Genomic DNA, 121,556 nt, shown 5'->3' with positions numbered 1-121,556 from the left:
CTAGCCAACCACAGCTCACTAGTACTAGCCAACCACAGCTCACTAGTACTAGCCAATCACAGGTCACTAGTACTAGCCAACCACAGCTCACTAGTACTAGCCAATCACAGCTCACTAGTACTAGCCAACCACAGCTCACTAGTACTAGCCAATCACAGCTCACTAGTACTAGCCAATCACAGCTCACTAGTATTAGCCAATCACAGCTCACTAGTAGGAGTGTGTTGTGCATTTAACCCCGGGGTTAAATAGAATACAGTTAGATTAAAATAAGCAGCCGTCTGAAGCTCACTGTATAAATTAGACATTCAAACAGATGGACCAATCACAGAAGAGCACAGAGTGTTCAATCTGTTTGTTTTGTCCTCCTGGAGGCACCAGGTGGGTGGGTCTGTTTGGTTTTATGTCTGACTTTGTTTACCCAGAACACACATGCACACCAACACACACACCTGCTGCTGACGTCTCGTGTCCCTCACTGGTGACTTGCTCAAGGGCACCTTGAGGGCACAGGAAGGACACTTTCTTCTGTGTTATACTTTCAAAGTAAAGTTAAACCAAGCTGCTGAAGTCTGAAATTTCCGGTTGTTTGACCCTTTCAAATTAAAGCTAAATCAGGCTGCTAAGGAGGCACATTTCCTGTTGTCCAAACATTTCAAATTAAAAGTAAACTGGGCTGCTAAGGTGGGACATTTCCTGTTGTCCAACCCTTTCAAATTAAAAGTAAACTGGGCTGCTAAGGTGGGACATTTCCTGTTGTCCAACCCTTTCAAATTAAAAGTAGATGTTGCTTCTGAGGTCTGACACTTCATGCGTATTTACATGAAGATCAAAACTGCTGTTTAGAAGAAACACTTCTTTGTGGCTACAGGCTTGATGCTAATGATAGCTAGCTCATCGCTGTGTGTATCTGTGTGTGTGTGTGTGTGTCTGTCTGTGTGTTTGTGTGTGTGTGTGTCTGTCTGTGTGTGTGTGTGTGTGTGTGTGTGTGTGTGTGCGTTTGCATCCCTCAGCCAAGTCAAGGGCAAAGCCTCCATTACAGCTTTAGAACATGAGGTCACTTTTACATCACAGAGTCTACAGCTCACTAATGTTTGTACTGTTTTCCTATTGGTTGACGAGGGCGTGATGTCCTGATGATGTCACACAGCCTCAGCAGTTTGTTTCCTCTTTTCTTCTCATCTGTCCCGTTTTGTTCAGGACATTTAAAGTCGTAATCATTAACATTTTATTTAAAGGGGGACTTTGTTGTCAAGCTCCACCCACTCAGCAATTGGTCAACCAATCAGGTTGCATCCTGCCTCCATAGGTAAAGACAGGTTTGGAGGAGGAGGAGCTTATGTAGTCCTCACACACTGAATAGAACGAATCAAATAGAACAAAGCAGCTCAAACTCAGCTTTTTTGTGACAGGAAGTCCATCAGGTCAGGAAATAATGTTATGTTTATTAATACATGTGGAAATACGCCTTTATCACATTTACAACGTCACAAAGTAAAACAGTAAAACAAGCCTCCAGGTGGAATTAAACGGAAATGTATGAAATGTCTTTGAAATGTTTAAATCGATGCAGACAAAGTTAATTTAGAAAATGAAATAAACCTTCTGAGTTTCCTGCTGTGACGTCACAGTAAAACCTGTCAGATCCGTGTCTTATTCATCAAAGAGACCTGAAACACACACACACACTTCCTGTCTTGAAGAAAAGGAAGTGGAAACTGACAGAACATTACGTCTTTTTCCCGTCAATCTGAAATGTTTGAACATTTGATCCGTGAATCGATCAACGACCTCATTTAGAGTTTCTATTGATCCATGAAGTGACTCGTCTGCACTCGGTTTCTGAGGTTTATTAATGACCAACATTTATACACGTTTTAATATTTATTTCCTCCCTCGTTGATTTTTGGAACATTTCCCTCTTATATTATATTTCATATTGTAGATGTTGTTCTAAAGTTGTGATTAAAATATACAATTATACAAGAATTACAATTTGCAAATTAAAATGTTAAAATTTTCAAATCTTTCACAGATGTGCTAAATATTAGCGTTTAATCTAATAACCTCATAATATGATACAAACCTGTCTTATAAAAACTGTACATTATACATTATATTAAAGGGATCAAATATTCAATAATTTCACAATTTTCTGATTCATGATATGATAAATAATAGAACAGAATCTGTGTTTTCAGAACTGAGGTCACATTTGAATTTTTTCATGAAGATATTGGTGCAAACCCTTAAAAAAGATCTCTGAGTCCTTTGAATAGAAGAATAACTCAGTATGAGACTCAGTGTGCGTGTGTGTGTGTGTGTGCGTGCGTGTGTGTGTGGGTGTGTGTGTGTGTGCGTGTGTGTGTGCATGCGTGTTTACATGATGATGTCATCTGGTTTCGTTTAACATTATAACTTTTTAAGCTGGAACAAAATACCTTTTGTTGACCAATCAGTATTTAAAAAAATACTTGAAGCACTTTCTGTTCTAAATGGGTTCTGTATGACATCACTACGTATGACATCATATCTACACACTAAATGGATTCTATTTGGTTTAAACTAACACTTCATTCTTCTTGACCCCGTCAAACAACATTAAACCATTTCATTAAATAATAATAATTAGAGTTGTGTGATTAGTTCATTCTAGAAGTTTTCTACTGAGCATGCCCAGTAACTCAATGACCTTCTGAGAACACCCCCCCCCCTCCCCCCTCCCCCCTCCGGCTATTAACATAACTGATAAAAGCCTCCTCCCTCCTCTTTACTTCTTCCTCCTTCCTTTCTTTATTTCCTCAGCTCTTCCCCCCGGCGTCGACGTCATTCTGACCGTTTATTAATAGACTGGAGGAAGTAAAGAGTGTGTGTGTACCTGAGCGCACACACACACACACACACACACACACAGACACACACACACACACACACACAATAAACATAGATACACACACACACATGCTGACACCTGAGGTCATCATCCCGATTTTTAGTCTTTATGACAGGCAGAGAGGGGGAGGAGACATTCGAGAGGGGGAGGAGACATGAGGAGAAAGGGGGAGGGGTTTGGGGACACACAATGTCACATGAGGGGGAGGAGACATGAATAGAAAGGGGGAGGAGACATTCGAGAGGGGGAGGAGACATGGTGAGAAAGGGGGAGGAGACATGAGAGAAGGGGAGGAGACATCAGGGGAGAGGGGGAGGAGACATGAGGGAAAAGGGGGAGGAGACATGAGGAGAAAAGGGGGAGGAGACATGAGGGAGGAGAAGGAGACATAAGGCGAAAAGGGGAGGGGTTTGGGGACACACAATGTCACATGAGGGGGAGGAGACATGAATAGAAAGGGGGAGGAGACATTCGAGAGGGGGAGGAGACATGGTGAGAAAGGGGAGGAGACATCAGGGGAGAGGGGGAGGAGACATGAGGGAAAAGGGGGAGGAGACATGATGAGAAAAGGGGGAGGAGACATGAGAGAAGGGGAGGAGACATCAGGGGAGAGGGGGAGGAGACATGAGGGAAAAGGGGGAGGAGACATGAGGAGAAAAGGGGGAGGAGACAAGGGTCCTTCCTTGTCCCCATGGAAGGGTTTTCATGTTTGGGGACACACAATGTCACATGACCACAGACTCTAAAGCCCTCTGAGGATAATTAGTGGTTTGTGATTTCGGGCTTTACAAAATAAAATGATTGAATCACAATTTAAAGGCGTCTTAAAGATTGTTCTAGTTGTGAAGCTCCCTGATGATGATGATGATGATGATGATGTATTTCTAATGGATGAAGGATCGTAGTGACCGATGACCTCATGCTGCGTCTCCTGTGTGTCTGCAGGCGAAGGACAGCGATGACGATGAGGAGGTGGTGCAGGTGGACCGGGACCACTTCATGGACGAATTCTTCGAACAGGTGAGACATGAGAAACAAGAATCCTAACTATCGGCTCAATATCAATTAATATTACTATATATATGTTACATATACATTAAAACATGACGTCATAGGAAACGTGTTGAAACGGGAAAAATAAGAAATTAAGAGGACTCCAACTCCAGAAATGATGAGAAAGAGGAATTTAGGTGCAAAATGCGTAACGACACATTGATTGTTGGACGTTTGCTGGATGGATCCCAGTTGATGGAGATCAGATCATGTCTGAAGGTGGTGCGTGTGTTCAGGTGGAGGAGATCAGAGGCTGCATAGAGAAGCTGTCGGAGGATGTGGAGCAGGTCAAGAAGCAGCACAGCGCCATCCTGGCCGCCCCCAACCCGGACGAGAGTAAGTCAGAGGACGCCGTCGCCACGCCGACGCTTTCCAGCTTCCAGAAAGAATTAAACCTTTAAATCTGCTAAAAGTACTTTTAGCAGATTTTATTTTTATTCAAGTAACAAAGTCTGGTTTGTTGTGCATGACGTCATCTCTGTGCATGTTGCATGAACAAGTTACATTTACCTCCTCTCTCCTCCCTCCCTTCATCTCCTACCTCCTCTCCTGCCTCCTCTCTCCTCCCTCCCTTCATCTCTTAACTCCTCTCCTCCTCTCCTACCTCCTCTCCTCTCTCCTTTGCCCCCCCCGGTCTCTTTTGTGTTTTCTTTGCATGCTGAGGTTTCTTCTCTTGAAGTTTTTTGTCTGCATGAAGTCTGGTTCCTCTGAGAGAAGATGAGGTGGGTCTTCATCATATTATCTCCATCCTCTTCATCACCATAATCTTTAGCTTCTTTTTCCTTCTTCTTTATCATCTTCTTCCTCATCTATTTATTTATTTGTGTAAATACAAAAAAAAACCAGGAAGCAGCTGGTCAACAAACACAAACATGAAATCACAACAATATAATCTGTGAATTCTATTATTCTGAAATAATCAAAGAGCTCTGGTTCTGTTGATCTTTATGTTTGGTGTTAATCAATCTGAGAGTGTTATGATCCGTAAAGCTAATAATAATAATAATTACGATCGTTATTTCTGCTGAACGGACCAATGAAACGTCACTATTTAAATATTGCCGCCGCAAGGAATTGTGGGACGAAGTGATCTCCTTTCCTTCCATTGGTTCCTTTGCTAAAGGAAGGAAGCAAGGAAACATTGAAGCTCCTTCCCTTACAATAGAACAGCTCTCATCATGGCGACACTTCATTGGTCAATGATCTATTTCAAAGAAACATGAGGTTCTTCACAGCTTCAGCTGGTGATGAAGAGGAGACACAACACTGCAGAGCCACACACACACACACACACACACACACACACACCTTGCTTCCCATTTACATCTCACCTTAAAATAGATGGTGATGTGTTTAAATTGTTGCTCATGTTGGAGGCAATAAGCATCTTCTGACGTCTCTTCTTCCCTTCAGAAGATGAAAAACAACAGTAAGTGTTTGTATTAAAGGAAGCGACGTCCTCTTTCTCCTCAGAGACCAAGCAGGAGCTGGAGGACCTCACAGCCGACATCAAGAAGACTGCCAATAAAGTCCGCTCAAAATTAAAAGGTTCGTAACTCAGTCATGTGACACCTCAAAAAGACACCTGAATGCATCACAGAGGAGATTTCTATGATGTAGTAGATGTTTTATAGAGGATCTACAGCATCAGCAGAAGAAGAACATATTCAAACACAGACTGTAATCACACACAAACACACAGATTGTGTTCAAACTGTGTGTTTGTGCACATCTGCAGTTTTTGTTCTTCAACGTGTCACTTCCTGTCTGCGTCTCATTGGCTCGTTAAAAAAGTCCAATCCCTAATGAAGTGTTACCACCTAAAAACTTCAGAGATTCATTCAAATATAATAAAACACAGTGTTGATGCAGAAGATGATGTTGATGAAGATGCTCAGTATGAACTGTGTGTGTGTGTCTCTGTGTGTGTGTGTGTGTGTGTGTGTGTGTGTGTGTATGTATGTGTATGTGTGTGTGTGTGTGTGTGTGCTTTCTTCCTGCAGCAATCGAGCAGAGCATCGAGCAGGAGGAGGGTCTCAACAGATCATCAGCGGACCTCAGGATCCGTAAGACACAGGTGAGACCTGGTCCCTCAGGTGTCCCTCAGGGGGCCATCAAGTGTTTGTCTGTTTGGACCATAACCATTAAATATTAGAATAACATCATATTTTCACATTCAAGTATTATATACAAATAAAATATTAAACATATCTAAATAAGTGGAGACCAGTCCAGTGGACCCCGTCCCTCCCCCCAAGCTAACTGGGATTGACTCCACCCCCTTATTATTCACAAAACGTATTACACATATACAGTATATCTATATAGACATACAACAGTAATACGAGTAAATAATACCACATTTTGTTCCATGTCTCTCTCGCAGCACTCGACACTGTCTCGTAAGTTTGTTGAGGTGATGACTGAGTACAACACCACGCAGTCAAAGTACCGCGACCGCTGCAAGGACCGTATCCAGAGACAGCTGGAGATCAGTGAGTACTAGTACACACAGAGTACACGGCATTCATAGTACACAGCGTGTAACATCCTTTATTCAGAAATAAGAAGCGTTGGATGGAACAAATTTAATTTGAATGACATGTGATATACTAAGTAACATGTGACAAACCATGTGACGTGTAACACACCATGTGATATGTAACAAACCATGTGACACATGATGTGGCGTGTACTCAAAACCATGTGACATAACACACCATGTGGCCTAAAACAAAACATGTAACACACCATGTGACATGTAACAAACCATGTGACATGACACAGGCTCTAAATGTTGTCCCTCTGTGCTCCGTTTGCAGCTGGAAGAACCACCACCAACGAAGAACTAGAGGACATGTTGGAGAGTGGCAAGCTGGCCATCTTCACCGATGATGTAAGCACCGCACCTGAGCCTCACTTTAACTGAGCCATTCTGCTTCCCTTTATGGTTACCGTTGACTACCTGGGTTGCAGAATCGCCACAAGGTGCGCTGTGACATCAAGTGAACACGGCCGTTGTCACATGGCATGTAACAATAGGAGGATGCACTATGGAGCTTTTATTTTGACTGCTTAACAACTATCATTCACATTGTCAAACTAAAAGCTCAAATATGTGCATGCACCTCTGCCTCTGTCCCAAGCTGAGTGAGTCACATGACCCGATGGTTGCTGTCGGGTCATGTGACTTAACGGCGAGCTGAAAACCCAATTATTTGACACTGAGCTCCGCTGGTTGAAACCACGCACACCTGTGATGTCACCGCGTCCCAACCAGAGGAGGTCAGACACACGGTTTATAGTCGGCGTTAAGTCACACTGTGGACAGGTAAGTGAACACAAACCATCAGCCCACTCGGACCAGATGACACTGTCACCTACAAACAGGAAACAAAGTACCCGTTTCATTTTATTTTTAAGTCTTTTAGTGGCTCTTTGCTGACTTTGACACCAGAAGCAGAAACACCTTCTCATTGAAATCAACGCAGCAGGAAGGTTCCTTTATTTATTTATTTTATTTTATTTATTTATCCTTTATTCTGCTTTGCTGTGTCTTCCTACCACAGACTCACACAGATGCTTGTTCATAGGTTGGTTGGGGGAGGGTCGCGGGGGGCACTGTAATTGTTAAGCGAGCCCTAGATCGCAGTTGATGGAAAAGGAGACAGAATTTTAGAAGGGGGAGCTTTACAGTTGTTATAAACCATATCTGGAGATGCTAATCTTCTGCTTGATCTCATTAAAACTTAAAAGACTATAAGCATCAGAATCAAACAAGTCTGAAATCTTTCTGGTCCCTGGTGGGAGGTTTCTGTTCCCTCAAATAGGTGAGTATTGGGAGAGAGGAGCTTTGTTCACCTGATGCCAAAGTGTCAGCGTATCTTTAAGAAAGGGGTTGGTTGATTAAAGATAGAGACTTAAGGGGATTTTGGAAGTTGTGGTTCCTTCCATCCTAATCTAATGTGATCTAACCAACATGAGGCAGCTCGTAGTGGGACAGTAACCTTGGAGGTACCTTTAAAACCCCTCCGTCATACGTAAGTCATGCGTGGTCCTGAGCGTCTATTGTTCTGGACATAACTACGAAGAAGCAGTTTCACTTGAATTAAATACATGAAGCTTTGGCTTCACTTGGCTGTAGCAGGTCTACCTCGTTAATTCCACGAGGCGTCATTGCTACGCTGGTCACAGGACTGTTAAGCTTCCCTGGAGCTGCACTCCATTGTCACCATAGTTACTAATAACTACAGACATTTCCCTCTGTACTAGTCAAATATTATTCTGACTGTTGTGTTTTGTATTGGTTTGTATTTGCCTTTTCCCTGAAACCATTGGGGCAAAGTAACGCTTGTACTAAAAAACGTCCCGTCCCTCAGATCAAGATGGACTCTCAGATGACCAAGCAGGCCCTGAACGAGATCGAGACCCGGCACACCGAGATCATCAAGCTGGAGAACAGCATCCGCGAGCTGCACGACATGTTCGTGGACATGGCCATGTTGGTGGAGAGCCAGGTGGGTGGCGTTAGCGTTAACACGCCTGATAGAGTGAAAGCACTCTATCTTATTCTCCATTCTCCAACTGGACACGTTGCGTAACGTCCTGGTGGGCCGTAAGAGTCGCCTCCAAAATGAAAGCATTAACTCAAACCCGTAAACGGGAAATTTCCCATCAAGCCAACAAACGAGACGATTCCTTACAATGTGTGTGTGCGTTTCAGGGGGAGATGATTGACAGAATCGAGTACAACGTGGAGCACTCCGTGGACTACGTGGAGCGAGCCGTGTCCGACACCAAGAAGGCCGTGAAGTACCAGAGTCAGGCCCGCAAGGTAACGCGTGCGTCCGCCCGGAGGCCACCTTGACGGGTGCCTGCGAAGCGCCCCCACCCACCTGTGTGTGTGTGTGTGTGTCCCTGCAGAAGAAGATCATGATCATCATCTGCTGCGTCATCCTAGGCGTGGTCCTGGCGTCGACCATCGGCGGCACGCTGGGCTTCTAGACCGCCACCCGCCAGCATCGAGGCGGGAAACCATGACGACAAAAACGACGACGACGACCACAACGACGCGACTGAAAAACTTGAAAGACAAATGCAAGACAGACAACCATCAGCTAGGAAGAGAAAACGATCCAATCACAGATTGAAACATGGGGTTGGGTGGGGTTCAAAAAACAAAGACAAAAAAAACATGGCAGTGTAGGTGACCAAAATACACAACGTATACAAAAAGAAGGGTACAAATAAACCCGCTATTTATTGCAGATGTACATGTATCGAACATACGAAGCAACGCGTGGGTTAAGCTACCTGTAAAGAAACGTAACGTTTGGTTCGCCTTGTTTTCTTATTATTTCTTTCGGGGGTCTCTGAGGAAACGAAGCTGGCTGCATGGGGAGGTGTTCCAGCTTAGGGAGGGGCGGGCTAAACCCCACCTATAGGACGAGGAGAGCACGCACCGTCAGTCGGTGGAACACCATGTGTGTTTGTGGGGGGGCGTCATTGCAGCGGGGCAGGTTTCCACGACATCAGCCTCCCCTTCATGTCACATTTATCCAACCAAAGAGCAGGGGGAGGGAGGGCCTCTGGTTTCCTGCTGAATTATATTTTAAGACGTGACGTTTGAAGGTGGGGGGGTTCATAGGAGCCGGGAGGAGGCGGGCAGCAATCTATGCAGTTTAGATAAATGGAAGACGACTCGTCCCGCCTCCCCACCCCCGAGTTTGCTAATGAGGACAGGGCTATTCTTCCAGAGGATTTTAAGAAAATAAAAATAAACAGAACACATTCAAAAGTAAACGAGAAGGACGCAGAAGTTGATGAAGAAGTGAAGCTGACAGCTGGAGGCCGTCGTGATGACATCGCCTGGTGGTTTGGTTTCCTCGGGGATTGTGCGTTGCTCCGTAGTCCCGTGGCCTGTCCGCCCGACGTCTCTTAGCGCTACTGTTTAGTCCGTATGGTTTTGATGCATTAGCCCCACCCCCCGTGTCCCCCCCCTCCCGTCCACCTCCCGCTTGGGCGTCCGTTCTTTGGAGATACGAGGCGTTGTCCCATCGGTGTGACACGCACACACATCCACGTACCTTCGCCACGCGGCGCGTGCAGGAACATCTCGTACACCCCGGACCCCCCCCCACTCCCCTTGCATTACATATCACGTCAGTGCTAGACTGGGTCGCTTAGCATGCCGTAGCGTTAGCTCGTGTTACATGTAGGTCGTGTAGAAGCTGCTTGTTGGAGATTGATCTCTTTTTTTCCGGGTCTTTTTATTTGACAATAATTTGACACATTTCGTGTGTCCAGACTGGTGTTGAGGAAACAAATAAACCTTTGACCTTGTTCGCTGATCTCAACACAAGGTTCTTTCTTCGCTAATTAGACCTGAAACGAGCTATTTTTTCTTTCCTATTGGCCTCTTTCACAATAATATAGCAATATACACAGAAATCACATGTTTCCAAATGTATTAACTGTGCAACTCCCTCTGCTTCTGTTTTTACAGCAACGAAGCTTTCAATGAGAGAGAACCTCAGCACTGCTCTGGGTCGGGGCCACACGCGTGTGCGTTACGTTGGTCGTATTAGCATGTTTTGTTCCGTTAACGTGATTCCGTGTTGAGAAGTAACACTATACGTGCGCGTCGTCCCGATCAGGACGCACAGAGTGTGTGTGTGTGTGTGTGTGTTGAAATTGATTACACAGTATTGTGACTCTGGCTTCACGTCAGGGGGCGGGGGCGGTTTATGGAGGGATGGGGGGGGGGGTTTGTCCACAATCTCCTTTGGGGTAAACAAACACCACCTTAAACTCCACCCGATCGCCCCGCACTTCACTTGGTGTCAAAGCAATAAAGTCACTTTGTTATCGCTAAGTTTTATTTGAAGGATAAAGTGTTAAAGCCAGCTCGCCGTGTCTCGACTCCGAACCTGACGTTTTGGGGCAAAGTGGGCGGAATCTTTCCACGAGAAACTCTCTCGGCTCTAAACATCTGCTCCATTTTGCTCCACTTTGTGGCCCATCGCTCCGGAAGGCTTTGCTAACGTCTTTAGCTCGCACTCTGACCAACGCGAAGCAACCTTAGCTTCCCGGCTAATGGTACTGCTTTTTGAATATGTGTATGTTTTTTTTTTTGGGAGTCGTAGTATTTAGCGCCTTTATCCATAGATGTCTGTGATGCCGTATTTGTTGCTAGATTGAATGAAGAAACGAGGACTTTAAGTTCCAGGTTTGGAGAAGAGTGGAGGTGGGACTTTTTATTGTATTCTTTTACTTCCCAAAACCAAAACTTCTGTATTCACCAAAGCTTAGCAAACACCCCTCCAAGCAGCAGCAATCCAATAGATGTGTGTGCAGATACTGCTCGGTAGATGTAGAAGGATTTAGCACTTTTCTCTGCTGTTGTGTTGTTTCGTTCATTCCGTCTTTCTGAGTGATTTTTTAAATGTACAGCAGACACTGAATCTGTACACAAAGTAATTAAACCCGTAGAAGTTGTTTTAACTACATTTACCAGGTGTCTCTGAAACCGGTCCATAATGGGTTTCCATCCAAAAATCAAGGTGCTTCACCCACCACCTGCCGGCTACGCCCCATCAACAGCCACGTGCTATTTCATTCAGTCTGGTCCACTGCTGTCACGATAGTTAGCCGCCTGAAGGAAAACCAGCGACGTGAGGGCTTGTTGACCCTGAGGTTTCTTTGTGGTGTTTTCTGTGACGTTCTGGTGACTTTTTGGCCCCTGACCCCAACCCATCCTTCTGTCTTCCTTTTTCCCGTTTGTGTCATTTGGTTGTACGAACAAAAAAAAAGACAACGTTGAGTACCAGGAGTCTGAGACCTCCCCTTCCCCAGAAGACCCCGCCCATTCCGCCGTGTGTAATGATGATTATATTGATAACATCAATACTTATAATGATAGTAAAAAAAGGCATGCAAGCGTTGTGGAGTTTGCATGATGATGTTTTTTGTACCCCACCCCCAACCTGCCCTCCATGTCGTGCACTTTACCGCTCATCCGACCTGATGTTGGGTTGCACATTAGCACGTTAGCTGACTACTTGTTCCTACTTGCAATCTTGCCTGATTTTGGATCTCAAAGGTTAAACACGTGTGATTAGTTTGTAACTTGGTTGGAACTGAATTAGGTTAGAAGGAGCTGGTTGAGGTGAACTTTTTAAAAAGCAGAACTTTTGAAATATGCTGCTGTTAACTACAGCCATCTTGCTTTCCCACTGTCAGCGAACCTTTTACCCCGTCAGTGACCTCCAACCCCATCGACCTCCGACCTCTGTCATCAACCTATAAGCCTATCATGCCCCGAGGACTACCTCGGTTACCATCGGGTCTGTGCTGTTTGCTTCCACGGTTGCGTAAGTGTTGTGTTTCTATTGGGAATTTGTCGACGCGCCTTCTGCCCCCCCGGCCTTGTGTGTGTGCAGCATGCACCCCCCCCTCTTCAGTGAACCAAGATTGGTGCGAAAATCTGTGCGTGTCGAGTTTGTTTAGATGTGCGAAGATTGCAGCCGCTTGATGAATTCCACTTTGTTTGTTTTCATTGTTGACAGAAGAGATAAGAGATCCGACATACTTATAGGACGCTATGATTACTCTTATTATTTCATTAACATTCAAACCAAAGCGCCCCTTCATGTGTTAAAAAAAGGTTTGCCGCCAAAAGAGCACAACACGAGTCAAGATATTCGTCACAAATAGTGAAAATATGTAATAACAAAACCTCTAAATATCACCTTAACTACAACAACGCCCCCGACCCGCTGACAACACAAGGCAATAATAATCTCACGCCACAACTGTGATGCCTCCGCCCCCCCCCTTTCCTTTCCTGTCCGATCTAATGACTCATGATCAACCACTATGATGATTAGCACATTAGTTTCTCTACTTGAGGCACAAACCCGAGACGAAGGTGGTGCTTTCTTCTTCTATTCAAAGATTGACGTTATTCTTTTATTTTTTTGTAATTTTCTGTAAAGCTCGTTTGTCTGTTCCACGCTACATGACCTTTTTTAGGGGTTTCGAGGTTCTTCTAGCTAGGTAGTCAGCCAACGTCGGTTTCTTCTTTTTGTCTGATTTGCGATTGGTTTCGCAAATGGGAATCTTTTTAAGGGGAACTCGAGTGAAGCAGCGGACAACAAAAATAATGTTTCGATGCAAAATATTTTTATTGAGATTGTTGGCTCTAACAAATATCACCTACCACACGCTGCTTTAGCTAGCCGCTAAGCTAGCTAGCTAGCTAGCTTCCATGAACCTCCTGTGAGCATTTTCCTGTGTGTGAGACAGGACTGCAGCCTTGTCAACTGAAGTCACATATATAGAACAATTTATATATATATATATATATATATATATATATATATGTAAATATATATAAATTGTACATGAACATACTGCATTTCTAGAACTATGTGTGTTGGTGTTGAGTTCTGAAATCACGATCACTTATATTGGCTCTACAGTATTTTTGACAGCGGGAAGCAGGAAAAATCATCAAGAGAGAGTTTGGTTGCCAAAGATTGACTCGCCGTGGCCATTAGCCGTTAGCCGTTAGCCTGTGTGGAGGTGACACGGGTGCTGAAAGAGGACTTTCTGTAGCTTGAGGTCATCGTAACGTTTTTTTCCTTCAAAACCTTCAAAAAAGTTCTGTCCTCTATCACGACGTAGTTGTGTTTTAATTTTCTCGTTTCAGTTCCTCTGTTGTCAGACGATTAAACTCTTTCTAAGTGATGATTTTTGTCTTCCTGAAAAATCATTTCTCAAAAAAACCCAAAACCTGTTGATGATGATGAAATCAAGGTGTTTACTTACTTGTCGTTGCTTCAGTCTGCTCGCTCTCCATCGCACGACACAGTGCTTTTGGGTTCCAATCATAGTTTTTTGTCCTTTGTGGGGAGAGGGGAGGAGTCATGGGGGGAGGGGCAATAATATAGACCACGCCCACACATTTCCTTTCACAGCAAGTAGGAAAGACACTTAAATGACATTGCTATTATCCTCATTATTATTATTATTATTACCATAAATGACAAATATAAATGCAGGAAAATATTTGCAAAAACCAGAGGGAGACTTTTAAAAAGGGGAGGTGTAACAATTCTGTAATAGCAATGATTTAAAGAACTACAAAAGGAGTTTCGTTATAATAAATAATAGTAGTAATATTGAATATTGAATGCTCGCAATTTTGTCAAAATGAAACTGGATTATTTGTGTTATGTAATTATTGTAAATAACTTCAAAGAGAAAAAATGACTTGCATGTCTATGTATAAATCTACTGAGATATCTATTCCCCTCAAAGTTGGCGAGTAGCTCGATCTCTGTCCTCCCCAGTTTTCTCTCATGCGGTTGAGAGACGACAGCAGAGAGACAGACACACAAAGCTTTGTCTCGCTCAGTTCAGACACTGCTTTTAAAAAATAAAACGGTGTTGTTTTTTTCTCAAACGAGCTCAGAACCCGTTTACAGGAGCGTGGAAAGAATCCGGCGTAAAATCCGGCCACAACCACACCTACATCAATCATACCCCCGTCCCAGAGGCTCCGCCCACTGGCTCCTCTGATGAAAGTGCTTCCCTCCATTTAGAAGAGTTAACACCCCCCCCCCCTCCCCCGATCACTTAGCGGGTCTCTCTCTGCTTGTCTGTCTGACTCTGCGTCTCTCAACCACAGCTACCCACCACTACCCGTGTAGCCCAGGGATTAGCCTGCACCCACGTAGTCTGCACATCCCGACCTTCGGTGACCATTTGCAGATCAAATGTGAGCATTGTTGACAAAGACGCGCCGTGTTGATTTGGACCATTTAGACCATAGACCGGTTTCTTTTAGTGAAAAACGAATCACCATCAGATCAAACCACAATCTGTGAATCAATAATCTGACGTCATCTCAGTCCCATTGTAAGCCAATGGGCTGCTTACCATGACGTATTGGTCCAGTTCCGGTCGAAGCCTTCGCACCTTCGAAGCTTCTGACGTACGCAGTTCTCCTGGCTAAGCCCTCACGCCTCCAGCACAGACCCCACACCTTTAACACAGAATGCCGGGGGGGGGGGGGGGTTATTGGACCAGAGAGGTGAGGTCACAAAATAACATAAAGCATGAAGGACAGAGCGTCGCTCTCCACAACAACTTTGACTGGAAATGCAACTTGTGTCCCGTTTCTTTTGTGTGTGTGTATGTGTGTGTAGCGTAATGTAAAAGCGATCTGTCCCCCCCCTCCATGCCCCCCCTATCCCAAACTCCATCCCATCCTTCCTCCCTGTCTCCCCCCTCCTCTCTCGTACTGCTGTTGGCTGTTCTGTTTAGTTCATGTGACGTGCCAGTATCCCTCCCCCTTTTACCCCCTTCTCTCTTGCCCCCCCTCTCTTCATGGATCTTTAAGATGACAACTCTATGCAGATGCTGTCTTTTATAAGTGTGTCAAAATTTTAATTTAAAATAAAAACTTCAAAAAAAAAAAAAACCCTGACAGACATATTGAAATGAAAACAAAAAATGAATAAAGAAACGGATTGTTCAGTGTACTTGGTTTCATGTCTCCTTTCCTCACACTCGCTTCCTCAAGTTTCACAATAAGAGTCTGCAGCAGCTGGAAGGCTTTTATTGGTAAATAACCTGGAGATCAAACTTTTTGATGAAAATAATTCTGTTATTAAGTTTAATGAAATACATTTTAGCATCATCTTATTCATAGAAGCTTTGAAGAACAAATAACTAATTGCTTTATATGAATCCTTTATCCTTATCTTTTCTTTTTTGTCCAGAAACAGACAATAATTATAAAAAGAAAAATGAACGGATCAGCAGATCAACTGTTGTATTTCTAATTTATTCAGGAAAGAAAATCAAATAGAGATGATATAAATAAAGATGTTAGTCAAGTGACCAGTTATTGCTGAATATTACATAATTATCCTTAAATTGTTACCCTAACACTTCATTCTAACTTTAAGATGCTGTTTCATTCATATTATTCATCTTTCAACAGTACATTTTGTATTTTTGCTAGTTTCTTTGATTCCATTCCAATTAATTTGCTGAATGATTTTTTGAGAACTTTTGGGTAGTTTTTATCAAACAAACATTTTTGAGGGGGACATTTTTCCACATTTGAGTACAGAATAAACATCAGAGTTCATGCACATTTTATTTAAAAGATAAAGAAGATAAACGTAACGTAGCGTAGCGCTGCCGCCATGTTGGGAGCCATATGGAGACGACCTCTAAAACTAAATGTATGCCTTGAGGTTAATGTAGTTATTTGACCGATAAAGGTGCCTTAGTGTTTTTAACATAATACTGTCATTATTTTTGTGTTGCTGTTGTCCGTGTATGTTTCTGCTTTTCTGAATCCCTACAGGTTAATTCGCTTCCCCAAGGTTTCCTTTTGCAGTTGTTTCTATTCTATTGTTAATATATACGCGTATACGTCCGTATCTGAGCGCACTGTGACGCTCACCAGTGAAGAGAAAGCGCCTGTCCACCCGAAAGGACACCCCCCCCCCCCCCAGGGTGTAAGTTGTAGACCTGGGGGAAACGCTGGAATACAGAAGGTGTTTGGTTCATTTATAACAAAAAAAACATGTTTTAGTAGTAAATAAATCACAACAATAACCATGTGAAAACGTCCTTTTGAAAACAGGATTGAAAACAAAATGGCTGCTGCAATGTCAACAGCTGTTTACATTTTGAAGCATAAAAAGATTTACTCTGCGTCAATGTTTTATACATTTACTCTCACCCTGACCCTCCACATCAGGTGTCCCCAATAGGTCCATCACCATACATTATATATATATATATATATACACTCACCGGCCACTTTATTAGGTACCCCATGCTAGTAACGGGTTGGACCCCCTTTTGCCTTCAGAACTGCCTCAATTCTTCGTGGCATAGATTCAACAAGGTGCTGGAAGCATTCCTCAGGGAGTTTGGTCCATATTGACATGATGGCAGCAGACAGTTGCCGCAGATTTGTCGGCTGCACATCCATGATGCGAATCTCCCGTTCCACCACATCCCAAAGATGCTCTATTGGATTGAGATCTGGTGATTGTGAAGGCCATTTGAGTACAGTGAACTCATTGTCATGTTCAAGAAACCAGTCTGAGATGATTCCAGCTTTATGACATGGCGCATTATCCTGCTGAAAGTAGCCATCAGAAGTTGGGTACATTGTGGTCATAAAGGGATGGACATGGTCAGCAACAATACTCAGGTAGGCTGTGGCGTTGCAACGATGCTCAATTGGTACCAAGGGGCCCAAAGAGTGCCAAGAAAATATTCCCCACACCATGACACCACCACCACCAGCCTGAACCGTTGATACAAGGCAGGATGGATCCATGCTTTCATGTTGTAGACGCCAAATTCTGACCCTACCATCCGAATGTCGCAGCAGAAATCGAGACTCATCAGATCAGGCAACGTTTTTCCAATCTTCTATTGTCCAATTTCGATGAGCTTGTGCAAATTGTAGCCTCAGTTTCCTGTTCTTAGCTGAAAGGAGTGGCACCCGGTGTGGTCTTCTGCTGCTGTAGCCCATCTGCCTCAAAGTTCCACGTACTGTGCGTTCAGAGATGCTCTTATGCCCACCTTGGTTGTAACGGGTGGTTATTTGAGTCACTGTTGCCCTTCTATCAGCTCGAACCAGTCTGGCCATTCTCCTCTGACCTCTGGCATCAACAAGGCATTTCCGCCCACAGAACTGCCGCTCACTGGATGTTTTTTCTTTTTCGGACCATTCTCTGTAAACCCTAGAGATGGTTGTGCGTGAAAATCCCAGTAGATTAGCAGTTTCTGAAATACTCAGACCAGCCCTTCTGGCACCAACAATCATGCCACGTTCAAAGTCACTCAAATCACCTTTCTTCCCCATACTGATGCTCGGTTTGAACTGCAGGAGATTGTCTTGACAATGTCTACATGCCTAAATGCACTGAGTTGCCGCCATGTGATTGGCTGCTTAGAAATTAAGTGTTAACGAGCAGTTGGACAGGTGTACCTAATAAAGTGGCCGGTGAGTGTATATAGCCGCCATTGAAGAAAACTATTGCTAATTAGAAATCCTTGTTTACTAATGAACACATTTAATTTAATTGATAAGCAGCTGATTTCCAAGCAGTGCAGGTCATCAAGTAAGGTAAAGGTAAAGGTAATGACCAACAATGTGTGACGGCTCCGTCCTTCTGACACATGAGACTCGTTATTTATTTTTCGTTTTGCGCTCACGGTAGCCTCTGCAGCGCTATTGTTCCGTTAGCGCTACTTCATTACTAGACTACTGGCTGGTCCTGGGGGGGGGGTTGAATAGCCCGACAACAAAGCTGTGTGTCAGTGTTATGCAGACAATATTCCCAACGCCGGCCTTTCAGCTCCTCTAGCAGCCTCGGACAAGTTGGCGGCGTACGTAGAAATCAGGTGGTGCTCGGACACACAGGCGGTTTAAAGACTCGGTGAGTTGGGCCAGTATGGAACAGGAAGGGCTTTGACCTCGGAGCGTACGCAGCACTCACCTGTAACAACAGCAGAGGTGCGTTTGGTTCTGAGGAGAACAAACCCAGGGAAGGCGGCCGTGCCCTCATCGGAGACATTGTGACCTTCCTGAATGACTATCGTCCCGTTGTGTTTCAAGAGGTTAGTCGTGAAGAAGACCCCAGGTGGACCTGCTGCAGTTTGCTAACTGCCAGAACCACCGCGGCCATTGGAACGGTCACTGGTGGAGCAGAGGCAGCGTACAGAAGAGAGATGGAGGAACTTGGGGCCTGGTGTCAAATAATAATCTCTAATAATCATCACCTGAATGGTCTGTACTAAAATAGCATATGAGCTTTGTATTTTAGACAAAGCTCAAACTTTTTCATTTTCAGCTGCTCAGCGGATGAATAAATGATGCAGAGGCTGTACTTGGTAGTTACTACGTTAGCCTTTACATTAGCATAACTACGTTAGCCGTCACGTTAGCATTACCACATTACCTTTATATTAACATTACCATGTTAGCATTACTGTGTTAGACAGCAGATAGATATATCAGATGTAATGTCAAGCTTCTACAATTTCATTTGAAGCTATTTATTTCTATGACATATTATACTATCACATTTTACGACATTCCAAGACACGTTTTATAACATCAATTTTTTCGTGGGGTGGTAGCGTGCCATCAAACAGAGGATCAGCAGTTCATGTCCCATTCATCCCACGTGTTCCGGGACCCACCCATCACCCCTTAATGACAAGTCGCGACCCAAATCGATCGGTCAACGGGGGGGGGGTTCTAATTGCCGCGCTGACTGAAAACATGGACCGCGACCCACCAGTTGAGAAACACTGCCCTAGCAACACGTTATTCCCACAGAGAAATCTATTCATATCGATGTAGACAAGCAGAACCCATTGAACACACCGTTTTTTCAGCTATTTATTTTCAGTAATCAGCAATAACGGTTATAGTATATGGACAAGTTCTTCTGTTAAGAAATGAATTATCAAAACATAGTTTATAAAAGTGTATAGTAAGCATTACATATATATATATATATATATGCATGGAAACAAAAGGTTAAAACAAAAAAAGTGTTGTTATAGTTATTCCAAACCAAACGTCTTCCTCCTCTCTAAGAACTACTTGAAATGCAGGCGGGAAAGTTTCCACTCCAAAAAACCAACGTGGTGGAGGAGGAAGCAGAAATACAGAACGTACAGTTATTATTATTTCTGTGTTCTAGATCACATGTTCTACAGCACTCAACGTCACTGCACGGCTTGGACCACCTTGTTATTTATTTTAACTAGCACCAGTGCTCCAGAAAACGCTGACAAACAGTGTTCTTTAAAAACACACACGGAGGACTCCAAATAGTCAAAAAACGCAATTAAATATAAAGAATAAAAAATAAACACCAATAAATACAAGAGGTTACCATAAAAAACAAAACAAGATAAAAGGTTTGAAATGAAAAGGAACCAATGAGCTCAAAGACGGTCTCCAAGACCGTTAGTTTGACTTTAGTGAATCAGGAAGTGATGCCTGTGTGTGTGGTGGTGGTTGGGAGTGACAGGGGGGGGGGGGGGGGGTGTGGGGGGGTAAATATGCAAAGGGTGACGATGGGAAGGCCCATCACAAGACCATCACATCACTCGTTAAAAAGGCAAGAGTAAAAAAAAAAAAAAAAAAAAAAAAAGTTCACCGTGTCAACAAGACAGGGGCATTGTGGGTAAGGGGGGGGGTGTTTACATCAACACAGCTCTAAACTCACACATCCTAAAGACTAGCGCCGTCCATTACAAGTGTTAATAATAATAATATAAATAAATGCATTACTACAATGATCTGTCGTCTTTTTTCCTTCTTATAAAAGAGGTACTTTAGATATCAGAAGTACGATTACAATACAATATACAACCTTTACGGTACTTTGTTTCTCCTTTTTACAACATGAAGTCCCATCATGGCCAGATTCAGACCTTGATCACTCAGACACAGCGAGACGGAGACGGGGTCACTGACAGGACCTGAGAAACAAAATGTCCTCGCTGATCGACACCAAGTCTTTCTGTGGATGAGACGCTGTCTCTGGACATCTAATTCATTTGTCTTAAGTTAATTGGTCTCCTTGTTGGACTTTTAGTCCAAACTCAAGGTCCCCGTACTTATTTTTTACAGCTGGAAGCACGTTAAACAACACATGCAATCAGCGGAGAAGTTGTGGTAGTGCGTTACCACGGTGACTCGACACACAACTGAAGGGACAAACAACCGTCACCTCCTTATCGCACACTCTCAAATGAAAATACCTAGTTTGGCCAGAACAGCTTTAATAAAATGATTTTTTGACAAAAAGGCCACTAAAAGAAACTCCCAATGAACATCACCTGAACCAGTTGGAGGCGGGCCATAATCCTGCTGCACCAATCAGCTCCCAGATTGTTTGTGACACGACGGGTTGAACTAAAAACACATTCCCCATCACCTCCACGTGGACACTCGTATGGAGCCGGGCTCATCAGTCCTTATAAGCCGAGCCCCCAGCACCGGGCCCCCAGCACCGGGCTGAACATGCAGCAGGAACTAAGGCAGGAGTAGTGAGTCCGTCTGTGTGCGACGCTTCTCCAACCAGGGCCTCAGACGAGGAGTCAACGAAGGGAGGTCAGGACGAGATGCTGTGTGTGTACAGTTTGTGAGTCTGTGGTGTCACACAGGACTCTCCTTCACACACACACACGGGACAGTGAGGAAGAGGAGGGTAAGTGGGAGGAAGAGTTACATTTTTGGCACTTCCAGAAACCTTGGCATGGGACTGCACTTTGACCCCCTGCACTAGGGTTGGGTATCGTTTGAATTTGAACGATTCAGATTCCCTGTTTTGATTCCGATTCTTTTAAGAGGCAGGTCAAAAAGTTATTTTAAATGAGCTCGCTAACCAAGGGTCTTTCTGAAGGAAATAGTCTGACCTTCTCCATCAATGTTAATTCTATGAACTTCTTACTTTTTATTAACTTTAGTATGAAAGTTAATAAAAAGTACAATATAAATCAAAGACGGGGCACACATTTACTTCCACTCCATGACCTCGGAGGTGCTTCATCATATTTGACGTGCACCCTCTTATGCATGAAACTAGTTTTGGGTTTGTTTCGAGAAGTGTAACCACACTTTGGAGCGCCGACGCACGCCGTCCATGTTCGATCGCTCTGTTATAACAACACTTCCGGTGGACTCTTCTTCGTTGGTGTTCAGCGGTTTCTTTTTCCGGTCAGCGCCGGCGGACTGAGAATCGAAACTAGGAATCCAATTTTTTTACTTTTGAACGATTCCGGGTAAATCGCAAAGCGAGTCCCGATTCCAATGGATCCTCGATACCCTGCCTGCACCCTCCTTTCCTCACACCCCCCCCCTCCCTCATCCCTCAGGTTATATGAAGGCACCGCCGGGCATACCCAGGAAGTTAGGTGTGCCCATGGCCCTTGGGGGGGGTGCTGAGGAGCCGCTCCAGTGCACCTTCATGTGGTGCCTCAGGTTGGACCGGGAAGAGAAGCGCTTGTCGCACTGCTGGCAGGAGAAGGGCTTCTCTTTGGTGTGGATGCGGCGGTGGCACACCAGCTGGGTGGAGACCCGGAAGGACTTGCCGCAGTCGGGGCACTGGTAGCGTTTGGGCTCAGTGTGGATCCGCCGGTGGTTCTTGAGGGACATGAGGTTGGGGAACTCCTTCTGGCAGGAGTTGCAGAAATAGGTCCCGGTCTTGTGGCTGTTCTTGTGGTTGAGCAGCGAGCTGGCGTGGCGGTAGGACCGACCGCACTGGTCGCACACGTGGGGCTTGAGGGCCTCGCCGCGGCCCCCCCGGCTTCGGGCCCTCCCCGTGGCGCTCGGGTTGAGTCCTTGCTCCTGCATCAGGGTGAGGTCCAGGCCGGACCCCCAGCCCAGCTCCTGGGAGCCCCCAGGCCGGGGCTGCTGGGGTCTGGGCTGGCGGGGCTGAGGCGGCTGGCCGTGGCTGATCTCCATGTGGAGCCGGAAGCTGGCCTGAGTGGGGAAGGCTCGCTGGCAGGACCGGCAGGTCAGCTCCCGCTGCTTCTGGTGGACGCGGCGGTGGTTGTAGAGCTGCGAGGACACACGGAAGGCCTTGCCGCAGTCGTGGCAACGGTGGCGCCGCGTCTCTGAGTGGATGCGGCGGTGGTTCTTCAGGGCGAGCAGATTGGAGTAGGTCTTGAGGCACACGGCGCAGTGGTAGATGCCGACGGTGTGGGTGTTCTTGTGGTTGAGGAGGGAGCTGGCGTGGCGGTAGGACCGGCCGCACTGGTCACATCTGTGCAGGAAAAACGAGGTGGGGGGGGGGGGGGGGGATTAGTAACAGAAGAGAGAAGTCTGTCCTCCGGTTATCCCACTTACTGGTTACCACTTGTTCTTTAGAATTATTGAGAGATCTTAACATGTAACATACAGGTATATGATCTGAAATCCGGCTTAAAGCTTTCAAAGAAGACTACAGCAAAGTGGTGTACCATTCAAAGTGATTCTACACAGGTCAAAAGGGAGGAGGGTTGGGGGGGGGGGACAAACTGGAGGTATCTGCTGCTCCCTGCACTGCACAATAAGACACGATCCTCAAAGCGACCATTTCTAAGACCTGCTGTCACAGCCTTCCTTTGGGTGGTTACTAGTTTCTGAATGAGATGAAGACAGATCCATCAAACCACAGAACCTAGACGCAGAGAACATGAACCTCCAGACATGTGCAGTGCAGCTAGCTCCAAATACGTCCTGATCTTTCCTCATTTAGCCGAAAACTGCCGCGATGCTACTTTAAAGAAACAAATACAAAGAACAGACATCATCATCCAGCTGATTTACTACACACAAAATACTCCATTCAGATCTGTGGCAAAAACAAAGCATGAAAACAAAAAACATCTAAAAAAATAAATGTGTGACATATGCTAACTGAAAGCAAACAGGTTTGACTTATCTGGTCTCTCTCCACTAATTCAATTTGTCCAAACTTCAGAAAAATCCGAATTCCGGCACGCGTATGGTCCCAAGGAAGCCGGATTGGAGATCATATACCTGGAATAGACACGTAGAGACCTAAATTTATCTTCACTACTTGTTTTTTTGTTTTGCAACTTCGAAGAATCACAAACAAACTGACGAGAACTCACGTGTACCGACACTCGTCGCCCTCTCCCGGGGGTGCCGTGGCCTTCCTCCTCACTTCCATGCCTACCTGGTTGTCCCCGCATCGGTGCCGGGCCAGACCCGAGCGGCCTTGGAAGCTCTTCCCGCAGGTGGGGCAGCCGAAGGGGGTGGCACCCTCCTCGTGGACCTTCTGGTGGTTCCGGAGGAAACGGGCCAGCCGAAAGGCCTTGCCGCACGTGTGGCAGATGTGCTTCTTCCGCTGGGTGTGGATGCGCATGTGGTTGCGCAGCGCCATGTAGTTGGTGTACGGCTTGTCACAGAAGTTGCAGCGGAAGTTGCCGGTCTTGTGCGTGTGCTTGTGGTTGAGCAGGGAGCTGGCGTGCTTGTAGGCGCAGCTGCACAGGTCGCAGGCATAGGGCCTCTCGTCCGAGTCCAGGTCCACAGAGCTCCTCTCCAAGCTGATGTTGGCCGAGGTGTTGGTTGATGAGGAGGAGGGCAGGTGCTGGGCGGGGCAGTCGTGGGCCGCCAGCTCGTCTGCCGTGGTGAAGCCCTCGCAACAGCCGTCGCACTCAAAGTCCATCTGGACCCCGGGGCCCTGAGGCCCTTTGCACAGGCCTGCCGTGGTGTGGGTGGCCAGCTGCCGCTGGGTGCGGAAGCCCTTGCCGCACTCCTGGCAGTTGTGCTTCTTCTGGGCGAAGTGGAGGCGCAGGTGGTTTTTCATGGCCAGCCGGTTGGGGTACGTGGAGTTGCAGACATTGCAGTGGTACTCCCCGATTTTGTGAAGGTTCTTGTGGTTGGCCAGGCTGCCGGCGTGCCGATATGTCTTGCCGCATTCCTCGCAGGCGAAGGGCCGTCGCCCGGTCTCTGACGGGTCGAACTTCTGTGGCCTGGAGGTCCCAGCCGAGGAGTAGGGCTTCTTGAAGCCCTGGTGGCTGTACTTTGCGCCCATGGCCTGGCTCTTAGAGGACTCCCCCCTCATGCTCTGCATTTGGGACGGCCCGGGCTGCTGGAAGCGGGAGCCGTTGGTACCGGTCCGTACCAGACCTTTGGCCCGGTGCTCCTCGTGGAGGCGCAGGTGGTTTATCAGCTGCTTTTGGATCTTGAATGCTTTGCCACATTCTTCACACTTGTGCCTACAGAAACACAACAGAATCTCTGTAAATACACTGAAATCAACATGATCCGAGACTAGATCAATGTCTCTGAGAATGTGTACCTACCTCTTGAGATCGAAGTGGGTCCTCTGGTGGTTCTTGAGAGCCAGCAGGTTGTAGTAACGCTTCTGACAGACAAGACAGCGGAACACACCGGTCTTGTGTGACTTCTTGTGGTTAAGGAGTGAGCATGGGTGTCTGTAGCCCCGCCCACACTGGTCACACTTGTGGGGCTTGTCGCTTTGGTCGACCATAGGCCTGCGTCCGTCACTGCCAACGTCACGGCTCCCCCCGGCTCCCCCCGCCCCGCTCACACCGTCTCCTCCGGACATTCCTTTGGCTCCATTCAGGGCCTGCTTGCTCAGAGAGCTGGCCCGATTCTTACCCGGGCACAGGTGGGTGATCAGGTGGTGCCGGTCGGCAAAGAACATGCCGCAGTCCACACAGATGTGGTTGCGTCCGTCCATCTTGTCGTTGCCATTAGTCGAGCCTCCTGCGATGCCTTGCTGCTGCTGGCCGTCCTGCCTTTGGGGCCCGTGGACCAGCTGGTGGTTCAGGAGGTCCTGCTTCCTGGAGAAGCTCTGGCCGCAGGTGGAGCAGATCATCCTCCACTCCTGCTCCAGGCTGGAAGGCCCCGGCCCTGTGGGGTTGTTGGCGTGGCTGCGCAGGTGGCTTCTGAGGGCCCTGAGGCTGGCGTAGTGGTTGCCGCACACAGAGCACTGGTAAACCTCCCCGTCGTCTTCGTCGTCCTTGTCGTTGCTGCTCATCCTCTTGCCCCCGCCCTGGGAGTACTGTCGATGGCCACTGCCTTCTTTTAGGCTGCTGGAGCTCCCAGTGGGCAGCGCGGTTCCACCGGAGCCGTGATAGTTCATGCCACCCATGAAGCCGTTGGACATGGTGCTCTGCTGCGGCTGCTGGCCGCGGCGGGGGCACATGTGCGACTTGATGCCGGACACGTCTCCATACATCTCGCCGCAGTCGGCGCACACGTGGCGGTCGGCCTGGCGGTGGGCAGAGTTGCTCTGGGAGAGCGAGCCGCCGTCAAAGCGGTCGTGGAACTCCAGAGAGTCCAGGCCGCTGCTGTGGCCGCCGTCGGGTACAAAGTGGGCGGAGTCCCCCAGGTTCCCTGGCAGGGAGATGGGAGTGGTCGCCCCACTGCCCTCTTGTACGTAGCTCTGCTGGGAGTCCAGGGTCAGCGGCTCCGGGGACAGCCAGTCGTTGCTGTCGTTGTTGATGGACTGGTTGGCGCCGCGCCCTTTGTGGCTGCGCAGGTGGCTGTGCAGTGCAGCCAGGTGGGGGTACTGCTTGCAGCAGATGGTGCACTGGTAGTGTCCCGTCTGGTGGCAGCGCTTGTGGTTGACCAGGCTCCCTGCGTGCCGGTAGCTTTTGCCACACTCGCCGCACTTGAAGCGACGATCTCCGTCCTCCGGCGAGTTGGCCTGGGGCACGCGGCCCCCAGAGGGCGAGGACACAGAGCCCTGTGAGCCGGAGCTCAGCGTGTCCGAATTGAGCAGCGAGTTGTCCTGGCCGTGGGAGCCAGGGTGGGGGTCGTGAGTCAGATAGTGGACCTTAAGGGTGTCCAGATCCGGGTGTCCTGCGCCACAATACGCGCAGGTGTAGATGGGGTTGTTGACCGGGGGGCCCATGATGGGGTCGTAGGGGCCTCTCTTGTCACTGGGCAGCGGTGGCAGCGGCAGAGGGTCGCCCAGGGCGGGGGGGTACACCGGCGCTCGTACTGCGCTCAAGTTGTGGGGCATGATGCCCGGGAAGCTGCGCGGCAGGCCGAGCGAGGGCGAGGCCGCGTTGTGCAGCAGGATGTGCTCCTGAAAGTCTGTCTTGTTGGGCAGCGCAATCTGGCAGAGGTGACAGAAACAAGAGGCTGTGTCATCGCTCTGTGACGACTGCGTTCCGCCGCGCTCCGACCCGTGGAGGCTGTTCCCGACGCCGCTCACCATGGTCGCACCGGGGGTCTTGAACTTGGAGTGAGTTCTCTCGTGGCTGTTTAAGGCCGCCAGGTTGCTGAACTGCTTGAAACACACGGAGCACTTGAAGGTTCCCTGTTGGTGACACTTCTTATGGTTCACCAGGCTGCCGTGGTGCCGGTAGGTCCGGTCGCACTGGTCACACTTGAAGGGTCGATCCCAGGCGTCGTCGGATTCGGGGGAGCCTTTCTTCCCGTGGTCTTCTGTCTCGTGGCTGGGCAGGACGCCGTGTCCCACGCTGCTGTTGTTCAGGTGAGGGCGCCCGAAGCCGTCGGAGAGGTCCTGGGCGAGGCTGTAATCCCTCTCGTCGTGGCCTGCCTCCTCAGGCACCTCCTCGCTCTCCTCCTCTGCGTGTGCGCTGCTGGGGGAAAGCGTGTGGATACGCAGGTGGTTCTTTAGGGCCACGGCGTTGGGCAGCGTGCGGGTGCAGACGGGGCACTGGAAGGAACCCACCTCGTGAGACTTCTTATGGTTGGCGAGGCTGGCTGCGTGCTTGTAGATTCTACCACACTGTTCACACTCAAAGCGCCCGTTCTCTTCCTGCTGGTAATGTGCTTTCATGTGTTCTAGGAGACTTGGAGTACTCGGACAAACCATATCACACTCTTTACAGGGGAAACCCTTGGCTCGACTCATATCATGCATTGCCATAGTACTCTGGAGCAAATCGGTGGGGGAGGGGTCACGGTTCACCTGGAAATGAGTGAACGGTGACTTTTGCGGCGCTTAGCTCTTCAGTTGAGGGCGGCCATTTTCCCACAGGATACGGTTCGGCCAATCGGGGCCCACCTTGAGTGGAGGCGGGCCTTTGGGGTCACACCAGCCAATGAGGTCTTACTGTGGAGAGAAGAAGAAGGGTTATTTAAATCCCTAAATCACAGGTATCAAACTCATGGCCGAATCCGGCCCACCGGATTACAGAAAGACATGAGTTGCATTTCTATAAAAGTAGCTGCTCCTCAGGGTTGGTACTCTGAGTGAGCGTGTTATGCAGCGTTCACACCAAAAGCAAAGCAAAATATTTGCTCAAGTTGATTCAATGCAAAGTCAATGCAACGCGTCTGGTTGCGAAATTTAAACGGGCGGCGTAAAAGACGCGTTTGGTGTGAACACAGAATCAAACCGTTTACTCGCGATGCTTCAATGTCTCCACTGTGAAACGACTTGTCCCAGCAGACACCTCAACGTCCTTCAATCGGTGCAATACATTATTTTTGGGTTTGGATCATGAACCAGTCGCTCTCACCCCGCTGAGCTGAACCAAGGAAGCTCACTCACACAAGTGTGAAAAGAACCACCGCTGCCCCCCAGTGGCCGAGTGGATGATGTCATCATGACACGTTAATGACCGCCATACGTGTTAGGTGTAGGGCTGCAACAACGAATCGATGAAATCGATTAAAATCGATTATTAAAAGCGTTGGCAACGAATTTCATTATCGATTCGTTGTGTCGCGCGACTATTACGTTTGAGTATTTAAAGAAAGTTGCGCGCGCCGCGCAGAGCTGAGAAAAAAAAAAGTTGAGCGCTCGCGCAGCAGAACAGAAGAAAAAAAGCTCCGCCCAGCAGAGCGTTGCTAAGAAAAATAAATAAATAAGAGCAGAGCTGAGGTAAAGGAAAGACCCGTAATACTGTTCTGAAACATGCGGAGGCAGAGAAACCAATGCGACCTAATTCCTCCCAGGTATTTCACACTGAAATGGGGGGTGCGGGTCCTAGCGGCAACGGGGGGGGGGGGGGGGGGTGCTGCGGTTTTCTTTGCAGCGCCAGTAGTTTTACGTTCTAATCGCCGCGCTCGACTTCAAGGTGTAACCTTTATTATTGTTCGGTCTGAAACAGCGCGCCCAGTGACGGGTGGTGCAGCAATATTGATGTCCGGGTGGAAATCAGGAGAAAGGTCGCTCCGGGATATTTTCGGGAGGGGCTTTGAAATTCGGGAGGGTTGACATGTCTCATTGTAAGATATGCAAAAGCGACATGGCCTGGCACGGGAACACCACGGCAATGATTCATGATTTTGTGCCTAATATATTTAATTTGGCGGCTGTAAAGTATACATCATGCGATGTGTGTATGTATTTATTGTGTATTTATTATTTGCTTACTTAGGGATGTTCAAGGAGCAATCTGTTAGTGCAAAACATATTTAGAAAGTGCACAGTCAGTTCTATTTTTCAATAAAGGGTTGGAAATTAATGCTTTTACATTTTTTATTTTTTTATCCGATTCAACGATTAATCGAACAAATAATCGACAGATAAATCGATTATTAAAATAATCGTTAGTTGCAGCTCTAGTTAGGTGCACGCGAATAAATAAAAAAAAGAATTGTGACTTTGTCACCACCAACGTTTTCGTCTCGTTAACGAAGGTTAGCATAGATTTAGTCATAGTTTTTATTTTGTAAGATCCGTTTTCGTCTCGTCGTAGTAGGTAAAAAAGTCGTTGACGTTTTCGTTAACAAAATCCACACTGTCGACCGCCCACACACCAAAAAATGGTAAAATCTTAATTTACAGCAGATTTAGTAAATTCCACTTGTTGATGTCATTCTTTTCATGTCAATAAATGTATATTTGTTGTTAATGGTCAGTGTTGATGTGAATATATATATATATGTTGACAAAATCAACAAAAAATTATTTCACTGGTGATCAAGGAGTAATGTTCCTCTTGAAATACGGAATAAATGATTGTCGGTCAAATATATTAGAGAAATGTTTTTTCTTTGTTTGGTTTTTGATGATTTACGCTTATAAAAACGATGAATATGATCTGTACTCCTTGTAGTTGTGAAAGCATCATACACACAAATTGATTTTACTCATGAATTATTTGTTTAGTACAAAAAAAAATGAAAATGATTCCAGATCCCATATCAGTATCAATATCTCGACTAGTATAAACCTGGTTGATTCATTGAAGCAGACGATAATAAACTTGTTGATATTAAATTGGTAGCACTGTAGTTATAGCGGTAATAATAAACTGTATTGTAATAAAAAAAACTTCAGAATTATCACAAAACCATATGTTTGAATACAAACGTTAAATGGATATCACGTTAATTAATGAGCAATAGTTACAGCAAAAAATTAACTTCAATTTTCTTTATTATGCATTTTTAGTAAATCAATATATTCAGGAACCACAATTTCAGAACCACAGGAAGTTGTTATTTTAATTGTTTTGAGGTCAAACTGAATTCAGTGATCATATAATTTAATTATGGGTCTAGGTGAAATAATCCACAATAATCTAGATGCGCCATCTTTTGAGATCAGCCATCAGCCAATCAGAAGCCTCCGTATAATGTAAACAAACGCAGAGAAAAGAGCGCAAACAGCGTCTATTCGCCGAACCACGCAGACGCAGCGGAAAGAACCGGGTCGGTCCGCACATGCGCTGTTACACGCACAACAACCATCATCATTTCTGGTTGAATATTATAATAACTGCTCGGCATCAGACCGGGCGGCTGACCTTGGCCCGTCTCCCCTCGGTTCCGGTTCGGCCCAGCGGGAATTCTACCCGAACAAAAGCGGAGCATCTTCTCCAACACACGGCCGACATTTGCTTCGGCAGACTCCCGGTGAACGGTGGACCCCCCCTAGCTTTTTAGGGGGGGGCGCAATGCTCCCGACAGAGCGGTGACAACACCTACAGCCTCCGGCCCCACTCTCACTGATACCAGCTTCAGCCATCTTACCCCCCCATGCTAACGGGGCTAGCATCTCCATTCTTTAGCCCCACAAACGCAGCTTGCTAGCCCACTGGTTACGGCTAGAAAGCTGCGGCTGCGTGGGGTTGTTAAAACACGCAAGTGGACTTATTATTAACGTTATTGATTTTACACTCAAAAAAATAATCTCATGGGGTGAACGAGTGAATATACACGGCCATGCTAGCTTTAGCATCTAGCTAGCTGCACCCCCCACTCCCTGCAAAGAGAAAGGGGGCAAAACGGAAGTAGGAATACCATAAAATGGTAAACAAAAACAACAAACAGCTCAACGCAGAAAGCCTCGCGAGTTCCAGACACCCTCCCGCGGTGTATTTTAAAGCCCCTCCCGGAGCACAGCGAGGGTAAACCGTCGCCGCTGCATAAGCTTGCAGAGGGGCTAGCATCGTCGCTAACCCCGGGCTAGCCCCGAGCTACACAAAGATCTCGGCCCCCATTGATGGAAAAACATCGGGGGGGTTTCTGGCACCTTTTTCCCGCTCCACACTTACCCCTCGATCGGCCTCTGTGCCCGCGCGTGACAACGATCCACGGCGTGGGGGTTTAGAATGTGCACGTTTCATGGATTCCGCATGATTATGTTTTTCCTCCTCCGGTTCAAACACCGACTTTTGGTTCTTGGTTCTCCCCCCTCGCTCGCGCTCCCCCCTCGCGCTCCCCCCTCTCTACCGCCGCTTCGCCTGGATACTTCCTGCCGCTGCTCGCCGCGCGGCGCTGCGCGTCACCATGCGCAGAACGCACCGCATCCACTAAGCGCAGCCGAGGTTCTGCTGTGGCGTCATTAGAGTCCGTTCAGATCCACATCGGGAACCGAACCGAACCGATCCAGTCTCCCGCTGGATCATCAGCGTTAATTACACGTGGAGGTCATTTCACCGGCACGCGTTCATCATGTGATACAAATGCTGTGCGTTTCAGTGCTATTTAATCATCACATTTTACCGGACTAAAGCTCAGACGTACAACAAGCACTTTTTAATGTAGAGCAACAGTTTAATATTACTCTTGATATTATTTCATTAGAATTTCACCTTCCTACGAATGAGAAAAACTACTTCTCCCAGAAGCCATCGCTTCAGTCCTGACGTCATATTCCCGCGCCCGTGTTCCGCTCGGTCCGAAGCATCGGGGGAGAATCGCGCTTTTCTTCCCGCCGGTGCTCTCCGGTGTCCGCCGTTAAACCCACGTGGTGTGTTGGAGCGCGATGGGCCCCGTGGAGGTAAATCATCCCGTTATTACGAGCACCAACGCGAGCCGGTGGTCAAAGCAAAGCCCGGGCTTCGGCCTGCTGTTAGCTCCGCTTTGTTGTTAGCATGCTATTGGCGTTAAAATGTCGGACCAATAGATCATGTGTGCATTTACAGAGATTAAGGTTCACGCAGGTAAAAGAGCGTCGAGGCTCAGTGAGGAGCGTCTTCTTATTAAAGGATGAACACGTCTAGAGACGCGCACGTGTCACGTGAGAGTTTGAAGATGTTGGTGAATAAACGTTAATAAATCCCAGAAGGTCCTCCCGGTTCGTGAAGCTACTGGTTTACGTGGTGAACATTGCTATCAATCTTCAAAGTGCATCACATATCCATCAGTGCCACGTATGAGATGAATTAAATTAAACAACAACCTGGATTCGATCCCTATGAAGCTAAACCGTCCAAAGGCAGAATCACTGCAGCTCCTCAGTGTCCACAAAGGGTCCAGCAGACACGTGTAGAGACTTCAAGAGGCTTCTTCACCACGACACATCTGGATCAGTTCCATCAAGGGAAGAACACTGCACATCACCATGTTACCTGTTGGTGGTCGTTTGGCTAACCGCGCGATAAGGTGCAGCCTAATGAACCAAGTACATGGACTTAAAAGGAACCAAGTACATGGACTTAAAAGGAACCAAGTACATGGACTTAAAAGGAACCAAGTACATGGACTTAAAAGGAACCACGTACATGGACTTAAAAGGAACCAAGTACATGGACTTAAAAGGAACCAAGTACATGGACTTAAAAGGAACCACGTACATGGACTTAAAAGGAACCAAGTACATGGACTTAAAAGGAACCACGTACATGGACTTAAAAGGAACCAAGTACATGGACTTAAAAGGAACCAAGTACATGGACTTAAAAGGAACCACGTACATGGACTTAAAAGGAACCAAGTACATGGACTTAAAAGGAACCAAGTACATGGACTTAAAAGGAACCAAGTACATGGACTTAAAAGGAACCACGTACATGGACTTAAAAGGAACCAAGTACATGGACTTAAAAGGAACCAAGTACATGGACTTAAAAGGAACCACGTACATGGACTTAAAAGGAACCAAGTACATGGACTTAAAAGGAACCACGTACATGGACTTAAAAGGAACCAAGTACATGGACTTAAAAGGAACCACGTACATGGACTTAAAAGGAACCAAGTACATGGACTTAAAAGGAACCACGTACATGGACTTAAAAGGAACCAAGTACATGGACTTAAAAGGAACCAAGTACATGGACTTAAAAGGAACCAAGTACATGGACTTAAAAGGAACCACGTACATGGACTTAAAAGGAACCAAGTACATGGACTTAAAAGGAACCACGTACATGGACTTAAAAGGAACCAAGTACATGGACTTAAAAGGAACCACGTACATGGACTTAAAAGGAACCACGTACATGGACTTAAAAGGAACCAAGTACATGGACTTAAAAGGAACCACGTACATGGACTTAAAAGGAACCAAGTACATGGACTTAAAAGGAACCAAGTACATGGACTTAAAAGATAAAATGATCTTAAACACTGCTGCAGTGGTTGTGATGCATTTTGAAGATTTCCTGCAATATGTTTGCTGATGAATTCATCTCGTTATTTTCACAAGTGTCACAAAGCGGAACATACCTAGTGTCTCACTGACCCCTGACCTCAGAGACGTCGCCGGGTCTGTGAGGGCTTTAACACATTTAGAGGCCGGACACCTGTTGACCCCTGATGTGCCGATTCAAGTACAATCTTTTTTTGGTTCCTTCTCCTCTCCTTTGTCCTACCTCCTCTCTCCTGCAGCTCCTCCACATGTCCGTCTTCTCGCAGAGTTTCTCTCCCTGTGGACGGTTTCTCGCAGCAGGAAACAACTACGGAGAGATTGCAGTGTTCAGGTGAAGCTTGTGAAGCCAAGCGGCCTTCTGGTCCCCTTTTGGCATTGAACTGATCTTATTATTGATGGTGTTGCAGCCTGTCTGCCGCTTTAAGTCCAGACGCCACGGCCCAGAGTCAGAAACCCGTCCTGACCTTCTCAGGTGAGTGGAAGCAGAGTCCGGGAGGAGCATCTGGTGGAGCTGTCTAATGTCCCACGTTCTCCCTCAGCTCATGAAGGCCCCGTGTTCTCGCTCCTCTCCAACGAGTGTCACCTCCTCAGCGCGGGGAACGGGGAGGTGAGCTGCTGGAGCTGGGCCGAGCTCATCAAGAAGGTAGGCGCTCTGTAACGTGGCCGAGGAGGAACAACGTGTGTCCAGGTGATTGATGCTTCCCTTTGTCTCCTCAGAACACCAAACCTCTGTGGACCAAGAGACCCAACTACAAGTGAGACTCGCCTGTCTGTCTCGTCCCCGTCCCCCCGTCCCCCTGCCTGCTTCTCTAACGTTGTGCTTCTGGTCCTCAGGTCAAGCCTCGAAATCCCAGAGATCAACTCCATGACCTTCAACTCCAGAGTGAGCAGCGCTTCACGTAGGTCTATATGTCAGTGAGCGAGTAGTCCATCAAGTGCTCCTCTCCCTCTTCCTCAGGACAACAGTCTGGTTCTGGCTGGAGGAGACAACAACGTTCACATCCTGGACCTGGAGAGCGGCCTGTTCAAGGTGAGTGGGGGTCACGTGAAGCTCCGCCTCCAGCGGGGAACCCGGGACTCACGCTGGTTCTGCATCTCCAGTCCGTCCTGCAGGGCCACTCGGACTACGTCCACTGCGTGAGCGTCAGGGGCCGCGAGGGCGAGATCCTGTCGGGGGGGGAGGACGGAGCCGTGCGGATGTGGGGTGAGTGGGGGGGGGGGGGGCGCATCTTTGCCCCAGTCCACAGCTTAGTTATTAAAAGGAACATTGTGAATTGTTTCAGACAGCAGGACGGGTCAGTGTGTCCACTGCATCGAGGTCCACAAGTACGAGGTGACACTTCACATGGAGCTCATCCCTCCTCCTCCTCCTCCTCCTCCTCTCTCCCACTGTGCTCCTCCTCGTAGTAAAGTGACTGTGTTGGTTTCAGAGTTGTGCTCGGCCTCAGTTTGGTAAATGGATCAGCTGTGTGACAACGGACTCTGATTGGATGGTGAGTGCACACACACACACACACACACACACACACACACACACACACGCACACACACGCACACACACACACACACACACACACACACACGCACACACACGCACACGGCTGATGACTTCTTCCTGTCCTCCAGCTGTGTGGTGGGGGTCCGTCTCTCTCTCTGTGGCATCTCCGCTCTCTGTCTCCCACCTCCATCTTCCCTCTGATTGGCTGCCAGAGACAGACCAGCTTCTACCAGGACATGGTGAGACGTCTCGTACTCACAAATAAACTAAACCCCAAAACCACCCGTAGCTCAGGGATCATCTGACTAGTAATCTGTGACTCTGTAGATGAGCGATGCAGCGCTCCAATCCCAACATGAAAGTGTCTTTAGTTCCTCCACAACGAGCATTAATCTAGAATCACATGATTCTCCTTCCAGCTGCTACAGAGACACTCGAAGTAGAAAACCTGTCAATCCTTGTTTTAAAAGTAAAACGTACTCATCGTAGTTTAAATACTACATCCCCCCCCCCCCCCAGATCCTGGCCGTAGGAGACGGCCCATCCGTCTCTCACTGTCTGCTTGGAGGAGAAGTCAAAGCTCAGATTCCGTGTTCTCCTCAGAGTCTCAACACCATGCAGCTCAACACCAACAGCACCGATTACAGAGTGAGTCCCTGAACACACCGCATGATGATGATGATGATGATGCATTCAAAGGCTAAAGACTCATGTCTGATGTTCAGGTGCTGACGGTGGGAGGAAGCAGCGATCACATCGACGTGTTCACCAACCTGTCCTACAGGACCTTCTCCTTCACCTTCTAACGCATCAGTGTTTATTTGACAGTTTTGTAATCGTTATTTTGAAGATAATAAAATGTTTGATATCCTTCAAATTCAGAGACTTGATTCATGATTTAAAAAATTTGAACTGAAGTTTATTACGATAGCAGAAGCAAAGTTAGTTTCTTCTGTGGAAATGAACTGGTACCAAGTAGACCACACGTTGCATTCAGGGGCAGAATATATATCGGGACAGACGAGCACCGTTTCCTGTTTGGAAGAGTTCATTTTATGTACAAGCTGCTAGAAACATGGGGCCTTCAGGGACTAAGGAACGACGCCGTGGCGTTGACGGGGGCGGGGCTTCAGGCAGGCCTGGGGGCGGGGCTTCAGGCGGCAGACAGACAGGCCTGGCGGACGCTCTGGGCCCAGGTGTTCAGAACCTCCGTCACAGAGTGTTTGTCGGGGAGCTGCAGGAGTTTGGACGTCATGTTTCTGTGGACCGTCTGCAGGAAGCCGTTGGCACCTGGAGGAGCAGGACATCAATCATCACACGGTCACAGACATGGTCGGTATACAACCACATGGAGACCAAGTGGTTGTGGTCTCACCGTACTGGTCCCCCTCGTCGGCCCAGTAAGGACTCTGATCCGGGTAATCTGCTGGTACGCTGAGCTGCAGAGGAGGAACACTGGGGAGGTTCTTATCATCTGAGGAGGTAAGAGACCGAGGGGTGAGAACACGCGCTAGTGGTCGGTCATGTGATCTGGTTCTAGGGTCTCCTGGTCCTCACCCAGCTTGCAGACCAGGTGCACGGTCCCGTTGTTGCTGCAGTAGGACGGGTCCAGGTTCACCAGGAACTTGACGTCGAGCCGAGCGACTTCTCCCTGAAGGATGTTTGGGATCGACTGACGCTCGTCTTCCTCGTGCTTCCTCTTCCTCCCGGAGAAGTTGGGCCCCCTAGGAACCAGTACCACAACGGGTCAGCTACCAATTCTTCCCTAGACCTGCGTGACACCCCCCCCAGACGTACGTGATGGGGGGTCCGTGGATGGCGGTCATGGCGGGGGCGAAGGTGCGGTACAGCGAGTGGTTGAAGACGGGCGAGCGGATGTTGGCCATGACGGCGTCCAGCAGCGGTTGGCACAGGTACTGCTGCTTGTTGGGCAGCTGGGGGGGCGGGGGGGTGGGCTGGAAACAGGGTCACAGCGTTACATCACAACCCGCTGGTCACCATGGCAACCACCAACACTTCTTCCGTGACCTTTGGTGCCTGAGACTCACCACGGCCATGTCGTTCTTCAGCTTCTCCAGAGCGATCTCACACTTCTGCAGCGTCTTCAGGGGACACCTGACGAGGACAGACGGGTCAGGGGACAGACGGGTCAGGGGACAGACGGGTCAGGGGACAGACGGGTCTCGGGACAGACGGGTCAGGGGACAGACGGGTCAGGGGACAGACGGGTCGCATTGAGGAGGACTCTACCTGGTGTTTGGATCCGTCAGGATGTTCAACAGACTCTTCATCTTACTCAGGTCCTTCTTCCTGTCTGTCGTCACAAACACAACATTAGTATCGTCATGGAGACGAATGATGCTGCAGAGACCACGAGGTCCTTCGTGGGTCGGCGGGTTATCGGACCTTCGTTCTTGTCGATCTTATTGATCATCCTGCGCAGAGGTTCAATGTATTTAGACAGCTGTTTGAGCTTCTCCATGTACTGCTGGTCCTCCAGAGACGTGGATCCAGGTGGACTCATCACAGAGCCGGGGTTCCCTGCAAGACAAGAGGGGGACAGGTGAGACAAAGGATGGGACAGGTGAGACAGTTTGCTGGTCCCGTTGGCGTACCTGGGGTGTTGAGCGGTCCAGGTGAGGGCACGCCGTAGTTGAGGGGGGTCCTGGCGGTGGCGGGGCTCTGTGAGGGCTGAGGGGACGGACTGGGCTGAAACCCCCCCGGGGACGGAGTGGGACCGGAGCTGCACACAGTGTGAGGAAACTGAGCATGAAGCAGAACAGCGGTCGCCTAGTGGGAGGCCGGGTCGTACCTGGCTGAGTTGGGCTGTGAGGGGGGGGGCTGGGGTGACGGCTGAGGGGGGGGAGGCATCGACAGCGGGGTTTGCACCTGCCCAGGTGAAGGCGATGACATCACCGGCTGCTGTTGGGTCTGTGATTGGGCGAGAAGAGACTGAATACCTTGGCAACGAATGGTTTTCACGGCTCCTCCCCTTTGGGCCTCTTTTCATGTAGCGACAGTAGTCTGGTGATGGCGGGCTGTACCCAGCATGCAGTTGGGCGGGTAACTGTATGAACAAGCTGCATAGCTTACACATGGTGGACATGGAGGGGTCAGAGGTCAGAGGTCCAACTGGGGATAAATACCTGCTGTGTTGGCTGTCCTCCTACGGCGGGGGTGGGGGGGTTCTGAGGCATCCGGGTTGGAATCTGCATCACAGGACGGACCAACTTTAGAGGACACACAATAGGACAGGTTAGCACTGTGTCCCTCCCCCACATGCTGCATGTGGACAAAGACACCTGCACCCTGTACGTGGCTCACTGCAACGCATCAAACTACTTGAACCTGCTGGATTAGTTCACCACACTCTTCCTCATTGATGAAGGAGCGACATCAGTTAGATTAACCTTTTATAGGGAGACAGATCTATGACATCACAAAGACCCGTTATGACATCACTTCCTGTACGAGCGCCATAGACGATGAAGACAGGAAGCATTTATTTACAAGAAGACCTTCTGGAGCCGTAACGTTACGTGATGAAGACCACACGCTGCAGCCGAGCGTCCACTGTCCCACAGACTGTATCTATACTGTCCCACACAGTGTCCCTCACACTGTCCCACACCCTGTCTCACAATGTCCCACAATGTCTCACATAGTGTCCCACAATGTGTCCCACAATGTCTCAGAGTGTCTCACAATGTCCCACACACTGTCCCACAATGTCTCACACTGTCTCACACAGTGTCTCACAGTGTCCCACACAATGTCCCACACTGTCTCACAATGTCCCACAATGTCTCACATAGTGTCTCACAATGTCTCACACACTGTCCCACACACTGTCTCACAATGTCCCACACACTGTCCCACATAGTGTCTCACACACTGTCCCACAATGTCCCACATAGTGTCTCACATAGTGTCTCACACACTGTCCCACATAGTGTCTCACACACTGTCCCACACACTGTCTCACAATGTCCCACACACTGTCCCACATAGTGTCTCACACACTGTCCCACAATGTCCCACATAGTGTCTCACATAGTGTCTCACACACTGTCCCACATAGTGTCTCACACACTGTCCCACAATGTCTCAGTGTCCCACACACTGTGAGACATTGCGGGACATTGTGAGACAGTTACACTGTCTCACAGTGTCCCACACAGTGTCTCACAATGTCTCACATAGTGTCCCACAATGTCTCACAGTGTCTCACACAATGTCCCACACAATGTCCCACAGTGTCCAACACACTGTCTCACACAATGTCCCACACACTGTCTCACAATGTCCCACAGTGTCCAACACAATGTCCCACACACTGTCTCACACAATGTCCCACAGTGTCCACACTGTCTCACGCAATGTCCCACACACTGTCTCACAATGTCCCACAGTGTCCAACACAATGTCCCACACACTGTCCCTCATACTGTCTCATAGTGTCCATGTGTGTCCATGCTGCGATGCAGAGAACATCTGGAAAGCGGCTTGGTAAAGTTCTGTTGGTTCATTTGTCTCTTAATAAACTTCTGGATGTTTCACTGCTTCATTTGATCACTTGTCTGATTGTGAATAATATTAATATACAGATTCACACACACGATGCTGATACAGTACATTTATCCTCAGAACTATTAATTAGATTCTTTATCTACTTATTCTGAAAGAGCTGAGATCATTATTCTCATTGGATGAAGCCTCTGATTGGTCAGAGTGACGAGGCATTAAAATGACATTTACTTGTGTGAGATACTTTCACACAGTGAGCAGAGGAGCTCTGTCTCTGCTGTGTGGCTCTGATCAGAAAACGATTCATTGCAAAGTCCGTCGAGCTCTGGTGGCAACAACAGCAGCTACAACGCGCTGCTAACTAGCTAACACGCTAACAGGCCAACTACAAGGTACAAGGCAAGCCAACAATATCCTTCGGCAACTCGAGCCCCCCCCCCTCTGTTGAGGAGCCTCAGGACCTCAGAAGCTCTTCCAAAACTCTGACCCCCCCCAAAGAGGATTTTATGGTTGACACGTGGCCACATGGCCTGCTTTCCCTCTCAGGTGACCAACGGTATCAGAACTTCCTTGACGCCAAATGAAAGTCCTTCTACACACTCCACCGTGACTCCTCCCACAGGTGATCACACATAGAGCTCCTGGCTGCACTCACCTGCCCTGGAGCGCCTGCTGTGGCGTTGTGCTGCGCCTGAGTTGCAGCTTGCTGCAACGTTGCACGGGCCTGCTTTTACACACACACACACACACACACACACACACACACACACACACACACACACACACACACACACACACACACACACACACACACACACACACACAGGGGTGAGTTGGAGTGAATCCATAGTGATGTAATACTCCACTGAGTTCAATGGCCGACCAGCTTCCAGCAATAAGAACCACATTGAGACTTACCTGCAAGGCCTGGATCTTCAGTTGCTGATTGAGCAAGTTGTGCTGACCCGGCGGCTGCTGCTGCTGCTGCTGCTGCTGCACCATGAGATGGATGGATTGAGCTTGGGCTTGAGCTTGAGCTTGGGCTTGAGCTTGGGCTTGAGCCTGGGCTTGAGCCTGGGCTTGAGCCTGGGCTTGAGCCTGGGCTTGGGCTTGAGCTTGAGCTTGAGCATGGGCATGGGCTTGGGCCTGGGCCTGGGCCTGGGCCTGGGCCTGGGCATGCTGCTGCTGGAGCTGCTGCTGCTGGAGCTGCTGCTGCTGGAGCTGCAGCATCTGCTGCTGCTGCTGCTGCTGAATCCTGTTCTGGTGCATCTGATCACAGAGCATGAAGGACAGGTGTCAGTATACGTGATGTTAGGAGCAACTAAAGAGTGATCTTTTCTTTGTCTAAACAACCACTGACCAGTCTCCAACCTCCCTACCCGTCCAACGTCCTTGAGAAAGCTTTGGCATCACAACTCAATCTCCATAACCTCTACAAACCCCTCAAATCCAGCTTCCACTCAAAACACAGCACAGAAAATAACAAGTGACATACTCCTCTCTCCTCTCCTCTCCTCTCCTCTGACTCTGGCCTCCTCACTATCCTCATCTTCATGCCTTCGACATTATCAACCATCATCAATGCAGTACTCCCTTGGTGTACCTGGCCCTGTGCTCTCCTGGTACACCTCACATCTCTCAGACCAACATCAATTCATTGACATAAACAACTGTAAATCCTCCACCTCCTCAAGTACCCACGGTGTCCCCCAAGGGTCCGTGCTTGGTCCTCTACTCTTCTTTATTAACATCCTTCCCTTTGGAAAAATCATCCTTCTACGCCGATGACACCCAAATTGACTTCTCCTCCAAGACCATCACCGCAGTCACCGACTCCACCCTCACTGCCTGTCTCACTGACATTACAGTCCTTACCTTAATAACCTCTGCCCGTCCCACCACCTGCCCCCTTGACCGCATCCCATCCCATATCCTACAGTCGATCGCCCCTGATCTTCTTCCCTTCCTCACATGTCTCATTAACAATGCTTTGTTATCTGGCTGTTTCCCCAACACCTTGAAGGAAGCAAGAGTTAACCCACTTCTGAAGAAACCCACCCTCAACCCTTCGGAAGTAAACAACTACAGACCGGTATCCCTCCTTCCCTTCCTGTCCAAAACAATTGAACGAGCCATCTTCAACCAACTCTCCTCCTACCTCCATAGTAACAACCTCCTAGACCCCCACCAGTCAGGCTTCAAGGCGGGCCATTCCACAGAGACTGCTCTCCTCGCTGTCACAGAACAACTCCACGCTGCTAGAGGCGCCTCGCTCGCCTCCGTGCTCATCCTACTGGACCTTTCTGCAGCATTCGACACAGTAAACCACCAGATCCTTATCCCCGCCCTTCAGGAACTTGGTGTCACAGGATCCGCGCTCTCTCTTCTCTCATCCTACCTTGACGGTCGCACCTACCGGGTAACCTGGGGAGGATCAGTGTCGGAACCTTGTCCCCTTACAACTGGAGTTCCTCAGGGCTCCGTCCTGGGTCCCCTCCTCTTCTCAATTTACACCAACTCTCTCGGCTCTGTCATTCGCTCGCACGGTTTTTCCTATCCCAGCTATGCCGACGACACGCAACTAATTCTCTCCTTCCCCGACTCGGACATTCAGGTGGCGGCACGGATCTCTGCATGTCTGACTGACATCTCCCAGTGGATGTCCGCTCATCACCTGAAGATCAACCCCCGACAAGACCGAACTACTTTTCTTCCCTGGAAGAACCTCGCCCACCCAGGACCTGACCGTTAACTTCGGCAACTCTGTGTTAACGCCCACTCAGAGTGCCAGGAACCTCGGCGTGACACTTGACTCCCAACTCTCCCTGACTGCCAACATCGCAGCGACGACACGATCCTGTAGATACACGCTCTACAACATCAGGAGAATACGTCCCCTTCTCACTCAGAAGCCGGCACAGGTACTGATTCATGCTCTTGTCATCTCCCGCCTTGACTACTGCAACTCTCTGCTGGCGGGTCTCCCAGGTACCGCCATACAACCACTGCAGCTCATCCAGAATGCAGCAGCTCGACTGGTCTTCAACCTTCCGAAATACTCCCACACCACACTGCTTCTCCGTTCACTTCATTGGTTACCAGTGGCTGCCCGCATCCAGTTCAAAACATTGGTACTGACGTACCATGCTGTGAATGGATCGGGACCAGTCTACATCCGGGACATGGTGAAACCCTACATCCCAACCCGCACACTTCGATCTGCATCTGCCAAGCGGCTTGTTCCTCCCTCACTGAGAGAAAAGCACTCGACGAGATCGCGACTCTTTGCTGTCCTGCTCCCAGATGGTGGAATGAGCTCTCCGATGACATCAGGACTGCAGAGAGCCTCTACATCTTCCGTCGAAAACTCAAGACACACCTTTTTAGACTCTACCTTGACTAAAACACTAGCAAACCGTAGCACTAACAAATGATAGCACTTGAATTGTACTTATAATAGCACTTTTCTATAACATGTTTTGTAACTGCTTATTTGATGAAAAATGTACTTTCTTGTTACTTGTTTTCTGAGTTTGTATCTATGTGGAAATGCACTTATTGTACGTCGCTTTGGATAAAAGCGTCAGCTAAATGACATGTAATGTACATCCTGGATGCAACAGAACCTTCTCAAACTCAACTGCAATAAATCTGAAATACTGATCATCAGCCCTACCACCCTCATCCGCTCAGCCCTTCTCTCTAAACATTGATGGTTCCATCGTCACCCGCTCCAACCTGCTTGGACACCTCGGTACCATGCTCGACCCCAACCACATCACCAAGACTGCCTTCTTCCACCTCAGCAACACTGCAAAGCTCCGGTCCTCCTTCTCCTCTTCTGTCATTACAGAAACTCTCATCCATGCCCTCATGACCTCCAGACTCAACCCCTGCAACAGCTGAATACAACTCCAATACGTGCAGAAGTCTGCCACTCGACTGCTCACACCCCCCCGCCGCCATCAACACATCCCCCGGTCCAACGCTACCGGATAGACTTCAAATCATTACTACTCACCTACAAAGCCCTAAGCAACCTGGCCCCCACCTCCCCCTCCATGCTGCGACCTGTTGCCTCAGGTCCGCCGATGCCAACACCCGGAAGACCATCAGGACCAAGTGCTGGAGCTGGGGCGAAAGGGCCTTCTCAGCCACTGCACCCCCCCCTGGAAGGCCCTCCCATCCGTCCAGCTCCCACCCCGTCATCACTTAAACAACCCCTATAAAGCCACCTGTTCAACCTCGCCTTCACCTGCTTCCCCTGCACCCCATCCTCAACGGCTCACAGCTTGTCCTCTTCATTTCGACCCAAATGGGCCATTTGTTGGTTTGTTCTTATATAAAACAAAAGTACAACTGAAGTATTAACCTTGAACATCTCGATTTAATCAACCGCCCGAGGGGTCTCGCAGCAAGGCTACATACTTGGTTCTGCTGCTGCTGGTTCTGTGCCTGCTGGTTCTGGTGCTGCTGCTGAAGTTGCTGGTTCTGGTGGTGTTGCTGCTGTTGCTGTTGTTGTTGTTGTTGTTGTTGTTGTTGCTGCTGCTGCTGTTGCTGCTGCTGTTGCTGCTGCTGCATCCTCAGCTGCTGCTGCACCTGGAACTGCTGCTGCTGCTGCATGCTGTTCTGCTGCTGGAACTGTTGGAACTGCGGCACCATCTGCTGCATCGGCATCTGTCCCGGAGCCCCGACTGCAGGGGGGAGAGAAGGAGATGAAGGACACAACCTGGTCAAGAGGTCAGGTCACACACACAGGAGACACACTCACTAGCTTGCGGGTTTCCGGCCACCCCCGCCATGGGATGCTGGCTGATCTGCATCGGCCCCATGGAACCCATCCCCACCACCGGAGCGGTGGAGGGCCGAGGCCCCATCCCCATGACGCCGGGCCCCCCCCCGACCCCAGTCAGGTTAGTCAGGGCGTTCATGGGATCTGACGGAAAAGGCAGACCAGATGGGGTTAGGCGAGTCCGGCAGAGGAAAAGAAGTGAACCAGAACCAGAGTCCACTCACCTGGACCTCCGTGCGTCTTCTTATCTGTGAATGAGACACAAGGTGTTACCGTGTCTGTTCATCCCTTAATCAAAGCTGATCACAGACAGGCTGCATCTTTCCCACGGTCATGTCGTTTAAAATAATAAACCGTTCATTCTATTCTCTTCAGGAAATGAACACAGCAGAAAGGAGATGATGGAAGATTGTCAATAGTTTAATATTGGGTCTGGCTGGCGTAAACACAGGATATTTAAGTAATATTGTTGACAAAACAATGGATTATTTCAGGTATTTTAAACTAAAAAGTTTGAGTTTGACTACTGAGGCTCAGGACTTTTATTTTGAAAATGAAAACAGACAGAAAAATGTGACAGAAATGAAAGAAGCTTCCTTAGAGTTAAACGTTGGACACTTACGGATGTCTCTAAAGTGAATGATGAGCCTCGCCACCAGAGACAAATACTCCTCCTGTGAAGAAGGAGTGAGACGCGTCACGTTCACACATCTGAGACGCACATGTTCATCCATGCAGATAGATTTCAATGTATTATACTTACTCTGGATTTGGCTTTGACATAAACATGGTTTTCCATGTCGTTGCTCGACTTAGTGTGTGCAGTTCCTGCCTTCCTCATCGCCTCCTCGCTGGGGGGGACATTAGGATCAATAGCCGATAATCAGCAGATCAAAGCTGATCAGCCCACAGATGGTGGTCACGTGTCAATTTTAAAGAAGTAATGTGAATAAGAACTACAGAGAAACAGTCTTTGTGTACAAAATTATTATTTGGCAGCAAGGTTATAAAACCGTTGTGACGTTATGAACGTTAAACACATTAATGTTTGAGGCAAAGAGTTAACTGAACCCGCTGAATGAACTTCAAGTTAGCAGCTAAAATGCTAATAATAAAACATGATCGACTGTTTATTTCTTAATTGTACGCAGGCCGAATTAAAACGGGGACGCGCAGCGTTGTAAACACCCCCCACCCGGGTTCGTAGGCTCGGGGTCCCGCTGGCTTTCGATGGTTCCGTTTTAAATTGGACCCTTTTGAAGCGCGCTCTGAGGTGACGTGCTTTCCTGTGGAGCTAATGTTAGCTTAGCTCCTCGGGCTTTCTCACCAGACACCAGTAACACTGATTTTAGCCCCAAAACACAACACAGAAAACAACCGTCTCACATCTGAGCGACGACTTTCTGCCGGAACTGCGGACTCCTCCAGTCGCTGTCCGGTCCCGGGACCTCCATGGCAGAAAGGACGGGTTCGTGCTGGAAGAGTTGAATGTTTTCCTCCTGCTCTTCCTCCTTCCGCTCGGAGCAAAATGGCGGCTGCTGTGTTTTCTGGAGAAAAAAAACTCGGTACCGCCGCGTTCTGGACGAGCGAGGAAGTACTTCTAATAATACTGAGCAGTACAAGTACCTCCAGTTGCATACACCGAGTAGTACAAGTACCACTAGGAATACACACTGAGCTGTACAAGTACCTCCAGTTACACACACCGAGTAGTAAGTACTGTGAAATGCTATGTAACAAAACTAGCACTACTTCCACAATATCAAATACTACATTTGGAGCCAGTACGCACAATATGAAATACAGTGTGATTTACACAATAAGAAGCAGATTGAAAAACAATGTGCAAAACAAATATGTTACAATAACTTTTGGTCAGGCGTTTTACTTTGAAAACTGTGTTGCTGCAGCAACGGAGCGGATTGTAACCACGTGATTTATTGTGATGATGGAAACCAGCAGCATCTGTGCTGTACGCTCTGCTGGACCAGAAGATGTGTGTCCAACACCATCGAGGTGTTCAGATCATCATCAGCGTCACATGCTTCCAGCTCCTCTGGGACAAACTCCTCCAAGGCCTCAGAACCAGAACCCGCCCTCCAGGGAGGTCCACGCGCCTCCTGCACCCCAAACCTTTTCAAATATTTAAATTGAAGCTGGATGCAAAAACTTGTGTTTCCACATTTAACAGGAAGCTTTTCAAACCATTTTGCTGTCTTCTGGCTGCACTTGTCCACTTGACGTATTTACATAACTTATATAGTCTCAAATGTCTCAACAATGTGTTAAAATAAAAGCCTCAACCTGAGAACATGGTTCATGTTTGGAGTGCTTCACGTTCTATTAAAATACATAAATAATCCTTTCATCAATCACAGATTGACAATTCCTTCTGGTCTAGAAACAGATTTTTATTTTGTATAAACATACAAACAGACATAAAACGGTCATGTGACAAATGAGAGGATGACCACAGAGAAAGAGCAGTGTCACAGGAGAGGATGAACGCTGAGGAACTCCAACCAACCAGTGAGAGTGAGATCAGATTCGAGAGGCTGAGAAACAGGAGGGGAGAGGTTATCTCATGTTCATTTAAGGATTACTTTTATTGTTATACTTTAAGTATCTGCTGCTGGTACTTTTGTACTTGTACTTCAGGTGAGCAGTACCTTCAGTCCAGATATTTCTAGGGCTTGTCCGTCCCTGCGTACCGAGAGCAGGCGGGTCTGTCCGCGGGTCGAATACCCGTCCTCCACCTCCAGGTGGCACACCAGCAGCGCCTTCTTCAAGTAGACCAGCAGCCGCTGAGCGGGATGCCAGTCGATGGCAAAGCTGAAGGGACGCACAGAGGTCAGAGGTCAGGCTCCTCAGCCCCACCCACTAACCATTTCATTATTGATCTGAGGGACAGGGATCTTTGAACAGAAAGGAGGGGTTTACCTGGATCTCAGTCTCTGGATCTCAGACAGCAGATGGAACTGAGTGAGGTAACGCTGCATCACCTCCAGCAAGGTGGAGCTCAGTTCAGACCGACGGCACCACAGGCCCTCCTCCACCAGACCAGCAGGGCCCTCCGTCACCTAGAAGAGACACTGCAGCCTTTAGAAGGTCCAACCAATCAGCAGACAGGAGGGTGAGTAGATGGGGAGGTTACCTGCATTGTGAAGCGGTCGTTGTGACTCCAGGTGATTGAAAGCTTCAGTGTCTCCGGCTCATTGGACACTATGTCTGGAAAGGGGCGTGGCCTGAGTTCCAGACAGAGCTCTGATTGGTTGAAGGACAGCAGGTTGATCTGCATGACGTCCTGTACGGCAGAGACATACCCCTGGAGCCTGACATGTCACAAAAAGTTAGTGACCAATTAGAACGACCAAACAATAAGCGCGTGACCGGACAACACTCACTCGTCTCTGATTCGCTGCCAGCTGGTCACCTGACCGAGCGCCACTGCTAACTCAGGCCTCAGCTGGGAGAGCTGATGGTCACATGACTGCTGTGCATTGTAGGCCTTCAGCAGAGACTCATCCAGCTGTTCATACTGCTCCTTCTGAAGGACACAAGCAGAGAAGAGGATAAAACTAAGGTGACAAGGTTTGAGACAAGGAGAGGAAACAAGGATATGACTAGAGGAGGCGAGGACAGCAGTGTTTCCCCTCGGTTTCATACTTGCAAACTCATAAGGGGTGAAAAAGCTGACAACGGGTGCACGTATCATTGTATACGACTAGAGACGGTGAGACGAGGATATCAGAGGAGACAAGAGACTAGAGGACAAGGTGAGGAACAAAGAGTAGGACACGAGAGTAAAGTGGAGGAGTGTGTGAGTGTACCTTGTTGTGCAGATGTTGGATCAACTGTGTGAGTGTGTGTCTTCTGCTGTGTATTTGTTGTATTTTGTCCTGCAGAGTCCGTAGCAACGTCTCCGTCTCCTCCGTCACAGACCTGCTGTCTGCCCTCAGACACCTCCACCTGCTGCGAGCCACGCCTCCTGACACACACACACACACACACGTCCAAACAATGTCCATACTATGTGTGTACTCTGTATGCACTCTGTGTGTTCTCTTCGTACCAGGTTGGGTGGGGCAGGGCTGAGTCACCAGGTTCTGGGCAGACTGCAGACCCTCCAGCAGTGACATCATCGAGTCCACTACGAAGAGCTGACGGCCGAGAACCTTCTGGACTTGTCTTCTGTCCTGAAGCACAGCAGTGATCAATGAAGACGTTTAAGTATTGATAAGATGAACTCATCACAACGAGTACTTGTAGTAGTACTTGACTGTACAAGTACCGTGAGGTAGGGAACCATGCCGGCCGCTTCAGAGACACACGGCTCTGAGTCTCTGAGGGAACCAAGCAGAGCCGGGTCACAGCGCCGCAGAACCCTGCAAACAGATCAAAGGTGCTCATACTGTAACGCAGAGGAAGTTAAGCCTGGTTTATGCTTCTGCATTTTCAGAGACACACACACACACACACACACACACACACACACAGTGTTAATTGTTCTAGACTTGTGCCAAAAGCTACAGTTTCGTAGCATAATTCTGCCATTATTAAAAGGAAGATTTTTGAAGAGAGAATTAATCAGATTGAAGAGCTTTTGTCAATGAAATCCGTGAATATGACGACTGATACAAGCCGTCATTGGTGGCCTATAAGGACGCGCGGATGGCCTCCAGCTCATGGAGGGAGATCTCCACAAACGTCAGCCAGTTGAGGGGTTTAACAAAGCAGAGCTTCCAAAATTACTCAAAAATGATGTTTGAATATTTGCTTTAAAAAAACACTTGTTTGAATATATTTGAATATCTGGTTGCACATTAGGCATGTCAATAACAGGACTAATGCATATGAGACATACCTACTGGTATAGGTACTTTCTTTTAAGTTGAAACATATTCAACAACACATTAGTTACACAAAGATAAGTAAATGAACTAAAGGCCACAGACCTGGGCCTCTCAGCGGTTTAAATGAACGACATCAATGAACAAAAGCTGAGTGCCGATCAAGACTTTTGTGTAATTTAAGGTCGCGATTCTTGTCCCAAATATGGCAGGCTTCATTCAGTGACTGAAACCATACTGAGCATGAATTAAAGTTTACAGAGTTACCGACATGGAACGCTGTGAGCGAGCTGTGGTTAACGTGAACTGAAACGGCCAATAATCAAAGCTCATCTGTTTTATTCATGGAATATAAAGTCAGTACAGCAGCACCAGCTGGTGATGATGTGTGTGTTTTTTTTGTATTCGAATATCTGTTTTTACAAGAATGCGAATATATATCCGAATATAGAATATTCTCTGACAGCCACAGTACAACATACGGTCACGAGAAGCAGCGGTGGCGATGCGGGGGGGAAACAAGTCTCTACTTTTTATGTTTTTATATAGACCGGGTAAATAAACAAACAAACGACGTCATTATCTAGGTCGTATTCGACAAAACCGTTACTCCACCTATTGTTCTGGCGGTGAGTTGCTTTGTAATACGCGCAAGTCTTTTAGGACCATGAAGTCCATCGATGCAACTGCGCGAAAAGCCGCAGCTGCAGAACCATGCCAGAGCCTTACTGTACTGTACGTCCCAATCGTTAACTAACGTTAGCCGTTAGCTTCAGCTAGCTTGGTGACGCTGCCGTTAATTATACAATTTTACATTTTGTGTGATCAAAATAACTCACGAACCTTTAATACTATTTTAAAGCGAAGCCTCGTTAAACGTTTCATTATAAATCACAACATTAAATGGCATGTAAATGTTTAAGACTTACGCTTGAGCTTCAGCCATTTCTGTTTTCAAATATCCGCGGTGCCGCGAGCGATGTGATTGGCTTCTCCACGATGCCGTCACAGCATTTTAAGCCAATGAGGAATTCGTTTGAAAAATCTTTATTGACAATATTCACATTTACAGTGACTCCTAGATAATTAAATGTTTTTTTTAAATTCATTTATTTGTTATTTTTTAACTGCGCGGCAGTTACACGCTGACATGAATATGTTAGGGAGATATGTTAGGGGAAGCACTGTATCGATAAATATACTTTATTAATCCCCAAGGGGACATTTGTGTGTAATAGTAGTAAAAGTGTACAGTAATTAAAATGAGAAATTAAAATTGCACATTATATACACAGTCAAATAAAATACAAAATAGCAGAGCAGAACATATTATATTAAACTAAAATGAACGTTAAATAGAAATACGGTGGGGTGGAAAATGTGTAAAATTAAATTAGAAAATTAAATTAAAACAGTAGTGCAATGTTAATGAAATCAAGACAGCACTGAAGTGGTTATTCAATTAACAGAAAAACGGGGCCAACGGGGGGCTAGATTGCGAGCGGGCAGCCCCGCGTTGGACCGATCACTGCAGTGAAAAACACGGTCCCTGGTCGGTGGTAGGATCCTTTCTCAGAAGCTGATCTCAGTTGGGTATTTAGCGGCATGCAAAGTCCATGTAACGGTAAATGAGTCTTCATGTAAATGTTTTTCTAACGTTATTGAGAATCTGCAGTGACCCGCAAGTAGCGCGTCTTAAATAAAGTGACGTATGTCTTAATGAACACTAATGGATTCTGTATTTGCTCATAAAGTCTGAAACGAGTCATTTTGGCCAATGTGTTGATAACCGACCGAAGCCAGTTCAGTGTTTCATTATAACAGCCCCCCCCCCCGGCAGGTCGCTATGGACACTATTTTATTCTTATATTGCACCAATCCCCGAGACAAATTCCTGTATGTGTAACATACGGGGCAACAAATGGCTTCTAATTCCGATTATTAAAGGTTCAACTGTGTGTGTGTGTGTGTGTGTGTGTGTGCAGCGCATCTCCTCGCGCTCAGGTCACGTGCTGCTATGTGTTGACTGGAGAGAAATAGGACATCTCAGCAGAGCTTGGAGGCTAACGGCAGAGCTAGCTGTCCTCCGAGGACAAAACGAGTCCAAAAAAACCGCGACGGGGACAGCGCGCAGGCAGGTGGAGGTATGAGTTAAACAGCACGAGGCCGGTAACATTCAAAAGGTACGTTTTACAAACATTGTGGAAGTGTCCCGGATGATGCTTAGACGTCCTTCGAACGCTAAAACAGCTAGCCTCGCAGCTAACTCCGCATACTATTGGCAGGTCACGGGTCTAAGCGGCCAGTGTGATGTCGATGTGCCGGACAGGTGTTGGGCATCAAAGCAAACATGCGGAGGTGGGCTGGCAGAGACACGTTAGCTTAGCATCCTGCTGAGAGTTAGTCAAGCCGTTGCTGATGATGCCAGCTAGGCGCTAACTACGCTAGCTAACGATGCGGTCGGACAGTAGAAGGTCTGACGTAGACAACGTGTCGGTGTATTCCAGGTCTGACGTAGACACCGTGTCGGTGTATTCCAGGTCTGACGTAGACAACGTGTCGGTGTATTCCAGGTCTGACGTAGACACCGTGTCGGTGTATTCCAGGTCTGACGTAGACAACGTGTCGGTTTATTCCAGGTCTGACGTAGACAACGTGTCGGTGTATTCCAGGTCTGACGTAGACAACGTGTCGGTGTATTCCAGGTCTGACGTAGACACCGTGTCGGTGTATTCCAGGTCTGACGTAGACAACGTGTCGGTGTATTCCAGGTCTGACGTAGACACCGTGTCGGTGTATTCCAGGTCTGACGTAGACAACGTGTCGGTGTATTCCAGGTCTGACGTAGACAACGTGTCGGTGTATTCCAGGTCTGACGTAGACAACGTGTCGGTGTATTCCAGGTCTGACGTAGACACCGTGTCGGTGTATTCCAGGTCTGACGTAGACAACGTGTCGGTGTATTCCAGGTCTGACGTAGACAACGTGTCGGTGTATTCCAGGTCTGACGTAGACAACGTGTCGGTGTATTCCAGGTCTGACGTAGACCAGGCGTCTCATTTCAGGGACCACTAGGTTCAGCCCATGCGTCATTGGACGGACTCACAACTAGTTAGTCATCAGCGCCAAAGATGTAATTGTGTGTTTGACGATGTTATTGAGTAATGATCCTCTGGTTGGGTCTCTGTGTTTCAGGGCAATCGGGTGTGAATTGGAACACAGGGATGCCCATCCCCCCCGCCCCACCTGGGGGACCCCCAACCCCCGCCACCTTCAGCCAGGTAACTCCAGACACACTGCTTCAGTCACCTCTAGGCGAGATGAGTAATTTACATACATTATTATTTACTATACTATACCTCAGAGAAACATGTAGTAGTATTTATTGAACTGCATCTCAGAGGTACATTTAGTATTTCTTTAGTAGTAGGCAGAAACTTCTAGTCACAGCTCGGCCATCTCTTCTGTCAGAACACACCATTATGATTTATTCAACTTATGTTGTCACCCCTCCAGGCCAACACCACCCCCCCAAAGCTGAGCCAAGAGGAGGCCGATGGTCGCGGCGCCCTGCTGACGGACATCTGCAGAGGCCCCCGGCTGAAGAAGGTGGCGGTGGTGAGCGACCGCAGCGCCCCGCTGCTCGACAGTAAGAGCCCGACACCAGAGACCACAGATCACCCATACATTCGCTTATACCAGTACCTGCACCAGCAGCAGGGGGCGCCCTCCCAGGAGCAGCAGAGGACGGCACTAGAGAGTAAGAACACCTTCTGTGACCGTAGGGGAAAACTGCAGGAGGCAGCAGGGGGTCGGCCAGCCGCCAAGTTTCCTGTCCAGGTCACATCCTGAATAACTGTCAGTAGATCACGTCCTGAATAACAGTCAGTAGATCACATCCTGAATAACAGTCAGTAGATCACATCCTGAATAACAGTCAGTAGATCACATCCTGAATAACAGTCAGTAGATCACGTCCTGAATAACAGTCAGTAGATCACGTCCTGAATAACAGTCAGTAGATCACGTCCTGAATAACAGTCAGTAGATCACGTCCTGAATAACAGTCAGTAGATCACGTCCTGAATAACAGTCAGTAGATCACGTCCTGAATAACAGTCAGTAGATCACGTCCTGAATAACAGTCAGTAGATCACGTCCTGAATAACAGTCAGTAGATCACGTCCTGAATAACTGTCAGTAGATCACGTCCTGAATAACTGTCAGTTGATCACGTCCTGAATAACAGTCAGTAGATCACGTCCTGAATAACTGTCAGTAGATCACGTCCTGAATAACAGTCAGTAGATCACGTCCTGAATAACTGTCAGTAGATCACGTCCTGAATAACTGTCAGTAGATCACGTCCTGAATAACAGTCAGTAGATCACGTCCTGAATAACTGTCAGTAGATCACGTCCTGAATAACTGTCAGTAGATCACGTCCTGAATAACTGTCAGTAGATCACGTCCTGAATAACTGTCAGTAGATCACGTCCTGAATAACTGTCAGTAGATCACGTCCTGAATAACTGTCAGTAGATCACGTCCTGAATAACTGTCAGTAGATCACGTCCTGAATAACTGTCAGTAGATCACGTCCTGAATAACTGTCAGTAGATCACGTCCTGAATAACAGTCAGTAGATCACGTCCTGAATAACAGTCAGTAGATCACGTCCTGAATAACTGTCAGTAGATCACGTCCTGAATAACAGTCAGTAGATCACGTCCTGAATAACTGTCAGTAGATCACGTCCTGAATAACTGTCAGTAGATCACGTCCTGAATAACTGTCAGTAGATCACGTCCTGAATAACAGTCAGTAGATCACGTCCTGAATAACAGTCAGTAGATCACGTCCTGAATAACAGTCAGTAGATCACGTCCTGAATAACAGTCAGTAGATCACGTCCTGAATAACAGTCAGTAGATCACGTCCTGAATAACTGTCAGTAGATCACGTCCTGAATAACAGTCAGTAGATCACGTCCTGAATAACAGTCAGTAGATCACGTCCTGAATAACAGTCAGTAGATCACGTCCTGAATAACAGTCAGTAGATCACGTCCTGAATAACAGTCAGTAGATCACGTCCTGAATAACAGTCAGTAGATCACGTCCTGAATAACAGTCAGTAGATCACGTCCTGAATAACTGTCAGTAGATCACGTCCTGAATAACAGTCAGTAGATCACGTCCTGAATAACAGTCAGTAGATCACGTCCTGAATAACAGTCAGTAGATCACGTCCTGAATAACTGTCAGTAGATCACGTCCTGAATAACTGTCAGTAGATCACGTCCTGAATAACTGTCAGTAGATCACGTCCTGAATAACTGTCAGTAGATCACGTCCTGAATAACAGTCAGTAGATCACGTCCTGAATAACAGTCAGTAGATCACGTCCTGAATAACTGTCAGTAGATCACGTCCTGAATAACAGTCAGTAGATCACGTCCTGAATAACTGTCAGTAGATCACGTCCTGAATAACTGTCAGTAGATCACGTCCTGAATAACTGTCAGTAGATCACGTCCTGAATAACAGTCAGTAGATCACGTCCTGAATAACAGTCAGTAGATCACGTCCTGAATAACAGTCAGTAGATCACGTCCTGAATAACAGTCAGTAGATCACGTCCTGAATAACAGTCAGTAGATCACGTCCTGAATAACTGTCAGTAGATCACGTCCTGAATAACAGTCAGTAGATCACGTCCTGAATAACAGTCAGTAGATCACGTCCTGAATAACAGTCAGTAGATCACGTCCTGAATAACAGTCAGTAGATCACGTCCTGAATAACAGTCAGTAGATCACGTCCTGAATAACAGTCAGTAGATCACGTCCTGAATAACAGTCAGTAGATCACGTCCTGAATAACTGTCAGTAGATCACGTCCTGAATAACAGTCAGTAGATCACGTCCTGAATAACTGTCAGTAGATCACGTCCTGAATAACTGTCAGTAGATCACGTCCTGAATAACTGTCAGTAGATCACGTCCTGAATAACTGTCAGTAGATCACGTCCTGAATAACTGTCAGTAGATCACGTCCTGAATAACTGTCAGTAGATCACGTCCTGAATAACAGTCAGTAGATCACGTCCTGAATAACTGTCAGTAGATCACGTCCTGAATAACTGTCAGTAGATCACGTCCTGAATAACAGTCAGTAGATCACGTCCTGAATAACTGTCAGTAGATCACGTCCTGAATAACTGTCAGTAGATCACGTCCTGAATAACTGTCAGTAGATCACGTCCTGAATAACTGTCAGTAGATCACGTCCTGAATAACTGTCAGTAGATCACGTCCTGAATAACTGTCAGTAGATCACGTCCTGAATAACTGTCAGTAGATCACGTCCTGAATAACTGTCAGTAGACCACGTCCTGAATAACTGTCAGTAGATCACGTCCTGAATAACTGTCAGTAGATCACGTCCTGAATAACTGTCAGTAGATCACGTCCTGAATAACTGTCAGTAGATCACGTCCTGAATAACTGTCAGTAGATCACGTCCTGAATAACTGTCAGTAGATCACGTCCTGAATAACTGTCAGTAGATCACGTCCTGAATAACTGTCAGTAGATCACGTCCTGAATAACTGTCAGTAGATCACGTCCTGAATAACTGTCAGTAGATCACGTCCTGAATAACTGTCAGTAGATCACGTCCTGAATAACTGTCAGTAGATCACGTCCTGAATAACAGTCAGTAGATCACATCCTTAAAGAAGTCTATATGTGATCAGAAACTATTGACAGATCAGTGCCATCTGATAGAAGCTGATGTGGATTCTAAAGTGAGGCAGTATCCCCCTGAAGGGGCTTCTATCTGTTATCGTATCTACAGTCAATCAATTGTTCAACCCCCAATGCACATTAGGTTCATTGGCAAAATATACAATTTCTAAGCTGACAAAAACCTATTTAATACGATTACCAGGGTTTTCATCCAAATTAAACGCAAAATGCTGCTTTTAATGAATACTGCAGTCTCAAAATGATTCAACCCCTACACGACAAACACATTCAGTGCTTAGTGGAGCCCCCTTTTGCTGTTATGACCTGCTGGTTGGGTACAGAGACCCGGTACCCATATGGTATCTATACGGTATCTACGGCACCAAAACGCATGGTGGATTCCGGCGCTTTCTTTCAGTGACACAAACATCGAGACATTCACTTTTCATGTTTTACTCGTCTCATTGGTCTGTGTGTTGTTTCTCTTGATGATTTAAATCTTCTGTTTCTTCACTGAAGTTGAATGAATCAGGGCCAATTGTTAATATATTTAATATTGTGTATTTGAGCACAGAGGTGGTCAGACTGGTGGACAGGTGGTGGAGCGGCTGGTTGGATGCTGCAGCGTCCTGCAGATCCCCCTTTGATACCTTCTCATTGATTTATTGTTTCCTGGGTTCAATGTTCTGGGTGCTTTCATCTGGACACAAAGCACAGCTGATGAGAGACGCCTCAGAACCAACTCTCATGATCAAGTTATTGATATTGTAGTAGTAGTTATTAACATACTCAAGATATTCATATTATCATTAAGTATCAATATTCTAATGAAGCTTCAGTGTAACAAAATCTGTTTTTTTGTAAAGTCTCAATATCCAAATCCAGTTATATATTATATTGACTCAACACCTTTTATTAGATTTATAATTCATCAAAAATCACTCACTGACCTCGGAGTACTGACAAGAATTTATAGATCCTTTTTATTTATACAGTATATTATGTTATTTTACTATAGTTTATATTTAGCATTTCACATTTTTTAGTTGATACGAACATATTTTACATTATTGGATCATTTTAATATCATCAAACAGGTCTGATGTGGTGAGAATAGCTGACATGAATGTAATTATTAATTAATATGATTATCTCCAATTAGATCAAAGCGTGTGCAACATTTTGTGATGTCATTCATTTTAATGTTTAATGATTTGCTCTGTGTCATATTGTGCTGTTGGTGATGTCATCGGAGCTCCGTCTTAGCTCACTCCCCCGCCCCCCCCTTCCACCCTCAGTGTTTAACGTTGTCCTCCTCACCAGACAGTGATGTCCCCATACGTAGTGTCCCCATACGTTATCTGTCCCCTGTAGTGTCCCTGTGGCCTCACTCTCCTGTCCAATGGTTGTGGTTCTTAGGAGGTGGAGCAGCAACAGCCAATGGCAGTGCAGCAGGAGGCCAGTCAGGTCCTGTTCCACCAATAGGAGGGCTGTCCATGGAGGGTGTCCCCACACTGAGACCAGTGGGAGGTGAAGACATTTTATGTGATTCTGACTACAACCACGTACTATGATTGAGGAGTGTTTTAGTGCGTCGATGTCACTAACGTTGTGACCTCCGTGGTTCCTGACAGACGGCTCTTCTGGACGGTCTCCCTCCAGTCGCGCTGCAGCCCCCCGCCCCCCCAGCCATCGCCCTGAAGACCCAGAAAGCCCCTCCACCCAGACCCTGTTGCCCACGGAGACAAGCTCCTCCGATCGTCCCTCCCTGTCCAAATTGTCTTCTTCTGCCTCCTCCTCTGGGGCTTCCTCCCCATCCGCCAGCACGACGCACCCCCCCTCTGCCCCCCCTCCACCTCCTCCTCCCAGTCGCCGCGGCAACGCCCCCCCTACGCCTTCCTCCTCCTCTTCTTACAATAGAGAGAAGCCCCTCCCTCCGACTCCTAACAACACCCCACCCCTCCCCTCTAAACCGCCCCCGTCTCCATGCAACAGCAGACGCTCTCCGACCTCGGGGGGAAACCCCACCTGCTCTTCTTTGGCCCCGCCCCCCCCACCGTATCGCATCACTAATGGTCCAGCAGGTGGCGTCGAGGCAGCGCCGGATCTGCCCCAGCGACACAACTCCCTGGGCACCAGGAGGGCTGCCCCCTCCCCCGGAGGCCACACCCCCACCCGAGGCCCCGCCCCTCCTCCCCCGGCTTCCCCCTCTGCCTCCCACCAGGCTGCCAACAGGCCACCGCCTCCTGTCAGAGAGACGCCGTGTAGAGGAGCAGGTGAGGTCGTTGCTAAATGAGCAGTGCTGACGTGACCTTTAACCCCCCGATGCACTTGTATGGAACATGTATGTCGTGGCTTATCTTTCTGTGATGGAGTGATAGCGTTTGAACCGCTACGCGGTGAAGCCCAGGTATGAAGTAGCAGAGGCAGCAGGTGGACAGGAAGACCATGTGACCATGTGTCGATCTCTCCCCTCAGCTCCTCCTGTGCCGCTCCAGCCATCGTCCCTGAGACCAGGTGGGCGAGATGCTCCTCCTCCGCCTCCCTACAGGATTCATGGTAGCTCTTCCCTCGGCTCTGACCCCCCATCCAGAGGAAAACCTCCTCCCCCGCCCACCCGTACCCCCGCTGCCCCTCCCCCCCCTCCACCTCCTCACCGTAACGGACATTCCTCCTCCGTCCCTCGCTCATTTGTTGGTGAGTTTTTACCGATGACAGTAACTTGATCTTCTAGAGCAGAGGTCACTAACTGGTGGACCCAGAAGCCCATTAACCCATGATGATTCAGCACTAAACCAGTGTCTCATAAAACGTCATCATGAGGCTCAATGAGCTCCTCCACATGAGGAGGAGAACCCTGGCCCTGATGCATTCAGGGACACGTTTAAAGTCCTGGAAAAACTAGATCTTAATTTTTAAAAAGTGGGTGAGTGGATCTAATATCTTTCTATTAAACTGCCCAGTTGTTTTAATGTATTTAGATTTATTTTTTTAAGGTGTAAACTACAATGTAAGTCGCTTTGGATAAAAGCGTCAGATAAATGACATGTCATGTAATTATTTATAATTTGCTGAGACTTTCAAGTCCAAATGTGAAGCAGAACATAGGAAACATTATGTCGTCACATTATGTTCTTTACAAGTGGATGTAAACTTTATAAAGTTTAAATCTACTGCCTCAGTAATCGTAGCTCTAGTGTTTGTTTCCCTTCACGAGTCAGGTGATCATCGCTTTGTGGTGTCTGGTATGATACGCAACCCTAACCTTATTATTATAAATAATTATGAACTGTTTCAAAGTCAAACAGATCAGAATTCATCCCAATATACATTTTGTTTTTGTTTGGTCCCCATCTCTTTTCCTACCTGTGACCTCTGACCTCAAGATGTAAATGAATCGTGTGTTCTGGTTCTGCAGATGACTTTGAGTCAAAGTATTCCTTCCATCCTCTGGACGACTTCCCTCCTCCAGACGAGTACCGACACTTCGCCAAGATCTACCCCAGCAAGGCCAACCGAGGTACTGAGCCCTGTACCCGGGGGGGGGGGGTATAGACCAGCAGCACCTGCTGGAGGAGGACATGACCCCATCTAGACTGAACAAGACATAGAGACACCGCATACAACCTGTCAATCAGCGTTAGGCCCCGCCCTAAAGCACCCCCTCTTCATGGTCTGTTTGACTCTAAATGGACCATCATTCACTAAATGAACATCATGCTGCATTGAAGAAGACTTGAAACTAGAGACTGAGACCATAAACTCATGTTTACAATGTTTACTGAGGGAATAAATCAAGAGAGAAGTAGAGTCATTTCCTCATAGACGTCTATGGGAGCAGAGGAGTCGCCCCCTGCTGGTCACTACACAGAAGTAGAGTCATTTCCTCATAGACGTTTATGGGAGCAGAGGAGTCGCCCCCTGCTGGTCACTACACAGAAGTAGAGTCATTTCCTCATAGACGTCTATGGGAGCAGAGGAGTCGCCCCCTGCTGGTCACTACACAGAAGTAGAGTCATTTCCTCATAGACGTCTATGGGAGCAGAGGAGTCGCCCCCTGCTGGTCACTACACAGAAGTAGAGTCATTTCCTCATAGACGTCTATGGGAGCAGAGGAGTCGCCCCCTGCTGGTGGTCCTGTGTTTTATCATTTTGATTCTTCAGTTTACTTTCTGCTAATGTTCAGGACCTAATGTTTGTTTGTTTGTTTGTTTCAGTGATGAGAGGAGCTCCTCCTCTGCCTCCCATTGGGAGGTGAACTACGAGACAACATCACAGCTGGAACACACACAAACATCTGAGATCTTCATCACCATCTCATTTACGCTCTCGTCTCATTGGATGAGGTCTGATCATGTGACGATGAAGAGGAGCGACTGTGACCTCAGAGCAGTTCTCCTCATCCTGGACTCCCTTTGCTGTAGTTTTGTTTTTCTGACCTCTGTTGAGGAGACTTCTGATCTGTGGACTGAAACGTTGTGATGTCATGAAGTTTAAAATGAAAAGACTTTGACTTCTTTTTTCAATTTACAAGAACAGTTGTTTACGTTAAAACTTTTTATTAACAGAATATTAATTTATTTATTATTTGAATCATTTACTTAATATATTTTAGTACAAGTCCTATTATAATATTACATTGTCATGATTGTTAATATTTATTTCATGTTATTTGAGGGATTATTGCTGTTTTTATTTAACATTCATCTTGTGTGTTAACAAGTCGCAGCCATCTAACAGCACCATTTATCCAGGAGTGACATCACAGAAACAGTGATGTCATCAACATACCGTATCATATTGTTTTGATGATGCTCATTGAAAATGACTTCTTAATGCTAAGCTAGCTAGTTAGCCTTGACTGGATTTGAATTGTCACAAAATTACACTACAACTATTCCTTGACTTTATTTCTTCCCAAACTAACGTGATCATGTGAATCCATTGTTACCGACAGTCTCAAAGCTAAGCTAGCTAGCTAACAGCCCTGACTGCATGTTTCAGCTGCTGGGGGGGTACAAAAAAGAATGAAACCCAAACCAGGACGTCTTCATAAACCACAAAGACAAACTCAAACTGAACGCAAATGTTCCAGGACCTGGAATGGACCAGGAATGGACTGTCCAAATGTACGGGAATAGCTTCCCAGCATGCATTGCTGCAGACACACACCTGTAAATACCATCATTGTGACAATGTCATGTGACCAGATCAGATTCTGAGGAGGCGGAGTCTCAAAGTGCCAAAATGGAAAAATGCAGCTCACCTGAGATGAGTTGACTCCTCCCCCTGCTCCAACAGGTGCCACGTTGTTGGGACGTGGGGGGGTTAAGGGACAGACATTCCTTCCTCACTTCCTTACCTCCTCGTCCCCTCTCTATAAATGGAAATTGTTGCATGTCTTCTTTACTTCAGTCTCATGTTTCTCCACCCAGAAGGAAGTAATTATTCAAAGAGTCCTCTAGTCGGTCCTCCAACATGTCCTTTAACGTGTCCTCTAGGCCCAGCACCTCCCAGCATGCAACGCGGGCCGGCGAGGAGTTTCATGCAGGACGGAGACAGGTGAGCGTGGCGGCTCCCTCACAGCATGAGGTCACCTCCTCGCCCCCTTCATTCTGTACGTCCTGTATGTGTTGAAAAGGCAACAATAAAATCCATTTTGATTTACAGGAAAGTCAAATGAAATATAAAACGTTTACGTTTCTGGGGTTTCAAGGCTTTCGCTGTCAGGCAGCAGGTTGCTAGGCAACGGGAGCAGCGGAGGTCATTGGAGGACGCATCCACCGAATGGGACACAGCTGTTGACACTTCACTTGGGCCAGATGTAGTGGTACTAAAGGCTGGGAGTGTCCCGCAGGCCTCTGTCCTCTGTCCTCTGTCCCCTCAACTTTCTGGAGAGAAGGTTGATTTCATTTCATGAGAAAAATGCCAACAGAATTATGTCCTCCATAATAAAACGGTTAAATGAGATGTTTATTAGTGTGGTTTGTAACTAAGACGACTTTCTCATAATGCAGGTTTTACTGATTTGATTGATTTAATCATTTGATGATTCATTTTATTTTGTATAGGTCAAAATGACAAATTAGCCTCAGAGGGCTTCAGTCTGTAAACATGTGACATCCTGGGTCATGAAACGCTCCCATCGGCACAGGAACAACTCCCCAAAAAGAAAACCCTTCCATGGAGGATAAGGAAAGACACAGAGGATCCGTCTATGAAAGAAATGATTGAGAGTAGAAAGGACAGCCAGCATCAGATAGAACCTCCATCCATGAGGTCTGAGCAGAACCATGATCCATGGAGCCCTGCGAGAAGAGAATGGACAAATACTCTGATGTTCATTATTCTAGAAGGAGACAGAGGAGCTCGTGTGACCTACAGCAGCTTAAGGGCTGGTCCAGACTAACTCAGAGGTACCAAAGAGGAACGTCTGCAGCATTCTGAATCAACTGGAGGGTCTTCAGAGACTTTATGATGTCATAGCTCCATCCTCCTTATTGGTCCTACACTTTTTCTATGGTTCCATCTAATGTTTCATTACTTTTTCACTATTTGCATTGCTGCTGTATTATTTTTTCATAACAACGCTTTGAAATATATTCAGCATCATCTTAATTGCATTTGTTAAAAATGAATGGCGTTGTATTAGTTCTGTTTTTTGTTGGTCAACACCAGGCGGCGGGCTTTTGTTGTTGCACCTCGTGACGTCACCTCACCGGAAACACACGAAGAAGAACGCAGCTGCGCACGTGCAAACACTCTCAGCAGCTCGAGCAGAGATCCAGCGTGAAGATGGAGGACGTGATCAAGTTGCCGGGGACGGAGGACGGGAAACCGGCCCGGAAGAGGGTTCGGGCTCCGAAGTTTGACCCGCGGGAGGAAGAGGAGACGCGGCGGCGCAACGCGGAGCGGCTGTCGGTCCTGGGGGGGGAGGACCGCTCGGTGGGGCTGCTGGAGGAGCTGGTGTTCGGAGCCGAGGAGGAGCTGCTGGAGAGACTCGTGGAGGTAACAACTCACCGCTGATTTAACGTCACGTGTGAACGCCACTAACACGTCACGAGCTGAGTGGTTAGAAACCAAAAACATCCAGAGATGTGTCTCAAAGTGGCTGCATACGTCACTTCCGCGAGAGTGAAACTACGGTTTTTAAAAAGAACCGGTCGCTATAAAGTCTCTACATGACGAGCATGTTGAGGCTGCTTGTGCATTCTTCTTGGTACTAAAAGGGAAAGAAGCAGAGCTTTAATGATCCCGTTATGGGCTTTATTAACTAAAGACAGGCTGCAACAATTCATCCATTTACCACACTGCTTTAACATGAAACACAAGGATCATACATTAACACATACTTCTTCTCTCAGACACTAATGGATCATTCTCCGGAGGAGAAGCGTATCTTCCTAAAAGAAATCTGTACTATATCCATTTTTCCGGGTTTGAACGTGCGGCTGGTTGCTAGGCAACGGGAGCAGCGGAGGTAATGTTGAAGACGCAAGCAGGAAGTCCCCCGTAGGACAGACCGTCCCATGTCAGAGACCTTGTGCTTCAGCCTATGTGGTTGTTGGAGGACCAGAAGGTCTACTGAGGCTACAAGGGTGTGTGTTTACCCCAAGTTTCCTCTGACATCACTTCCTGTGGTGGAGCAGGAGGACGAGGAGGAGCAGGCCGGAGCCCTATTGGTGGAGGACGGAGATGTGTCATGTGACTCGGAGGATGACGATGGCTGCGTGCAGACCAGAAAGGCTGCTTGGGTGGATGATGATGACGAGCAGGAGGAAGAGTAAGACACATATACATGGCTCTTATTCTGAAAGGACCACAGGAAGTCAATGAAAAGGATTGTAACTGTGTTCTGTGTCTCAGGGTGGACATGAAGCATCGTTACCGTAGAGACCTGATGAAAGGAGAGGCGGAGTTATCGATGTCCAATCAGAAGCTACAGGAGAGGATGAGAGAGCAGTGAGAACGCGCTCACCCACTCAGTCACTCACTCACCCACTCACTCAGTCACCCACTCACCTGTACCTGTTGGTGTGTCTCAGGTTTCAGAAGGCGATGGGAGGAGCTCCTTCGTGGGCCGACAGCAACGCCAAGAGGAAGAAGAAAGGTAGAAACTTCCTGTCTCCTAGCAACGCTCCACCATTAAAGAGCCTCCTACTCTCCAAATGTGTGATTTGGGGATGAATGAATGAAAGTAATTCTGTGTTCCTGCAGCTGATGATGATGATGAAGATGAAGATGATGAGCTCATGAGGAGGACGGGGAACTTCGTGGCGTCTTCAGATCGTTTACCCAGCGGCATCCTGAGAGTCAGGAACTTATTAGTTATCAATAATATCCTTATTATCCCTCAGCTCAGTGACCATGTGACCCTCTGTGTGACCATGTGACCCTCTGTGTGACCATGTGACCCGGTGTCTTCCGTCTCAGATGAAGAAGTGTCTCCACGCTAACAGCTCCCGTCCTTCGGAGGACCGACTGAGTGCCGTTCAGTTCCATCCCTCCGCTCAGGTCGTCATGACGGCCGGCCTCGACCAATCGGTGTCCCTCTTTCAAGTACGGCTTGTTACCCCCCCGCCCCCCTCCATGGGTGCACCCGAGGACGCAGAGGTGATGAACTCTGATCTGTCCTTCAGGTCGACGGGAAGACGAACCCAAAGATCCAGAGCATCCACTTGGAGCGGTTCCCGGTCCACAGGGCCCGGTTCAGCCTGGGGGGGGACACGGTGATCGCCACCGGCCTGAAGAACAAGGTGTTCTACCTGTACGACATGATGGAGGGCCGGGTCACACCTGTGCACAACGTCAGAGGTGAGGGGGGGCGAGAGGTGCACATTGTCCAGGCAGAGGGTTCACCCTGAAGGGACCATGAACCATGTCCCTGTCCAGGTCTCAAGGAGGCGCGGGTGAAGGAGTTCTCCGTGCGTCCTGACGGAGGAGAACTCCTGCTGACTGGAACCAACGGATACCTGCACCTCCTCACGCTCAAGGTGACTCCTCCTCCTCCTCCTCTCCTGATGTTTAGCTCTTCTAAGTCCTCATAACCGCGACAATGTGCTCAGACGAAGGAGGTCGTTCTCAGCTTGAAGGTCAACGGGGACGTGGTGGGCGTGGCCTTCTCTCAGGACGGCAGCAAAGTCTTTGCCAACTCGGGTAAGTCATCGGCGATCAGTGTGACGCGTCCTCTTCCTGTCATGTGACTTACGTGTGTGTGTGTGTGTGTGTAGAGGACGGAGAGGTGTTTGTGTGGGACGTGCGCAGCAGTCGCTGCGTCAGCAGGTTCACAGACGAAGGATGCGTCAAAGGGACGTCCATCGCCGCCTCGCCTGATGGACAGTATCTCGCCTGCGGGTAAGCCCCGCCCACACAGCAGGTGACAGACTCCAGGCGTCCCCCACAGACCATAACGGCCTGCTTTGATGGTCCCTCTCAGCTCGCAGTCGGGCGTGGTCAACGTGTACTCCCAGGAGGCCTGTTTCAACTCAGCGCAGCCAAGGCCTCTGAAAGCAGTGATGAACCTGCTGACCTCAGCGACCTGTCTGACCTTTAACCCCTCCTCCGAGATCCTGGCCATTGCCTCGCGAGCCGAGGACGAGGCCGTGCGCCTGGTAAGAAGATGACGACTCAGTATTACGACGTCTTTTATTCCTATTTCACTTCACTCTGATGGACTCTCCACCCAAATGTGTCTCCTCCACCCTCTTCAGCTCCACCTGCCCAGCTTCACTGTCTTCTCCAACTTCCCCGTCTCCAAGAGGAAGATCATCTATCGGACGAGCTGCCTCGACTTCTCCCCTCACAGTGGCTTCCTCTCATTGGCTAATAACAAGGGACACGCCCCTCTCTTCAGGTGTGTGTGTGTGTCACACTTGATCAAACCGTCCGTAAAGTAAACAAGTATCAGTTCTATAAAATATTTGATGTGTTCCTGATGCGTTGCCTTGGTAACCAGGTAACTGAACGTCCTCTCTTTGTCTCCAGGTTGCTTCACTACAAAGACTTCTGAGGAGGACGCGTCTCTGAGACCTGATGGACGTTGTTTATTTTATGCAGTTACTCTATAAAAGAACTGAAACAATTCACTCTGTCTGTCTGTCTGTTAGCTGTTAGCTTTGTTAGCCTAGCTTCACTAAAAGAGACGCCAGTCTCCTGGACTTGTCATGTTGGGGGGGGGGGGGGGGGCCCAGTGGATAAATTGTAAATCCATTACATTTTTAATGCTGATACTTTACATTAAATGTATTTGATAAATATTTCATGATCGTCCTCTAATGTTTCTGTAGATGAAATATTAATAACTTTTAAAAAATATTAATAAATTCCCTTAAAGGCAAAGTGTCTGGTGTTGACATGATAATAGTTGACCTGGAGGGGGAGGGGCTTAAAGGCCCCCACCTGAAGAGCAAGACGAGGAGCGGTGTGTGTGTCCTCTGGTGGGACCACCTGAGACGATGGTGCTGGAGGACACCTGATTGGACCAAAGTGTCGTCATGTGACTGTTTTGTATAAGAAAAAAGTTTTATGAAAAGAAACAATCTCTCTCTCTCTCTCTCTCTCTGTGTGTGTGTGTGTGTGTGTGTGTGTGTGTGTGTGTGTGTGTGTGTGTGTGTCGTAGCAGCAGAATGTCGTCTGTCCTGTTTGTCTTTGTTTACAGGCTCACTGATGAAGAGGATGATGAAGATTATCATATCGCCTCAATGTCTTTGAGCAAAGAAGTTTATTTTGAAGGAAAATGCTTTTCTAAAAGTTTAATTTTTTAAGTGAAAATTTGATAAATAGATATACAATAAAAATAAAGAATATATATATAATGATATTAAAGTCTGGATTGAGCATAAAGCTGTCACACGGAGGTCAGAGGTCACAGGAACCAACGCCTCCACCATTAAACTCACCTGACGGCTTTGATTGACCCCGCCCCCGCTGACGTCACAGCTCAACCTGGCTTTCAGGCTCCGGAGCAGAAACCCGTCGCGTGGCTGACAGGAAGGTAAGGAGCCTCGTTCCGAGTACTTCATGTACTCATGTACTCATATCTCCGTGTACTTATACTCTTGTTTATGTCCGAGTTGTGGCAAAAACAAGCTGCCGGTCATCAGGTGTCAATCACGCTTTCAAATTTAGAGAACTTTATTGAAAACAGTGTCAGGTGACAACGAAAAGGTGGCGTGCAGTCGATGAAGGTAGGCCACGCCCCCATCGTCATCACAGATCCAATCGTTTACTCATTCAAATATATATTTGTGTCTTTGATCTCATGGGACCAATGAGACACACGTATATCAGAAACTCTAAAAAAAGTCCCAGTATGAACTGTGTTTACATACATTGTATGTATTTATATTGATACCATTTATTCATAATATTATTCACATTGTCTCTGAGGTTTCTATTATTGTTCCTTCCCACACGCATTCTGTTCAATAATCAATTATGTGACTGGAGATGAGAACAGATGCATGTGGAAGATGCTCATATATGCTACATGCTATATGCTATATGCTACATGCTATATGCTACATGCTACATGCTGTGACTGTTCCCAGATGAATGGGATGAACAAAAGTCCACACTCTCCCTCACATAGAAGGGGGTGATTTCCCATCATTTAGTGGAAATCTATGCTAATATTATTTAATGATATAGTATGCATTATTAATCTATTATATAAAAGTTTAATTCATAATGAATTTGTTGAGCCCACTCATAACATTCTATTATTCCATAGAATGAAGCTGCATATTTCGGAGATCTAGAACATTGTTCAGATATTCATTCACATGGAGATGTGTCTGTGACTCAGCTCTTTAGGAGGAATGTCGTTTTGCCCGTAGTCCCACTTCCTGTGTTCATGTGAAGAAATGAATCCTGACCTCTGACCTCTGATTGAAGCAGGAGGCTAACGGTTAGCGCTTCACAGTCCCAGTGGTGACGATGGCGGAGGCTCCAGATCTGTTCTCTGAGCAGGAGTTGACCTGCTCCATCTGTCTGGACCTGTTTGATGAGCCCGTCTCCACTCCGTGTGGTCACAACTACTGCCAGGTGACCCCGTCTTCTTCTCTGGTGTCTACCTAGGCGTGTAGTGACCCCGTCTTCTTCTCTGGTGTCTACCTAGGCGTGTAGTGACCCTGTCTTCTTCTCTGGTGTCTACCTAGGCGTGTAGTGACCCCGTCTTCTTCTCTGGTGTCTACCTAGGCGTGTAGTGACCCCGTCTTCTTCTCTGGTGTCTACCCAGGCGTGTAGTGACCCTGTCTTCTTCTCTGGTGTCTACCTAGGCGTGTAGTGACCCCGTCTTCTTCTCTGGTGTCTACCTAGGCGTGTATTGGAGGCTACTGGGCCTCCAGCCCTGTGTGCACTTGTCCTCTGTGTAAGAGACAGTTTGAGGAACGTCCTCAACTCAGCGTCAACAAAGTCTTCGCTCTCATCGCCGATAAATACAAAGCGTCTCGTTACGGCGCCGCAGGGTTTCCTTCGCCGCTCAGCAGGAGGACGCAGCAGGGGGACGCCGCTGCCCCCCCGTCCGGCGAAGAGGTGGTGTGGTGTGACGTGTGCACGGGAGTCAAAGAGCCCGCTGTCTCCTCCTGTCTCACCTGCACGGCCGCCTACTGCGCTCTGCACCTGGAGCCGCACCGCACCACCCCCTTCTACTCCCGGCACCCGCTGATAGACCCCCAGGAGGCCCTCAGGGGCCGGACATGCCCCGCCCACCACCGCCTGCTGGAGGTGAGCCCCTTCCCCTTCTCCAGATACTAGTCTGCCCCCGTTGGGTGTCAGTGGTGCTGGAACCAACCCGCCGACCTTTGACCCGCCGGATGTGTTCACTTGTGCAGGTGTTCTGTCGGACCTGTCAGCGCTGCATCTGTGCCATCTGCGTCCTGGAGGAGCATCGGACCCACCAGACGGTGTCGGTGCAGACGGAGAGGCTCGGCAAACAGGTGGGGGGGCGCGGGAGGAGGAGGAGGATGAATAAGATGAAGATTCTCACTTCTTGGTGGCTCTAAATAAACGTGGATGTGTTTTAGAAACTGGTGGCGAGGACGGAGCAGGAGATCCTGAACCGGATCAGAGAGAAAGAGAGTCGTGTGACCCACCTGAAGAAGAAGCTGGAGGGCGTGAAGGTCGGCCATCTTGTTTTGATGATGGTGTAGATCTTGTATTGATATATGTTCTAATAATTTGTGTGTTCAGAACTACGCAGTCGGGGAGCGGGCGGAGGTGGAGCACCTCCTGGATGAGTTGACCGGCTCCTTGGACCGGATCCGGTCTCAGTTGGTGGGCGGGATCGATAACCAGCTGGACCATGTGATGTTGAAGGGGGAGGGACTAGTAAGCCGCCTGGAGGCGGAGCTCGGCCAGCTGATGGACAGAAGAGCCACGCTGGAGGTCCAGGCGGCCAGTCAGGACCACATCGGCTTCCTGCAGGTGTGTGTGTGTGTGTGTGTGTGTGTGTGTGTGTGTGTGTGTGTGTGTGTGTGTGTGTGTGTGTGTGTGTGTGTGTGTGTGTGTGTGTGTGTGTGTGTGTGTGTGTGTGTGTGTGTGTGTGTGTGTGTGTGTGTGTGTGTGTGTGTGTGTGGCCGGTTCGCCTTGTCCCCTCATCTCCTCGTCTTCTTCTCCTCAGAGCTTTAAGGAGGCCACCTCTCCTCTCTCTGAGGAGCAGGAGGAGGTGGACGTAGAGGAGTTCTCTCTTCACTTCCAGCTGGTGGAGGTGAAGAATTCTCTGTCAGATTTGAAGGAAAAGATGGACGACTTGAGGACAGGAGAGGAGGTCCCCAGAGGGTCGGGTGAGAAGGGGCGTGTGTGTACGTGGATGTATTGATGTGTGTTTGTGTGGACATTGACGTGTTAATGAGGGAGTGTGTGTCAGTGTCGTCAGGTGACCTGATGGCAGCAGAGAGCATGCTCAGTCTGAGAGGAAGCACAGCCAGTCTGAGGAGGAGTCAGTGGTCCCTGAGAGGTAAACGCTGGGTCTCGCGTACCTGTTTGTTTGTTTGTTTGTTTGTTTGTTGCTATGCAACGGAGGAACAGCAGCATCCTGTTTGTTTGTTGCTGATTCGCTGGGAGATGGACTTTGGTAAAACATCCCGGGTCTCCTTGTGACGTGAGGCATGCATTCACCATTCAACTGGCTGCTCTCACACTACTGCTTGTGTTTCAATATCACACCCTGTGACTCACTCCCAACCAATCAGAGCTCTTGTGTTTATAGTACTTCTATTTCTCTGTTGTATACCGTCAGAAAGCCTGTGGATTTCTTTGTACAGACATTTGTGGGAGGATGCGGCTCAAATGTTTTGTTAAACCACATATTTTGCTGTTGACTCTTGTTTGGTGGGTTGAAGCCTATGAACTTTTATTGTGAAAGGGTAACAGTGGTTTCCTGTTTCCCTCAGAGCGGAAGAAGACCAAAGCAGTCTCTGGTTTGTCTTTTGATCAATAACTATGAAGTGATAAATAAATGGCTGATGTATGAGGTGATGGATCAATGACTGATCTGAGGTCATGTTCTGCAGGACACAAGAAGGCCCGGGTGTACATGGGTGAGTGCTTCTCTCCATTTACAATCCTCATCTTTTTAACATGCCAACTCTGGAGCCCCCCCCTCACCGTGTCATGGTCTCCAGAGGACGTGACCCTGAACCCGGTGACGGCCTACCCGTTCCTCATCCTGTCCGAGGACAGGAAGCAGGTGAAGCGGGGCGAGAAGCTCCAGTTCTACCGGACCAGCCAGCAACGCTTCGACGTCTGGTCATGTGTCATCGCCAAGGAGACCTTCAGCACGGGCCGCCACTACTGGGAGGTGAGCCGCGCCCTTTGACCCTCCCCAGGACCACCGGCCCGGTGCCAACGAGTGTGTTTGTGTGCAGGTGTTTGTGGGGGACAGTAAGGACTGGAAGCTGGGCGTGGTCACCGAGTCGGCCCCCAGGAAAGGCCTCTTCGACATGAGCCCCTCCAACGGCTACTACGCCATCTGGTGGAGCGGCAGCCAGCTGAGAGCGCTCACCGCCCCCCCCCTCACCAAGGTCCACCCTTTACATGAGCTAACTGCTGGAAGCACTAACCTTTGATTAAAGCTTAAGCAAATCGAGCATGAAAACATGGCGTTAGCATGCTAGTACGCTAGCAAGCCAGGCATGTGACTAGCGCTGTATGCTAACTAGCTAGCTAGTTATAATTCAACCAAATGCTTCATCTGCACACACTCAGAAGAAGTGACCTCTGGTCTTCAACGTGTGTTTACTGCAGGTGAAGAGTCCCCACAAGCTGCGTCAGGTGGGCGTGTTCCTTGACGTGGACGAGGGACAGGTGTCCTTCTACAACGTGAAGTCGGGCTCAGAGATCTACAGCTTCACAGGATCCTCAGAGTTCACCGAGAGGATGTTTCCTCTGCTGGGGACGGGAGACAAAGACGTCCCCCTGGTCCTCATGACGTCCCAGCAGCAGCTGGCCTGAGAGTAGAGGATCAGACAGGAGACGGAGACTGGGGGGCGGGGGGGGGGGGCATAATGGGACGGGCACAGAACAGATATTTTTATGGGCAAACCGGTTTATTGTTCCAAAAGTGGGTTTTATAACAGAATCAACTGAAATTCAAAGATATTAATGACTAATTAAATGAAGACCCAAATAAATGTAATTAACTATAAAGTATTACAGCTTAATGAAATGTTATTTGACGTCTACTTGCTGTATTGACAGGCTGCTCCTCACTTATAAGACAAGGATGATTGTTTGTATCGAACCTGAATAAAGACAAATGTCACAAATGATTCAGACTCTTCAAATGAATGTGGACAAAACAATGGCTGACCAAATATTTTGTCATTTAATTTGCTCAAATACTTTTTATACTTAACCTTTTTTTTGATGTAAGACAGTTGTTACATAAGTTTGTTCCGGCTAAACAATCCATGAACAGAAATCAACAAAGTTACGATCATTCAAGTTTATATTTTATTTAACATAAATCATATTGCAGTGTGAACAGCTGGGGTTTAATATACACAATAGAATGTAACATTTAAGCCCCTCCCCTCTGCTTCCCTGCCCACAACGCACCTAATGAAAACCAAAAGCTGCTTCTCATAAGCCCCGCCCATACACCCCCTAACCACTGAGCCCCGCCCACCCAACACCCCCCCTCCCCCAAGTGTGTTCACATTTACTTGTGCGATTTGGCATCGACCTCCAAACCAACTCCTGTTGATTGCCAATCAATGGCATCATGTGACCAGCTGCTCCTCTGGAACCTACAAGCCCCTCCCCCTTCAGGGACACGTCACCACAGGCTGAACACTATCAAGGTCTTCAGGAACTATTTAAGGCTCACATGCTTCTACTGATAAGCTCCTCCCCCAAGTGCTGACATCACTCTTTCAGCCGTTTTGGAAAATGTGTAGACGTCTTAGCGTAAACTCTTTAAGGCGTGCCCAAAATACCGCAACAGCCCCCCCCCCCAATGCCACTGAGGCCCCTCCCCCTCTGCAGAGTCGCTGCTCGCTAAGAAAACGTTGGTTATTTGTGGTGATTATTTTTTGGCGAACAGCGGTTTTGCAACTTCCTGAAGTCTTGGTGCAAGTCAGCGGTTGTTATGGTTGCTCTCGGGTTGCTAGGGTAACCAGCCGGACTCTGAGGGGGGGGGGCCTTCAGTCTACCTGTGTGACGCAGGTGTCTTAGCCACACACACAAAATACAGATAAAAGAAAATCATGTCATTATCATCAACTTGCTCGAGCAACGCCACCCCCCCCCCCCCCCCGATACTTTGAGTCCAGTTCTGGTAAGTGTTGTGTGTCGCCGTCTCCCTGTGGCATGTAAACGGTTTCCTGTTGCATCTTGTAAGTAAAACAGAGAAATATGAGAGGGGTGGGATGGATGGAGGGATGATGGAGGGATGAAGGGATGATGGAGGGATGATGGAGGGATGATGGATGAAGGGATGATGGAGGGATGATGGAGGGATGATGGATGAAGGGATGATGGATGAAGGGAGGAGGAGCAGAGGGTGGAATTTCGTCTTTACTTTTAAAAAACAGGAAAGCGTCTTGTGGCGAGCTGCTTTGTGTCGCTGCAGCTCCTGCCAACGAGCAGTGGCAGGAAGGAGGCGGGAGGCAGAGGGTTGGGGGGGCAGGAGGGGAGGAGTGTTGACGAGGAGGTGGGGGGTGGCGAGGTGAGGGGGTTTTGAGAATTGTGGGACGCCAAGTTATTTAAGACACCTCTCGAAGTAGGTGGCGCCCACGTATCCGCCCCTCAGAGAGCGGTGCACGTTCTGCTCAAAGAGCCGCCGGTTCGTCTGAAGGACTTCTGCTGCCTCCTTGTTCAACGGGTCCTCGGGGTTCGGCTCCTGGGGGGCAGGGGGGGGGATGTTTAGTGTTGTTCACTCTACTGCATAGATTCACTATAATTACTATTCTGTGATGGACGTGAACTCACTAGAAATAGATACTGTAGACCGTAGATGATGGAGTTTACTGTCAACACAGGCTTCCAGTCCTCTCTGTGGAAAACAACAACAACAACAACAACAACTTTTATGTACAGGCTTACGGTGGATTTTAGGGCGACAGGTCGTTACTGAGGGGGAACAGACCTTAAGATATTTAGGCAGACGTTTCCTTCCAGGTCGATATTGGGATGATACACCATCGTCTCACACTTCACCTTGGGGGGGTCATGGGGGTAACCCTGTCCTACCTGAGACACAAAGACGCAATGACATCATTCACACAGTCACAGACTGACTGGTGATAACGGAGGAAAGGAAAGACGTTTCTCACCTTAAAGCTGAAGACAAATTTTCCTCCTTTGTAAAAGCCCTGAGAGATGAAACAAAAAAATGAATTAACACACACACACACACACACACACACACACACACACACACACACACACACACACACACACACACACACACACACACACACACACACACACACACACACACCTCGTCTGGGGAGATGATGAGTCTGAAGTTCAGCAGGTCGTCATCATCAGGGAAGTTGATCTCACACGTTTTTGGAAGATTCAACTCATTAATGTCTGTAAGAAAAATGATTACGTTCAGATCTTCAGACTTTACGGTTTACTAGTACATCACTTTACACACATATTATCCTCTGTACTAGTAAATCACTTTATACAACTATATATGCTACAGCATGTACCTCTGAGATCAACTACACTAAGTACAACTATATGTACCTCTAAAGTGTACTAGAGCATATGTATTTAACTTTGAGATGTTGTAGTGTACAAAGTACTTACTTGTACAAACGTTACCCTCTTCAATGTAGTATAGGATAAAGTAATACGTGTCCCTCTAAGATGTAGTAGTACTGCAGTGCACTATGTACCTCTGACATGTTATCGAGTAAAAGTTGAAAGTACTCAAGTAAAACACAAGTACTTTAGATGTGAGCTCCAGTACAGTAGTTGGTCAATATACTCAGTACTTTAAAGTTGTCATGACGTCATCACATAAGGTCATTACGTCATATAGATTGTTGTTCAGTTAACCACAGAGCTGACACAGCAGGTTAGCTGGTTGAAGCTAGGTTAGCTTAATGAGGCTACCTGCGGTTAGCATAAAACAACAGCCCTCACAGGAGTAAGCTGCTCCCGTGAGGGCTGTGAGCCGTGAAACATGGTTCTGGCTCAGATGTTGTATGAGCTCAGCGGTGTGCTAACGTTAGCCCACAGCAGGCTCCCTTGTGACTGGCTGTTTTGTTTTCAAATATTGCACTAGCTAGCCACTGTTAGCTAACGTTAGCACCCCACATATTAGCGTGATGGCTTGGACCCGCTGCTACTGTGTGTATTTGTGAAACCGGGTCTCTACGGGGGGGCGGTGTTACCCGTTGGTCCGTCGGTACCCAGTGTGCGGTGCGGATGGGACCAGCTAACGGGTCCTGGTGCTGTTATCCAGCCTACCTTTCTGTATTCGGAGCTGGGCCGCGCTGGCTTTCTTCCCCCCAGCTCCTGTTCTGTTTCCTCCTGCAGACTCCTCGTCTTTCTTCTGCTGCTTCAGGGAAAAAAGCTTAATCATCTTCACTTATTGGATCAATGGACGCCTCTACGCTGCGTCCCGTCGGTGGTCCGGGTCTGTCGGTACCGTGAGTTTAAGGGAGAGTCTGTTCCGTCCTAACGGCACCGGGAGGTTGATGGAGCCGGTGCGTCTCAACTAATTACACTGAGGGGACGCTGCTAGCGGAGCTAGCTTAGCATGTTAGCTAGGGGGGAGGGGGTGGTGAATGTTGCACCTTATTTATTGTACTAAACTAAAAACATTATATTTTTAATACAAACGTTAGTAATTTTTATTGTACTACATCTCAGAGGTAAATATTGTACTTTTTATTATAGCACATCGCAGAGGGTCATATTGTACTATCAATTATACCACATCTCACAGGTATGCACTTTTAATATATTTCAATTGCAGAAAAACTACATATCCCAGAATCCTGTACTGTGCACGACACACAGTGACGCGGGGCGTGCGTCCTCACGCTGCCCTTCTTGTATTTACAACACTTCTTTATTTATTTTTTTCCTCTCCTGCTCTGGGCCCGACGTGCAGCGCTCTGTCGGAAGTCACCTGTATGATGTAATCAAGGCAGGGGGTCAAACTTGTCGCACGAGACCACCCGACTCAACCAGCACAGCACCAAATCACGCACAGCACCGCATCGATTTGCGCACATCAGACACGGGGAACAATAGCTGCACTTTATTCACAATATCTGATCGATTCTTATGGGATGATCAATGGGGTCTAGTTCCTGCGGAGGGTTATAACCGCGTTTTGATGTAAAACCACTACGCTTCAGTTAAAATGAGCCATTTGAGAGGTTTTAAAGCCCCCCGGGAAGAAGAGAAGAAGAACACGTTGTAACGCGCGCAGGAGAGAGAGAGAGAGAGAGAGAGAGAGAGAGAGAGAGAGAGAGAGAGAGAGAGAGAGAGAGAGAGAGAGAGAGAGAGAGAGAGAGAGAGAGAGAGAGAGAGAGAGAGAGAGAGAGAGAGAGAGAGAGAGAGAGAGAGAGAGAGAGAGAGAGAGAGAGAGAGAGAGAGAGAGAGAGAGACTCCAGTCAGCGGCACTGCGCCCTTCACTTGATCGATATCGATCAGTTCGGAGAGATTCAGACACACAGTGGCTCCGTTAGCAGGACTAGCACCGGGAGCTAGCACTGGAAGCTATGCGATGGGACGCGTGTGAAGCAGCCCGCAGCTAACGGCAGCCTGGCGGAGAAAGAAACAAGGAAGCGGACTGCTAGCTGTGCCGAACCGGAGCTAACGTGGGCTAACTGTTGGCTAATATTATTTCTAATGTGCGACCAAGGAGCATGCGACCGGATACGAAGAGGTTAGTGCCCGCTGGTTCGCGTCTCTATCAGCAGCCATGTTGTTTTATTAACCTCCGTCTGCCAGGTTCGTTTGTAATGAGGCGGAGAGATAATGAAAGAGGAAGCGGACTGCAGGGCAGCTAGCCCGCTAAGCTAACATGTTAGTGAGCCTAGCCTGGATCACATCACTGATGGGGTGGCTGGTCAGCGTAGTGTCACCTCTCCTATCTGATCTTCAATCAACAACACACCTGTGAATGTCTGCAGGTGTGAATGTATGTGACTGAACGCAGGTGACTGTGACGTGTTAGCGGTTAGCAGCTAATGCTGCAGGTGGGGCTAGATGCGCATCTTCATTATTCTTTGCTGCTAACTTCTGTTAGCTAAGTAAATCATAACATCTACAGATGATGCTCACTTCACAAGAGCGTGACTACAGATCCATAGAGAGAAGGCACTTCAAACAAAACAATAACAAATGAAATAGTAAACCTTCACAAAAAACAATTAACTACACAAATAGATTTAAAATGAATTAATTCATGTGTTTAGAAAGCACCAGAACATACCTAAATATTCCTCTTTATGTTGATCATGCATAAACAACCACCTTTACCGTAGAAGTGCTTATTTATGTATATTTCCATTCAAAGTCTACTATATATTCACCTCAATGATTTTTTAAATACAAACATTAATATATGTTTGTAAAAAGAAATCACTGTTGCACAATAAATAATCATACTAACATTGGGGGGAAAGAGTTAAGGTTATATGTCACCATAAAGACCTTGACCAGTACCGTACCGGTAGTACCACTGCAGCGACGGTTCCATGGTATATGGAATGTTTTAGAAATATATATATATATATAGAGAGAGAGAGAGATATTTGCCTTCTGTAATGGGTCCCCGCCCCCCCAGAAACCCTGAGGAACTGGAACTTCTTCATGTCACTCACTCAACCTTTTATTATAAACTTTTGGGTCGTAGAATAATAAAACCAATAGCTCTTTCAGTCCAGTAGGTGGTGCTGTGTTTTCTGGTAAGGTCAGAAGGGGTCAGCATGATTGATAGGAAGTCGGTTCAAACAAAAGTAGAGATATTTATATCTTATATTTATATAAACTGTGATTTGCAAGCAGTGCTGAAAATAAAATACTGACGTTAATGACTGGACTTACGGGCTTAGAAGATACCATCAGCTGACCATCAGCTGTCAATCTATTTGTTACAAGTTGCATTGTTCATAATATCTGTGTGTGTGTGTGTGTGTGTGCTAACCGCTTGTGCGTATGTTTTGTGTCTCCAGCTGACTTGTTCGGGGATGTCGGGCAGTAAGGCGCTGGGCGGGGGGGCAGGCGGGGGTGCGAGGCGGAGGCGGACGCGGTGCCGGCGCTGCCAGGCCTGCATGAGGACGGAGTGTGGAGAGTGTCACTTCTGTAAGGACATGAAGAAGTTCGGCGGGCCCGGCCGCATGAAGCAGTCCTGCCTTCTGAGACAGTGCACGGCGGTGAGAGACACACGCACGCACACACACACACACACACACACACACACACACACAATCGGCTGTACACGTCAGAAATAAGTACGCACACACGTATGTGTGTATAGACACACACACACACCGTCAGCGTCTTCTGGTATTTCTGGTTGTTGGTGTCTCTTCAAATAGCTTCAGCCAAGAGCCCAGCAGGCGTTGATGCTGGGTCTCCATGGCAACCAGAGATGGTTCCTGGAGCTGTGAGTGAGAGAGTTGTCTTTGATCCATCGCACACCAACACACACACACACACACACACTGAGCCAGTTTATCTTCATGTTTTTTGGGTTTGAGCTATATTTGTTTATCTTATTATTGTTGGTGGGGGGGGGGGAGGAGGAGGAGGAGGAGGAAGAGGCAGGTGCTCCTCTGGAGAGTCACTCTCCCTGTCTCTCACCTGTCTGACCCACCTTTCTCTCTCTCTCCAGCCGGTGTTGCCTCACACGGCGGTGTGCTTTGCATGTGGCGAGGCGGGTAAGGAGGACACGGTGGACTCTGAGGAGGAGAAGTTCAGCCTCTCTCTGATGGAGTGCACCATCTGTAACGAGATCATCCACCCGAGCTGTCTGAAGGTCAGTGCTGCCCATATTCAATGATCCAATCAGAAACCCTCTCACAGAAGTGTTGATCTAAATCAAAATAAGTCTCCCAGCCTCACCTCTATCAGACCACTATTATTTATTACCATGGCAACCAGGAGATGATCTGTCTGAACTGTTTCCTGTCAACTCAAACATGGACAGAATGTTGAAGCCGACGTGGCGTGAGGTAGAGAAGGAGCGCGGTTCAAACCCGGGCTGCTCCGTGTCCAAGTGTCCCTGAGCAAGAAGCCCCCCCCCCTCCCGGGTGCCCTCAGGGCTGCACATTGCTGCCACTGTGTGGGAGGGTTAGATAAACGACATGTCGTGTAGAAGCTGAGATGTTGGTTGTTGTCTCTCCTCAGATGGGTAAAGCTGAAGGAATCATCAACGACGAGATCCCAAACTGCTGGGAGTGTCCCAAGTGCCACAAGGAGGGCAAGACCAGTAAGGTAGGACCACAGAAACCATCGAATTACTCATGACTAAAACCAATGAAAATGAACACTCAATCATAAAACATCAGTTTATTTTACAACAAAAAGTAAAATGGTGCGCAGTGTACTTTTTTGACCTTCTTTCAAGTCAAATTTAAGTAGTTGTAGCATCTTGTAGCATCTTGTAGCATCTTGTAGCCTTTGGCTTTATGTAGCAAATGGTCAGAAATTCATCACAGTATTTTGTAAATGCATGAATTCAGCCACGTGAGCAGCTTCTCCCCGCTGGTCACCCGCTGGTCACCCGCTGGTCACCCGCTGGTCACCCGCTGGTCACCCGCTGGTCACCCGCTGGTCACGCGGCGTCTCGTATTAACCCTCCACCCTGGTGTTTGGGCTCAGGACCCGGCGGACGGCTCGGGGAAGCGCAGGCTGGATAACGGGGAGGTTGGCCGCTGGAAGCTCACAGATGACCCTCCCCCTAAAAAAAAAGCACCTCCCTCCCTGGAGGAGGGAGTGGGACTGGGGGGCCACAAGAGGAAGAAGGAGAAGGAGCTGCCTCAGGACAGTGGGCCCAAGAAGAAGGTAGAGTGAGATCTTAAGTGGAATCTGATGTCCAACCCGTCTCCAGCTGGTGTCTCACTGTCTCCTCCTCCTGTCTCTCTCTCAGATGAAGGGCGCCCATGAAAAACGGCTCAAAAAGGCACGAGACTTTATTATTGTAACGATTTCATTGTAATTCGTGGTAGTTTTTCTGTTCTTAAACATAATTCATATTTGAATGACAACCTGAAGAAGACTTTGACGTGTCGTTCTTTCATCAGAAACCCAAGCAGGAGGCGTCGGAGTCCAACGGTCCCACCTCCTTGGGTGGAGGAGGACTGCAGGGCTCCACCATCTCGTCTTCTCAGCCCGGGGTGGGGGTAGGAGTGGGGGGGGCGACGAGTGCAGACCAGCGCTCCCACCACCGGGAGAAGCTGGAGCGCTTTAAGAGGATGTGTCTGCTGGAGCGCCGACCCTCCTCCTCGTCCTCCTCCTCCTCCTCGTCCTCCTCCTCCTCCTCTTCCAGCTCGGAGTCCGACTCAGAGTCCGACTCGGACGATTCCCTCAGGGGGGAGCAGGCCGGAGGGGGCTCCTCGCCTTCTTCCTCCTCCCCGGCACAGCCTCAGCCCGTCGCTCACGGCAACAGCGGCGGGCGGACGGAGCGGGAGAGGAGTCGCAGCGAGAAGGAGAGAGCGAGGAAGAGCGAGCGACACCTGGCCGGCTTGAGCTTCAGCGCCAGCGACGAGTCTGAGGGGGAGGGGGGCAGGGGAGGCGAGGAGCTGAGGGAGGAGGAGCAGGGGGAAGGGGAGGTGACTCGACGGAGAGGGGGAGAGGCCGGCTTACCTCCTCGAGGACGTAAAGGGGGACTACTAGAAGGAGAGGAGGAGGAGGACACGCCCACCTCTGATAGGACCAGGAAGACCTCCATCTCCCTCCCCCCGCCCTCGCCGCTCTCCTCCAACCAGATGCCTCCGTCCTCGCAGCACGACGGCTTCCCTGGGAAACAGCGCAGCAACGGGCAGGAGGCGCGCAACGGGCGGACACGGGGCGGCGTGGGAGTGGGGAGGGAGGGGGGAGAGAAGGAGAACGCTAGCGGCGTCCTCACCAACCACAGACACAGCGGGGGGGGGGGCAAAGGCACGGGGAGCCGCGGCAACAAGTTCCGTAAGAACCAGACGTCCAAAAACAGCAGCTCCTCCCTCCCCACTTCAAATGGGGGCGGCGGCGGTGGGGGAGGTGGCCTGATGATGTCAGCCATGGCGGCGTCCCCCTGCTCGCAGCCGTCCCGCCTCGCCCCGCGCTCCCAGATGATGAAGCGCAGCCCACCCGCCGTCCCCTCGCCCCCCCGGCCCGTACAGATGGAGAGGCATCTTGTGCGCCCCCCCCCCACATGCCCCGAGCCCAGGTGCCTGCCACTGGACTCTGGCTCCTCCCACATTATGACACGTGACGTGTGGCTCCGAGTCTTCACCCACCTGAGCCAGAGGGAGCTGTGTGTCTGCATGAGGGTGTGTCGCACCTGGAGCCGCTGGTGAGTGACATCACACTGTGACCTCACGGTGACCTCACGTCTGAGCACATCTCAGGCTCCTCTGTTTCTTCTTCAGGTGTTGTGATAAACGCTTGTGGACTCAGATCGACCTGAGCCGGCAGCGCTCCATCACCCCCCCCATGTTGAGTGGTATCATCCGCCGGCAGCCCGTCTCCCTGAACCTGGGCTACACCAACATCTCCAAGAAACAGCTCATGTGGCTCATCAACCGCTTACCAGGTGACGCCAGACCTCCCCGATGACCTTTGTGAACGTTGAACTATAAAGTGAGGAGCCCTCTCAGCTAAAAATGCTGTGGCTCCTCACCTGTCTTCCTCCTGACCCCCCCGCCCGAGTCTCACCTGTCTCCCCTGCGTCCCCTCAGGTCTGTTGGAGCTGAACGTGGCTGGGTGCCCGTGGCCGGCGGTCTCTGCTCTCTGTCAGGCCGTGTGTCCGTGTCTCAAGCTGCTGGACCTCAGCAGAGTAGAGGACCTCAAAGACTCTCACCTGAGAGAGCTGCTGGCCCCGCCCCCCGACACCCGGACAGGTGAGACGCAGCCCTCTCTCTTTTTACATGAAGGATGTGTTTTGGCCTCTAATCGGTTTATCGGTCTGGTTCACCAACTCGTCTCTGATTGGTCGATCAGCTCACGGGGAGACCAGAGTGGGCCGCTTCCAGAACGTTGCTGAGCTGCGATTGGCTGGCTTGGACCTGACGGACGCGTCGTCCCGCCTGTTGGCTCGTTACGTCCCTCATCTGAACAAGTTGGACCTCAGTCAGTGTGGAAACATCAGTGACCAGACGGTGCACACGCTCACCTCCTCCATTTCCCCCCTGAGGGACAGCCTCACCCACGTCAACCTGGCAGGTGAGTCTCGCTCTCCCCCCTCACTGTGTCACCCCTCACTGTGTCCCCCCCTCACTGTCTCACCCCCTCACTGTGTTCCAGGTTGTGTGAAGGTGACGGATCAGTGTGTGTCGTTGCTTCGGCGATGTTCATCTCTCCAGGCGGTGGATCTTCGTTGTTGTTCCTTGTTGTCGTCGGAGACGGGGCAGCTGTTGTTGTTCCCTCATCACGCCGCCTCCTCTGCCACCATCACAGCTGCTGCTTCATCCTCCTCCTCCTCCTCCTCCTCCTGTCCTCCTGAAGACACAACGCTGCTAAAGAACAGCTAGAGCCCCCCTCATATCATGTGACACTCCAATCATTGGTGCAGACGGCACAAGAGCCCCGCCTCCCACCGCCTCCCACTGCAGGGGGTGAGGAGGCCCCTGTGCAGCGTTTCTCCTGACCTGAGGAGGAAAGCATTCTGGGAAAGTTGTCGGTAATAGTAAAAAAAATAGAAATCCTGAGCGTGTACATATTTGTTCTCTGTACAATTTTGGGTGTGTGTACATATGTGTAGTTTACTGTAAATTACCCGTGACCTTTGAACCATCACTAACACTTGTATCCTTCATCCACCGGCCTGCCGCACACGGGGGGGTCTGACATTTGGTCTGGTTAGGCCACAGCGGTCCCCTATTTTCAGTGTTCATGCTAAACCAGGCTAACGTTTCCCTCCACTCAGTCTGATGGCTCTGCTCTGTTTCTAAGCTAAGCTAAGCTAAGCTAAGCTAAACCCTTCTTAGTGGACTCGCTACACGTTTTAATGGCTCCCTGGAGACCAACCACATTGGCCACTACATTTGCACTGAGTCCTAGAAACAAAGATGGTGATTGTTTTGAGGACCTGCGGTGTCCAAGCTAAATAAAGAGCTAGCGTCTTGAAACGTAGGTTTAAGATCAACTGGTACAAACCAGTCAGGGTGAGCAGATGAAACACACATTAAAAGCAACAGTATCCACCTCTTCCAGTGTTTGTGCTAAGCTAGGCTAACGCCCACTTCTCTATAAAATGTCAGACTGTTCTCCTCTCCCGGTGTGTGTCCTCTTCATCATGTGATCAGGTTATTTTGGCAAGTTATTGTGTTTTCTCAGGAGTTTGTACTTAATTTATTTTTTTTGCCTCCTGTCACTCCATTCCTTCTCTTCATGTGTCACTTCCTGTTGGATCTGATGTCCGTTCGTCTTCCTCGTGATGAAGACGAAGCGCATTTCTGCCACATAGAAAAGAATCAACGTGAAATCTAATCTAGTTCATATTATTACAGTCTTGATCAATTGATTTAATTCAGACTCCCTTTCTTACAATATATTAGATTTTCTTTATCACATTTTGACTGCTCATATTTTTGACTGTTTTTTTTTTATATTCCATTTTGCCATTTTTGGGGCTCAATGGGTTTCCATAGTTTCAAATATGAAAAAAGCTTAATATGAAACAACAGCTGATTACTGCTTGTGTTTTTGATGGAACTGGCTGTTGATCATGTGATCAGATCCACACTGAGGTCCAGCTATAATAATGGTTCATGTACCTGTACCTTCATATCTAGAGCAAAGGATAGATGGCCCCTGCTGGGCGGGGGGGGGGGGGGGGTTATATTCGCTCTGCTGTCACAGCAATTTTTGTGTTTTCTCTGCGACATTTTTCAAAGTTCCAAAAAGCAACGTGATTAACAGAATTTAAATTGAGTTAAGAGAACTACCTGGCACCTCCCCTCGTCCTCACTAGCTAGCTAATGTTAGCCAGCGAGCTAACTTGGTACTGCTATTAGCTCATTCCTTACACAGGAGAGGTCACTAAATACAGAGTGATGAGCGCATTAAGCTTATGCTTAAGATGCAGAGACGACAAGCGAATATCGGCTACATCCTACGCTTTGAGCGTCCTGGTAGCATGTTAGCCAACACTGAACAACCAAACACATCATTACAGCAGATGTTGTTTATTTGGGATTTCTAGTCATGAATTTAAATATTTGACTTAAATGTATTTATTAAAAGTGCAGAAGAGTACATGGAATAAAAAGTATTAGCAGCTGAATGTTTAATTACCACAAACACCGTGTTGTGCCATAAAAACCCGCCGGAGGTCAATAGGTCATATTTTATACTTTTTCTATTCCGTTGTGATTAACTTTTTTTTATTTTTATTGTAATTTTGGGGTTCAATGATTTATAGCGTGGCTTCAAACTTTGCCTAGCAACAAGTGACAAGATCAAATCAGATTGGACGACAAATCCCCTGAAGGCTCTCACCAATCAGGAGCTCTGACAGGTTTCACCTCCTCCTCTGACTCATCAATGTTTGAAAGATTCACCGGAACATCTTCAGCATTTCCCCCTTTTGCCAAATGTAGTTTTTGTTGTGAAAGAGGCAATTTATGGTATTTTTATTTGTTTTTTATATTTTGTCATGATGCCTCTGTTGTGTTGATAAATTATGAGGAAGAAGTTTGAACAAAAAGTGAAAGACTCCAGGCAGCTATGAGAGATACTACTGTAACGATGAGTAATAAAGAAGCAATGGGTTCCTTTGTACTCCCTTAAGTCTCTTCTGGTACAAGTACACCAACAGCTCATGTACTTATACTTCTGCGTCCTGAGGACCAATCATCTCGTTCCTCATGAAAGACGTGAGAAGTACTAAAACCATAAAGTACACAGTACTAATACCACAGAATACACAGTACGTAGTAATAAGAAAATAACCCTAACCTGAAAGCTTTTATTTCAGTATAAATATAAAATAATATATAAATCATTTTCTGTCGCGTTCCTGTGTGCGCGTGCATGTACGTCCCCTGAGAAGAGTAGTGCTACGTTCTCGTGTTCCTCGTAGACTCTAGATTTATGCTGAATCCCCGTATCTCGTACATTTGAATCTTTATTGAAAAGCATGAGCATTATTTTTAAATAAATTAAGTATTCATGATATAAAATAGTACAACTTTTTAATTATTTGTACTACATTTTGTCACTGATTATTCACACACATTTGAAACTTGGTCCTCGCATTCACTGCGTAGTGTCATAAGATCCCAGTGCTCCTGAAGGCAGCACGTCGCCCTACAGGAGTCAGTGCGTGATATCCTTCCGCGGGAGAGACGCGTGCGGCCCTTTCCCTCGCGACGACACAGGATGCGAACGGGCGGCGGTTCTTCAATATCCGCGTAAAAGAAAAACACCGCGCCGTTACCGGGGAACTCCCGCCGCTTTCCGCACCGACCGAAGCTCCGTGGAAGAAATATAATCTGCTGTGAGCGCAGCAAGGTAACCGAAAGTGTGCAGCTAAGGACGACGAGCAGAGCGAGTGTGAGCCGGTGGACGGAATGGAGCTCATCACTATTCTAGAGAAAACCGTCTCTCCAGGTGAATATCAACATGCAACCGGTAACCGGGGCTGGTAACCGTGGTATCGGCGTCGTTATGGTGTTAGCTTAGCTACAGTTAGCTCCGATTAACCGGTGAAAGTTTGCAGGAGGGAAATGCCTCGCTAGTAGCTATTAGCAGTTAATGCTAAAGCTAACGTTACGGCCCAGCCACCGCCGGTGACTTCGCACCGCCATGGAGCGCATCGCAAGTGTGACCGTTTAGCTCACCTTGTGGTTCTCTCGGGTTAGCTCTGAATGGTACTATCATTTGATAACGTGGATGTAGCTCTGCTGAGGCCGATCTGACCGCAGCACGTAGCCGGTGAGAAGAGGCGACACTGCCCATACATGTGTTAGCCGCTTGGTTAGCTGGTAGCTTTTATCATTTACTGTCGGCCGCTTCTTCGCACGTTGGTCCTGGATAACGTTCCTTTAAAGCCGCTGAGGGGAGAGTAAAGTCCCCGAGGTGTTCTATAAGTAACTGTCCACATCTGTGAACAGTTATGTTTCTGTAAGCGGCGTGCATTTTCATCAATAAAACTTTATTTCTGCTAACCCAATCGTGTCCCGGCTAATGTTAGCATGCTAACCGAGAGGCTGAAACGCACGTTGGAGCCTCGCCGCGTTTCTTCAGTGGCGTTAACGTTGCTCGTGCTTGTTTACCGGAACACCCCGCGTCTGTGGAACTGGTGGACCCGAGCTAGAACCTCGGTGCTGTTATCCTAACCCGTGAGCTAACTAGCTAACATCACACTGAATAACTCTCTCTCCTCAGATCGGAATGAACTGGAGGCGGCACAGAAGTTTCTGGAGCAGGCGGCGGTGGAGAATCTGGTTAGTATGGTGCTTCTGAGACCATCTGACCTGCAGCAGTCGGGATGGAACCGACAGGAACTCAGGCGCCCCTCCCTCTAGACATCTGTGCTACTGTGCTAGCCGTAGCAATTTAGCGTTGGCTGCACCCATGCGAAGCGCCCGTTGTGTTTTTCACATTATTAGCGGTTTGTAGTAATGTACAAAGCGCTGAGGTATGATCACCTAGAGGCAATAAATCAATGTAGATTTACATTTATTCATCAACGTCAACAACCATAACTCTAGATTCCTTCCACTGCTCATTGCTGCTGGTTTACTTCCTTCATTCTGCACCAGAGAGCCTGATGGGACATGCGCTTTGAGAAGGATCGCTGTTAGAAACGAGCTCTTTAGTTGATCAGATGTTTGTTCAATTGCACATGTTTGTGTTCTCGTGATTCTTATTAAACTAAGATTTATTTTCTTAATTTCTTTTGCAACTGTGACGTCAGTGTTTCTCAATGAAGGCCTTCAGTAATGTGATTCCTGTAGTTAGTAGTAAACGGTGCCCCACGGGGCCTCAGGCAGAGACTGGTACTGCAGCACAGAATAAGTGAGAGGACGCGTCTGAGCAGTTATTGGGGTTACTTCTTGAAGTTGTTGCTCATGTGGTTCCTCTCCCTCAGCCCACGTTCCTGGTGGAGTTGTCTAAAGTGTTGGCGAACCCCGGGAACACTCAGGTGGCTCGAGTGGCTGCCGGTCTGCAGGTGAAGAACTCTCTGACTTCCAAGGACCCTGACGTGAAGACCCAGTACCAGCAGAGATGGCTGGCCATCGACGCCAACGCTCGCCGCGAGATCAAGAACTATGTAAGGATGGCAGGCTCCGCCCCCGCCACGTCTCTCCTTCGTCGCTGTGCTCACATCTGTCTCCTCTGTCCACCAGGTTTTACAGACTCTGGGCACGGAGACGTACCGGCCCAGCTCGGCCTCGCAGTGCGTCGCCGGCATCGCCTGCGCCGAGATCCCCGTCAACCAGTGGCCTGAGCTGATCCCCCAGCTGGTGGCCAACGTCACGGACCCCTCCAGCACGGAGCACATGAAGGAGTCCACGCTGGAGGCAATCGGCTACATCTGCCAAGACATTGTGAGTGACAGGAATCAGGAAACATTTATTACCACAATATGTCAGACATACGAGGGATTACAGCAGACCACACATCACACCCGCTGACCTGCTTGTTCCCTTCAGGACCCGGAGCAGCTGCAGGAGAACGCCAATCAGATCCTTACGGCCATCATCCAGGGCATGAGGAAGGAGGAGCCCAGCAACAACGTGAAGCTGGCTGCCACCAACGCGCTGCTCAACTCGCTGGAGTTTACCAAGGCCAACTTTGACAAGGAGGTAAGTGCTTGTCCCTCCTAGTCAGGAGGAGATAAACGGGTCTGGTGTTCCAGCTTCAGTGCACTAAACGGCTTGTTCATACACACCTACTATTTTACCATTAGGTTGGAGCCCACAAGATCCAAATTACACTTTCTACAAAGGAGGATGTTTTAATGTGAAGGCGTTGTGCTTCCTGCCTGTGTTTCAGACGGAGAGACACTTCATCATGCAAGTGGTGTGCGAGGCGACGCAGTGTCCCGACACCAGGGTGAGTAGCGTCTCCATGGTGACTGGTGGAAGGGTCGTTTTGTGGGCGTGTCCTGACACTGTTCATTGTCCAGGTGCGTGTGGCAGCCTTACAGAACCTGGTGAAGATCATGTCTCTGTACTACCAGTACATGGAGACCTACATGGGCCCGGCTCTGTTCGCGGTGAGAACTCCTTTCTGTTACCCATGAGGCATCTCAAGGCGCTTTCTCTCCCTCCAGGTTCTGGAGTTTCAAATCCAAAGTCGACCTCATCAGCGTCTTCGGTTTAGAATAAAAGCTGCAGCCACGTTATTCACAAGCAGAAAACAATATATTCTAAATGGCCAACATGTCGTCTCATGGCACAAATGTTCTGAACAGTTAGTTTTACAGTCACATGACTGTCTTAGACTAATTAATGATGACGTTATAGTTTCCCAGCAATTAGTTTCTTTCAGTCACAATGAAATGCTTTTCTGAAATATATATTTTAAAGCACCAATTCAAAGAAATGTATAAAGTTTTAGTTCTGTCGCGGTAGGGATGATGATAAATAATAAATGGAATAGAATGACGTTCTGCTGACTGCCTCGTAATCTTTGTTGATATTTTGGCCTCACCCTCAGATCACCATCGAGGCGATGAAGAGCGATATTGATGAAGTGGCCTTACAGGGCATCGAGTTCTGGTCCAACGTGTGTGACGAGGAGATGGATCTGGCCATCGAGGCCTCAGAGGTCTGTAAGCAGACTCTAACCCTTCACCTCGGCTCCAGGTTGTTAGGACCCGCCCCCTTTGACTGTCCTCTTGTCCAATGGCAGGCCTCGGAGCAGGGACGCCCTCCAGAGCACACCAGTAAATTCTATGCTAAAGGGGCCCTGCAGTACCTGGTCCCCATCCTGACCCAGACCCTCACCAAACAAGTGAGTGTTTGCACTACGTCTTCATGGCCATCTTTGACTTCCTTACTAACCTTTGACCTCTACCCTCTCAGGACGAGAACGACGACGATGACGACTGGAACCCCTGCAAGGCGGCAGGTGTGTGTCTGATGCTGCTGGCCACCTGCTGTGAGGACGACGTGGTTCCTCACGTGCTGCCTTTCATCAAAGAACACATCAAACACCCCGACTGGCGCTACAGAGACGCCTCCGTCATGGCCTTTGGGTCCATCCTGGAAGGACCTGAACTCAACCAGCTCAAACCCCTGGTCATACAGGTGAGTCAGCTGCTCGACTCTATCAGCTAATTCTGACACCTAATGGTTTATTATGTATAAGCACCTGTGTTTGAGCGGGTGACCCTGGTGATGCTAACTGGTCGTGTCCAGGCGATGCCCACCCTGATCGAGCTGATGAAGGACCCCAGCGTGGTGGTCAGAGACACCACGGCCTGGACGGTGGGGCGGATCTGTGAGCTGCTGCCCGAGGCAGCCATCAACGAGGTGTACCTGGCGCCCCTGCTGCAGTGCCTGATCGAGGGCCTGGGGGCGGAGCCACGGGTGGCTTCCAACGTCTGCTGGGTGAGCTGTGGTGTCACATGACTTGGGAGGTTAACAGTGACATAAATCAGTGGAAGACTAGCCTAAAGCTGAGGTCAACTCCCCCCCCCCCCAGGCCTTCTCGTCTTTGGCTGAAGCAGCCTACGAGGCAACGGATGCTGCAGAGGACCAGGAGGAGCCGGCCACCTACTGCCTGTCCTCGTCCTTTGAGATCATCGTACAGAAGCTCCTGGAGACCACAGACAGGTACAGAGCTCCTTTTAAACAAGAAACAAGAAGTGTAGATAATAAATCTATTACTCATTTGAATGCATTGATGATGATGATGCTTCCTCCTACAGACCCGACGGGCACCAGAACAACCTGCGCTCTGCGGCCTACGAGGCTCTGATGGAGATCGTGAAGAACAGCGCTAAGGACTGTTACCCCGCCGTGCAGAAGACCACTCTGGTCATTATGGAGCGGCTGCAGCAGGTCCTTCAGATGGAGGTGATTCATATTGAGGTTCCATGTGCTATTTGAAGGAGATGTGTGATTGGTCCGTGATGATAACATGCACCACGCTGACTGTGATGACAAAACCAACCACAATTATCTGAGACCGCCACACGCCTTACTTCCTGTAGCCGTCAACCAATAGCTGAATGCGGTGCGTTCTGTGTAACGACGTCACTTCCTGTGTCCCCCAGTCTCACATCCAGAGCACTTCTGACCGAATCCAGTTCAACGACCTGCAGTCGCTGCTGTGTGCCACTCTGCAGGTGAGACGGCCCCCCCAGCATGCTCTCCTTTCAGCGCGGTCTATGCTTTGTGTCACTTCCTGTGTGTGTGTGTGTGTGTGTGTGTGTGTCGCAGAACGTCCTGCGTAAAGTGCAGCATCAGGACGCCCTTCAGATCTCAGACGTGGTGATGGCGTCGTTACTGAGGATGTTCCAGAGCACCGCCGGCTCCGGGGGGGTCCAGGAGGACGCTCTGATGGCCGTGTCCACTCTGGTGGAAGGTGCACGCCGTGCTCCCCCACACACACACACGCACACGCACACCAGGGTTGTTAATGTTGGTGTGTTGTTTCAGTTCTGGGCAGTGACTTCCAGAAATACATGGACGCCTTCAAGCCGTTCCTGGGCATCGGATTGAAGAACTACGCCGAGTATCAGGTCAGTCTTCACCGCCAGCAGCGAACCCCCTGCTGTGCGTCTGATTGGTCCGTGATGATAACATGCACCACGCTGACAGTGATGACAAAACCAACCACAAATATCTGAGACCTCCACACGGCACATTCTGGAGTTTAAGAGTCTGCAACGTAATTTAATAAATGAAGTCGGGGGGCTACATGATGATGATGATGATGTCGTTACAGGTGTGTCTGGCAGCTGTGGGTCTGGTGTGTGACCTGTGCAGAGCTCTGATGTCCAACATTCTGCCTTACTGTGACGAGATGATGCAGCTGCTGCTGGAGAACCTCGGGGTGAGGAGGAGGAGGGGGAGGAGTCTTGTGTATTGACGAGTTTCATGGTCCATGATGATAACATGCACCACGCTGACTGTGATGACAAAACCAACCACAAGTATCTGAGACCTCTTGTAGCTCCTTGGAACTGTAGATGCACCCCTCGCTCTTGGTGCTAACGCCCCCCCCCCTTCTGTCCTCCAGAATGAGAACGTCCATCGCTCCGTTAAGCCTCAGATCCTCTCGGCCTTCGGAGACATTGCCTTGGCCATCGGGGGGGAGTTCAAGAAGTACCTGGACATCGTCCTGGACACGCTGCAGCAGGCCTCCCAGGCCCAGGTGGACAAGGTAACTGCGGTGACTGGGCCGTGCAGTAACCGTGGTGACGGAGCGTTGTTGATTCAGGGTTCCACACGTGTGTGTTTGTCTCCAGACGGACTACGACATGGTGGACTACCTGAACGAGCTGAGGGAGGGCTGCCTGGAGGCCTACACCGGCATCATCCAGGGCCTGAAGGGGGACCAGGAGAACGTGCACCGTAAGATCACGTGACCGGGGGGGGGGGGGGGGGGGGTCGACCTCGGTTCCTCCTCCTGACTGCAGTGGATCAGGAGGATTTTACGAGGTCGTAGAGTAACGAGTCTGTTTCACCCAGAGAGCTTCAGGCCACGGCTTCGCTCACGGCTTCCTGGTTTTGCGAGACTCTATAAAATCAAACGGCGTGTTGATGATGAATGTTCTGCTCCTGAGTCATTTCACCTCCTTGTGATGCTCGTCCTCCTCCTGCTCCCTTAGCCGACGTGATGCTGGTGCAGCCGCGGGTGGAGTTCATCCTCTCCTTCATCCACCACATAGCCGAGGACGAAGACCACTCTGACGGAGTGGTGGCAAATGCCGCCGGGCTCATTGGGTGAGGTTTGATTAGTGGCTCCCGGTAACCACGGCAACGCGCTGTGTTTTATAATCTGGAGGTTTTGCACTGAGCAGCTGTTGGCGTAACCGGGGGCTCTGCTTTGGCTTCACCGTTGCCGTGGAGACCATGGCAAACAGCTGTTGGGTCACTGAAGAGAAATGATGCGCCACTCAACATGTGAGACCGGACCAGAAGAGAGTTCCGGTTCAGCTGGTTGACGTCTGTCCTCTCTCCCCTGTGCGTGCTCAGCGACCTGTGCACGGCCTTCGGTAAAGACGTGATGAAGCTGGTGGAGGTCCGTCCGCTCATCAACGACCTGCTGACGGAGGGGCGGCGCTCCAAAACCACCAAGACCAAGACGCTGGCCACCTGGGCCACCAAGGAGCTGCGTAAGCTCAAGAGCCAGGCCTGGTGAGACACACGGGCTAATGGGTGCTGATTAAACAGACTTCCTGTTTCACAATAAAAGCATCATGTCGGGAACATTTACTGATCAATAATCCTCTTCACTTCAGATTGTTGCGGCTGGGGACCAGAGGTTTGAAAGACACGAGGACAAGGACAACCTGCCCCACTGCTGGATTTAGGTCTTCTGTCTTTGATCCGCTCAAAGCAGAAGCGACATGAGACGAGTGTGAGAGTGAGAGACAATGACACCACGCCACCTTCAGTTTGAGCAGGCGGCAACACCCCCCCTCCCCCCCATATTCACACAAACACAGCCCCCTCCCTCCTAGACGCCTTGTGGACTGGACTCTTGACTGCCCCAACCCCCTCCTCCTGTAAACCTCCCACAATCCACTGTCGCTGTAGTCGGGCTCTCCTGTGACATCACGATGACGTCACAGCTCCACCCCCCCTCTGGGTGGGGGGTGGGGGGCGGCAGTTACAACCACGACAAGAAAAGGACAAACTGAGCGGACGTCTGTGGAAACCTTTAGATTTGTGTTGCTCTTATTTTTTCTTCTTCCTGCGAGCACTGAGGTGACGGAGAAGCCTCCACCCGCTGTGCTCGGCGCTCTTATCCAAAAAAACAACAGCACTAAAAGTCCTACGAAGTAAAAGTGCCAAAAGGAGACTCTGAGGAGTGGAAATGAGCTGCTAGTTTTCATTTCCCTGATGCACTTGTTTTGGGGGAAAAGGGTCACCACCATTTTTGCTTGTTTGAAAAGAAAAAAATTCAAGAATCGAAGACGTTTGTATAAGGTTATATTTTTCCATTGCTACGATGAAAATAAAGTGAAGAAAAAGACATTAAAATGATCTAAAACATTCCCAAAGCAGTTCTGGTGATTTGGGTCTTTGTTTACGCCACAAACAACCCGTCGTCGTTGTTGAACTCACCTGGTGGTTTGCGTGGTAGCGGCGCCTCGTCTCAGCTTCGCCCTCCGTCTGGGGACCATGAACCAAGTTGTCATCCAGCTGCAGAGCTTCACCTGGTGGAGCAGAGCTTCACCTGGTGGAGCCGGGTCTCAGGAGGAGGGACTTCTTGTGTTGACTTGATGGACACTTGATTACTGAATTGTGAATCGTTTAAAGTCAATCTGCTTTTTATTTCAACTTAGTGAACTAATAAAGTCTATATTGTACTGAACCGTGTGCAGATACTTCTTCTGATGACCATGACAGAGTAGAACATGAAAACCCATATTTATTGAACTGTAAAATCAAATTTAAACAAATTGCAGTTGTGTCTAATAATCACAAGTCAAATTAAAATTAATCGAAAATAAATGAGCCTGTCCGGTACCGGGAGGGGTGACAACGACCAGAGCTCAGTTTATCGATTAGCGGTGATCGATGACTGATGTCGCCGCTGCGCAGCCGCCTCCGTTAGCATCACCGGGGGGTGAGTCGGTCGAAAGCTGCGTATTCAGGTCTCTTCGTGTTGCGCGGAGCCTCCACCGTCACGAACCGGTCCGGACGTTGCATGGCTGTCGGTTTTCCGCAGCAGCTAGCTGCCATTAGCTAGCTTAATTATGTAAAACCACAGTTAACTTAGCTACCGTTGGTTTAGCTTAGCGTTAGCTTAGCTACCATTAGCTAGCTTAGTTATGTAAAACCACAGTTAGCTTAGCTACCGTTGGTTTAGCTTAGCGTTAGCTTAGCTGCCATTAGCTAGCTTAGTTATGTAAAACCACAGTTAGCTTAGCTACCGTTGGTTTAGCTTAGCGTTAGCTTAGCTGCCATTAGCTAGCTTAGTTATGTAAAACCACAGTTAGCTTAGCTACCGTTGGTTTAGCTTAGCGTTAGCTTAGCTGCCATTAGCTAGCTTAGTTATGTAAAACCACAGTTAGCTTAGCTACCGTTGGTTTAGCTTAGCGTTAGCTTAGCTGCCATTAGCTAGCTTAGTTATGTAAAATCACAGTTAGCTTAGCTACCGTTGGTTTAGCTTAGCGTTAGTTTAGCTGCTGTTAGCTGTCAGGATGAATGACGCGCAACAAGAAATGTCTCCGGACTTCGTCTTGATGCGTCTAGGTTCTGCTGCACGGGCCGGACGGCCGGATGTGTGGAGGCGGCGGCTTCGGGCCCGTTCAGGCTGCAGCGGGTGTGTTTGAGAGGGGCCCCTCGCCGGACCGCGGCTCGCCTCTCCCCGTGAAAGGTGAGCTGGCGGGCGGGCTGCTGGTGACGCAGTCCTCTGCCTCTCCGGCACCGGAGGACAATCCGGTTTATCCGGTCCAGGGATTATCCAACGAGTCCCGGACCCCCCAGCTAGCCGACCCGGCTCTGGACTCTGAGGGCCCGCTGAAGCCCAGTGGGAACTACTGCCCGGGGGAAGATGACCCGGTTCTGACTGTAGCACGAAGCTCAAAGAGCTTCTACTGGATCAGAGTCTGTATAAATGTGTGTGTTTATTAAACTATATGGTACAAACACCACAGATCTGTATTTACGTCTTCATGATGGTGTAATGAGTCAATGCTAACATAGCTTAGCACTCACCGTCTCACAGAGGAAGCTAACGGAACATGAGCTCAGACTCAGAGATACCCTCAAGTTTCACCATATTTGTATAAACACTGACTGCAAGTATTTGTATACATACATAAATACTTTTAACTACAGGTATAGTATATAGTTACTACACATATATATATATATATATCTATATATAGCAGACAGATCAATGAGGCTCTTGGACCTTTATACGTCCAATGAACCATGAAACAAACATGTTTGTTGAAAGTTGCTGTTTTCATTGGTAAGAGGATACGATTTATTTAGTCAACTGGAGATAATATACATTAACAGATAATAAACAATTACATCATCTTCCTGGTGATGTTGCCGTATACAACATTTTGAAATTTGAATTCAAAGGTTTTTTTGTAAACACTAAAATAATGAGTAATCCCTTTAGAAAGTGTGTAAAGTAGACACTTGTTTAATTGCTGAGATGTTGAGATGGAGGTGTCCCAGCAGCAGTCCTGAAGTGTCCGTTGGACACAGCTACGGCGTTGTCATGACGCTGTGAACTCAGGGACAGGCCGGAGCGTTGACACAGTTCTGCTGCTGTTCAGACTCCTCCCCGTCGGGCAGCGGGCCGCAGTCATCGTTTGGAGTCCCAGAGAACGATGCTACCTCCTTCCTACGCCCGATGGTTGGTCTACACACACACACACACACACACACACACCAGTGAACACTCTGAGATGCTCCTCCAGATGAGGAGCAGGTGGCCGATGGTGGAGACTCACTCGTAGCCGCTGTAGTCCACGTCACAGCGTCTCTTCCTGACGCGTTTGGATTTGACTCCACAGGGCGGGAAACACAAACTCCACGAGTTCCATTCCCCCCAGGTCCCCTTCACTGAGTCACACACACACACACACACACACACACACACACACATGAAGCCTGTGTTTGGATCACTGTGAGTCAAACCTGTGTGTGGTGTGTGTGTGTGTGAGTGTGTGAGTGTGTGAGTGTGTGTGTGTGTGTGTGTGTGTGTGTGTGTGTGTGAGTGTGTGAGTGTGTGTGTGTGTGTGTGTGTGCATCACGCACTGTAACAGCCATTGACATCGTAGCAGACCCGTGACTCGGTCAAACTGTCCCCGCTGCAGATGGACCCGTTGTGGACCCGGTGGAGACACAGACGCTCTCGGCTCTGACTGCCGCCTGCAGTCTGCCTGCAACGGATGTCCCTCCCCGGGAAGGGGCTCCTGCAGGGCCCCCAGCGGGACCATTCCGACCACACGCCATCCACTGGGAGGCAGAGGACAGGGACCCCGCCAGAGAGACATTCAATTCAATTCATTTCATTTTGTATCACCCCAAATTACACCTCTGCCTCCGAGGGCTTTACAGTCTGCACACAGGTGACATCCTGTGTCCCTCACCTGGGACACCAGAGACACCAGAGATGTACCTGGACAGTGTGTGTTGGTTGAGCAGATTTTGGTTCTACGTCCCTCTCCAGGACATGGCCATCCGCCATGTTTAGGGGCGGGGCTGTCACATCTCCTGAATGACTCCTGAAGTCCCACCCCACAGGTAACAGGACAGGAAGAGAAGGGAGACCAAGACCCCCAACTTCCATTCACTGGTCGAGAGACAGAAACACAGCAAGTTATCGTCTCCAGAAGACGCCTGGAGTCTGTCATGGTCTCCAGAGGACACCTGGAGCCTGTCATGGTCTCCAGAGGACGCCTGGAGCCTGTCATGGTCTCCAGAGGACGCCTGGAGTCTGTCATGGTCTCCAGAGGACACCTGGAGCCTGTCATGGTCTCCAGAGGACGCCTGGAGCCTGTCATGGTCTCCAGCGGACACCTGGAGCCTGTCATGGTCTCCAGAGGACCCCTGGAGCCTGTCATGGTCTCCAGAGGACACCTGGAGCCTGTCATGGTCTCCAGAGGACGCCTGGAGCCTGTCATGGTCTCCAGAGGACACCTGGAGCCTGTCATGGTCTCCAGAGGACGCCTGGAGCCTGTCATGGTCTCCAGAGGACACCTGGAGCCTGTCATAGTCTCCAGAGGACGCCTGGAGTCTGTCATGGTCTCCAGAGGACGCCTGGAGCCTGTCATGGTCTCCAGAGGACACCTGGAGCCTGTCATGGTCTCCAGAGGACGCCTGGAGCCTGTCATGGTCTCCAGAGGACACCTGGAGCCTGTCATGGTCTCCAGAGGACGCCTGGAGTCTGTCATGGTCTCCAGAGGACGCCTGGAGCCTGTCATGGTCTCCAGAGGACACCTGGAGCCTGTCATGGTCTCCAGAGGACGCCTGGAGCCTGTCATGGTCTCCAGAGGACGCCTGGAGCCTGTCATGGTCTCCAGAGGACGCCTGGAGCCTGTCATGGTCTCCAGAGGACACCTGGAGTCTCTCATGGTCTCCAGAGGACACCTGGAGTCTGTTATTGTTTGTTTATGCTTCAGACAGGTGAACCTGCGCAGTGAGGCAGGTTGTCGCAGTTTTGATCCTCGCTGTCGTCACCACGGCAACCCAAGCCGGGCGGGTCCGTTGAGGGGGCGGGGTTAGAACAGGTGCGCCGGCGGTTTCTGATGGGAGCTCGGCCCTCTGCGATACAGGAAGAGGAGCACTGAGCCCAGCTGGACCAACTGGACCAGAGCCCGGCCACTGAGACAGGAACAGAGGGGATGCTGGGTATTAGTGTGCATGCGTGTCTGTGTGTGCGTGTGTGTGTGTGTGTTACCGGGGCAGGGCCTCTGACAGCAGGTGCCGTTGCAGGGGATCATCTCCACCTTCTCTTTGGGCCTCTCACACTCTGAGCCTCCGATACCGAAGCACTTCCTGTTCCTCTGCATCACTCCCTCTCCACACGGGACGTTGCACTGTGACCATGGCGACCAGGGGGACCACACCGGAGGACTGGGAACACAGCAACATGTACTGGTGCTACTGGTTTATGCATGAGGCTTTTATTGTGAAAGGTCAGAAGGGAAGCTGTGTGTGTGTCTGTGTGTGTGTGTGTGTGTGTGTGCGCACACTGACCCACAGGACTGACACACTCCATCTGTTGTCTGGTAGCCGTACTGAGGGTTTTGACAGCAGTCCTCTTCATCCACCTCCCCCAGCTCTTCATCACACTGACCGAGGCTCAGGTCGAACTGTGCAAAGCAACGCACACCGCCTGCACACACACACACACACACACACACACACACACACAGAGTTCACACATCTGGACCCCCTCAGGAGGTGGATTCACACGGTCGACCGGGCTCTCCACTCAGAACCCAAACCCTCACACGCGGCCCCACCACAGGTATGACTCACACAGAGGTCAGAGTGTGTGTGAGTGTGTGAGTGTGTGTGTGTGTGTGTGTCTGTGTGCACTTGGATTACGTCACAGAGGGAAGTTTGTTCTGTTTTTTTGGTTCCAAAAAGATTTTTTCTTTGAATCGCTTTTAAAACTTAAAAAATGTGAAGTGAGATCTGTATACAAACAACAACAACAACAAACCAAACTGACCTGAACGCTGCACAGACGCCAGAACCACAACCAGAACCAGAAGCAGAACCCTTTGACCCTCCATCCTGAAGTGAAGACAGATTTGAGGCTCAGCAGAGCCCTGGTGTGTGTGTGTGTGTGTTTAGTAACAGGAAGTCCATATAAGGGAAACCCTTTCGGGGCTCCGGATTGGTCGGGAGTCTCTGGGTTTAGAGTCTACGTATAGAAGCAAATGTTTGTTTGACCTGAGCAAACATTTCTACTGACGTCCTTCAGAAAGCGACAGTGACTGAAAGCAGGAATGAAACAATATGTGCAGTCATTTGATTTAGGATTATTTAAACATGAATAAAATACATGTTGCGTATAATGTAACGCAAGTTACGATTTCACACTATTTTTTATTTGTCATTATTAGTTTCCTTATTTTCTTTCAATTTTAAATATAAGATAAGACGGATTTTAAATAAAAAATAAAAGTTACAAATAAAGTGGATTTGGGTCCATATTCAGCATCACCCTCCCCACAAGGACACAGGTCCTTCTGCTCTCTGATTGGACGATCGGGAGGACCACTAGAAGTTCTCCCACCGATGGAGACCCCTGACACCACCTGGGTCTGTGACATGTACACACTATACACACTATACACACTATACACACTATACACACACTATACACACTATACACACTATACACACATGCAATACCTACTGTTTAGCATCATGCTAAACAAAAGCATCATCTTAATTATGCTGTTTTAATTTACTTTTATTAGATGAGTAATAGATCACACACAGTAGTTCACACGTTTCATCCTTTGATAAAAAAACCATAACATTAGTCTTGTTTAAATAATAAACTGAATAAAAAGACATCACATGTCATAAACTGTTAAGTACACAATTAACTGAACAGATAATAACAGATCATTTCATGTTTCTTCATGTTTATATATTGTTATTCATCCAAAAATAATGTATTTATCTTTCATTGTGTAATTCTAATTAAATGACACAATTAAAACTATATTTTGCTACATAAGTGGAAATCTCTTTGAAACGTTTGAAACATCCTGAGTATAAATAAATGTTGATAACATCTTCAATCATCATTTCTGGTTTCTTTGTCCCGTCAGTCTGCAGCTGCTCTTTGGCTGGAGGAGAAAGGTCAAAGGTCACTCTCAGGTCAGCTAGCGCCCTGCATGCTGAAACAGCTTCAGCTCACCTGTGTGAGCTCATGGTGCCGCTGTGCTTGGGGGCAAAGGTCACGCCTCTTGCTGCTCTCTCCTGAGATCCAAACGAGCTCTTCCTCATGATCCCTGAATCATAAACGTTATTAAGTCATAAGTTTTAATGAATGTTGTTGATGTTGTTGTTCTGTTTATGTGCAGCGAGACCTCCTCACCTGCAGGGTGCAGCACCTCCGGTCTCTGCAGGCTGTTACTGCGAAGAGGAGGGTGGGTCCCCGTCTTGGAGAGGCGGCGTTGGCGGTGGTTCAACATGGCGGCCGGTGAGACGATGCCGGGGGGCGGGACTTTACCTTTCCTCTGGTACAGCCCCTCAATCTCTTGCTTCTGATTGGCTTGAAGGTTCTGCACCTCCATGTGGTGTCTAATGTTCAAAGGGTTCATAGCTTATTCACTTCTTTCCCTTACATATTGTTTTCAACATTTTCCATCAATCAACTTTTTCCATCAATCAACTTTTTCCATCAATCAACTTTTTCCATCAATCAACATTTTCCATCAATCAACTTTTTCCATCAATCACCTTTTGCGTAGCTCTCGGAGCTCCGCCCACATCTCCTCATTCTCACTCTCTGATTCGTCAGAGCTGATGTAAAGCGCGGAGCGGCTCCACAATTGGCTGCTGGCTGAACCATCTCCCACGTTAATGCTCAGTCTTCGACCCCCCCTCGTCCTCTTCTCCTCCTCCTCCTCCTTCTCCTCCTGTCCATGAGGGTTGCCATGGAAACCCTGAATATGAACAGGCGGGGAAACAACCACCGTGCTGCTCTCTGATTCGCTGAGCCCTGTGTCGCTGCTTTCTGAGCTTCCTGATTGGTTTGCACTGGAGGGGGGTGGGGAGTGTGATGTGGGCGTGGCCTGGTGGAGGGGGCGTGGCTCCTGTGGACGGGCAGTAGGAAGGCCTTTAGTGGGCGTCACCTGGAAACGACCAACGTTTAAGACTGAAGTTTTGTTCCCTGAAAGAGAGACAGAAAAAAATGAGCAAAGTGGGGCTAGAGGACAGAATCAGTGCTAATGAGGATGAACAAACTAATCTGAGACGTAGGGCTCACCTTCCGGTCGGGTGGGGGTCACCTGGACGGTATCGAGATGAGCGGTTGGACTGGGAGGAGAGACGGTCTCTGGAAGTGTTAGATCAGATTAATGATCAGTGATCACACTCTGATTTGATGTTGATTTGTGATGTCAGCGGGTACTCACCTTTAGGGGGCGGAGCTGAGCCAACCTCCACCTGAACGGGGCTAAGAGGCTGAAATGATTGAGTCGAGGAGTAAGTTAATGAATGAAGGAGAGAGTGAAGGAATGAAGGAGTGAGTGAATGAGGAAGGGAGTGAAGGAGTCATTTGATGAAGAAGTGATGGAGGCAAGGAAGGAGATATTTGAATAAATGAAACCAGCTTTTTTAAACCTTCTACGTGGACTACAGGAATCAGCAAGCTCACCTGTGCCTCAGGTGCGTTGTGGATTTGGCTGGGCGTAGCCCCCAGCTGGCTGTCAAGAGCAGAGCCTGGTGGAGGGTTAGGGGGGCTGAACAGCTGGGAGGAGAAGGAAGCAGAGAAGGAGCCATGGCCTGAAGGGAAGAACTCAGGACCCATGGAAGGGGACATGGGGGGAGGGAATGGGGGAGAGGGGTTCTGGGGGGGAAAGCCCTGGTTGGGGGTCCCGGTGGGGGGTAAGTAGGACTGAGCCATGCTCATGGCCAGAGAGAGCACATTGGCCAGAGAGAAGAGTGGCTGGTCGGGGGCGGGCCAGTGAGGACGAAGGGAGGGGGTAGGGGAGAAGAAGGGGGAGGAGGTGAGGAGAGAGGAGCTACTGTGGTCTCGGTGGAGGCTGGTTGTGGAGCCGTGGGGGGGGTATGGGGTGTTATACACAGGAGAAAGGGTGGAGTCGGGCGGGGGGTAATGGACAGGAGGCTGATGGGAGGAAGCTGAAGAGAGAGAGAGAGAGGGATTATCAACAAGGGGTTTGATAAAGGAACCCCACCATGACCAAGACGTGCTTGGAGACAAAGACTTGTCTCACAGCTCAGGGCCAGCAGAGATCTCCACGTGGACCTGCTCCCTTTTATGAAATAATAAACTCCTTGCAGGGTCCTTAAGCCTCGCGCATTGACCCTGAGACACACGCATTTCATCCCGTTGACCTGCTAACGACGTATCGTGTGCGTAGCGTCTCCTCTCGGCCACCGTACGCTCGTTACTAAGCAACAGGGACGCCTGAACACACGGGACAGGTGGAGGCTTTTGATACAACTTGAGACCTGCTCAGTGCAGTGTCCCAGAGGACAAACGACAATGAAGACCAAGAAAAGACTGTTCAGTCGTGAGGCTGGTTTAAGAAAAGAATCAGTGGCATATGTCTTCATACCAAAGAAGCTTCACACACTTAAAGCTCCTTTTGTAAATCATAGCAAACCGTAGTTTGAATTAAATTAAAGTGAATTTCCAAACAACAAAAATTGTGGCCAATGAAATTGCTGAGTGTCTAATCACCACGAGCCACAGCGGCTGGAGATCAACGTTAATGTCCAGCCCTGACGAGGACGTACCTGAGGAGGTGTGAAAGGACGGGGACCTCAGCGCTCTGAGGGGGGGTGTGGCCTCACCAGCAATGTAAAAGTCTCCCTTTGAGGGGGAGGAGTCTGGATCTGCAAAGTTTGACGGAAAAAATGTTTTTTCAAGTTGAATTCCTTTTATTTAGAAGACTAGAAGTCAAGATATTAGTATTATAAGATGTGACTTTACTTTGCTTTTATTTGTTATTGTTTTAAGCTCCTGTTGAGCTCAGTGAAAAATAATGAACTAACCGAAACGTTATCAAAGTCGTTCAGTTAATTAACTCACTTGCATTGAGTTTATACTAGAAACATATCATCATATCAAACATATTTTGAATCCTTTTAATATCATAGTGATCCTTATTAAATGTTCTGACTCAATGGATTCTACTTCCTGTTCTCTCTGAACCATCGTTTGTTACCAGGAAGTGATGACGGGCTCCTGGCGAGGCCGCGTGTTGGCGCCATGCTCTGTAGAGACACCACAGGAGACAACAACACCGTGATGAAAGGATCAATCATTGGGATTGTTCCATCTCTCTGAATCCGAGCTCGCCTACAGGTGAGTCGTTAAGCGTGGGGGGGGCGGAAAGGTGGGGCGACCCGGCGCTGTCGGCCAGCTGCTGTCGAAGCATCATAGACTCCGCCCTCCTGATGATGTCGTACATGCGGCGGATGAACCCTTCCCGTTCTAACGGCACGATGAAGTCTCTGTGGATCTGAACACAGTCGTTATTACGGTAGCTTCGTTATTCCTGATCGACACACATCAGGTTTCATCTCTAACTGAACGAAAACCTTTCATCGATAAAAGTCACAAATACTGAAAAATATATTATTAATATGTCAGATACATAAAGACCTTGATTACAAATGATTTATGCGCAAAAGAAAAAAAGAAGCAAGAAATGTACATTATTACTATTATTATTATATAAAGAAAAGTCTTTTTTTGCCGCCGCGAGGTGAGTCTTTGCGCTGCGCTCTGATTGGCTGCTGCCGCTCACCATCACCGAGGCGATGTCCTCCGGGTTGTCTCCGTCCAAGTCAAACTTGAAGGTCACCATCTTGCTGTTGTGGGTTTGCAGCTGACACTCCACCACGCGGTCCGCCATGTCGGTTACCTGAACGCACCACAGCGTCGTTTAAACGTGTAAACGTGAGTGCACACCTTATCGTTGCACGTGTGTGTGTGATGTCACGTCACCCCGGTGATTCTGAGGCGAGCCTTCGCTCGCCGGCTCAGCTGCTTCGTGGCCGCCTGTCTTCCAACTTCCTGGTTGCCCCTCTCTGATTGGCCCTCATTGCCGTCACTCAAACCCGAGGTCAAGTCGGAGGCGTTGCTGCAAACCGGAAGTGAAGAGACACACAAGACGTCTTTAGAGAGAACTAGATGTTTAAAAGGTGGATATTTATGGAATAAATGTTTAAGAGGACTAAATGTTTACGAGGTAAATGTGTGCGTCACCTCTCAATAGGTGAAGAAAAGCCACAAACGGACTCAGATGGCTGTCGCTCAGCATTGTGGGACACGGCAATGCTCTGGAGAAGACAATAGTCACTTCCTAATCTGATTGGTCTAGAATAATTTATAACTATAAAATATGGCTAATTACTACTCCATTTTTTTATTCATTACTCCATTGCTTTCAATGTTAAAAGCGTCTGTCTTTAGTTTAGCGCAGTCTTTTCCCAACTTCAGCCACGCCCACAACCCACCTTGGGGAAACGCAGCACGGGAAGAGGCGGAGCTTTGGGCGGAGGCCGGATGATAGGGGGAGGAGCCTGATGTTGAATGGTTTCTTGAGGCAGTGGTGCAGGGGCGGGTACAGAGTGGGGGGGCGCGGCTTCGACCTTCCCTGGCACACCTGTGTAGGTGAAGCCTCCGTCCATCTCAAAGTCCGCTGCCGACAAGGAACATGAATACAAATGAAATGATTTTGATCAAATGAAAAAGTCAATATAATTACAACCACAGCTGAGATATTGATACGATACGATATTAGTAACCCTGACATGTAGTGTTTCCATCTCCTTCTGTCCTGCTGCTGATCCCAGAATCCTCTCTGCTTGCTGAGGAGTCCTGCTGCAAGTTTTAAACGTAAAGATCTTAAATATTTTTAACCAGCTAGTTGTTAAAGACAGAAAACAGAAAACTACTTCTTTTGTTGAATTAATATCTTCATAAAAAATGATCTTCATGGAATCAGTGAAGTCTCACATATCAAGAAAAACTATGTTTGAGGTATTGTAGTAACACGTCAGCTAGTTCATTACAGTTGTATGAGCCCAAATAAACTATTTAACTGTTAAGTTTTGTTAATTCTCTTCAAAAGTGCTAAAAAGTAATTGTCAACTCTTAAAATGATTATTTGTCACGTTTCCATGTAATCATCTTTGGATGTACTTGATTGGCCGAGCTGGTGCCAGATGTTAAGCTGTGATTGGCCGGTTTTGGTACCCAGGGGGAGGGGTCGGACTCCTCGGCTTCCTTCTTTAAAGTGTCCTCCAGCAGTCGCCTTTGTTTTTCTCGCTCCCGCTTCACGGCCGTCACCCGGTGTCTGATCGCCTTGGCAACCGGCATGTAGTCGGCCTCACACAAGAACCCCAGCACCACCTGAGAGACAGTGAGGGAAGGGTGAGACCACCTCACCCGGGGGGGATGTCATCGACACGTTCAGGTGGGTGGGGCTACCATCTCCTGGGCAACCTCCTCCGGGATGTCTTTGTACAGCTCGAACAGGAACTCGATGGCGTTGTTGTCCTTGTACTTCCCGTGGAGCTTCTTGTTGTTGTCCATCTTGAGCCAGAGCTTCAGAGCCGCCTTCGAGCCTTTGTCCTCCTCGGCCAGCTCCACATGGACCCCCAGCTGTTCCTGGAAGAACCGGTGGTCCAGAAGGTCCTGGACCGTGAACCTGCAGCCGGAAGACCAGGAAATCAACAGCTGGCGTAAGAAAGTTCAACTATTCATGTGTCATTGTACACACACACACACACACACAAAACAAATTAAAGCTACACATAAGCAACAATTTGACCCCTTTGACCTTATATGAACATGAATAACTGAGATACACAGAGAGTGCTTTAGAATAACAATAAAAAAGGACAGGAGGAAGCTAACAAGGAGTGTGACTGGTTTTTGTCATTTTTAAATACTAATGAAAGAGAAAGAGTTGATGTAAGATGTTGTCAGGGTTTTATTTTGTAGTCTCATGTCTCTTGTGTCCCTGGGTTAACTTCACTTTCTGCCTTGTCCTGTCTTCCCCGGTGATGGTCTGCAGTGTCCATGATTGTTTCCACTTGTGTCCAATCACCTGCACCCCCCCCATGTGGATTTAAGCCCTGTCAGTCTCTGTCTCGTGTCGCATCATTACATGTTGTGGGTGTCTGTCCCTGTTGGCGTTTTACCACTTTATTAAAGAATACTTTTTGCCTGAAACTCTGTGCTTGAGTCCTGACTTCCTGCACCACCACCCTGTGACAGATGTTAGAGACACCAAACCAGAAGTAATCTGTGTTGTGCTGGAAAGTTTATCCAGAAGCTAAATACAAATCTTTGAGTTAGAAAACACTGCTTCTCGTCTTGATTTGTGCACCCACACCTCGCACATCGATCCTGAACTTAATAAATATTTCAATGTTTACAGGTGTTCACAGGTGACCCCTTACCTCTCGCTGCTGTTGGTACGAATGCAGCCTTCTATGATCTCCTTGAGCTCCGGGACTGAGACCTTGAGGAAACTGTCTGGTTTGATTCCCTACGAGAAAAACAAATGTGGAGCATATGACCAGAAACAGGAAGTGGATGGCAATCAGGTGTGGGTGCAGCCTGACGTTGAATTGTGCCAGGGAACGTTCAGGGACCAAAATGCTGCAGGGGTTTGTGGACTAAAGTTCAGGGACCAGCGTGTGTCCAGAGACATAAAGTGGACTGCACTCAGGTGGACGGAGCCTCACGTTGGTGACTTTGCGGTAGATCTGGGCAGCGTTTTGACACTCGGAGTACGGGTACTCGGACGTGGCCATCTCCAGGATGCACATGCCGAAAGCGTAGACGTCCACGCCCTCGTCGTACTTCTCCTCGTACATCTCTGGAGCCATGAACTCCGGGGTCCCTGAACACACCCCAACAGTGACAGTAAACAAACCGCTCACCACGCTGGCCTGTCTTACGTTGCTTTCTCACCGATCACGCTCTTGGCGAACGAGGCCTTTTTCAGCGTGGCGAGGCCCAGGTCTCCGATCTTCACTGATGCGCTGGGTCCGGTGATAAAGACGTTGTCACATTTCAGATCTCGGTGCAGGATAGGAGGGCAGCGGGAGTGTAGGAACTGAAGCCCCTTAAGGATCTGGAAGCTCCAACGCTTTAGCAGCTTCAGCTTCATCTGACGAAACCGCCGCAGGTACCTGAAGCGGTTTAGAAACACAGGTAAGCTCCTCCAGTGAGGTGTTCAGGGACTACAATGATGTGCAGCATTCAGGGACAAGAATGAGTGTCTCTGTAGTGGTCTCACGTCTTCAGGGTCCCGGAGGTCATGAGCTCGGTCACCAGGATGGTGCACTTGTGGCCCCTCAGTGTTGACTTCCAGGAGTCGAAGAAGCGGACGATGTTGGGGTGCTGCAGAGCCTTCAGCATCTCCACCTCCTCCGTGAACCTCTGACGCTCCAACTTGGAGAGACGATGAGTCTGAAGATCAATAATGAGTCAAATTGAACAAAAGTTAAATGGAAAACTTTTCTTATTTATCATTAAATAAAATGTCACCATATAAACGATGCATCAACACATCAGCAGAAACTTTTTTTACATGAACATTTGAGGGAAGAACCATAAACACCTCATTAAGTTTGTGTGTTAGCGTCTGTGTGTGTGTGTGTGTGTGTGTGTGTGAGAGCTGTTATCTACATCAACCAGCTGCCGTCTGGCCAATATGAAATAAGACCATGTTCATGGTACAAAAAACGCTGAGTCACCGTTGTATCTCGCTCATACACACATTCTAACACGAACTAACACATGCTGACATGCAAACACACACTTGCACACTGTAACATATGTTACCTCTTTGGTTAGCTTTGTTGTTAGTGCTAAAGTTGTAATGCTGTAATCGTTTTGTTATCTGATGTCAACCTTGTTTCTGACTTTTGATTAGCGCCATCTTCTTTTCTTGCAACCAGAAGCGACATCAGAGGGCAGAGCTGTCTGCTGTTGTGTCCTGTTGTGTATAGTGTGCGTACTGTTGTGAACGGCTGTGTTTAGTGTGTGTCTGTAGTGCTACGTACTGTTACCTGCAGCTCACACCAAGCAACCTCCACGGTTGTCTCAGTATCGAGTCCTTTATAGACCGCCTTGAAGGATCCTCGTCCGATCTCGATGTTGAACTTCAGGAATCGTCCGTCCGGAGACGATGCCACTGCCACTGTCTCCTCTTCGTCACGCTCCTCCTTCTCGTTTGGTTGCCACGGTAACCCCTCATTGTTGTCTGACAACGTGACTGACGTCTCCTCCCCTGAGTCTGAGTAGATGTCCTGATTTGCCGGAAGGTTGTCCTTTGAGGTTGTCATGGTAACAGGAGAAAGGAGGAGAAGAGGTGGACTTCTTCTTCCACTTCAGGTCTTTTCTTGGTTCGGTTGTCTTTTTCCTCCTCTTGAGGTCAGAGAAGTGGGAGGAGCCACCATAGGATTTAATTAAACTGTAACACAAAGACATTTTCTTATTTTAAGTGTTTTATGTCTGTCTGATGATTTTTTGTTCCTGTTTGTATTAATCGTTTTATTTGCGGCGTTTTGACAATGAATGAGATATTTTGTTTCCTAAAGATGAAAACTCTGCAAAACTGCATGAAATATATATAATAGAATAATAATATATCATATATCATATTACATTGTGTGACATCAAATAATACAGTACTGTCTCTCATCTCATCTTTAATCCGGGGTCGGGTCGGGGGGGTTAACAGCCCCAGCAGGGGGCCCTAAACTTCCGATTCCTGGGCCACATCTACCAACTTTGACGGGGCGCTCAAGGCGTTTCCAGGCCAGTGTGGAGATAAAAGCTCTCCTGGGTCTCCCCTTATGGCTCAGCTCTCTTTTCGTTACAAAGGGTGCAGTAAAGAGAGTGGAATACCGTAACTCAGGGTATGGACACATTCCTGGACCCATCTCACTTTGGGCGTACAGGGATTGGATGGCCCCAAGAAAGGACCTCCTCACCCCGTACTGCCGCTGCACCTCCTACAGTATCTCTAGAGGGACGCAGTCATACGCCTTCTCCAGGTCCGCAAAACACAGTGTAGACCAAACACAGGCGCCCTCCAAGATCCTCGCAAGAGTAAATCCTAATTTTTTCTTTTCAATCCGTGATTTGATAATCGGACGAATCCTCCTTTCCAACACCTTGGAGTACTCTTCACCATGGAGGCAAAGTAGTGTAATACCCCTGTAATTGCCACACACTTTTTAAAGAGAGGTACCACCACTCCAGGGTGGCACTGTTCAAGACTTCCACGCAATGTTGCAGCACCTCTTGCAGAGTCTTTGACTACCTCAGTGACTTCCACAAGGGAAATTGACGATGATCCTTTCTCAGCCTCCAGATGAGGGCGAAGGTGGATTCAGATGATGGATCTCTGGTCTAGGTTGCTCTGGTACCATGTACACCAGGGGTGCCCACACTTTTCCAGCGTGCAAGGTACTTTTCAAATGACAGTACCTAACCCTAAACTGGGTACTGTAGTCGGGGAAAAGGGTAGTAGCTGTAACCCAATGGAACAACAGCACTGCATACCGTCAGGGCAAAGTAAGTCGATATAAAAAACCAACAGCCATCATCGGTCAGAACCGTTACCAGCATATTTTTTGCTTTTCAATGAAAGTGAATGCGTCAGTTAGTAAGCAAGGGTAGTTAATAAGCATTAGCATTAGCTTGCATGACGTGAATTTTTTGTCAATGGCAGATGATCTCCTGGCACTGCCTATGCAATCAACCGGTTGATCGGGATCAACTTTTTGGGCACCCTGACGTACACTTGAATATCCTCATGATCGAAGGTGGTGTTCGTTATGGACGATCTATGACGGGATCGGATTCAGGTCAGAGGAGCCACTCCTCCCGATGGAGCCTCTCCAGGTGTCTCCCTCATCGTCCACGTCTGCATTGAAGTCTCCCAGCAGGACGATGGAGCTGTGCATAGAGGTAAGTCCCACCACATCCAACTGATAAGTCTCCAGGCAGTCTAAGGAGGAGCTCTCCCCAGAGGCTGCATCTGCTGCCCAGGTCGGGTCCATCTAGACCCCCCACTGTACCAGACCCCATCGTTTCCCCCTCAGGTGCTGAGCACAGAATGAGAGTTTGGGTGTGTAATATGTATTATGTGATATTGTATTATATTATTTCATGCAATATTGTATGATATAATATTGTACTTGATTATATTATATTATGCCATGATATTATGTCATATATTACATCACATTATTTTGTATTATGTTATATTTTATTCTATGATAATATGATATTATATTTAATCTTGTATATTATTATATGATACAGCATATTATTTGGCAATATATTATATCATAAATCACATGACATTATATGATGTTACAATATTTTTAGTATAAAAAAGCCAACATTTTGTTGGTTTTGAGTGTGCTGAATGTCTTAAGACTACTTTATTTTAACTCATTTTCTCTGTGCACGCATTGTAACGTGTCAATGTTTACAGATGTTTTTTGTTGAGCACACAATAACCAATAAATTAAAAAATAAAATGATATTGCATTCACTCACTCTGTCAGCAGTCACTGAACCAGTAAAACACAACAGGGACCAGTGGAAGTGGTTTCTCAGAGTTCTGGTCCATCCAGGTCCTCGTACAGTTCAATGTGAAGACTTCTTCAAGTGTTCTTCTTGTTCTCCTCCTTCTTCTTGGGTAGAAGTGGTTTCTGCTCAGAAAGCTGCCGCTGTGAGAGAGCCCTATCAGCGGAGAGCAGATGGCACGAGTTACATGTAGCCCCGCCCACTGACACCTGTCACCTGACCTGATAAAACACCAGATATACTTTGAAACCTTCACTTAAACTTTTCGTTTCAAATCTCTATGACGTCACCCGTGACATTATTCACCAATAACATGTAATCATTATTTAATGAGTCAAAAAATATATTTTTGGGGGTTGATTCTATTTGGTTTCATGTTTTAACTTCAAAAAGTTTTTGTATTGGTTTTAATTTCTAATTGCGTTGTTGACCTCGTGCAGAAGTGTCTTTTTCCTCATGACTTTAACTTTTTCTGAGAATATTGTTCATCCAATTATAGATGTTTAATGTAAACATTGATTTAATTCAATATATATTAAATGGAATCATTGACTAATGTCGCTGAGTGATTGATTGATTGATGAGACGCTGCGTCACGTTTCTGTGGCTCCTCCCCCCCGCCAATGTCTTGGCTCGCAGGTTCATCTGAGCTGCTGGATTAGTTCACCACACTCTTCCTCATTGATGAAGGAGCGACATCAGTTAGATTAACCTTTTATAGGGAGACAGATCTATGACATCACAAAGACCCGTTATGACATCACTTCCTGTACGAGCGCCATAGACGATGAAGACAGGAAGCATTTATTTACAAGAAGACCTTCTGGAGCCGTAACGTTACGTGATGAAGACCACACGCTGCAGCCGAGGGTCCACTGTCCCACACACTGTCTCTATACTGTCCCACACAGTGTCCCTCACACTGTCCCACACAGTGTCCCACACACTGTCTCTATACTGTCCCACACACTGTCCCACACACTGTCTCTATACTGTCCCACACACTGTCTCACACACTGTCCCACACACTGTCCCACTGACTGTCTCACACACTGTCTCACACACTGTCCCACTGACTGTCTCACACACTGTCTCACATAGTGTCCCACTGACTGTCCCACACACTGTCTCACACACTGTCCCACACACTGTCTCTATACTGTCTCACACACTGTCCCACACACTGTCTCACAGACTGTCCCACACACTGTCCCACACACTGTCTCACACTGTCCCACACACTGTCTCACATAGTGTCCCACACACTGTCCCACACACTGTCCCACAGACTGTCTCACATAGTGTCTCACACACTGTCCCACACACTGTCTCACAATGTCTCACACACTGTCCCACACACTGTCTCACACACTGTCCCACACACTGTCTCACAATGTCTCACACACTGTCTCACAGACTGTCTCTATACTGTCCCACACACTGTCCCCCACACTGTCCCACACACTGTCTCACACACTGTCCCACACACTGTCTCACAATGTCTCACACACTGTCCCACACACTGTCCCACAGACTGTCCCACACACTGTCTCACACTGTCCCACACACTGTCTCACATAGTGTCCCACACACTGTCCCACACACTGTCCCACAGACTGTCTCACATAGTGTCCCACAGACTGTCCCACACACTGTCTCACAGACTGTCTCTATACTGTCCCACACACTGTCCCCCACACTGTCCCACACACTGTCTCACACACTGTCCCACACACTGTCTCACAATGTCTCACACACTGTCCCACACACTGTCCCACAGACTGTCCCACACACTGTCCCACACACTGTCTCACACTGTCCCACACACTGTCTCACATAGTGTCCCACACACTGTCCCACACACTGTCCCACAGACTGTCTCACATAGTGTCCCACAGACTGTCCCACACACTGTCTCACATAGTGTCCCACAGACTGTCCCACACACTGTCTCACATAGTGTCCCACTGACTGTCCCACACACTGTCTCACACACTGTCCCACACACTGTCTCTATACTGTCTCACACACTGTCCCACACACTGTCTCACAGACTGTCCCACACACTGTCCCACACACTGTCTCACACTGTCTCACATAGTGTCCCACACACTGTCCCACACACTGTCCCACAGACTGTCTCACATAGTGTCTCACACACTGTCCCACACACTGTCTCACAATGTCTCACACACTGTCCCACACACTGTCTCACACACTGTCCCACACACTGTCTCACAATGTCTCACACACTGTCCCACACACTGTCTCACAGACTGTCTCTATACTGTCCCACACACTGTCCCACACACTGTCTCACACACTGTCCCACACACTGTCTCACAATGTCTCACACACTGTCCCACACACTGTCCCACACACTGTCCCACACACTGTCTCACACTGTCCCACACACTGTCTCACATAGTGTCCCACACACTGTCCCACAGACTGTCTCACATAGTGTCCCACAGACTGTCCCACACACTGTCTCACATAGTGTCCCACAGACTGTCCCACAGACTGTCCCACACACTGTCTCACATAGTGTCCCACAGACTGTCCCACACACTGTCCCACACACTGTCTCACATAGTGTCCCACACACTGTCCCACACACTGTCTCTATACTGTCCCACACACTGTCCCACACACTGTCCCACACACTGTCTCACACACTGTCTCACATAGTGTCCCACACACTGTCTCAAAATGTCCCACACACTGTCCCACACACTGTCCCACACACTGTCTCACAATGTCCCACACACTGTCCCACACACTGTCCCACACACTGTCTCACAATGTCCCACACACTGTCCCACACACTGTCTCACACACTGTCTCACATAGTATCCCACACACTGTCTCACATAGTGTCCCACACACTGTCCCACACAGTGTCCCACACACTGTCTCTATACTGTCCCACACACTGTCCCACACACTGTCCCACACAGTGTCCCACACACTGTCTCTATACTGTCTCTGATCTATACAGAAGATGCATCCATGAAGCCTCTGATTGGTCCGAGTGACGAGGCATTAAAATGAGTCTATACTTTACAGTGATGTGACATCCTCTGTCCTGACAATACGATTCAAATACACATATTATCTGCTCGTATGAGTTCATCGTCTCCTGCTCGTCTTCCTTTAAGTTTATTTGTCGTTGTACCGTTAAAAAATCCTTGTTTCGGTGATCGACTCTTCTGACGTATGACGTGATGCTTCAAACTAATCAGACCGTTTGAGCACCTTCAGGGAACCGAGACCACCTGGTGTCAATCATCTGCTTCATTTGAGCTGGACCATGGGACATTTGATGGACTTCGTTGAACCACGTACGAGGAACAGGGCCCTGGGGCTCGTTTCAAGGAGTCAAACCCTAAACTCTGAGTTTGGGGTTCAGATCAGCTGTTTAGAGTCGGTTCAATCAACTCAGAGTTGAGCGTTTGCACTGAAGGCAGCATGAATGGAGCCGTGATACAACGAGTTACCATGGTAACCACCACACACAATCGGTCTCATACGTATGGAAGTAAATCTGTGCCATCGGGGGTTGAAATAAAAAGTTGATTGAATTTCTAGCACTGAATATTTATGCATTGAAATTATGTACCTGAATGTTTTTCAACATTAAAACACCGCAAAAAAATTCAACCTAAAAAAAAAAAATGTTGAAATATTCGAAATGGAGGCTACAATATTCAACCGCAAAAAATTCAACCTTGGCACACCAATATGCGGAGGCTACAATATTCAACCCAAATAAATTCAACCTTGGCACACCAACATCCGGGACACTAAGGAGGAGCAATCGATTCTAGATTCAAGATCAGTAGCGTGCGTCAAGCTGAAGGAGCGAGCACCCAAAACACCTTCGGCTTCGGATTGTATCCATGTCCAATAATAACGGGGCTTTAACTCTTCTTCATGTCATCAGTGTGGTTTGTGTCTGTAAGATTCCGTAATAGACAGCTGACATTTGTACATTAACAGACTGTGTTGGACATGAACTAAGCGGAAGTTAAACGAGAGCGTACAGCCGCTCACAATACGCCTCTTCTTCTAGTTTTGAATTCATTTAATGATGCTGAGATCCTTGGACAAGCTGTTAGGAGTGATTGGCGGAGTTTTGAAAACCAGGAACGCGCTTGAAGAGGCAGATGAGCCGCTGTATCGTAGTGGGGGGGGGCAGCGGCTTTAGCGGAGCGCGCAGACACATAAACCCGACAGGACATGCAGGAATAACCGCAGTAGCGTCGGTGGAAGGATCCTTTTTCACAGCGGCACAAGCCGATCTCAGTTGGGTATTAAGCGACATTCAAAGTCCACGTAACGTTAAATGAGTCTTCATGGCCATGGGTAAACTTTATTGAGGATCTGGCACAACACAGCGACCTGCAAGTAGCGCAGAGTCTTACGTAAAGGGATGTACGTCTTAATGCGAGGCTTTAGAATTTATCTCAAAGGGATCCTGTATTTGCTCGTAAAGTCTGAAACGAGAACCCATTTTTCAGTGACGGTGTTACGTGCCTACTGGTTTTTGAACCTACTGGTTTGGCTACGGGTGCGTGTTTGTTTTCCCCCGGTGTTACGTGCCTACTGGTTTTTGAACCTACTGGTTTGGCTACGGGTGCGTGTTTGTTTTCCCCCGGTGTTACGTGCCTACTGGTTTTTGAACCTACTGGTTTGGCTACGGGTGCGTGTTTGTTTCCCCCCGGCAGGCAGGTGTTGTCTGCCTCCGTCACTTGAGTCGTCACACATTTGCAAACATATTGTTCTGAAAATGTTCAAAAATGCATCCCATATCCATTGCAGCGATTACGATTGTATAAGTGAGCACTACGTCACTGCCACGTATGAAGAAATACATAAAAGAACATTTATTAAAAGTCCGCCACAACCGGGATTCGAACCGTGTCGCGCAAAATAACGTAGTGCCACAGAGCGGCTGTGCTACCCACTCGGCCAACCGAGCTTAAGGGATTTCAGTTGATTTGTATATTTTAATAGAGTTGTAAATCGTCAGTGGCAAGCAAACGTTTTGGTTTAGGGTGAACATTATATGTTCTTTTATGTATTTCTTCATACGTTGCCACACTGATGGCATGAAGAAGAGTTAAAGTCCCGTTATTATTGGACATGGATACAATCCGAAGCCGAAGGTGTTTTGGGTGCTCGCTCCTTTAGCTTGACGCACGCTACTGATCTTGAATCTAGAATCGATTGCTCCTCCTTAGTGTCCCGGATGTTGATGTGCCAAGGTTGAATTTATTTGGGTTGAATATTGTAGCCTCCGCATATTGGTGTGCCAAGGTTGAATTTTTTGCGGTTGAATATTGTAGCCTCCGCATATTGGTGTGCCAAGGTTGAATTTTTTGCGGTTGAATATTGTAGCCTCCATTTCGAATATTTCAACATTTTTTTTTTTTAGGTTGAATTTTTTTGCGGTGTTTTAATGTTGAAAAACATTCAGGTACATAATTTCAATGCATAAATATTCAGTGCTAGAAATTCAATCAACTTTTTATTTCAACCCCCGATGGCACAGATTTACTTCCATACATACGTCCCCCCTGTTGAGGTGTAAATATTAATGCAAGCGTACGGAGTTTGAACCGTGATCAGAACCAAAGCAACACGCTGCTGCAGCAAAAGACAGAAACAAGGCTTAATATTTAATGTACAAACTCATCATAAAACACACATGACTAATTCACTGTGTTAGAACACACTACACACAGGCTGGAAACACACACCATGCTCATATTTAACCACTAGAACACTAACTGGTCCAAAGGTACTGAACCTATAATGTGTTTTATTCCTCTTTAATGGTTCTCACTGGTTTGTGTCCAGGGAACAAAGACGTTTCCTCACAACTCTGCAAACAGCAGCTTTACTAATATTCTCCATCACGTTGTAAAGGAAACGTGATACGACACAAAGAATGTGCTGTGATGAGAGAGCACGTCCACGATGGGGGACGTTAGTCATATGAGGACACCGAGGTTTATGTATTATTTAGACATATTTGATGGACTGTGAAGAAAACGATACCATTCAAACAAGTATTAATCTGTAAATGACAGTAAATCTGATCAGGGCTCAAAATTCTCTCCAACGTTTAACACCCTGAGACATCTGTCTGATATAACAGCATCAATATACCTCAGTCAAGTGTAAAGCAGACTAAACATGTATTTAAGGTTTGTTCTTCTTCTTTAATCAGTCGGAGCATCAGCAGATTATTGTGATTTCCTTAATCTCCTTTTTAATCTTCATAAATTAATTGAATCTTGTTTCATTTGTTTATTGACAACACAGACATATTAATGATTGCATTAATATAACACCCAGATAATGGCTAACAGTAGATTAGTCTTACTTAATACTGGTGTAAAATCCTTAAAATGGACATTCAGTATGTTAAATAATACTTGGAGGTATTGAAACATGTACAAGTTGTGCGTCTAGTTGAGATAACACATCAATTCAATGTTGAGTCATGTTTGTAGCCTGTTAGCTGCAGCTCATTGTATTCTTAATTTTATATATACATTCTGGTAATCCAATTAAACGTATTATTTTAAATTGATAAATAATAATTATTAGTATTGTCATTATTTGTATCATTCTTTTTATTATTATTTATTTAAATTGTATTGGACGTATTTTGTTTGTGTTCACGTTTCATATTAATATGATCAATAGTTTCTTCTTAACATTATTCAAAAAACTGAATGGGTCACATAAACAACTTCAGGACTGAATCGATTTATCCGCCATTGATTGATCTTCTTTCTGCGATCTGTTTATGCTGTCTGAATTATCCCACAATGCTTTGCGCCCTCAGTAGTTGCCAGTCACTGTAGCAGCACAGACTGAAGTGACGCTGCGGATTTTTGTTAACGGCTCGGAATCGAGCTTTTTGTTTCACCGAAATCTCAGCTGTTTCTGTCCCGAGCTTCATGAAGGAGACGGCGGCCAAGCGGCGGGGGGACAAGGCGGGAAACCCGGACTCCAAAGCCGAGAAGCCGAAGGACCCGGGCCCCGAGACGCAGGACGTGGAGATGCCGGAGGAGGACGCTGCTAACGTGGCTAAACAACCCAAGGAGCTGGATAGCCTGACTCTGGACGGTAAACGTCTCACACCCCCGTTATAAAGCCCGGGCTGGCCGGTTAACTGCAGATGGCCTTGATTCCTTTAGCATGAGCAGCTAATGTTAAACAACATGGACGCTGGGTGGTAAATACGGCGTTAGCATGTTAGCATCAGCGGCTAACAGACGATGCGAGGAAGCTACGGTGAGCGTCTAATTTAACGCGAGTGTTTACACCCGTTTATTTATGTGTTGATGCTTCTGTGGCTGTCAGAGGACACCTCAGACCGTGTTGGTCCTGAGCAGGACCTGGACAGGTGGACCTCACACCGCGTAACAGGAGCTCCTCCTTTCTGTAACCCGCAGACATCCGGGAGCACGTGAAGCAGATCGAGAAGGCGGTGTCCGGGAAGGAGCCCCGCTTCGTCCTCAGAGCTCTGAGGGCTCTGCCTTCCACGAGCCGCCGCCTGAACACCAACGTCCTCCACAAAGCCGTGTTTGGCTTCTTCACCAACAACACCTCCACCAGGGACTTCCTGTTGGGCTTCCTGGAGGAGGTGGGATTAGTTATGTTTCCTGACTCCTTTTAGATGTAGCCAAAGGGAGACATGTGATCACTTGTCGGTCCTAATACCTTCTGTCTGTCTCATCAGCCAATGGAGATGGCTGAAGGAGACGTCCCGTTCCGTCCTAGGACGGGTAAAGCGGCCTCGACCCCTCTGCTGCCGGAGGTGGAGGCTTATCTGCAGCTGCTGCTGGTGGTCCACCTGACCAACAACAAGAGATACAGTGAGGTCTGTCTCCGTCTGTCTCCGTCTGTGTCTCTGTTTCTGTCTGTAGACATGAGACAATCCGTGTGCATCTGTCTCTGTTGATGATGGACCGATCCAAATAAATCACATATTTAAGGAACATGTTTGTCAGGGCTGCAACTAAGCATTATTTTCGCAATCGACTAATCTATTGATTGTTTACTAGTGTAATCTATTGATTGTTTACTAGTGTAATCTATTGATTGTTTACTAGTGTAATCTATTGATTGTTTACTAGTGTAATCTATTGATTGTTTACTAGTGTAGGAGCATGAAACAAACAAAGAGGCAAGCGTCTTGTTGTCTACAGCAACACAGAGGTGTCGTTGGTTTTATCTCCTAACTTTGTGTTCCTGTTCTTTAGTGTGGAAATGGGCCTCTGGGCTTCTGTGAGTAACTGCAACAGATCCACAGACGGGCTTTGATGCTTTGATGCTTTGATGCTTTGATGTAGATGAGATTCTTACTGACAGAAAGAACGACACGGAGCTGGAACCTCGTGAGCAAACGTCTTGAGCAAGACGGACGCCACAAATGCTGATTAAAGCGAGGATGTAGCGGCGTTCCTTTGGTCCATTTCCTTTGATTCTTTTCGCCTTCACGCAGCAAAGCGTTGACTAAAGAAATAGATTCTGTCACACGGAGACAAACGAGGAGTCAATCCAACTGAATGGCTTCTCAATGTGTCCCATGTCTTTAGTTCCTGCACAATGAGCATAAATCTAAATGAAATGATTAATGAAGTAATAAATACCCTTCAAGGAGAAACACTCATTATATTGTTTATAGTTTGAAGCAAAGTGTTCTTATCTATTTATATTTACACTATTGTTTAGACAGTTAATATATTTTTCAATTTGAAGAAGAACAATTGGCATTAAAAACCACTTTTTTTGTTTCAATTATTGTTTTGTTCATTAAAAAAAAGACCCAAACGATTCCCATCCCTAGATGATGATGATGAGGATGGAGGTGATGATGATGATGGTCTTGTGTGTTCCAGGCTCAGAAGGTGTCAGACGACCTGCTCCAGAAGATCGGCTCCAAGAACCGCAGAGCTCTGGATCTGGTGGCTGCTAAGTGTTATTATTACCATGCCAGGGTGTACGAGTTCCTCAGGAAGTTTGACACCATGCGCAGGTACACACACACACACACACACACACACACACACACACACTCTGCTCATGAGCTAACAGCAGTGGTCTCCTCTCAGCTTCTTGCACACTCGCCTGCGTACAGCGACTCTGCGCCACGATGCCGACGGGCAGGCGGTGCTCCTCAACCTGCTGCTCAGGAACTACCTGCACTTCAACCTGTACGACCAGGCGGAGAAGCTGGTCTCCAAGTCGGTGTTCCCCGAGCTCGCCAACAACAACGAGTGGGCCCGCTACCTGTACTACACAGGTGAGATCTGACTGTCTTGGCAGCGTTTAGTTATGCTAAAGGACTGGACCCAGACCATTAGGTACTACACATCTCCCGTGTACCTGTGTTTCTGCAAAGGGCTCACCTGTGTGTCATGTGACCTCCTGCAGGTCGGATCAAGGCCATCCAGCTGGAGTACACCGAGGCTCGGCGGACTCTGACCAACGCTCTGAGGAAAGCTCCTCAGCACACAGCTGTGGGCTTCAAGCAGACGGTACGTTCCCCGCAGCACGCGTCCGTGTCCAGAGGCCCGTGCTAACGGCGTATTGATCTGTGATCAGGTCCACAAGCTGCTGATCGTGGTGGAGCTGCTGTTGGGAGAGATTCCTGACCGACTCCAGTTCAGACAGCCGTCCCTGAAGAGGTCTCTGATGCCCTACTTCCTGCTGACTCAGGGTCAGTTGCTACTGACGGCGTCCTGTAGCACAGTCTGTTGATGGCCACCATGCTGATGCGTGTACTCTGTGTGCAGCGGTGAGAGCAGGTAACCTGGCCAAGTTCAACCAGGTGTTGGAGCAGTTTGGGGAGAAGTTTCAGACCGACGGGACGTACACACTCATCATCCGCCTGAGACACAACGTCATCAAGACGGGTGAGCCGAGCACCAGAGACCTGGGACATCACAGCGCCATGTTGGCTGTTTTATAGCTGTGTGTGTGTGTGTGTGTGTGTGTGTGTGTGTGTGTGTGTGTGTGTGTGCGTGCACACAGGCGTGCGTATGATCAGCCTGTCGTACTCTCGGATCTCTCTGGCCGACATCGCCCAGAAGCTTCAGCTCGACAGCCCAGAGGACGCAGAGTTCATTGTTGCCAAGGTAACGGGAACGCTTGTACACTGCATCAGGATTACAAACTCCACCCCACTGATGTGTGTGTGTGTGTGTGTGTGTGGTGCAGGCGATCCGCGACGGAGTGATCGAGGCGAGCATCAACCACGAGAAAGGCTTCGTCCAATCAAAAGAGACCATGGACATCTACGGAACCAGAGAGCCTCAGCTGGCCTTCCACCAGAGGATCTCCTTCTGCCTGGACATCCACAACATGTCTGTGAAGGTGAGACACACACACACACACACTAGGATACGCACAGTGTTCATTTTGGCAGCTATTTTCTATTCAGTCTTTTAGACAAAATGCATGTTAGTCACATTTAGTCATTTTAATGCTTCACATTTAATAGTCACATTAAAGTCCTTTTCTTCACTTCTCAGACCCTCTGTGTTGGGTCTACAGCGGCATAATAGTCCACTCACAGTACTCAGGTTGTCCATTAGATAAATACATTAGGTCTATAGCGGGGGGGGGGGCTACTTCATGAGAACCAGGAACCTAAACACAACACTTTGTGTCTTTGTTTACGCGATGCTTCAATGTCTCTACTGTGAAACGACTTGTCCCAGCAGACACCTCAACGTCCTTCAATCGGTGCAATACATTATTTTTGGGTTTGGATCATGAACCAGTCGCTCTCACCCCGCTGAGCTGAACCAAGGAAGCTCACTCGCACAAGTGTGAAAAGAACCACCGCTGCCCCCCAGTGGCCGAGTGGATGATGTCATCATGACACGTTAATGACCGCTGTACGTCTGTTAGGTGCACGTGAATAAATAAAAAGAAAAGAATTGTGACTTTGTCCCCACCAACGTTTTCGTCTCGTTAACGAAGGTTAGCATAGATTTAGTCATAGTTTTTATTTTGTAAGATCCGTTTTTGTCTCGTTAAAAGGTCGTTTTCATCAATGAAATGAACCGTGCACCTGTCTTCTGTCTGTTCCTGCAGGCGATGAGATTTCCTCCTAAAGCGTACAACAAGGACCTGGAGTCAGTAGAGGTAGCACGCACACACACTGCACTGAGGGGGTCTTCTGAAGCAATGCATGCTGGTACATGTAGGCAGTCACTGCTTCAATGAAATCAACCCTGACTCCATTAAATGTGTGTTCAGGAGCGTCGGGAACGGGAGCAACAGGATCTGGAGTTTGCCAAAGAAATGGCTGAAGATGACGATGACAGCTTCCCATAATCCTCTCTGCTAACTTCCTGTGTGTGTGTGGATGTGTCTGCCAGCCATGATTTATTACCCACAATTCCCCTCTCCTCTGGAATTGTTTTCCTTCTGTAACCTCTGAACAAATAAATTCCACTTTGGATTTGTTGACACAAATGTTTCAGTGGTGTTCTGGGTAATGTAGTTTCTGACCACTTGATATTAAAGCTTTGCACACTGACCAATCAAAGCTCAGGGAATAAAAAACACGAGTTAGTGCTGACTATCTACAAACGTAACTAAACGCAGTTCACAACCAGTGGGTGTGATGGTTGGTGGTTTGAATCCCGGCTGTTTTTCAACACATAATTGTGTGTGTGTATGAAGAAGGTTTTCCCACTTACAAACCATGTAGGAGTACAGACCTGCTCCAGATCCTTCAGGTGTCACCGGGCTGTTGCCGGGCAACATGGACTTCAGCTCCCTCCAAAGATGTTCCACTGGGTTCAGGTCTGGAGGCTAGCTGGGCCAGTCCAGAACCTTGAGATGCTGCTTGTGGAGCCACTCCTTCGGTGCCCTGGCTGTGCTTTGGGTCATCTTCAAATCATTTTATTTTATTTAGCCCGCAAATCAGCCTTTACAGTCTGTACATGAGACGTTCTCTGTCCTGAAACCCTCACATCGGCACAGAAAGAATTCCCCCCAAAAAAGAAAAACCCCTCATGGGGAAAAGGGAAGAACCCTTAGTGAGATGGACTCACCACAGGATGTCATGTGACACAATGAACAACGCCAAAGATGTACATTACCTTCAGTTCATATGACAGAAATGATACTAAATATTTGCATAGTAAGCCAGGTGTACGACAGGACCACTGCAGGGGCAACTAACCACCATCAGGTAGAACCTCCATCCACAGAAGAGGG

At 48.2% G+C, this 121,556-nt stretch overlaps 14 protein-coding genes and 1 non-coding gene across 28 annotated transcripts in view; 9 read left to right on the top strand and 6 right to left on the bottom strand.

Annotated features, from left to right (window-relative positions):
• stx1b (syntaxin 1B) overlaps nt 1-11,524 on the top strand; it is a 14,720-nt gene extending 3,196 nt beyond the window's left edge. The window contains exons 3-11 of the mRNA XM_037477252.2: nt 3,839-3,913; nt 4,183-4,282; nt 5,420-5,494; nt 5,950-6,023; nt 6,333-6,441; nt 6,769-6,842; nt 8,326-8,463; nt 8,670-8,780; nt 8,870-11,524. Coding sequence (XP_037333149.1) covers nt 3,839-3,913; nt 4,183-4,282; nt 5,420-5,494; nt 5,950-6,023; nt 6,333-6,441; nt 6,769-6,842; nt 8,326-8,463; nt 8,670-8,780; nt 8,870-8,950 — 837 coding nt within the window. The 3' untranslated portion in view covers nt 8,951-11,524. The remainder of the gene's footprint in view (nt 1-3,838; nt 3,914-4,182; nt 4,283-5,419; nt 5,495-5,949; nt 6,024-6,332; nt 6,442-6,768; nt 6,843-8,325; nt 8,464-8,669; nt 8,781-8,869) is intronic.
• Nucleotides 11,525-21,260: 9,736 nt separating this feature from the next.
• Nucleotides 21,261-31,167, bottom strand: si:dkey-89b17.4 (zinc finger protein 646). 3 transcript variants are annotated; one of them, XM_037477232.2, is made up of 5 exons: nt 30,980-31,167; nt 24,830-27,582; nt 23,698-24,742; nt 23,440-23,537; nt 22,641-22,781 (listed from the first exon to the last, which is right to left on the bottom strand). In XM_037477232.2, the coding sequence occupies exons 2-4, from the start codon at nt 27,394-27,396 to the stop codon at nt 23,475-23,477; spliced, it is 3,675 nt and encodes a 1,224-aa protein (XP_037333129.1). In that variant the 5' UTR covers nt 27,397-27,582; nt 30,980-31,167; the 3' UTR covers nt 22,641-22,781; nt 23,440-23,474. The 3 variants fall into 3 exon arrangements, with proteins under 3 accessions (XP_037333127.1, XP_037333129.1, XP_037333128.1); XM_037477231.2 differs by having other exon boundaries at nt 23,633-24,742; nt 30,980-31,165; XM_037477230.2 differs by lacking the exon at nt 23,440-23,537 and having other exon boundaries at nt 21,261-22,779; nt 23,633-24,742; nt 30,980-31,165.
• Nucleotides 31,168-31,564: 397 nt separating this feature from the next.
• thoc6 (THO complex 6) lies at nt 31,565-35,675 on the top strand. The gene is made up of 13 exons (XM_037477251.2): nt 31,565-31,707; nt 33,540-33,631; nt 33,708-33,772; nt 33,840-33,943; nt 34,018-34,055; nt 34,135-34,183; nt 34,259-34,330; nt 34,402-34,504; nt 34,584-34,633; nt 34,731-34,793; nt 34,927-35,037; nt 35,318-35,446; nt 35,524-35,675. Exons 1-13 carry the CDS (start codon nt 31,693-31,695, stop codon nt 35,602-35,604), a joined length of 972 nt encoding a protein of 323 aa, XP_037333148.2. The 5' UTR covers nt 31,565-31,692; the 3' UTR covers nt 35,605-35,675.
• Nucleotides 35,676-35,701: 26 nt separating this feature from the next.
• Nucleotides 35,702-45,657, bottom strand: med15 (mediator complex subunit 15). 4 transcript variants are annotated; one of them, XM_037477224.2, is made up of 18 exons: nt 45,504-45,657; nt 44,881-44,968; nt 44,740-44,791; nt 44,342-44,365; nt 44,097-44,261; nt 43,754-44,019; nt 40,244-40,594; nt 39,981-40,052; nt 37,945-38,028; nt 37,611-37,729; nt 37,414-37,541; nt 37,205-37,339; nt 37,049-37,112; nt 36,847-36,913; nt 36,596-36,753; nt 36,356-36,522; nt 36,174-36,272; nt 35,702-36,088 (listed from the first exon to the last, which is right to left on the bottom strand). In XM_037477224.2, exons 1-18 carry the CDS (start codon nt 45,569-45,571, stop codon nt 35,952-35,954), a joined length of 2,244 nt encoding a protein of 747 aa, XP_037333121.2. In that variant the 5' UTR covers nt 45,572-45,657; the 3' UTR covers nt 35,702-35,951. The 4 variants fall into 4 exon arrangements, with proteins under 4 accessions (XP_037333121.2, XP_037333123.2, XP_037333122.2 ...); XM_037477226.2 differs by having other exon boundaries at nt 37,945-38,007; XM_037477225.2 differs by having other exon boundaries at nt 39,981-40,049.
• Nucleotides 45,658-46,513: 856 nt separating this feature from the next.
• On the bottom strand, nt 46,514-49,987 carry si:dkey-225f5.4 (uncharacterized). The gene is made up of 9 exons (XM_037476506.2): nt 49,897-49,987; nt 48,409-48,502; nt 48,190-48,313; nt 47,948-48,105; nt 47,522-47,664; nt 47,272-47,449; nt 47,058-47,197; nt 46,787-46,949; nt 46,514-46,672 (listed from the first exon to the last, which is right to left on the bottom strand). Exons 1-9 carry the CDS (start codon nt 49,911-49,913, stop codon nt 46,607-46,609), a joined length of 1,083 nt encoding a protein of 360 aa, XP_037332403.2. The 5' UTR covers nt 49,914-49,987; the 3' UTR covers nt 46,514-46,606.
• A 925-nt stretch (nt 49,988-50,912) lies between these two features.
• On the top strand, nt 50,913-61,688 carry LOC119220828 (WAS/WASL-interacting protein family member 2-like). 4 transcript variants are annotated; one of them, XR_005120619.2, is made up of 9 exons: nt 50,913-51,150; nt 52,163-52,248; nt 52,484-52,727; nt 57,138-57,248; nt 57,353-57,994; nt 58,197-58,415; nt 59,137-59,238; nt 59,936-61,280; nt 61,435-61,688. XR_005120619.2 is itself a non-coding variant. In XM_037477093.2 (8 exons), the coding sequence occupies exons 2-8, from the start codon at nt 52,192-52,194 to the stop codon at nt 59,974-59,976; spliced, it is 1,305 nt and encodes a 434-aa protein (XP_037332990.1). In that variant the 5' UTR covers nt 50,913-51,150; nt 52,163-52,191; the 3' UTR covers nt 59,977-61,688. The 4 variants fall into 4 exon arrangements, 2 of the variants coding, with proteins under 2 accessions (XP_037332990.1, XP_037332988.1); XR_005120618.2 differs by having other exon boundaries at nt 59,936-61,335; XM_037477093.2 differs by having other exon boundaries at nt 52,484-52,616; nt 59,936-61,688.
• Nucleotides 61,689-62,423: 735 nt separating this feature from the next.
• On the top strand, nt 62,424-66,074 carry utp18 (UTP18 small subunit processome component). 2 transcript variants are annotated; one of them, XM_037477489.2, is made up of 13 exons: nt 62,424-62,726; nt 63,365-63,501; nt 63,585-63,680; nt 63,764-63,828; nt 63,936-64,030; nt 64,152-64,277; nt 64,358-64,532; nt 64,611-64,711; nt 64,784-64,874; nt 64,949-65,072; nt 65,155-65,329; nt 65,429-65,571; nt 65,703-66,074. In XM_037477489.2, the coding sequence occupies exons 1-13, from the start codon at nt 62,514-62,516 to the stop codon at nt 65,725-65,727; spliced, it is 1,566 nt and encodes a 521-aa protein (XP_037333386.2). In that variant the 5' UTR covers nt 62,424-62,513; the 3' UTR covers nt 65,728-66,074. The 2 variants fall into 2 exon arrangements, with proteins under 2 accessions (XP_037333386.2, XP_037333387.2); XM_037477490.2 differs by having other exon boundaries at nt 62,425-62,726; nt 63,368-63,501; nt 65,703-66,073.
• Nucleotides 66,075-66,605: 531 nt separating this feature from the next.
• Nucleotides 66,606-72,149, top strand: LOC119220183 (E3 ubiquitin-protein ligase TRIM39). 3 transcript variants are annotated; one of them, XM_037475962.2, is made up of 13 exons: nt 66,606-66,711; nt 67,614-67,763; nt 68,037-68,444; nt 68,552-68,656; nt 68,744-68,839; nt 68,910-69,143; nt 69,340-69,502; nt 69,595-69,675; nt 70,112-70,138; nt 70,232-70,258; nt 70,343-70,518; nt 70,586-70,741; nt 70,965-72,149. In XM_037475962.2, the coding sequence occupies exons 2-13, from the start codon at nt 67,656-67,658 to the stop codon at nt 71,169-71,171; spliced, it is 1,788 nt and encodes a 595-aa protein (XP_037331859.1). In that variant the 5' UTR covers nt 66,606-66,711; nt 67,614-67,655; the 3' UTR covers nt 71,172-72,149. The 3 variants fall into 3 exon arrangements, with proteins under 3 accessions (XP_037331859.1, XP_037331857.1, XP_037331858.1); XM_037475960.2 differs by having other exon boundaries at nt 69,586-69,675; XM_037475961.2 differs by having other exon boundaries at nt 66,607-66,711; nt 67,617-67,763; nt 69,586-69,675.
• A 127-nt stretch (nt 72,150-72,276) lies between these two features.
• On the bottom strand, nt 72,277-74,930 carry ube2m (ubiquitin conjugating enzyme E2 M). Its single transcript, XM_037475963.2, has 6 exons — nt 74,649-74,930; nt 73,663-73,757; nt 73,496-73,534; nt 73,309-73,412; nt 73,152-73,215; nt 72,277-73,062 (listed from the first exon to the last, which is right to left on the bottom strand). Exons 1-6 carry the CDS (start codon nt 74,761-74,763, stop codon nt 72,922-72,924), a joined length of 558 nt encoding a protein of 185 aa, XP_037331860.1. The 5' UTR covers nt 74,764-74,930; the 3' UTR covers nt 72,277-72,921.
• Nucleotides 74,931-75,754: 824 nt separating this feature from the next.
• Nucleotides 75,755-84,122, top strand: zgc:158376 (uncharacterized protein LOC100101643 homolog). Its single transcript, XM_037475959.2, has 11 exons — nt 75,755-76,080; nt 77,372-77,572; nt 78,034-78,177; nt 78,549-78,635; nt 79,023-79,205; nt 79,291-79,323; nt 79,445-80,694; nt 80,771-80,934; nt 81,080-81,241; nt 81,342-81,563; nt 81,645-84,122. The coding sequence occupies exons 2-11, from the start codon at nt 77,387-77,389 to the stop codon at nt 81,869-81,871; spliced, it is 2,658 nt and encodes an 885-aa protein (XP_037331856.2). The 5' UTR covers nt 75,755-76,080; nt 77,372-77,386; the 3' UTR covers nt 81,872-84,122.
• A 517-nt stretch (nt 84,123-84,639) lies between these two features.
• kpnb1 (karyopherin (importin) beta 1) lies at nt 84,640-92,846 on the top strand. The gene is made up of 22 exons (XM_037475971.2): nt 84,640-84,953; nt 85,731-85,789; nt 86,437-86,619; nt 86,696-86,896; nt 87,002-87,154; nt 87,345-87,404; nt 87,478-87,567; nt 88,011-88,121; nt 88,206-88,307; nt 88,379-88,603; nt 88,715-88,906; nt 89,001-89,131; nt 89,227-89,374; nt 89,575-89,646; nt 89,741-89,885; nt 89,960-90,042; nt 90,249-90,356; nt 90,543-90,686; nt 90,772-90,877; nt 91,135-91,249; nt 91,502-91,663; nt 91,768-92,846. Coding segments are annotated over exons 1-22 (2,631 nt in total). The 5' UTR covers nt 84,640-84,913; the 3' UTR covers nt 91,769-92,846.
• Nucleotides 90,915-91,052, top strand: LOC119221160 (small nucleolar RNA SNORA79). The gene has a single exon (XR_005120663.1). It is a non-coding gene; the product is annotated as a small nucleolar RNA SNORA79 (small nucleolar RNA).
• A 1,599-nt stretch (nt 92,847-94,445) lies between the features above and the next one.
• On the bottom strand, nt 94,446-97,804 carry LOC119220188 (properdin-like). The gene is made up of 8 exons (XM_037475972.2): nt 97,683-97,804; nt 97,202-97,340; nt 96,903-97,078; nt 96,635-96,826; nt 95,622-95,795; nt 95,258-95,458; nt 94,951-95,062; nt 94,446-94,859 (listed from the first exon to the last, which is right to left on the bottom strand). Exons 1-8 carry the CDS (start codon nt 97,744-97,746, stop codon nt 94,730-94,732), a joined length of 1,188 nt encoding a protein of 395 aa, XP_037331869.1. The 5' UTR covers nt 97,747-97,804; the 3' UTR covers nt 94,446-94,729.
• A 124-nt stretch (nt 97,805-97,928) lies between these two features.
• Nucleotides 97,929-109,461, bottom strand: LOC119220827 (serine/threonine-protein kinase WNK4-like). 3 transcript variants are annotated; one of them, XM_062565791.1, is made up of 24 exons: nt 109,266-109,461; nt 108,500-108,656; nt 106,754-107,163; nt 105,985-106,157; nt 105,657-105,877; nt 105,428-105,585; nt 105,140-105,228; nt 104,163-104,382; nt 103,929-104,084; nt 103,484-103,553; nt 103,187-103,371; nt 102,936-103,009; nt 102,675-102,810; nt 102,475-102,591; nt 102,028-102,186; nt 101,890-101,938; nt 101,459-101,557; nt 100,353-100,837; nt 100,111-100,159; nt 99,963-100,031; nt 99,434-99,866; nt 99,069-99,274; nt 98,889-98,982; nt 97,929-98,817 (listed from the first exon to the last, which is right to left on the bottom strand). In XM_062565791.1, exons 3-24 carry the CDS (start codon nt 107,033-107,035, stop codon nt 98,796-98,798), a joined length of 3,546 nt encoding a protein of 1,181 aa, XP_062421775.1. In that variant the 5' UTR covers nt 107,036-107,163; nt 108,500-108,656; nt 109,266-109,461; the 3' UTR covers nt 97,929-98,795. The 3 variants fall into 3 exon arrangements, with proteins under 3 accessions (XP_062421775.1, XP_037332985.2, XP_062421776.1); XM_037477088.2 differs by lacking the exon at nt 108,500-108,656 and having other exon boundaries at nt 109,266-109,460; XM_062565792.1 differs by lacking the exon at nt 108,500-108,656 and having other exon boundaries at nt 106,760-107,163; nt 109,266-109,460.
• Nucleotides 109,462-116,138: 6,677 nt separating this feature from the next.
• psmd3 (proteasome 26S subunit, non-ATPase 3) lies at nt 116,139-120,806 on the top strand. Its single transcript, XM_037477184.2, has 12 exons — nt 116,139-116,441; nt 116,771-116,961; nt 117,058-117,198; nt 118,220-118,356; nt 118,433-118,623; nt 118,755-118,858; nt 118,926-119,040; nt 119,117-119,236; nt 119,355-119,458; nt 119,541-119,696; nt 120,423-120,473; nt 120,588-120,806. The coding sequence occupies exons 1-12, from the start codon at nt 116,273-116,275 to the stop codon at nt 120,663-120,665; spliced, it is 1,557 nt and encodes a 518-aa protein (XP_037333081.1). The 5' UTR covers nt 116,139-116,272; the 3' UTR covers nt 120,666-120,806.
• The last annotated feature ends 750 nt before the right edge of the window (nt 120,807-121,556 follow it).

This window comes from Pungitius pungitius, chromosome 12 (genome assembly GCF_949316345.1).
Source record: "Pungitius pungitius chromosome 12, fPunPun2.1, whole genome shotgun sequence".
Lineage (NCBI taxonomy): Eukaryota > Metazoa > Chordata > Actinopteri > Perciformes > Gasterosteidae > Pungitius > Pungitius pungitius.
The sequence above is the reverse complement of the archived record's forward strand: the minus strand, read 5'-3'. Positions and strand labels throughout refer to the sequence as shown.

Excerpts from the sequence above, each read along its gene's own strand:
- si:dkey-89b17.4 (XM_037477230.2), bottom strand. The coding sequence starts at position 27,396 with ATGGCAATGCATGATATGAGTCGAGCCAAGGGTTTCCCCTGTAAAGAG. Across the intron at positions 24,743-24,829 it reads ACCCACTTCGATCTCAAGAG|GCACAAGTGTGAAGAATGTG; the intron begins GTAGGTACACAT and ends GTGTTTCTGTAG. Across the intron at positions 22,780-23,632 it reads GGCGACGAGTGTCGGTACAC|ATGTGACCAGTGCGGCCGGT; the intron begins GTGAGTTCTCGT and ends TTTCCTGCACAG.
- thoc6 (XM_037477251.2), top strand. Across the intron at positions 34,056-34,134 it reads ACCAAGAGACCCAACTACAA|GTCAAGCCTCGAAATCCCAG; the intron begins GTGAGACTCGCC and ends TCTGGTCCTCAG. Across the intron at positions 34,634-34,730 it reads TCGAGGTCCACAAGTACGAG|AGTTGTGCTCGGCCTCAGTT; the intron begins GTGACACTTCAC and ends TGTTGGTTTCAG.
- med15 (XM_037477224.2), bottom strand. The coding sequence starts at position 45,571 with ATGGAGGTCCCGGGACCGGACAGCGACTGGAGGAGTCCGCAGTTCCGG. Across the intron at positions 36,523-36,595 it reads ATCCACGGACCCCCCATCAC|GGGGCCCAACTTCTCCGGGA; the intron begins GTACGTCTGGGG and ends ACTGGTTCCTAG. Across the intron at positions 36,089-36,173 it reads CGACGAGGGGGACCAGTACG|GTGCCAACGGCTTCCTGCAG; the intron begins GTGAGACCACAA and ends CTGCTCCTCCAG.
- si:dkey-225f5.4 (XM_037476506.2), bottom strand. Across the intron at positions 47,450-47,521 it reads TGGCAGCGAATCAGAGACGA|GCTCCAGGGGTATGTCTCTG; the intron begins GTGAGTGTTGTC and ends GTGACATGTCAG. Across the intron at positions 46,673-46,786 it reads TAGAAATATCTGGACTGAAG|CCTCTCGAATCTGATCTCAC; the intron begins GTACTGCTCACC and ends CCTGTTTCTCAG.
- LOC119220828 (XM_037477091.2), top strand. The coding sequence starts at position 52,192 with ATGCCCATCCCCCCCGCCCCACCTGGGGGACCCCCAACCCCCGCCACC. Across the intron at positions 52,728-57,137 it reads GCAGAGGACGGCACTAGAGA|GAGGTGGAGCAGCAACAGCC; the intron begins GTAAGAACACCT and ends TGTGGTTCTTAG. Across the intron at positions 58,416-59,136 it reads CGTCCCTCGCTCATTTGTTG|ATGACTTTGAGTCAAAGTAT; the intron begins GTGAGTTTTTAC and ends CTGGTTCTGCAG.
- utp18 (XM_037477489.2), top strand. The coding sequence starts at position 62,514 with ATGGAGGACGTGATCAAGTTGCCGGGGACGGAGGACGGGAAACCGGCC. Across the intron at positions 63,502-63,584 it reads GATGACGAGCAGGAGGAAGA|GGTGGACATGAAGCATCGTT; the intron begins GTAAGACACATA and ends TCTGTGTCTCAG. Across the intron at positions 64,278-64,357 it reads AATCGGTGTCCCTCTTTCAA|GTCGACGGGAAGACGAACCC; the intron begins GTACGGCTTGTT and ends TCTGTCCTTCAG.
- LOC119220183 (XM_037475960.2), top strand. The coding sequence starts at position 67,656 with ATGGCGGAGGCTCCAGATCTGTTCTCTGAGCAGGAGTTGACCTGCTCC. Across the intron at positions 69,144-69,339 it reads ACCACATCGGCTTCCTGCAG|AGCTTTAAGGAGGCCACCTC; the intron begins GTGTGTGTGTGT and ends TCTTCTCCTCAG. Across the intron at positions 70,139-70,231 it reads GAAGACCAAAGCAGTCTCTG|GACACAAGAAGGCCCGGGTG; the intron begins GTTTGTCTTTTG and ends CATGTTCTGCAG.
- ube2m (XM_037475963.2), bottom strand. The coding sequence starts at position 74,763 with ATGATTAAGCTTTTTTCCCTGAAGCAGCAGAAGAAAGACGAGGAGTCT. Across the intron at positions 73,413-73,495 it reads AATTTGTCTTCAGCTTTAAG|GTAGGACAGGGTTACCCCCA; the intron begins GTGAGAAACGTC and ends TTTGTGTCTCAG. Across the intron at positions 73,216-73,308 it reads GTCTGCCTAAATATCTTAAG|AGAGGACTGGAAGCCTGTGT; the intron begins GTCTGTTCCCCC and ends TGTTTTCCACAG.
- zgc:158376 (XM_037475959.2), top strand. The coding sequence starts at position 77,387 with ATGTCGGGCAGTAAGGCGCTGGGCGGGGGGGCAGGCGGGGGTGCGAGG. Across the intron at positions 77,573-78,033 it reads TTCTGAGACAGTGCACGGCG|CCGGTGTTGCCTCACACGGC; the intron begins GTGAGAGACACA and ends CTCTCTCTCCAG. Across the intron at positions 80,935-81,079 it reads GCTCATCAACCGCTTACCAG|GTCTGTTGGAGCTGAACGTG; the intron begins GTGACGCCAGAC and ends GCGTCCCCTCAG.
- kpnb1 (XM_037475971.2), top strand. The coding sequence starts at position 84,914 with ATGGAGCTCATCACTATTCTAGAGAAAACCGTCTCTCCAG. Across the intron at positions 87,155-87,344 it reads AGGCCAACTTTGACAAGGAG|ACGGAGAGACACTTCATCAT; the intron begins GTAAGTGCTTGT and ends CCTGTGTTTCAG. Across the intron at positions 88,604-88,714 it reads TCAAACCCCTGGTCATACAG|GCGATGCCCACCCTGATCGA; the intron begins GTGAGTCAGCTG and ends GGTCGTGTCCAG.
- LOC119220188 (XM_037475972.2), bottom strand. The coding sequence starts at position 97,746 with ATGGAGGGTCAAAGGGTTCTGCTTCTGGTTCTGGTTGTGGTTCTGGCG. Across the intron at positions 97,079-97,201 it reads GGAGTGTGTCAGTCCTGTGG|TCCTCCGGTGTGGTCCCCCT; the intron begins GTCAGTGTGCGC and ends CTGTGTTCCCAG. Across the intron at positions 96,827-96,902 it reads CTGTCAGAGGCCCTGCCCCG|TGGCCGGGCTCTGGTCCAGT; the intron begins GTAACACACACA and ends TTCCTGTCTCAG.
- LOC119220827 (XM_062565791.1), bottom strand. The coding sequence starts at position 107,035 with ATGACAACCTCAAAGGACAACCTTCCGGCAAATCAGGACATCTACTCA. Across the intron at positions 104,383-105,139 it reads CGTACCAACAGCAGCGAGAG|GTTCACGGTCCAGGACCTTC; the intron begins GTAAGGGGTCAC and ends TTCCGGCTGCAG. Across the intron at positions 103,010-103,186 it reads CCGTGCTGCGTTTCCCCAAG|AGCATTGCCGTGTCCCACAA; the intron begins GTGGGTTGTGGG and ends TGTCTTCTCCAG.
- psmd3 (XM_037477184.2), top strand. The coding sequence starts at position 116,273 with ATGAAGGAGACGGCGGCCAAGCGGCGGGGGGACAAGGCGGGAAACCCG. Across the intron at positions 118,624-118,754 it reads CCGCTACCTGTACTACACAG|GTCGGATCAAGGCCATCCAG; the intron begins GTGAGATCTGAC and ends GACCTCCTGCAG. Across the intron at positions 119,697-120,422 it reads TCCACAACATGTCTGTGAAG|GCGATGAGATTTCCTCCTAA; the intron begins GTGAGACACACA and ends CTGTTCCTGCAG.